Below are 144,179 nucleotides of genomic sequence, written 5' to 3' on the forward strand. Positions count from 1 at the left end.
CAGTCTGCTTTGGTTTTGACTATCCTGAACAGTTTGGGGTCATCTGCAAACTTTGTCACCTCACTGCTTATCCCTTTCTCTAGATCATTGACGAATATGTTGAACAAGATTGGTCCCAGGACTGACCCTTGGGGAATGCCACTAGTTACCCCCTTCCATTGTGAAAATTTACCACTTATTCTTACCCTTTGTTTCCTGTCTTTTAACCAGTTTCCAATCCATGAAAGGATCTTTCCTCCTATCCCATGACCACCTAATTTACATAAGAGCCTTTGGTGAGGGACCATGTCAAAGGCTTTCTGGAAATCTAAGTATACTATGTCTACTGGATCCCCCCGTCCGCATCCTAGTTAACCCCTTCAAAGAATCACAGAATCATAGGGCTGGAAGGGACCTCAGGAGGTCATCTAGTCCAGGCCCCTGCTTCAAGCAGGATCAACCCCTACTAAGTCGTCCCAGCCAGGACCTTGTCCAGCCGGGACTTAAGAACCTCAAGGGATGGAGAATCCACCACCTCCTTAGGCAACTCATTCCAATGCTTCACCACCAGCCTGGTGAAGAAGTTTTTCCTAATATCTAACCTACACCTTTCCCTCTTCAACTTTTGACCATTACTCCTTGTTCTGCCATCAGACACCACTGAGAACAATTTCTCACCGTCCTCTTTAGAGCTCCCCTTCAGGAAGTTGAAGGCTGCTATTAAATCACCTCTAAGTCTTCTCTTCTGTAAACTAAACAAGCCCAAATCCCTCAGCCTATCCTCATAGGTCTTGTGCTCCAGACCCTTAATCATTTTTGTTGCCCTTCGCTGAACCTGCTCCAGCAAATCCACATCCTTTTTATACTGGGGGGCCCAAATATTCCAGATGTGGCCTCACCAGTGCTGAATAAAGAGGAATAACTACTTCCCTAGATCAGCTCGAAATGCTCCTCCTAATGCACCCCAGTATACCATTAGCTTTCTTGGCTACAAGGGCACACTGTTTACTCATATCCAGCCTTTCATCCACCATAACCCCTAGGTCCCTTTCCATCGTACTGCTGCTGAGCCAGTCGGTCCCCAGCCTGTATCAATGTTTGGGATTCTTCCGCCCCAGGTGCAGGACTCTACACTTCTCCTTATTGAACCGCATCAGATTTCTTTTGGCCCAGTCCTCCAATTTATCCAGGTCCCTCTGGATTCTCTCTCTACCCTCCAACTTATCTACCTCTCCCCCTAGTTTTGTGTCATCTGCAAACTTGCTGACGGTGCAACCCGATCCCTCATCCAGGTCATTAATAAAGATGTTGAATAACACTGGCCCCAGAACTGAGCCTTGCGGCACTCCGTTTGAAACAGACCGCCATCCAGATATTGAGCCATTGACCACTACCCGTTGGGCCCGACGATCAAGCCAGCTTTCTATCCATCTTAGAGTCCAAGGATCCAATCCATATTTCCTTAATTTATGGACAAGAATGTTGTGGGAGACTGTATCAAAAGCCTTGCTGAAGTCAAGGTATATCACATCCACTGACTTCCTCATGTCCACAGAGTTTGTTACGTCATCATGGAAACTGATCAGATTGGTGAGGCAGGACTTGCCCCTGGTGAATCCATGTTGGCTACTTTTGATCACTTTCCCCTCTTCCAAGTGCTTCAAAATGGATTCCTTGAGGATTCCCTCCATTATTTTCCCAGGGATTGAGGTAAGGCTGACAGGTCTATAGTTTCCTGGATTGTTCTTCTTTCCTTTTTTGAAGATGGGCACTACGTTTGCCTTCTTCCAGTCATCCAGAGTCTCCCCCGATTTCCAAGAGTCTTCAAGGATAATGGCCAAAGGTTCAGCAATGACCTCTGCCAATTCCCTCAGTAGCCTGGGGTGCATTAAATCCAGACCCATGGACTTGTGCACATCTAGTTTTTCTAGATAGCTCAGAACTTGTTCCTTCCCCACACATGGCTGCCCTCCACCTTCCTGTACTGCATCATCTAGGACCATCATTAGGAAGTTGACTTTGTCTGTGAAGACTGAGGCAAAAAAAGCATTGATTACTTCAGCTTTTCTTGCATCATCTGTCACTAGGTTACCTCCCTCATCCAGTAATGGCCCCACAACTTCTCTGATAACCTGTTTATTGTTCACATGCTTGTGGAAAGCCTTCTTGTTACTCTTCACATCCCCTGCCAGCTGCCGTTCCAATTGTGCTTTCGCTTTCCTGATTACTGCCCAACATTCTCCAACTGTATGTTTATACTCCTTCTTAGTCAACTGTCCACGTTTCCATTTCTTGTATGCATCCTTTTTGAACTTAAGCTGATTAAGGATTTCCCTGTTAAGCCAAGCTGGTTGCCTACCATGTTTGCATTTCTTACTACACAGAGGGATTGTTTGTTCCTGTGCCTTCAGTAAGACCTCTTTAAAATACTTCCAGTTCTCTTCAACTCTTTTCCCCTTCACTTTCATTTCCCAAGGGATCCTGCTCATCTGAGCCGTGTCTACACATGCACGCTACTTCAAAGTAGCGGCACTAACTTCGAAATAGCTCCCGTCATAGCTACACACGTCAGGTGCTATTATGAAGTTAACTTCAACGTTAGGCGGCGAGACGTCGAAGTCGCTAACCCCATGAGGGGATAGGAATAGCGCCCTACTTCGACGTTCAACATCGAAGTAGGGACTGTGTAGTCGTTGCACGTCCCGCAACTTTGAAATAGCGGGGTCCGCCATGGCGGCCATCAGCTGAGGGGTTGAGAGACGCTCTCTCTCCAGCCCCTGCGGGGCTCTATGGTCACCGTGGGCAGCAGCCCTTAGCCCAGGGCTTCTGGCTGCTGCTGCCGCAGCTGGGGATCCATGCTGCAGGCACAGGGTCTGCAACCAGTTGTCGGCTCTGTGGATCTTGTGTTGTTTAGTGCAACTGTGTCTGGGAGGGGCCCTTTAAGGGAGTGGCTTGCTGTTGAGTCTGCCTTGTGACCCTGTCTGCAGCTGTGCCTGGCACCCTTATTTCGATGTGTGCTACTTTGGCGTGTAGATGTTCCCTCGCAGCGCCTATTTCGATGTGGTGCTGCGCAACGTCGAAGTTGAACATCGACGTTGCCAGCCCTGGAGGACGTGTAGACGTTATTCATTGAAATAGACTATTTCGATGTTGCTACATCGAAATAAGCTATTTCGATGTAGGCTTCACGTGTAGACGTAGCCTTAGGGAGTCAAAGTATGCTGTTCTGAAATCAAGGGTCCGTATGTTACTGCTCACCCTTCTTCCTTTTGTCCGGATCCTGAAATCTATGATCTCATGGTCGCTGCAGTCCAGGTTCCCCCCCACTTCTATTTCTTCCACTTGTTCCTCTCTGTTTGTGAGCAAAAGGTCAAGTTGTGCACGGCCCCTGGTTGGTTCCTTCAGCACTTGTACCAAGAAGTTATCCCCAGTAGTTTCCAAAAACTTCCTGTATTGTCTGTGTGCTGCTGTACTGGTCTCCCAACAAATGTCTGGATGATTAAAGTCTCCCATGAGAACCAGGGCCTGTGATTTGGAAGCTTACTGTAATAGATTAGTAAGACACGACTTCGCTTTACAGAAACCATGTTGACTTTTGCTCAACAAATTATGTTCCTCTACGTGTCTGACAATTTTATTCTTTACTATTGTTTCTACTGATTTGCCCGGTACTGAAGTTAGACTTACCACTCTATAATTGCTAGGGTCTCCTTTAGAGCCCTTTTTAAATATTGGTGTTATATTAGCTGTCTTCCAGTCATTAAGTACCAAAGCTGTTAGCAGTCAATGGCTCAATGTCTGGTTGGTAGTTGGTTTCAAGTGGAGTGCCCCAGGGATCAGTTGTAGGGCCAGTACTCTTCAACATCTTTATTTCTGACCTGGAAGAGATGATGGATTGCACCCTCAGCAAATTTGCAGATGACACTAAGCTAGGGGGTCAAGTAGATACATTGGAGTTCAGGGATAGGGTACAGAGTGCCCTACACAAATTGTAGGAGTGGGCCAAATGAAATGTGATGAGGTTCGACAAGGAGAAGTGCAGAGTCCTGCACTTGGGATGGAAGAATCCCAAGCACTTTTAAAGGCTGTGGGCTGACTGGCTAAGTAGAAGTGCAGCAGAAAAGGACCTGGAGAATACAGTGGAGGCTGGATATGAGTTAACAGTGTTTCCTTGTAGCCAAGAAGGCTAATGGCATATTGGGGTTGTGGCAAGGCTGGCCAGGCTCCTGGGCTCCAGGCCTCTAGTTAGTGTACTATCCCCTGGCCCAGACACCGCCGTCCTTCATGAGGAGGGGGAAGGGGGAAGATCTAGAGAAGTTATTATTTCCCTCTACTCTGCACTGATGAGGCCATATATGGAGTATTGCATCCAGTTCTGGACTCCCATTATAGAAAGGATGTGGATGAATTGGAGTCGGTTCATTGGAGGGCAATGAAAATTATTAAGAGGCTGGCACACATGCCCTATGGGGAGTGGCTGAGAGATTTGGTCCTATTTAGTTTGCAGAAGAGAAGACTGAGGGGCATTTTGGTAGCAGCCTACAGCTTCCTGAAAGGGGACTGTAAAGGGGATGGAGAGGCTGTTCTCCTTGGTGACAGATGGTAGAATAAGGAGCAATGGTCTGAAGTTACACAGGGAGAGGTGTAGGTTGGATATTAGGAAAAACTATTTCACCAGGAGGGTAGTGAATCACTAGAATGCGTTACTGAGACAGGTGGTAGAATCTCCATCCCTAGAGGATTTTAGGTCCCACTTTGACATAGTACTGTCTGGGATGATTTAGTTGGCGATGATCCTGCTATAGGCAGAAGGATGGACTCAATGACCTCCTGAGGTCCCTTCCAGCCCTAGGATTCTATGATTCTATGATATCCGATTCGAAAAAAATCATGAACAAAGCACATATTAAACTTATCTATCATAAGTGAACACCTTACCTTCTTAAATTCTTATGCATAAATTCAAAACCCAGTTGTATGGAAGAAATTTGGTTGTTTAATGACAGATGGGTAAGCAGTTGTGAGAAAAGTTACTGAGGGAAGAAAACCCAGAAACATAGGGAATTCTAACCAAATCCATTGTGACAAGCTCACTCACAGGGATCCTCTTGAGACTGTCACTATACACGCTGATAAAACCTCTGAGACCATCTACCTGCCCTCTGGGGCCTCCTGCCACTCTATTCTGCTGAGCCACATCTTCCAACCTGCCTCCACTAGTGGCATATAGATAGCTCAGTTCTGGCAAGGCACAGTTGATGGGATTTGCACCAGAATCCAAGTGAACAGCCCCTGTGGGACTTGAACCAATAAATCTGGATTAAACTGTATGAAGTTGTAAACAGAGCAGGCTCAGATTGTCTGTCCTCTTTGTTACACAGAGAGATATGCACAACTGCTTGCCCCACCCAGCAAACAATTATTTGCACTAGATTTATTAGTAAGCATAAATGATTATATTAAGTATAAATATAGGATTTAAGTGGTCATAAGTAATTGCAGACAGTATTCATCTGCAAAAGGGTCCTGATCCAAATCCCAGTGAAGTCAATTAGGGTCTTGAGTAGGCTTTACATGAGGTCAAAAGTTGAGTAGGATTTGTCCCAGTGGCAGAAAATCAGTATAAAGCTTGTAGATGTATCTCTATTTGTTGTCATTTAAGTCCTTTTGCATTTCAGCTGTCACTCCTGCAAACCCCATGATGCTGTCGTTAGCATTTGTAGACACTTTGAGATCCTCACAGTGAGGACATGCTGTACAAGTGCACAGTGTTCTTATTTCAGAGTTGTTGTCGGGCAGATGTGGCATTTTCTTCCCAATAGAACACAGGTGGCATTTAGCCAACAATTTTTACCATTACCACAATCATTTTCGTAACAATTTCAGTTGGTCTTTAGGGATGCAGGTTTTTACAATCCAATGAATTACATTTTTATCCTCTTTTTAGCAATCATTTGTTAGTTCCAAATATCTTATCATGGAAATGTGATGAGACAACAGATGGGAAATAAACCCAAACAAACTAAATGTTACTTGTAAAACTTAAAATAGGGATGGAGATTGCCATTTGGCTATGAGATAATCTGCGGGCTATAAATAACATAAAACATTCTCCAGTAGTTATAGTTACTAATTTATTGCAAGTTCTTTTTTCTCAGATTATAGTTTCTTCTGTCTCAGATCCTGAGGAATGCAGCATAGCCAAATTGTTGGTTCTGATCTTATTGGATATCACTTGCAAATTCTTTTTTTTTTATGTTAGGTCAATACACATCAGACAGCAACATAATTTTTAAGGTGTCTTTTTAAAAATCTGAAATGCATGTAGGACTTGGGTTCTTTTTTTCTTTCCTACTTACTTCACTGTTCATGTCTCTTCTGTCCCCAGAAACTACACTATCCTCTCTGTTGTGTTCTATATGTCTATAATTTACAAGGTACAGTGATGTAAATATACTACAAAGAAAAGCTCACAGTAATGCTTGTTTAAAGAAGTTGTCCTTTTTTTGTAGTAATTTTCCATTATTTGTATGTGTATATTTTTAATTGTGAGTGCTGAAGTACGACTGAAGCAGAATATAGCCACTGCCTTCAATACTATGAGAGTTGACAAAGTCCAGAGATACTGCTCCAGAAAAGGCTGAATTACATAAGGTATCAGACAGCTGGCTGCAAAACGCTCCCCTTCTCGCACCATGCCTCAAGAAAACAAAACCCTGTACACCCAGGTGAACTTTTGGAAAGGAGAACTCTTGTAAAATGGCAATCCTGGAATGCACAGTTATTAAGCTACTGGGCACAGGGCTGTTGTATCAATCCCTTCCATTGAACTAAAACCAACTGATTGGATGGTCGGCTACCAGTCCATCTAATAGCAATTGTACATCTGGAGGTAATCAGAGCTCAGCACACTTTGCTAACCTGACTTTACACGAGGTAAAGCAATCCTCAAGGCTGACAGTGCCTGTGCTCACTTGGGCTACGTCTACGCTACAAGATAAATTCAAAATGATTTATATCAGTTTTCTAATTCTGAAATTTATAAGTTCGAATTTGACCATCCTCACTTCCCTCATGCTCCCCACAAAGTGGAGTCATTGCTGCCACACTCGAATTAGCTAACGTGGACTGTTGCAGTACTGCACTGTGGGAAGCTATCCCACAGCTCCCTCATCCCTGTAGCATTCTGGTTAAAGTCACTGGTCTTGACATCATCTTCACACTTTCCTCATTCCTCTCCTGATCCCTGAAAATATTCTGATCACTGGAAATAATGCAGGGACTCTCAAAGTTTGAAGAAAGAGGATAGAAAAGTCTAGGAAAAAAGAATTTTTGGTCCCCCTTTCCCCCATTACATTGTCAACATGTGTGCAGCGACTGTATTCTCAACGGGCCATCCACTTGTCCAACCTCCCATCATTGCGTGCATGTGATTCCTGAAAATAATACAGGGTGAGAGGAAAGGGGATGGAAAAGTGTAGGAAAAAAGAATTTTTGGTTTCCCTGTACATTATATTGGTACTGGGGAGAGTCGTTGGCTTCCTGGTGCATTATAAGGCTTTGTGCAATCACTCTGTTGTCACCTGACCATCCACTGAGTATCCCACTTCTCTTCATTGCACGTGATCCCTGAAAATAATATAAAAACCTGGACTGCATTTTGAAGTGAGAAGAAAGAAGATAGAAAAGTGTAGGAAAAAAGAATTTTTGATTTCTCCCCTCATTACATTTCTGTTGGCAAGAGTCTTTGGATTTCCAGCGTACTGTTAGGCTTTTGTGCAATGACTGTGTTCTCAACTGGGATCATTAGAACAAAACAGAAGGTGATGGAGGAAGCCCCAAATCTCAATGTTGGGGGATAAATTTCTTTATCCAAATCTTTCTTAAACTGTGATGTCCAGAACTGGATACAGTACTCCAGCTGAGGCCTCATCAGTGCCAAGTACAGTGGAACTCAGGTCTTACCTAAACTTCTCCTGTTAATATGCTCCAAAATGATATTAACCCTTATTTCAATTGCCTCACATTATCGACTCTATTGTTTGTAGTTGTTCATTTGCATTTGTCTTTATTGAATTTCATGTTTGGAAGTCCATTCTTCTGCACCAACACTGATCCATGGAAACCTCTTGAGAGAGAACACAACACCAACCAATGATTTGGGCCTATATTTGAAGATAAGTTACTGCAGACTTTACCTGAATATAGCACTTTGCATATTGTCTAGTAGCAAATGTCATTTAAAAGACTACAACTATAATGCTATTCTTTGAGGATTGTACATGGCTCCAGGAATGAACAATGAAAACTCCTCCTGTACCTCCATGCTGTTGTTAGCATGGTACACCAAGGAAAGAAATGGTCAAAATGAGTGAACAAACCCTGACAAATGACAAATTAGTTTGTGAATGTCAATGACAACAAGTGGGGAAATCTGTTCAAACCACAGATAGAAGATACTTCTCCCCATAATTCTGTCGAAAAGGATTAGCCAGCCAAACACTCTGACTTCCCCTTTGTCCTATTTGAGCCCCAGGCAGCTCATTCTGATCCACAAGTATCTCCTACACAAACACCAAGTGAAAGATGCTGTACCCTAGGTCTATGAAGGAAGACATAACGTATATGTCACGTGCCAGCCAATGACACCAAACAACTTTAATGTCTTTCTCAATCTCTTCTTATACACACTGAATAGGCAGGGTGGCAAGCTCACTGACTGACTGATTGGAAGCTGACTGCCTGACAGAGAAAGGTATATAGTACCACACTGTGGGATCCTCATAAAAGGAGTCAAATAGAATAAATAATCATTGCCAACTTTGGCAACACCTGAAATTAAATAAATAACACGTTACACCCAAAAAACCAAAGATAATCAAGGTGAGTGTGTAGGATCTCTAACTATCATTAGAAGCAAATACTGTACTAATGAGACAATGGAATCTGAACTAAAACACGAACACAACATGTGAATCTCTGGAGACTTCAGAATTGTGACTTTGCCATTATTTTATTCTGTAGGGTTATTAGGCACAAGTTTATTGTCGGTAAATATTAGTGAGTATAATAATGAATCTCTAAAGAGTAGGTTACTAGACTGTTATTGTCACCAGGAAAACGTGGAGCCCTTCAGGCTACTGCAGAAATCATTACACTGTGAAAAAGATTTTTCTTCAATGTGAACGTATGTTCAGTCCCCCCTCGTCTCAAATTGTGGGTAGCTTTTGAAAGGTACCAGGTAACTGATTGTAAGCAGTATGAAATTTTAATTAGCTTTTATGTAAGAGGTCTTCTGCAGGTTCAAGCAAATAATTTTAATGCTTTTGAAATGTTCCATGTGCATCCAGGCAGATTAAGAGAAAATTAAATGAAATTGTATACAGAGGGTTAATGAACTGCATTAAGCCCAGAGTACAATTAGGTTTTGAAAATTGGTCATAAACACCTAAAGTAAGTAAGCCAAGATCAAAGCTGAATGAAAGAGGACAGTATAAATTGAATTATTGTTGTGAACTGAGGTCTGAGCTAATAGATGAGGGTCTGTAGTGCCATTCATTGACACTGGAGCAGCAAGTGAGGATTTGTTGGAACTCAGAAGAGGTCAAAGACACATCCATTTTGTCACCTTTAAAAGCGGCCCATATTTCTCAAGAGGTAAGATTTCACCTGGGTTAGCAAACATATTTTGAAGTGAGCCTGTGCTCACAAAAGCTCATGCTCAAAACTTTTCTTTTAGTCTATAAGGTGCTACAGGACCCTTCGTTGCTGTTACAAACATATTTTGTAGACAAGGTCACAGCTTGCCTAGCTCTGATTCTGAGAGTGTTAATCTTCATGTTATATTTTGCTTCATTTTTATAGTGAAATTTCTTTTTGATTTCCAAATAAACTATATTTCATATGATGTAAAAAATAATGATGTTAAGTCCCGTGTTTGTAAACAACTGCTGCTGCATGCTATAGTGGGAAGACTTGCAGTAGGGTCTCAACATTCACAAACCTTAGGTTCTCAAATTCAAGCATTCATGAGCGGCCACAAGTGGCCTCTTCCCCGGGGCACTGGGGCATGGAACTCTGGCAGCCACCACTTCCCAGTGCTCCAGGGTTGAGAGCACTAGTAGCTGCCACTTCCCCAGGGCTCCGGGCAGGGAGCGCCCACAGCCCATGACTTCCTTGGGACCCCAGGCAGGAGCACCAGGAGCCATGGCTTCCCTGGGACCCCAGGCAGGAGCGCTAGCAGCCTCCATTTTCCCCCAGGGCTCCAAACAGGAGCCCCAGCAGCCAGACTCCAGGCAGGAGCAGCTGTTACACAGTGTTCGTGAAATTCAACATTCATGAGGGTTCTCAACACGGAACCCTCGCAAATGTTGAGACCCTACTGTACTTTGAAACAAAAAGAGCAACGAATAAGGAAAAATCTAATTATCTTTGTCAACAAGAGACTAGGTGAGGGTAAAATAGTCAAAATTGCTATTTTCTCCCACGTTTTTAAAGGCTTATTTTGGCTAGCCCTGTGTGCTCACCATGTCTACATCTTACATAACCCATTTTATGCAATCAGAGTAATCCAGATGGGTAACGCTGGGTATATTTACTATGCTTTTTATTTCAGGAACCATCACCAGTAACTTTAACGTTTTTAAGGGTACCATTAACAAAGGAAACCTGCTCACTTAGAAATATAGGGAATGGTTTCTCTTATAACATAGAGACCAGTGAAATATAATTGCATAGGAAAAAATAGTTCTATTTTCCTCCTATTCACCTAATCTGATTGCAAAATGGTGAGACATTTCTTCAAGGTTAAAATAGGATCAAAACATAATTTGAGTTTCCAAATGAATGTTAGACCAACAGTGATTACATGTAATGACATATATATCTGAAGCTCATTATGAGTGATCTGACATGGCAAGTCAGAAGGTCCATTCATTACAAAAATGGCAAAAAGAACTAAAATACATCAGCCCCACCCTCAGCAAAAGTCACAATACTCATTATTTCAACCAAAATGTTTTATAGCATCAATAGTTTTGTTATTAACAGTAACAGGTTACATGTATATCTTGGAAATGAAATACAGAAATACATATTTAAATGTCTCTGTTTGACACAATGCAGTGTGTTTTTAATATTCAAAGAGAGTTGATTTTATATGTAAATTTACTTGTGCGATATGGCAGTCTTGCCAGCTACCCTTTCTGACTACCAGGAAGAAACAGCCTAGTGTTGTTGGTAGAGATGCCTAAAACAGGTTATCTGTGTTTATTAAAGCAGAAATAATCCAGAAGGGTTCTCATGCCTCATTATGGTCTCTCTTTTACCCTTAGGACTGCTTTCTTCTCTAATTTAAGAGTAAAAGATTTTTCTTTTTGTATTATGGAAGAATTTGTAATAATAATACTAACTTTAATCTTGGAATGTTTTGTCCTAAGCCTGTCTTTACAAATAGCAACTATGTAATTTAGGTAAACATGTAATAATCTGAAGAACTGGGTCTTACTGAAAAAAGGGCATTACCTAAAACACTGGTTAGCCTTTCAGGTTTTACAGGACTGTTTGCTATATTTAATTTTTGCTTGTGCAAGTCTTTAAAGAGAAATAAGCCTAAAGGCCATGTTAGCAACCAGATGAACATAGGAGGTGCTACAGACTCAGGAGTGCCATGCAACTATTAAATATTTCTTTGTATTTCGTGACTGAAGAGGTGCAAATTGAGGACCCTGTAGTCAGAAGCAAGCATTTCCAACCTGTGAAGATAATGAATCCCATTAAAACGAGGGTGGGAAGATATCCAGAAAAGTTGTTGGCAGACTGATTTTAAAACAACAATGAAAATAATCTCCAGATAAACATATGTTGCATGGTGACAAATCACAACATGATGCTGCAAAATCCATAGGTTTGCATGAGAACAGATTCCTATGAAAGGTAGGGTGTCTTGCCACGAAGCTTTGGAATTGCGACCATCAGAACCCTTTTTTCCCAGTCAGGCCCAACCTAAATCACCATTAGACTGAGCCAAGACACAGATTGGTAACTAGAACAAAGTTGGCAGAGCATGTTAACTACTAGGAATATAAAGAAGGGGCAGGATTAAATATTTTTTTCAGAACCATTGTGTGAGATAAACTGGTTGTCTTCTCATTTTCTGCCAACATTTTTCCCCATTAAAAGGATCTGTCTCTGGTGAAAAATTAGAAGGCAAATGCCAGTTCCAGTATTGCCTCATGATATAACAAGTGACATAATCTAATTTCATTAAAGCTGTGACTCCTTTAGCTCCCAACTTCAAAGGGAGCATAGTAAGTAGGGTGTCAGGAGATTACTAATGAAGTGCTGCGGTGAATATGCAGCATTTCATTAAGTTAATTCTCCCCTGGCAACTTTGAAATGGCAAACTTTTGTAAAAAATTTTTGAGGAGTAAAGGGACTTCGAAGTAACCCTGGCACTTCGAAGTGCCTGCAGGTTAGCTGCAGCTACACACAAGCCAGCACTTTGAAGTCTGCCACTTCGAAATTGCCTCAGGGGAGAATTAGCTTAATGAAATGCTGCATATGCACCATAGCACATCATTAGTAATCTCCTGAACCCTACTTATCTTGCTCCCTTTGAAGGTGGGAGCTAGTGTAGACACAGGCTAAAGGACTATTTCAGTTATTGAACCAAAGTAACATGAACTTCCAGCTAGTTAGAATTTGTTTCTCATATGTTTTGTGTATATATGGATGCCATACATTGATATCATTTTCTTGGATTTATATTCATAACATTATTGCACTAGAACATGTTCTTTGCTACTTTACACCAGATAAAATTTCTGTACACTTCAGACTGTATTCAACTATTTCAGATGCTAAATAATTGTAAGTAAAGCTTTTTATTTAATTTGTTTTACTGCTATGAAGGCTAATATAAATATGAGTGCATCCTCCCAGAAAGCTTATTTTATTTTCAAACAGTCAGGAGTTTCACTATCATTATTCTTCAGATCCTTTTGGTACATATTTAATTGTGTTCCATAATTTACAGCTAGTGCCCACTTTCTGTGAACAGTAAGTACAACTTTGTTCCTTCTGTGTAGCATGTGATAGCAGCTTTTTCCTACGTTGCATCAGTGAGTTTTCTAGATAATATATATAATGTATAATGTGTCCACAGTTAACACATTCTTAAATTATCACTTGAATATTTAAAGTGCCTTCCACATAAAATCAGTAGCAACAGTGAAAAAATATTGTCTTCCATGTTAGATCATATTCAAAATATGGGATTCTTCGGGTAGTTACCAGTGAGGGTTCTCACAAAGGATACATCTCTTTAACTGTCTCAAACAATTATAGAATCATAAAACTGGAAGGAACTTTGAGTGGTGATTATGTTCAGTTCCCTGTACTCATGGCAAGACCAAGCATTGTCTAAACCACCTGACAGGTGTTTGCCTAACCTGCTCTTAAAAATCTCCAATGGTGGGGATTCCTCAGCTGTCCTAGGCAATTTATTCCTAGCTTAGGCACTCTGACATGAAGCTTTTCCTAATGCCCAACCTAAAACTCCCTTGCTACAATTTAAACCCATTGCATCTTGTCCTATCGTCAGAGGTTAAGGAGAATAATTTATCTCCTTCCTCTTTGTAACAAGCTTGTCGGTACTCAATGTCATCAATTAGTCATCAGACACATGGGGCAAATAGAGTGAGTCAGATCTTTTCAGCTATTATAAATTGTGAGGGCCCCATTTATATGAATGGTACTTTGGCTATTTATACCAGTTAAGAATCTGCACCAGAGTTTTATTTTCAGCATCACTATTATTACACAAATCTACATCATGGATCATGTTCTCTACGGCTATGTCTGGATGGCAGGAGCTATTTTGGGATACTGTGGTGTCATGAAATAGTTGCCAATATCTATGCAACATGCATCTTGCCTCAAAACAGTTTTTTGAGATAATGGGCACATTATTCTGGTATTCTTGTACGCCTATTCACAGAAGTAAAGGGATGCCTAAAAGCAGGGCTTTATTTTAGCATGTGGCACTTCTCAGACCATGCCATATGCCGAAATAACCTATTTTGAAATCTACTTGAAATAAACTGTGCAATTTGCATAGTGCAAGCTACATAGCTTGTTTTGAGCTTATGGCACTGTGTAGACATAGCTCAAGTGTCCCTCTGGCACAGTAGGCACATAGTTCTGTTCGTAATGTATTACCATATAAGCAAAGCTATAGTAAAACTATAAAGGACACTTTGCATGTAACAAATGTTTAGTCTTCTGTTGGCCCCATAGAAAGCCTGAAAAAATAATTTGAGTTAGAGCAATGATGCTTATTTTCACTTGAGGAATAAAACTACTCTTCTAAGAAAAGCAAAACCTGTGTTCACCTCAGCAGCGAAGAAAACTGATGGCCAGAGGTAAAATGTTGGTCTCTGTAAAGCATATTTCTATGTCAAATATTTCCCAGGTGATCAGCAATACACACAAAGCAAACCCAACAACAACAAAGAGGGGAGGGGTTAATTACTTGGAAATCTCCAAATCCAATCTTCTGAGAATTATTTGCAAAAATTCATTATGCTGGGGACAAAACATTTAATTATCTTTCTTTATAAATTTGGAGGCAGAGGTTACATTACATTTGAGGACTACAGTAACAATGGCAACTGAATCTGCTGGGCTAATATATGTCAGTAGGGGAGGAGCGGGAGAAGTTGTCATTAATTGTCTTTCCCAGGTCAGGTTTAAGCGGCAGGCCCAGCATTGCTAGCCACTGGTAATGAAGTTACCCTATAAAATCCTCAATTGTCACACCAGTACATAGCTACACTTTACAGTTCTGTTGACTCGTTAGATTAAAAATCTTTTGCTGTAAAGAAATTGTTTTTGCGTGTCCATACAACTCTCCTTGTGATGTTGGAATACATAACCATCAGGTGTTCTTACACTGAAAGAGAGAGCAGCACATTGTGCAGTTCACCAATGTATGCTGCTAGGAGTCCTGGGAAGGGATCATGGGGCATCATGGGGGTGAAATCAGCATGCTATGATGCAGTTTTCTCCATACTGTGGGTTTCTGACAATGTTTCATGTCAGTTTTTCAACAACCCTACAGCAACTGCATAGCTGGAATCGACATACATACAATCGATTTATCTGGCCATCCTATGTGAGGGAGGTTGAGGGGGGAACTTCTCCTATCCATCTCCCTTACTGTTTGTGAAAATGGAGAGTACAATGGTCAACAATCGACACCTGATAATTCAATTTTCCTTGTCCCCACTAGGCACACAAAATCAAACCCTGGAATATCGTCTTTGACCTGATCGATCTCCGGGCTAGTGAAGATGTACCTTATTCACAATGCCAACTGAAAGCGAGAACATACATGCTCATGTTTCATTTGTAGCCAGTGTAGAAAGGAGAAGTATGCTAAACAATTGAATGGCCTTTCATGCTTCAGCCACCACCACAGATGACATGCTTCCATGCTGATGAGGCCCGTTAATCTTAATTAAATTTGAGACTGAACACCTTGCCAGACAATTATATGTCTCCACATAATGGGGTATGTGACTCACCACTGAAGTTCCCCCTGCCGACCATTTTTGGAGTTAGCTCAGTCCAACAACTCTAGTGTAGTCAGCTGTCATCATTAAGTGCCACACCTTGGACCCACATTTCTCCCCAGTTCATGGCACTATCTTCAGAGTACAACTCTACCATGCACCACTCATTTCTGCTCCACTGCTCTACCCCCAGAGGAATCACAGTCTTCAGTCTAATTACTTGCCTTGGGAGCAAACTGCAGTTTCCTATCTAGCCACCTTCTTTGGTGACAGTTTGCAGTTCATACACTGGCCATTCCCTCCTGTGGAAACTGGGGATAACAAACTAGATAAACTAGACAAACCAAACCACCAAAACATGAAAATCAAGTGCTAATGATGGCATCTGACTCAGATGTTGGAAATGAACGTGCCTTGGTCTGCTCTGCTTTGCATTGTTATTGAGCATTACTCATCATCAGCATGTAGCCATGTCCTTTGCAATGGTTGGTGAAACGTGAAAGGACAAGTGAATTTTATGTGCATTATTTTGCAATGTCAGCTACAAGAGTGTCATTTGAATGCCTTATGCTAACTCTCAGGTGACAGTGTAAATGAGAAGTGGGCAGCATTATGTCCTGAATCCAAACTTATTTGTTTGAGCAACTTATTAAAAAAAAACAAAACAGGGATATGGGGACTTGTAGATGTGAAGTTTTGCATTGTTTTATTTTTGAATGAATTTTTGTACATAATTCTGCATTGCTATGTTCAACTTTTATAATAAATAATTTGCACTAGACTCCTTGTGTGAAGTATATTTGTTTTGTTTAGTTTTACAATGCAAGCACTTGCAATCAAAAATAAAATGAGCAGCGTACTCTTTGTATTCTGTGTTGTAACTGAAATCAACACATTTGAAAAAGTAGAAAACATCCAAAAATACCTAAATAAATGGTATTCTATTATCATTTAACATCACCGTTAATCACAATTAATTTTTAACAACTTTAAAGTCTTACTAGACATCTCTATATAACATTCCACGGATATCACCGTATGCATGAGTAAGTTTCCTCAGTGTTTTCTCTACCTACCCATACAGGTATCACAGGGAAAAGAGAAGAAGATGTGACCAGTGCTAGTACTGATTACTTCTATCTCAGTCCTATCCTTGCACAACAACAACAACAACAACAAAAGCAGATTTCTACTTCACATCTCCTTTGAGTATCAAAACACAGTTTTGGGAAGAAGGTCCTGTCAAAATCAGGAGGTCCTTTTGTAAGACACCCCAGCTACATGGTTGGTGTGTGTGTTTTGAAAGCGGTACTTTCCCAGTGCACGCAGCTGCCATTATGCTAATGAGGTGCTGCATATTCATGGAGCGCCTCATTAGTATCTGCCAAAATCTCTCATTACCATGACCCTGCCAAAAGCAGGGGACTAGTGTGGCCATTGCCAGTGAGTAATTGCCAGTGAGTCCCTCTCCTGCATTAGGCATGTCAGAGCCAGAGTTCTAGGACTGGGTAGATCCTACTGGAGTTAAAAAGACCCCATGCCACCCGATGTCTCGTCACCTGTTTTCCAGTCTCCTCCAGTTCCAATTCTCCATTCATCATTTTGCCCTAAGGGTTTATTCCACTGGCTGCTCTTGGCATTACAGGTAGGGTTTCCTCCAAAGATGTTGACAGCCACTAATAGATAGACGTTACATGCCTTTGACATTGCACAAGACTAACAATTGGCTTACTTTGCCTCTTGATACTTCTGTGTTATCTCCTTGATCTTAGCACAGCATACTGCATGTCCTCGTCATGCCCATTACCTGAAATCTACAAAACAATCTGTGGTGTCAAGGCATTAGAGCTCCTTCTGCTGCCATGGCACTGCCATGACACAGCCTTCCCTTCCCCACAGACCCAACAGACTCAACTCACCTGTAAGTGAGGGAGAGCGTATGCTGTGGGGAACTGGCATTGGAATTGTTTCTGTGCGGAGCTGGGAAGATACAATGTAAGCCATCTGTGCCAAGGAAACAGGAAATGGAATTTCAAAAATTACGTGGCCTTTAAAAAGTGGGAGAGCTGCAGGAATGTGTAACTGGCTGCATCCACAGCATCTGGCTCTGTGAGTGCTCCATGGCTAGAGCATCCATAGAAACATATTAGCATGCGTTTAGCATGGTTTCAACAGTGACAAACTGAAAAGTACAAACAAGGCTTCAGTGTCCGTACAGCTCTTTCTGGAACCAAACAGACTGGCAGAAGTTCTCCCTCTTTATAAAGAGACACTTCTACCTTTCTGGTTTAATCTGGAGTTCATCTTCTTTTGAAATTAAATGTTCTTCATCTGAAAGATTCCTGCATTTATTAGCTTCTTATTCTCGGGTAGATTCTCAAGTCCTTCAGAAAATCTGAATGATAGATCAAAGTTTTTTGTTTTTTGTTTTAATGAAAGCATCTCAGATTCTTTATCTTATATCATTTGAAACAATATTAGACTTCTTGTTCCAAGCATAACACCCTCGAAAGGTCTGAAAAATGAAAAAATGAAAAATTGAAATACTTAACATGTATTTTATAATATACTTTAATGGTCACAAGCTATAAATTAGGTGATGTAAGATTTAACACCATTGCATTTTCCATATCAAACCTGTCTTTAATACCTGCTTAGAGACCTATGCAGATTTATATTCTAGTCATATCAGTCTGGTTCTTAATGTATGGATCTCTAACGTAGCCTCCTGGTTGTTCCTAGAGGAAAAACTGAGACTACAGATTAGTATTCAAAAATATTCTTGTTTGATGGTTACCTCATCTGCCCAAAAGACCCATGTCTGTCTGCCTCATTAAGCTGTTGTATTAGCTGCTGTATTATTTGTCAATAGTCCCTTGATAATAGGGGTCTTTGCTTGGATCCTTTAGGAATTATTGTTATACAAATTAATAAAGTAAAAATTGAAGAAAAAAATATCATAAAAGGTAAAAAACAATAACTACAAAACACTGTAGCCGTGTCTACACGTGCATGCTACTTCGAAGCAGCGGCACTAACTTCTAAATAGCGCCCGTCACGGCTACACGTGTTGGGCACTATTTCGATGTTAACATCGATGTTAGGCAGTGAGACGTCAAAGCCGCTAACCCCATGAGGGGATGGGAATAGCACCCTACTTCAATGCTCAACGTCGAAGTAGGGAACGTGTAGTCGTTGTGCGTCCCGCAACTTCGAAATTGAGGGGTCCTCCATGGTGGACATCAGCTGAGGGGTTGAGAGACGCTCTCTCCAGCCCCTGAGCTCAATGGTGGCCGCGTGGAGCGGCCCCTTAAAGGTCCCCACCCCCTCCCTTCCTGTGCAGGAAGCTGAGAGAGTGTGCAGACAGCAGCAGTAACATGCAGCTAGCCTGCATGCTCTTCTGCAGCCACCCACACCCCCAACTGACCTGATGGCTGCCCAGCAGCGCCCCCCAGCGCCCTCAGGAAACACCCCCCAAGGGGAGCCAGGGTTCCCAGAGCAGGAGCCAGGCCAGGAAGCGGCAGCAGGGCCCCTCCTGGACGGAGGCCGAGCTTCGGGACCTGCTGGGGCTCTGTAGCGAGGAGGAGGTGCTCCAGGTAATAGGGAGCAAGAGGCGGAATGCGGATGCGTTTGCTCGGCTGGCCGAGGGCCTGCCTGTCCGGGGTCACCCTGCCCGCACTCCGGATCATGTCCGGAGTAAAGTGAAGGAGCTGCGGCAGGGTTACGCCCGGGCCCGGGATGCAGCCGGCCGATCTGGGGCCGCCCCTGTCACTTGCCCCTTTTACAGGGAGCTCAGGGACATCCTGGGCCCCCGGCACACCTCCTCCCCTCCGGCCACGCTTGACACCTCGGCTGAGGAGCCCCAGCAGGCCCCGGAGGCGGAGTCCGCCCCAGAGGCAAGCCACGCACCCTGGGGGCCCCCCCAGAAGCCCACCCCTGGGGCACCGGAGCAGGAGGAGGAGAAGGAGGGGGACTCCTCCTCCACCAACACTGGCCTCCAGATCCTCCTCCCATCCCGGAGCAGCAGCCGGGAGTCCGCCCCCCAGGTGTCCCCCGACCATGGGAGTGGACCGTCAGGTATGTACCCCCCCGGTGCACACCCCCAGTGTTGAGGGGAGGGGGTAATAGATATGGCCAGGGCCCTCCACATGCCCAGGTGACCATGGCCCCAAGGACAGCAGTGGCATGTCCCTCACAGGAGTGCATCAGCCCCTGCCCCCCCCCCAGCACGACAGTGCCATGCCCCATCCCCGGGGCAGGGGGGAGCGGAAACTCTAGGGTCCCCTGGAGGGAGGGGGTGGGACACCCAGCAGCAGCAGCAGCAGCAGCAGTATGTGATAGAGTGGGGGGAGTGCAAATGTGAGACTCAGGCTAGATATGAGCAACGAGCTGAATAGCTCCCAGTGGCTAAGGATGATCCAGGGGCTACAACTGGCAGGTTACACCTCTGCCCTGAACAAAGAGGAGGGAGAAGCCGAGCTGGCTTTGAATTGGGGGCGGCAGTTAGAGGCTAGGGGAAGTGAGAGCTAGAAGGCTGCCTGCCTGAGAAGGGGGAAAGCTATACCCCAGAGGGGCACCCCTTGGGGTCTTCTCCCCAGGACGGGTTGGAAGGACTGTCTCTGACTGCTGTACTGTCGCTTCTGGGAGAAACTGGGCATCTGTTGCCGAAGAAACCTCTCCTGTCATACTTGCTGAGTGAGTGAGAGTCAATCCTGCCAGCGGACGGGGTGCAGTGCAGGGGGACCCCTGAACCCCATCACAGCAGCATCTCCCGGGGACAGGGATGGGGAACCTGCAGCACAGGGGTTGGGGGACAAGGGCCACAGCTCGAGGCCCACACTAACGGCTGTCTCCACTCTTCTTCCCCGCTCCTGTGTTCCGCAGCTGCAGCATCGGAAGGACTGGAGAGCGCCGGCGAGGCTTCAGTGGTCCTGGAAAGCCCTCTGGGGCCATTGCTCCAGGCCAGCCCCTCGGCGGAGGACAGACCGGCCCCACGGTGGGCAAGACGGTGGACCCAGCAGCAGCAGCCGCCGGTGACGGACCCCCAGCTGCTGGCCCTCTACTGCCAGCAGGTGGAGGTCGCTGAGCAGCGGCTGTGGGTGGAGCAACGCCACCTCCAGCTGCAGGAGCGGGTGCTGGCCTGGCACCAGGAGGCATGGGGGGCCTACATGCAGACATTCAACTGCATAGCGGACTACCTGGCCCCCCATGCCGCACCGGCCGCCACTGTGTCCGCCCTGCGTGCTCCACCCGCTGCACCACCCGCTGCTCCAGCCGCCACGCCATCTGCTGTCACACCACCACCCGCCACGGAGGGCCATTCTGCCGAGGGAGACCTGGGGCCAGCTGACACTTGCTGGCCATATCTTCCAGTCCGTCCGGCCCCCAGCCAGCCCTGGCCAGGGTTGCGGCTGAGGCGGGGATCCCGGCCGCCCACCCCCAGTGCTGGACTGTAGGGGCATGGGGCCCAGGACATGCCCCCCCCGTATATATTCCCCCCACTTTTATGTTTTTTTGGGCTGTACATAGTTTGTATTTATTTGTGACCCCCGTCAATGTCTGATCCTTCCCCCCCATGTAAATAGTTCTCCCCTTCCTTGTTATCCCTGTTTTTATAATAATATACATACATACATATGTTAGAATTTCTATAGTTAATAAGAAGAGTTCCAGTAAACATGTTTGATTTGACAAACAAGTGTCTGCTTTTATTTGTACAAGAAAAGTGGGGGGGGCTGTTGGGTGCTCTGTGGTGTGGGTGTAGGGGCAGGGAGTGTTGTGGAAGATGGGGGGGGCAGTGGGGGGCCTGCCAGCGTTCTCCCTGCGGCCTCATCGAACTGGGCCCACAGGGCCTCCCGGACCCGGGTCCCTTCGGGGTCCACCTGGCGACTGGGGGCAGCGGGTGGCTGCACATCGGCCCTGCCGGCCTCCACAGCCCAGCCCTGAAAGAAGTCCTCCCCCTTGCTCTCCACCAGATTGTGTAGGGCGCTGCACGCACCCACAATCTGGGGGGTGTTGGTGGGGCCCACATCCAGGCAGGTGAGGAGACACCTCCAGAGCCCTTTGAGGCGGCCAAATGTGTGCTCCACCACCTGGCGCGCATGGTTCAGGCGCTGGTTGAAGCGCTTCTGGCTGGCAGACAGATGGCCCGTGTATGGGTGCATGAGCCAGGGCTGGAGGGGGTATGCCGCATCTGTGATGACGCAGAGGGGCATGGTGGTGTCCCCCACAGGGATCTCCCACTGGGGGATGTAGGTCCCCGTCTCCAGCTGGCAGCACAGACCCGAGTTCCGGAATACCCGGGCGTCGTGGGTGCTGCCAGGCCAGCCCACATAAATGTCCTGGAAATGGCCCTGGCTGTCCACCAAGGCCTGGAGGACCACTGAGTGGTAGCCCTTCCAGTTGATGTAACGTCCTCCACTGTGCTCCGGGGCGCGGATGGGGATATGAGTCCCATCCAGAGCCCCGAAGCAATTAGGGAAGCCCAGGGTGGCAAAGCCCACGATGACAGCATCTGGGTCCCCCAGCCTCATGAGTCTGTGGAGGAGCAGGGCGTTGATGGCGAGGATGACCTGCAGGGGAAGCACATGGGAGAGCACCAATGAGGGGTGAGCAGAGTGTGTGTGGCCCTCCACTGCCAGGGCCCCCTCCCCTCCCCTCCCCTGCCCCCCCCCCGCCAGGGCCCCCCTCCCCTCCCCTACCCTCCCCTGCCAGGGCTGCCTCCCCCCCCATCCCCCATGGGTCCTCTTACCTCCATGAGGACAGCCCCGACGGTGGCCTTGCTGACGCCAAACTGCTGGCCCACGGATCGGTAGCTGTCGGGAGTGGCCAGCTTCCAGACAGCGATGCCGACCTGTTTCTCCACAGCGAGGGCACGTCGCATGGTGGTGTCCTGGTGCCTCAGTGCGGGGGTGAGCCACTGGCATAGCTCCAGAAATGTCTGCCAGCTCATGCGAAAGTTCTGGAGCCAGTGGTCATCGTCCCACTCTCTGAGCACCAGCCTCTCCCACCAGTCGGTGCTGGTGGGGTAGCTCCACAGCCGGCGGCGTATGAGGCGGGGGGGGTCGGGGTGCTGCAGATTTGGGGGTTGCGTCCTCCTCCCCTGCGGGCAGCTACTCCTCTGTGGCAAGGAGGTGCTCAGCTGCCTCCTGCATGGCATGGATCAGGGCGAGCACTGCTCCTGCAGGGGCGGCTGGGTGGATCTCTAGCTGCTGCTGCTGCTGCTGCTGCTGCTGCTGCTGCTGCTGCTGGGAGTCCATCATGACTGCGTCGCTCGAGGTGTGCGTGTCTATGGCTCTGCAGACCGCGTGCTGTGCAGGCTGCGTGTGTCTGGGAGGGGCCCTTTAAGCGAGCGGCTAGCTGTTGCCCCGGGAGCACTAGTCCGCCCTGTGACCCTGTCTGCAGCTGTGCCTGGCACCCTTATTTCAATGTGTGCTACTTTGGCGTGTAGACGTTCCCTCGCAGCGCCTATTTCAATGTGGTGCTGCCCAACGTCGAAGTTGAACATCGACGTTGCCAGCCCTGGAGGACGTGTAGACGTTATTCATTGAAATAGCCTATTTCGATGTCGCTACATCGAAATAAGCTACTTCGATGTAGGGGTCACATGTAGACATAGCTTGTGCGAGGCACTAAAGAAATTTTTCAGCTTTAATCTCCTCCAAAGGTTTGTCCCTGTGTGTGAATTGCGTAGTATCATATGTTTTCATATCACTTCAAAATGAGAGTGGTATTTCATATTTCATAAGTAACGGAAACCAGAAACTACTTGCCTTAACATAGCAAAAAGTAAACATCATAAATTAAAATTTGAGTTTCACCCAGAAGATACTTTCTAAGCTACACAGCAAAACAAATTGTATTTTGACCACCAGATTAGAAGCAGCCAAAAGATAGCACTGTAAAGCTGTGTCTACACGTGCACGCTACTTCGAAGTAGCGGCAGTAACTTCGAAATAGCGCCCGTCACGTCTACACGTGTTGGGCGCTATTTCGAAGTTGAAATCGACGTTAGGCGGCGAGACGTCGAAGTCGCTAATCCCATGAGGGGATGGGAATAGCGCCCTACTTCGACGTTCAACATCGAAGTAGGGACGTGTAGACGATCCGCGTCCCGCAACATCGAAATAGCGGGGTCCTCCATGGCGGCCATCAGCTGGGGGGTTGAGAGATACTCTCTCTCCAGCCCTTGCGGGGCTCTGTGGTCACCGTGGGCAGCAGCCCTTAGCCCAGGGCTTCTGGCTGCTGCTGCTGCAGCTGGGGGTCCGTGCTGCATATACAGGGTCTGCAACTAGTTGTTGGCTCTGTGTATCTTGCACTGTTTAATGAAAGTGTGTCTGGGAGGGGCCCTTTAAGGGAGCGACTTGCTGTTGAGTCCGCCCCGTGACCCTGTCTGCAGCTGTGCCTGGCTCCCTTATTTCGATGTGTGCTACTTTGGCATGTAGACGTTCCCTCGCTGTGCCTATTTCGATGTTGGGCTGAGCAACGTCGAAGTTGAACATCGACGTTGCTGGCCCTGGAGGACGTGTAGACGTTATTCATCGAAATAGCCTATTTCGATGTCGCAACATCGAAATCAGCTATTTCGAAGTTGGGTGCACGTGTAGACGTAGCCTAAGTGAGCTTACTCTTTTGTCTGGGGTTAACATGAATTATATTTTAATTAATTGATCAAAAACAGTTGATCAAGAGCAGTCTCTTTCATACTGAGACAAAGGAAAAAAAGGGATGTTTGGGGAAAGAATTAGCTAAATTATAGGAGATTTATTGGAAAGCTATTTTAAATCAATAGTTAACTTTTCCAGTGTAAAATTAACAGTTTACCAGCACATGACATGAATTATACATGCAACACTTGCAATCTGCAATTTCAACGTGCTGAGAGCACATCTAGAAATAGCTTGAAAAAGCTTCTCTGAAGAAAGAGCTCATGCTTGAGCATACCCCCTGCTTGGGAGCCAAAACCGAGCCAGATGGCATCAGAAATATTTGAGTTCCTTGTCTTGTATGAGAGATTGTGTTTTATTCACGTTGCTGTGATTAGTTAAGAGAAAAATTCCCACTGAAGGCAACATCTGCATTCAGTAACACTTGGGAAAGTTAAATACATTGAACATACATTAAGATCCAGATTGTCAAATGTATTTCATCAGCTAATTCCCACATGTTTCGATGGGAGTTAGGCACCCAAATATTTTTGAAGACCTGGGTTTCATAGCTTTGTTTGTTGGTTACCGCAGTGCTCTAGGAGATGAGTCTTGTTGGTTCTCTTTCTAGTCACCCTTTCGAATAACAGGAATTGGGAGGGGGACTTTCAATGCAGCTGAAAAGCAAAAAATTAAAACGAAATATGAAGAAATACTTTTTTCACTTTTACTTCCATGGCTCCATGTACCTAAAATAACAAATACTTATACGTACCATTCATAAGTCTTATAATCTATATGCATAATCATGTTACCGAGACTGGCTTTTATAACAGTTGTAATGAAATAACGCAATTTCTTTTTTGATAATATGCTGGGCATGTTTTACTGATTAATTCACCTGTTAGCCATGCATACATTTTAAAGTTGCATGGTCATTTTCATTCACTGGATTCATGTTTCTCCAGTGGAAAAAGACTGAAAGTCATACAAGACAGGAAGGAAAAATCCTTTATTCTGAAGTGTTGGATATGCTTAATGTTTCTTCTTTGAGAACACAGATGGGATTTTTTTTATCTACTTGCCATGATAACAACAAAAATCAATATTTTCTCCCTGCACTAAATTCTATTTTCACTGAATGTTATGTTTACCCTATAATTCTATAGTGAGTAATAATTTTACTTGAGTAAAAAACTACTGTATACAGACATAAAACTGTATCCGGGTGCCATCAATCCAGATAATTAAACAAATGCTTACCTTGGCTACTGAAGAGACCATGTAGTTAAGAGGTTATATGTGGCTATGTGAGAGAGACATTTCATTAAAAGTGAACTGCTTTCTACCGTGTGGAAATCCCACAAACAGTATAGAAACATCTATATAAATATATACCACACATTCCCAGTGTATTCCCACCCTCCAAAAGATCCTTTTTCCTTAATAAACTTAAGATAGGTTAGCTCCTTAGGAAAATACAAAGTCACTGAGCTGGTTCCGTTCTCTGTCTTTTTCCATTTCAGAAGGTCACTCTTGTTTTGAAATTGCCCTGACAACATGCAATAGAAAAGACACAACAATTCTTTACAGAAAAATTGGTTGAGTCATGTCCTTCCTGTTCACTGGCCCAGTATGAGGTTATTCAGCATCGGGGAAGACTTGCAGTTTTTTACACAGCTTTGGGAGATTAGGCTTGAGGTTCCTTTGTGTACTTGTGTTGTGTGTCAGTATGTGCTCACTTCAGACCAGATCCATGGAGACAAACCATCAGGAACTGGCTTTATTCTGTACAGAACACAGAAAGGATTATAGTTCAGCATCTTACTCTCTTCTTGCCTCTGATATACAGCCAGCTCAGTCAGTGCTGAGACCCTGCTGGGACTGCACAGGCTACATTGTGCAGCCCCCGCCCCCTTACAAACAGCTTGTAAATTCCATAATAACTAAACCCCCAAACATACACATCCGTATTCTCATTTAGATTGCTCTCAGAGTGCTCTTTATGCCTTTTGGTCCTCCCTGCAAAGAAGAGGAACACAGTTCAGCAGCCTCCTCTCTGCTTTCAGTCTGTGGTCACCAAGCTCAGTGCTCAGACTGTGCTGGAGGGAGAAGGGGTGAGGGCTATACCTGTCACCTTTGTTTAACTCTCCTGCTAAGTGTTCTGTGGTCATCCATTGAAACTGAAGAACAATTTTGATGTAACTATTGATTCTAGCGGGACAGCAGAATGAATCTTCTTGGGGCTACGTATTACATCCAGGCAAATCCAAACAGATTATATCTACTGTGTCTGCTGAAAAAGGAAGGCACCACATTCGACAGCTTTCTCACGGTTGCATGGTGGCCCAACTGCATGCAAATGGTATTAGAGTAATAGTAATAGTTACCAGAAGCATCCCCCTTCATTTAATTGTTTAAAACAAAACAAAACAAAAACGCACTAAGTCTGTGTCTACACTAGCCAAAAACTTCGAAATGGCCATGCAAATGGCCATTTCGAAGTTTACCAATGAAGCACTGAAATACATATTCAGTGCCTCATTAGTATGCGGGTGGCCGCAGCACTTCAAAATTGACACGACTCGCCACCACGCGGCTTGTCCAGATGGGGCTCCTTTTCGAAAGGACGCCTCCCACTTCGAAGACCCCTTATTCCCATCTGCTCACAAGAATAGGGGGACTTCGAAGTTGCTGGTGTCCTTTCGAAAAGGAGCCCCATCTGGACGAGCCGCACGGCAGTGAGCCCTGTCAATTTTGAAGTGCCGCGGCTGCCCGCATGCTAATGAGGCGCTGAATATGTATTTCAGCGCTTCATTAGTAAACTTCAAAATGGCCATTTGCATGGCCATTTCTAAGTTTTGGGCTAGTGTAGACATAGCCTAACAGTTGAAAGAAGTAGTTGATGTGATATCTCAATTTTAGGAAGGCTTATGATAAGTAAATTAAGGATCTTCATAAACAGGAGGAATAATCTGAAATAAATAGGATGAAGTTCATTTTGGACAAACACAAAGTAATACATTAGGAAGGTATAATCTGTGGCACACATGCAAAATGAGGCTAGGAAGCAGTACTGAAGAAAAGCACCTAGGGTTTATAGTAGATCACACACTAATTAAGGGTCAACAAAGCAAGTGATGTGAAAACAAAATCCTTAATATCATTCTGGGATGTGTTAGCAGGAGCATTATAAGCAACACACAAAGGCTACATCTACACAAGAAGCCTCAGTTGACAGAAGTCACAGTTGGAAGGGACTTCCCAGCAAAACTTCTGTCAACACATTGCATCTATACAAAAAAGCAGAGCGAAAGAGCAATCTGCTCTTTCAGCAGAGAGCAGCCAGACTGCCTGGCCCTATCTTGACAGCACAACTGATTGGAAGCTCTGTAAACAAGGCTGCCTGGTGAACCAGAATCCCTGTCTGTTGACAAATGGGCCCTGGAACATCTACACAGCTGTTTTGTTGAAAGAACACTGTTGAGTGAGGTGTTACACCTGAATGCGGAGAGGTATAATGCTCCCAGCAAATGTGTCAGGTTTTTTAACTAACTGTTGACAAAGTGCATTTTGCATGTAGACGTTTCCTCCCCCAACAAATTCCCAGTTTTGCGGGAAAAGATGTAACCAAAGTAGTGTTTTTCACTCAGCACTGACAAAGTTTCATATGGCATGCTGAGTCCAGTTGTAGGTACAACACTGTGGGGAAGATGAGGACAAATTGGAGAACATATAGAAGAGAGCTGAAAATAAAATTAAATGTCTAGAAAAGGTTGCCTTTGTGAAAAGATTGGGAAAAAAAAGTGACTTTGTTTAATCTGGAGAAGAGAAGATGGAGAAGGGACAGTCCTCAAGTACATATAAGGCTGTTATAAAGAGAAACATGTTAAATTTCTTTCCTCATCTGCAGAGGGCAGGTCAAGAAGTAATGGACTTAAATGACAACAAGGGAGATTTAAGATAGTCATTTTGTGAAAGAAGAAGACTTCCTAAGCCCACTGTAAGGTAATTAAGCACAGGAACAAATTACCTAGAGATGCTGTGGAATCTCTGTCAAGTGGAGGGTTTTATGAAGAAGTTAACGAACACCAGTGAGTGATGGTCTATATAATACTTAGGTTATATGTACATTACTTCCACAGATCAACCCAGTCAGAGTTGATCTTCACACATGCACAAAATGGTGCTTTCTGGGGTTAAAGTCAACCTTGTAACTCCTCACGAACGCTTCCATCAACCTTCGTCCATGAAGGCAGCCATGGAAGTCAACAGCTGAAAAGTTGATTTTAGCTATTCAATTTGCATATCTAAAATTGCATATCAGCCATTGACTGCTATGTCTAATGTACACATAGCCTTACTCATGCCACTTTGCTGTGGACTGGACTATGTGACCCTGTTGAGACCCCTTCCAGTTTTACATTTCTATGATTATATATAAAGAAGGGTTGTTAACTACAAAGCTGTCATTTTCACATGATATAGCTTCAGAGAGTGTTATGGATCGAGAAGTTCAAATTTGCAATACCAGATAAGAAACACAGTTTTTGTTTTTTATATTAAATGCATAACATACATGTTAATAAAATTAATATATGACAGGACACCACTCAGAAATATAAAGTGCCAGTGTCAATACTTTCATTTGCATTATGTTTAAGTTATGAAGGTAAACACAAGCATAATTAATTGATAAGTGATGGAAACTGAGATAACAACTTAAAAGGTTTAATTCCAAGTTACAGATCTGGACAGTTTTGGAATAATGATTGCTCATTTTGCTTATTACTACATGGGTCTGACCACACACGGACAAAATTTTGAAAGGTCCATGCTAACAGGAATAAGGGGATTTCGAAGTCTGCAGGGTCCTTTCCAAAAGTGGCCCATGTAGCCAAACTGTGCGGTCATCAGCATGTTAATGAGGTGCTGAATATTCATTTCAGTACCTCATTAGTCTTCTCCAATTTGGCCATTAGCATGGCTCTTTTGAAATTTTGGCCAAGCATGGCCACAGCCTAAGTGTTGGGTAAAGTATGTAAGCAGAGGTTATGATGAAAAAGTTAAAATCTTGGCAAAAATTTGAAGCAGTTCCTCAATGACTTAAGTGTCTAAGGCTTGACTTAACTATGGTTTCTATGGTTGCTATGAGTTTGACCATATTAATTAGGGGTGGGGTGCGTTTTTAACCCCAACTACAGTTAAACCAACTGGTACAACTTACAGTGCTAACAAAGTTTTACTGGAATAAAAGTTGCCTTAATGCCACAATAACATTTCTCTGCTTCTGCTGCACAGAATGTAAGCTAAACTCCTAAAACATTTACAATAATATAACTTTCTCCACACTAGGGCTACATCTACACTAGAAGCATCTCTTGACAGTAACTCCTGTCAAAAGAGTTGTGTTGACAGACATTTGGTTGACAGAGTACATCTACATGCAAAAGCAGATTGACAGAGCAATCCACTCTGTTGACAGACCAGCCAGACTGCCCTTTCCTCTGCTGACAGAACTGCTGACCAGAAGCTCTGCAAACAGGGCTGCCAGGTGAACTGGAAGCCCTCTTTGTTGACAAAAGTGTCTACACTGCACTTTTGTCAACAAAACTCTGTAGATAGAGTGTTATTCTTCAAATTTTCAAGGGTTAACACTATTAAGATAAATGCAGAGTTCTGTCAAGATTCTGTTGACAAAACTCTTCATGTGTGAATATGTTCCCTGAGTTGTCGACAGAAGTCCCTTCTGTCAACAAAACTCTCTAGTGTAGACACAGCCTAGAGTTATAGAATCATTTCAACCTCACAGGCAGTACAACTTTTGTATGAAGATAAGGATTACTTCTCATTTGTGTGACTTAGGGATTTTGGGATTGAAGCCTTATTAAAAATAATGGAGCTTAGAGTCCTATCAATGAGATATTTTTGAAAAATTGTACCCCTCATCTAAAAGATCAGGCAGAGTACCAGCAACAGTAGCTGCAAAGACACCTGACTTGCAGAGTGTATTGCTGTTCTTAGTTGTAATCCGCAGTTTGACCTCACACTATCTAGGAATGAGTGGTCATATAGCATTTCTGTTATCTCAGTTGTGAACCTTTTCTCATTGGCATGATAGATTTCATAGTTCATTTTCTGTCCGGGTGGTACTGTTCACTGGGAGCTGAGATAAGAAATATGTTCAAATCCAATTATTTGATTATGATCTAATTACACAGAAGCCAAAATACAAAACAGGATCTAAACATAATTTGCAAAACAATCATAACATCACTGGATTGTTTCCAGTTGCATCAACTTAAAAATAGCTAAATCAACCGCAATTTTAAGTTAGCTTTATTTAAAAAAAGTTTTTAATATATATAAATTTCAGAAATATACCATATGAAAATACTGCATAGATTGGGCCAGTGCTAAATATTAGGTTCAAAAATGTGTTTGTTATTGGATGCTTAGGACATCATCCTCAAAGATACAGAAAAAGTAAATAAATTGCAATTTATTTCAGTGAGGGCTATGAGAGCCCAACATCTCTGATTCTGCATTCTGTGCTTCTTGGCCTGAATGAGAACAGGATCAAGACCAGGCTGGTGGTGAAAGAATTTCAGAGTCTGATCAGCAATACTAACAAAAGTGTATTTTTTTCTTTTTTGTCCCTAATGTAAAGCAGAGCATCAATATTTGCTGCGTACCCCTACAGACCACCATTTTTCTCTTTCTTAAACAGTTTGTGTGTGTAAACCAAAGGCTTTTGAAAGATGCCAGGTTCATAGCACTAATAATTCTTTGGCTTATGCACAAAACAAATACAACACAGACAGAAACAATGTAAACTTTTCACACACTGTCCTTGCCTATTTTGTTGAAAATCCCCAACAATGGTGGTAACTTTGGTAAAATATCTTAGATTTATCTTAGATTTATCTCACATAGCTGTTTGTTGCTGTAGGAGTGGGTTACAAGTTTAGGTCACTACTTCTGTAGGCTAGAATTTTACCAGCAATTGTAGGGGAGAGGCTCTATATCCAGTATCGTACAGCTCTATTGCTATCAAATCTAAGTCACATAGGCTACGTCTACACGTGCATGCTACATCGAAATAGCTTATCGATGAATAACGTCTACACGTCCTCCAGGGCTGGCAACGTCAACGTTCAACATCGACGTTGGGCAGCACCACATCGAAATAGGCGCTGCGAGGGAATGTCTACACGCCAAAGTAGCACACATTGAAATAAGGGTGCCAGGAACAGCTGCAGACAGGGTCACAGGGCGGACTCAACAGCAAGCTGCTCCCTTAAAGGGCCCCTCCCAGACACAGTTGCACTAAACAACACAAGATCCACAGAGCCGACAACTGGTTGCAGACCCTGTGCATGCAGCATGGATCCCCAGCTGCCGCAGCAGCAGCCAGAAGCCCTGGGCTAAGGGCTGCTGCATACGGTGACCATAGAGCCCCACAGGGGCTGGAGAGAGAGCGTCTCTCAACCCCTCAGCTGATGGCCGCCATGGCGGACCCCACTATTTCGATGTTGCGGGACGCGCAACGACTACACGGTCCCTACTTCGACGTTGAACGTCGAAGTAGGGCTCTATTCCTATTCCCTCATGGGGTTAGCGGCTTCGACGTCTCGCCGCTTAACGTCGATGTTAACATCGAAATAGTGCCCAACATGTGTAGCCGTGATGGGTGTTATTTCGAAGTTAGTGCCGCGACTTCGAAGTAGCGTGCACGTGTAGACACGGCTATAATGTTATTTAATGCATCCTGTTTTTAAAATGGCATGTGACTGAATTTCTTAAAAACCAAGAGCCCATGGGAGTGAACAGAGTCACAATGGTGCACAATGGGGGTAATGTAATAGTGAATTAAGTCCAAAAGGTTGGACAAATCAGCTGGAAATGTTATTTTCTTAAGGCTACATGATTCCATTGTGTGAGTAAGTGAAACAGGATTTAGTGTTAAAAGATAAAGGACTGTAACCTTGTAAAGTGCCTGATCCTTGGCCATGGCTTTGTACTAAAACTCTGTCCAGCTGTACTCACCTCAGTGCAAAGTACAGATTGGGAGAAATACAGAATGCCTGAACCTTTGCCAGCACAGTAGAATCTGTGAGATTGCTGCAGCTTGCATATCCTAAAACAGTACTTAGGCTTGCTCTTAGTTACTTTGGCGGTAATTTTGGATGCAAGCTGACCCAGGATCACAGCTTAGAGCCACCTCCCTCTCCCCATCCCTGCCCCCCTTCTCAACTGTGTCTTTTGTTTTCTTACAGCATCTGAAGACCTGTCTCACTATGTTCATTTTCATTATTTTTCATGAAACCGTTAGATTCATGTATGGGCTACTGTAGCATGGCATACCTATGACACATGCCTCCAGTGTTTGAGGAGGGATCTCAGCTACACCTACTTACCGCCTGAACCTTTTGATTGGATTTGCCTTTAACCAGGCCAGTTCTTAGCTTCTTACCACAAAAGACAATCTTTAGATATCAGGACCCCCAAAAGGAAGAAAGGGTCACAACATAATTTGCTGTCTGTGTAACAAAGCTAGCTGTTCTTTTACAAGAGGTTTCATTGTGGTCTCACTGAACTGCCACAGTCTCCAGCCTGCTGAATCCTATGAAGCTGATTGACTGTCTAGCTGTTGCTGCTTACCAATAAAAGCCAGGCTGAGCCATTAGTTGATAGTTATCCTTTGCTGTCCAAAAGTGTGTGATGTATTCCCTCCCATCCAGGCCAATTCAGCATGGAGCATACCAATATCTTTTCCAACACTCTCACCACATATTTATAGTTCACTGACCTACAAAATTCAGCAATCGGGTGATTAGAAGAATGATCTGTAATATGAATGACTTATGATTAAATCCTTGGTCTTCCTGATTCAAATGAAGGTCTTCAGATTGGCTCTCCTACATGCCAAACAAACATCTGACTTCCAGGGCCATTCTCTGAGGCCAACTGAATGTTCACATATATGATGGAGTAGCTCCAACAGAAGATTCAAGGTTTGAAGGGTGGGAGAGAGAAAGAGAGACTGATTCTATCGTTTATAGCTAGAGTGATACTATATATTCTGTATTTTATTGCCTGATTCTCTAGCCTGATAAGAGTTCTGAAGTTCTGCAAAGATACTCCTTTTCAAATGCATAGCAGCTCTTTTTTTGTGAATAGTAGCAGCTGCTAGAGCAGGACAGTTATTTTTCACATCCTCTAAACTTCAATTTGATGAGCTATGGGAATAAAACACAGATGGGAAAAGGGAGGTAAGCAGGAAAGTGGGAGCATATGTCTTCTCACATATACATACACATCTTCCCAAGAGCATCATCCAACCATAATCCCCAGTAACAACCATAAAAATATAAGGGAGGGCAGTTAAATGGGTTTAAGTTAAAAATAAATAACATTGATTCTGGACAGAAACCTACAGCCACCTCTGAAATAAACATACCTAAAAAACTCAAAAATCACTATGGAAAAAGTATTATGAAAGTACATAGTCTCTCATACTCTGATCTTGTTCTCAGAGAAGTACCATCAACTTTCAGTATGTAGCACTGGGTGCCTTGCATGGTAATCTCTGGAAGAATCAGTGGTAAAACACATAGTCCCAGTCTAAGGTATAAAGTAATTGTCTATCATTTTCAGTAATAAGCAGTATTTTTATCTGGATGAAGAAGAAAGTACTCAATGGTTAAAAAAAAAAAAAACAAAGGAAGAAAGTTTGGAATTGTATTATTTACTGTCTAAACTTTATAAATGTAGATACAGAAAAGAAATAGAGTGAAGGACTAGAAATAAATAATAGCCTGAATTGGAATATAAAATATGCATGTACTGCCTGCAGCCTAGAGCCAAGGAAAAATGAACTTTTACTGAACTAGCTTGCAACATAAAGGGATATAGTTTAACGTATGTATTATAATAGCAATATGTTAGATTAAAATTTGAATATCTAGGACACATCCTGAAATCTTCCAAATAGCATTGCTGCCTTCATTTTTATACAGTGCATGGTAAATAGTTTATTTTGTAATTTATTCATGGAACATTTAAATATGATGCTATACTAGCATATGAAAAACTAGTCCCTGCTCTGAAGTTCATGCAGGCTGTTTATACAACTCTGAGGAGAACTCCCATAGAATCAGTGTGAACATTTATGCATGGAACATATGCAAAATGAGGCCTATGAATAGAAATAAGACCATAAGTAATAACTATATACAAGGGTAGTGTTAGAGGAGAGGAAGGGTGAAGCTAGTGGATTATGTTCATTTCATTTGCAGAAACCCCAAATGTGGGTAAATGTTTTGTTTTGTTTTGTTTTGTTTTTAACAGTGAATGATTTTGGGGCCTTTAACGTAGCTGGAAAGGAGGATTAGGAGAAAAAATGAGAGGAGAAGAGAGGAATAAAGAAGGTAGTAGTGTTCAGGAGAAAGTACAATAGAAAATTAGTTGGGTACAGATAGGAATAAGATAGAGGGGAGGAGCTGTAAGACAAAGCAGGCAGCTTGGTTGGACAAAGTTAAATCAGTCAACAGTGAGTGAATCAAAAGACAAACGTTCAATTGAATGACAGAGATGAGTTAATGAAATGGCAGCAATGAACTAAAATCAGGCCAAAACCCAAAAAGTCAGGTATGGAAAAGTTAATCAGATGGCAGCAATGAGGTGAAAAGTGGCAGAGTTAATTAATGGCAGCAAAACGCAGACAATCGAATGGCAGCAACAAATTAAAAACTGGCAATGTTTCGGTGGCAGATGAACATGTAGGCCGTGTGAAAGATCTAAAAGATGGTTGTTATACAATTCTGTGTAGGAGGCCAGGAAGCCATTCCCCTGAAGCTCAGTACAGCTGTGAACCAGAGATGACTGAAATGTTGTTCCTGAAAATGAGCGATTGTCTAGCATACCCAGACAGTAGTTCAGGGGTAAGCTACATGGAATGGCCCTTTATACCACTTGAGAAGGAAACGGTTTATGGTTCCTGATGTTTTAGAATTGGCTACGATGCTCCGAGATGAGACGAGTAGAGTAGTAATGGGATGAAACATCAGGCAAAAGACTACAATTGTATAGATCCCACTACAAATACATTTCTCGACAGCACAAGCGTCTTACAGGACTATTCCACCACAGTAAGGAAGCAAAAACAATTTTCTTTTCCTCCTCCACTATGATAGCTACAAAAGTATAAATCTGGAAGTGCTACTATGAATAGCAAATGAATATGGATTGCAGTCAACCTGGATGTTCTCATCTAAACATCAACTGTTATGAAGAGTTGTCTTTAAAGTGCTACTGGACTGCTTTTTTGTTTTAACCCAAAAAAAACGATAGATGAAATATGCGATGAGCTTGTCTAGGAATAGGAGTCTATGTTTGATTAGATGATATTAAGTATATCCTTGACTGAATGTAATGCTATTGCACACAATGGCCACGTCTACACGTGCACGCTACTTTGAAGTAGCGGTGCCAACTTCGAAATAGCGCCCGTCACGGCTACACATGTTGGGTGCTATTTTGAAGTTGAAATCGATGTTAAGCGGCGAGACGTCGAAGTCGCTAACCCCATGAGGGGATGGGAATAGCGCCCTACTTCGAAATTGAACGTCGAAGTAGGGCACATGTAGACGATCTGCGTCCCGCAACATCGAAATAGCGGGGTCCGCCATGGCGGCCATCAGCTGAGGGGTTGAGAGACGCTGTCTCTCCAGCCTCTGCGGGGCTCTATGGTCACCGTGTGCAGCAGCCCTTAGCCCAGGGCTTCTGGCTGCTGCTGCCGCAGCTGGGGATCCATGCTGCATGCACAGGGTCTGCAACCAGTTGTCGGCTCTGTGGATCTTGTGTTGTTTAGTGTAACTGTGTCTGGGAGGGGCCTTTTAAGGGAGCGGCTTGCTGTTGAGTCCGCCCTGTGACCCTGTCTGCAGCTGTTCCTGGCACCCTTATTTCGATGTGTGCTACTTTGGCGTGTAGACGTTCCCTCGCAGTGCCTATTTCGATGTGGTGCTGCCCAACGTCGAAGTTGAACATCGATGTTGACAGCCCTGGAGGACGTGTAGACGTTATTCATCGAAATAGACTACATCGAAATAAGTTGTTTTGATGTAGCATTCACGTGTAAACGTAGCTAATGACATATAGGAAGCCACAAGAATTTTAGAGCTAATACTAGAAAAACTGATTTATACATTTTCTTGTTAATGAAAGATTGGCTACGTCTACACTGGTGGGTTTTGTAAACAAAATTGGTGTTTTGTTGACAAACCCCATGGTGCATCCAGATGCCCAAAGCATTCTGTCAACAGCAAATCAACAGAATGGAGCAATTTTGTTGCCATTTTTATGCCGCTCCTCTTGAGGCATAGTGCCTCAGTTGAAAAAGATCTGTTGACAGAAAGCTTGTCTGGCCATTCCTGGGTGCCTTCTGTCTGCTGTGCTTCTGGTTGGCCTTTTCATCAAGAGAGTGGAAGGCAGTCCAGCTGCGCTTTATTGGCAGGGCAGATCACTCTTGCAATCCTCTTGGCAATTTGACTGAGATCTGTCAACAGAGGTTTAGTCAGAAGACATCTTCTGACAAGAACTTCTGTCAAGAAATCACTGTAATCTAGACATAGCCATAGTCATAAACAAATTGTTCCCATTGCTAATGGAAATCCTTCAAAGAAGTAAAGCTTTTAAAAATGGAAGCAACCCAGAAGATACAGCTTAAGATGAAAGTGTCACTAGCATCTTCATTAGGCTAAATCACCAGCAGCAGCTCCTCCCTCATATTCTGCATCCTTTACTGGTGCAGTTCATTCCCAGTTCAATTTTGATGTCCCTTCAAGGATGAGTGTCATCTGCAAAGCCAATCAATCAGACACAGCTATAACTTAAAAGACTCCTTCTATAATCCATGAGGTACCTCTGGGACTATGCCGCTTAATAAATTCCAGAAGTCATCAAATGAGAAATGAACAAGAGAACAGCCATACTGGGTTATATCAATGGTCAGTCTAGTACAGTGTCCTGTTTTCTGACAGTGGGCAATGCCAGGTGTCCCAGAGGAATGAACAGAACAGGTAATCGTCCCATGAGCCCTCCCCGTCAACCATTCCTAGCCTCTGACAAACAGAGGCCGGGGTCACCATTTCTGACCATCCTGGCTAATAGCCATTGATGGATCTATTCTCCATGAACTTATCTAGCTATTTTTTGAACCTTGTTAAAGTCATGGTCCTCACAACATCCTCTGTCAAGGTGTTCCACAGATAGATAGTGCATTACATAAAGAAATAAATATTTTGTTTGGTTTGTTTTAAAACTGCTATCTATTAATTTCATTTGTTGACGCTTAGTTCTTGTGTCATAGGAAAAAGTAAATATTTTTCCTTATTCACTTTCTCCACGCTAATCATCATTTTATAGACCTCTATCTTATTCTCCTCCCACACCCACATTAGTCTCCTCTTTTTTAAACTAAAAAGTCCAAGTCTTTTTTCATTGCCATCTTACAGCAATGGTATATATGTAAGTATATATATATACAATATATATAAGCCCTAAGAATATTTTAAAGCTCTATGATCATTATCCTTAATTTTTTAATAATACTAAAATCTTTCTTAAGACTTATTTTTTTAAAAGACATTCTCTTGTGGTTAGGAGTATATTTTATAATATGTTATTGCATATTAGTATACAAGCAGTCAGGACACATGCTTTGTTATAATTATGTTTTGTTTTGTTTCCTTCTTTTTGAAACTGAAATAAAATAACATATCTAAAAACACCTGTGATTTACTATCTTCTTATTATTTCTTGTTCTTATTTTATACCTCTTTTGTAAAACAATTGTTTAAATTGCACAAAAAAAGACAGATTGCCGATGGCTTTTCTTTCCCGACCTGGCATTCGCTGTGCAAGAGCCAAACACATTCCTTGGAGTCAGAAGACCACTGGGAGTGACTTCTTCATCAGCTACTGGTCTCAGACAAAGCAGACAAGGAAGAATCAAAACAGAAGGACTAAATATAGGTCTTGACTTACACACTTCCATTAGAGAAGACCAGTTTTTTGTATGGAGCCAGACATACTACTCAGGAAATTAGTGGAGCTGCACATTCTTATGAACATGAAGTCAGGATTCCAAATAATTTTTAACTAAGCTTGCCCTTAGCTAGCACAGCATCACCACAATCCCCCATTCAACGTTCTGTCTGTGCCACTCTCCTGCAAAGTATTTTGAGTGTGGCTTCAGTTCAACAGAACACATAAATATAGAAAGTCCATTACTCAAGAAAAAGGCAGAAACAATAACGGATAGTGTGGAAATGATAGAAGTGCTTAATGACTTCTGTGCTATGGTTTTCAACAGGAAGATTTCTGATGATTGGACTCCTAACATAATGAATTCCAGTGAAAATAAGGTAGGTTCAGAAGCTAAAATAGAGCACAGGTCATGCACAAGTCTCCTCTTCTTCACTCTGTCTCAGGTCAAAACTTCTAGCTGACCCCAGAAGCACCCCAGTTGTTGTTCTTCAATCTCAGCATATCTCCTCCACATTGTCTGGGGTCATCTTCTTTTGCTTTTTGACATGTGTGTTCCATTTGGAAGCTTGACAGACTATGCTGGATGAAGGTTTTCTGAGAGTGTGTCCTAACCATCCCCACTTTCTTCTCTTGATTTGAATGTCAAGTACTTCTTGTGCTGCTCTGTTTCAAAGCTCCCTCATCTGTGACCAAGTCTTGCCATTTGAAGTGAAGGATGTACCTCAGACATCTGTTTATGAAAGTCTGTAGATTATGACTTGAAGATGTTTCAGCACACCAGGCTGTCATCTGTACATTCACACTCTCTTCATATTTGTGTTGAAGGTCTGCAATTTCATCTTCACAGATATTATTTGTGAGCTCCAGATGGGAAAAAGAATCTTTAAAATAGCTGTTGCTTTCCCTGTCCTGGCACTGGTATCCTTGTCTGTTCCTCCATCTCTTCCCATAATACTTCCCACGTAGGTGAACTGTTCTTCCTCTCCCAGGTCATCCCCTCCCATTGTGACGGTGTTGTTCTTGGACTGGTTGATCCTCATTGTCTTTAATGCTCAGTCCAGTCATTCAGGCAGTTTTGTCTAGTGTTGCAACCTTTTCTTCCAAGTTTTCATGTTGGTGTCAAAGGAGGGTGAAGTCAGACGAAAAATCAATGTCCTCTAGCTGTTTGAAAAGTGTCCACTGAATGCCCCCTTGACAGCCATCTGTTTCCCCTCTCATAATCCACTCCATTGTGGTCAAGAACAGGAAAGGTCACAATAGGTTCTATTGTCACACTTCTGAAAGTATGCTGAAGGATTGTCACCTTTGTAAACAACTTTGTACATTGAGTGTTCATATGTTGAATGGATCAGGTGAATAATTTAGGATGGGATGCCAACACTGTTGCAGCAGTTTCCACGAAGTGTCTCTATCTATGCTGTTGAAGGCTTTTTCAAAGTTTATGAAGGCTATGTAGAAGGGGTTGTTCCATTCAAGTGACTGTTTTATGATCACTCTGGGTGTGACTACACTACAGCTCTGTTTTGAAAGAACACCTTTTGAAAGAAAACATCAAAAGATGGACTTTTGAAATGGAGGCCTGCAGCTTGCTTTTGAAAGAGTGTCCACACACCCTGGGTGCTCTTTCCAAAGAACAGGGGCAGCAAGCAACATGGGCAGGGTCGCATGGTCAATGAGCCCTTCTAGGGTCACTGACCACCACCCCTTTAAAGGGCCCCCGCCACATGCCTCAGTCTGCACACTCCAAGGGCCAGCACCCTGTCCCCAAGCATGTTGGGAGAGAGAGCAGACCATCCCTGGGACCCCATGGAGCCTGAACATCATTCCCCTTCCATCACAGCTGTGAACAGCACTCTGGCCATGGTCTTGGCCACTGTGCTCCAGTCACTCTGGGTGGGGGGAGGACAACTGTGGGGCTGAGGGGGGGACTATAGACAGGTGGAAGGGGGGACCACGACTGGAGGTGCCAGGAGAACCCTGTCAAGGGGTTTAGTGGCCTCGGGTGGGCACCCTGGAGGCCCTGAGGTGTCGTGTTCGGGTTCAGGGTGGGAGGCCTTACCCCTCAATGGGCCTCGATCGCTGGGGTCCCCATGTCCCGTGCCCTCCCCTTCCTCCCGATGTCTAGGGGCTCTGCCAGGGCAGGGCCAGGTCCAGTGGCAGGGGGAGGTAGGGCCATGGGCAAGGGCACAGTCCCCGCAACCAAGTTGGGCTCAGCATGGGGGGAGGGGGACAAAGGGTGGGGGTTGTGGCCTGCACCAGGCTGGCCCTGGCCAGGAGCGTGTGGGCCAGTCACATGAGACTGACTGGGGTGAGGTGGGGTGGGAGCAGGGCCTCGCGTTCAGGCTTCTTAGGGGGTGCCATGGCGGGGGGGTCAGGGGTTGGGGGATTGGGGCAGAGGGGGAAGCCGACAGGGGGGAGAGAAGGGGATGTGCTGATGATGGGACACAGGGGATGATGGGAGGATGGCAGAGCGGCTGGGTGCAGGAGTAGCCCATGATGGGACAGTGGCTGGAACCAGGTGGCCAATCACAGCCTGGGCAAGGGAGTCCGGATTGGCCTCCATCCTGTCCAACTCCTGCTGCTCAATGGCCAGACACTCCTGCACGATGCCTGTCAGCTCCTGCAGAGTGGCTGTGTGGGCTGCATCCCCCACCTTCTCCTCCCTAAACTGGTGGCACTGGCGGAAGGACTGGCAGTTGCCCCACGCTGTCCCCATTCGGGGCCTGAGCTGCTCCCTCTCACCCTCAGAGGTGGGGCTCCCCAGGCCGGTCATGGGGCTGGTCTGGCTGCTGGCTACTGGAGCTGTGGAGACATAAGAAGAAAGGAACAGGCCATTAGTTCCATTGAGGGTCCCCTTGTCCCCTTCCCGTCCATCTCACCCCATCCTGGAGGTCCTGCAGGGACCACATGCTTGTGTTAATATGAGATTTTAACTGCCAGGGCAGAGACCACCAGTGACCAGGCTAAGAGCTGCTGAAAAGCAGCTAGGTTCTTTGTTTTGTGATCGGCTTTGCACAGTAACAGGAGGAGTCAGGTTACCACTTAATCAATTACTTTGTTTATTTATCTAACAAGTTAAGCTCTTAGTGTTACAATGTTGCTTTATTTGTTTACCTAGCAAGTTAAGCTCTTGTGGTTACAATTGTTACAAGGTTTATACTTTGATTACAAATAGCTAGCATACACTCTAATTCACAGATCTATACTTGTTAAATGCGCACAAAAAGAAATGAAAAGTAAAATACCTAGCAGGTCTTATCCTTACCCCTGCATTACCAACGTGGCTTGGCCAGTTTCCCTCAATCCCTTGGGAAGAAGTCCTTTGTCCTTTTTTTCCAGGAGTCGCGTGTCCTCGGGGACCTGGGGAGACCCCCCACCCTCCTGTCCGTCAGGAAAGATGATTGGAGCTCAAATAGGGGGTCTGCCAGACCCCTCTTTTATACCCATTGGGTCAAGTAGGCTTCTTGCTTGGTTTAATTGAATTAAACTGTCTGATACTGGTTCTCACAGGGAGTTCAAGGGTGTAGTTCACACCTGTGAGGTAGAGACAGGGGCATTTGTATCTTAATGGGCTGGAGATTTTTCCTCTCAAGTCTGGGACCATGTGGGCAAATCAACTAATGGTAATTAGCAAAGGACAGTCCCAGGCCCGGCGGTTAATTAGACCATTGTTCTTTGCTCTGGAGCTTCAAAGGCCGTGGCTAAAATAAGCCCATCTGTGCTCTCAGGCATTCCAGGGCTGGGCTATTCCTTTTAACCCTTTCGTACTCTGAAGCACCTAGGGAAGGCAAGATGGAGTAGAGCAAAAGCGGGCGGGGGGGTCTGCCTGGCTACGGCGGTTCTCCCCCTCTGTCCCTGTCTCGTCCAGCTCCAGCTCCATCAGGGGGGTCCGCTGAGTCCAGCAGCACGGATGGGGGTCCTGCCTCCTTGGGCCCAAGGAGGAGGTCCAGTTGTTTAAAGTAGGGGCAGCTGGTGGATGCTGCTCATGACTGCCCGGCTGTGTCCCAGGCCCAGCAGCACCCCTCACAGAGCTCCTTCATTTTGAACCTCATCTGGTCTGGGGCCCGGGTTAGGATGACCCCAGCCCGTGAGGCCCTTAGTGAGGTGCTCAAATGCCATCGCATTCCTGCACCAGACCCCCCATCTTGGTGCAGGACCTCCTCATCATTCCAGTTTCTTGCGAATGTAAAAACATATATTCAATTTGCTACAGAACTGCTTGTTGTTTGAGAAGCTACAGACAAACACAGCTCCCCCTTTGAGAATTTTAATCAGAATGGAAATCACTTTAGAAATATCCTCCGTGAAGCAAAATGACAATGACCTTTTCTCACTCAGTTGCAGTCATAGATCTTCAGTCCAAATATTTCTTTCTGCATTGATCCAGCTTGTCCACAAGTGAGCACAAAGTCTTTGTTCCAGATTTTCAGGATAACATTAGGCACTTCATGGAGCTTGCCACATTTACTGATTCCTTCAAGATCAGTCCTCAGATTCAAAATCATTTTATCATAAAAATCTGTTCTTCTATTATTTACTTTGTCCTTAATCACAGCCTCTCCAAGATGCCAGAAAAAGAGGCATCATGATATTAGTGTGCCCCTGGAGAAGCTCTGGAGAGAGACTGGAGAATAGCCTTCTATTTGGTTATACTACCTCTACAGGGAGTGAGAAATTGGTGCCAAACCTATGCACAGTAAAGCTGTACCTGACACAATGAATAGGCAGAACAAAAGCTTCAAACAGATCATGTATTAATCTGCTTTTAGTTGACTAAGTGTGTGAGACAGGGACCTGGTGACTGTGAAACCAGAGTGACCGTGAAACCAGTCTTATCTTCTTCTGTTACTAGCAAAGGGGGTAGTAGTTACACTTTCTGTTTTCTTTTCTGTCTTTGCTGCCACTGCAGTGAAGCCAGAATCTAGCATTTTCAAATGTGATTTTACTATGGTGCTGTACCAATATTGGCAAACCCCACAGGATAGATGCTGCACGCAGGGATTTTTTCTGTTGGCATGTGAACACCACAGACCTAGAGTGATGGTCACTAGGTTGAAGGAGGCATTCTTCTGTTGATTAAGCTGTGGGTACACTGAGAGCTAGTTTGACACAGCTATGTCATGTAGGGCTCCTCATTTTTCACACCCCAGAGTCACATAGGTATGTCAATCCAAAATAAGCACAGACCAGGCTTCAGCTTTGGCTCTGTTTACACTTCAATAATTGCCATGGTCACAGACATTCTATTCTAAGCCATAGAAATATTGCAATATTTGTTCTGTTTTTCTATCTTTCCCTCTGACAAACACACATACCAATTTATGTGGTTCTTTATGATTTTTATGCTTCTGAGACATTTTTAGTTTGTAGCAGATGATGTGTTCTGTTTCTAGTTATTTCACTTAAGACCAAAAGTCATTTCTTTGTTTCCTCCTCATTCTTTTTTAATGTTTTTTTTCTTTTCCCTCTGCAATGCCTAATAATGTATTATTTAAATCTTCAGGTTAACTTCCTGTTTTTGTCTGTCATTTCGTTGTTTGCTATCCCACATTCTTATGTCACTCTCTCAGCCTACAGATTATTATATTTAGGCTTGGAAGGATTAGAGTTATCAATAAATATCCATAAATATCAATTCATTCTATGTAAACACAAGCTCATCAGAAATGTTTCCATCGATAATAACTATAATTTACAGATAGACAAAGAAGAAAATAATGCTGCATGAGGATTTAGAGGTTGATTTTAGGCTATTTACTTTGTATATTTTGACATAGGCTGATAATTTATGTTTGACAGATAAAACAGTTATGTTTAACTTTATGAATCTTAGCATTTACTGTCCTTAAATACATAATGGCTCACCACCACCCACATTGTCTGACACCCCAGGAATTCCAACAACTGCAAAAATGGTAACTATTACAGTTTTCCATTTGGATTAATATTTGCTGTTTCTACCAGACATTTATGTGTACTTCATTACACTGCATTGTTCATTTTTTCTCTGCCCTGTGATTCACTGTTTTCTTTTTTTTTCTTTGCCCTCAGACCCTGTTTACTCAGTCAGCAAGTGGTTATATAACACATGACAGAATGCTGCAGAAGGGCAACTCATTAACTTTGTTAATCAGGTAAGCACCAAAGTGCCAAGACTTCCATGAGATCATTCAGTGAAAAAATAGCACAATCTGTACTTTAAGATGTATTCTAACAGTATTATACAGAGGATTTATATAAGCAGCTGATAATACTGTTCAGCAAGAGCCCCAAGGTTTCCATCATGAAAGCTAATGTACACAGACATAATGTCTGAAGTAATTAAGTGTCTGTCAGCATTTTCATAGTAAATCCATATTTTAGGAAGTATATTTTACTCATTTCAAACTGCATCAGGCTGAAGTTGGATACATAACTTATATTATCTACACATTTAAGCTGCATCTGACATCTGGAGCAGGAAGTTGGAAAATTACATAGTTTCATAAACTTTCATGTGTTTGTTTTTTTCATTTTTTCATGTTATCATTCAACATTAAAAGCATTTAACATATTGAAGAAAATTACTTTTTATATAACGATAAAATTAAGTATAAAAAGTTTAATCTATTCTATGCTCTTGGTAACTAATTTTGTCAGTCTTCCATGCTGACATAGTTATTTGCACTGGAATCAATTGAGAGGTGTAATGACATTATCCTATATTTTGTGGGGATGAGGCACATTTCAGAATTAAACTCTTTTTGTGATCATAGCATGATCCATCCAGAGAAGGATAAATGGTAATTGGCATGGGATATTTTTATCAAGCATGTTCTATGATTAATAAGATATTGGTGATTGACAAGGTATGTTTGTCATCATATGTGCTTTGTGACTAATGAAATAATGAACTATCGATTCCTTATTAGATGACAGGATCCCATTATTGAACTTAAACGGTATGCTTACCCACTGCATCATGGTGGTAAAGTGAACGATACCGCTGACTGACAGCTGTAGTGCTAAAGGCCTACAGCCCCATATGGGGAGCACCTTGAGCACCTGATTGAATGAACAGGGGCCGTTCAAATAGGGTAACTGGTCTGTATAAAGACGCACATTGGCAGAAGACATTGTCTGAGCAACAGACCATTGTCTGCTTATTATTGCCAAAACTACCTTGCCTTGTTGCCTTGCCTAACCTTACCTTCTCAACCTGCCACTTCAGCCAACCTTATCTCCCTACCCAACTTGGATGGGCTGGTTCAGTTACTAAACCCTCTGGATATGTCTACATCAGCACACTACACTGAAGTAGCAAGTCCAACTTTGAAATAATGTGCGCCACATCTACACACGGCACATGCAACTTCAAACTTAGATGGGGAGACGGCGAAATCACTATTCCTGTCAGAAGATGGGAACAGCATCCTACATTGACATCTAACATCAACGTAGGATGTGTGTAGACATTCCGCGTCCCACTACTTCGAAATAGCAGGGTCCGTCATGGCGGCAATCAGCTGTTAGGTGGAGACGTGCTGTCCAGCCCTTTCAGGGCTCTATGATCTCTCTGTCCAGCAGTTCTTAAAGCTACATGGACCCAGAAACCCCATAGCTAGAAGCTGAGACCATGCAGGCAGCAGCCTTGCCACGTGGTGCCCCCTGCATGTCCCATAGACAGCTGATGGCAGCCAGCCAGCCCCCCGAGCACACCAAGGGCTTCCCCCCAGGCCATCCCAGGGCTCTTAGGCCTCCAGCCAGTGGGGCGGGAAGCAGGGCCCCTCCTGGTCCGACTCCGAGCTCTGTGACCTGCTGGGACTCTGGGATGAGGAGGAAGTGCTCCACATAATGGGGAGCTAGCGGCAGAATGCAGAGGCATTCACCTGGCTGGCCGAGGGCCTGACTGCCTGGGATCACCCTGCCTGAACTCCTGACCATGTCAGGAGTAAGGTCAAGGAGTTGCAGCAGGGTTACGCCCAGGTGCGGGACTTGGCCAGCCAGTCTGGGGCTGTCCCCACCACTTGCCCCTATTATCGGGAGCTCAGGGACATCCTGGGCTCTTGGGACACCTCCTCCCCCCACCCCCCGGCTGTGCTTGACACAATGGCCAAGGAGCCCCAGCAGGTCAAGGAGCTGGGACCATCACCCAGCCCCACACCACCAGGGCTGAGCCAGAGTGGGGCACCGAGGCTGTGGAGTGGTCCAGTGAGGAGGAGGAGCTGGTGCTGGACATCCTCTCCCACAGCTCCAGCCAAGCATCCACCCAACGGGCCTCCCCCGACCATGGCGGTGGACTGTCAGGTACGTACCCCACAGGGCACACATCCCCAGGGCATGGGGCAGGGGTATCATACGTAATCAGGCTCCCCCCACATCCCCAGCAGACCCCAGACCCCTAAGGCCCGGGCAGAACACAGGCCAGGGATGGTGCCACAGCCACCAGTGCCCGTCAGCAGCCTCACCCACGAATAGCGCCATGCCCTGCCCCAATGGGAGGTGGGAGGGGGCAGACCATGGGAAGGGGCCACCCACAGAGCCACCGCATGCACTGATGGGGGACAGGGGATGGGGACCAAATGCCTACAAGGGGATGGGGTGCGTGGGCCACGGGGCAGGGCTCAGTACTCATCACCTCCCTCTCCCCTCCCCCTCATTTCTGCAGCCACACCATCCAAGGGCCAGGACAGCCTGTCACTGTCTGTGGTCCAGGACAGCCCCCAGAGATCCCCAGACCATCACCACCCGGGGGCACTGGTGATAGTGGGATGGGCCCACCTCCGCCGGGGACAGAGATGCACCAGCCACGACCCCAAGGTGGCCACTGCTCTCTGACAACAGGTGGATATCATGGAGTAGAAATTCCACTTCGAGGAGTGGAAGGCTTCCTGGCACTGGGAGGCCTGGAGGGACTTTATGGACACCTTCAACAGGGTGGCCATCACCTTGGAGGAGCTGGTGGCCCTGCTGCCCCCCCAATTGCCCTCCGTGCTGCCCTCCCTCCCACCTGATGACCCACCTGCCACCCCACCTCTGCCCCACCTGCTGCCCTGCCTGCTGCCCTGTCTGCCAGCTCTGCAGGGCAGGAGCCCAGTGGGACCAATGACTGGGCTGAGGACCTGCCCTGGCCATACCTCCCAGTCATCCCAGCCATCAGCCGGCCTTGCTGGGGACCCTAGCTGAGAGGGGGACCAGCCACCCGGACACGACAGGGGTTGTGCCCATCCATCCCCGCCCCAGAGTTATGAGCCAATGGCTGGCCTGGCTACATCTCCCCCATGTATATAGTTGTCCCTACGTATATAGTTGTCCTCCCGTATAAAGTCGTCCCCCTTCTATGTGCATGTTATTTATGTTGCTGTTTGTTATATTTTTATGCACAGAGGTGAGTTTTTGGTTATTTAACAATTAAGCCATTTTATTTTTCAAAAACCCCTGTGTTCTGTGTGCTTTTGGTGGGGGTGGTGTGCAGGTGGTAGGGGCGGTGTGAAGGGGACCTAGAAGGGATGGCCTGGGTGGCACCCACTAGGCCCCCTAGTCAAAGTACTACTGCAGGGCCTCCCAGACTCGGACCCCATCCTAGTGGGCCTGGTGGCGAGGAGCAGCAGCCAGCTGGGGGTAGCCTGTTCCAGCCTCCAGATCCCAGCCCTGCACAAAGGCCTCCCCCTTGCTTTCCACCAGGTTGTGGAGTGTGCAGCAGGCACCCACAACCTGGGGGATGTTTAAGAGTCCCACATCCAGGAGGACCAGGAGGCAGTGCCACCGACCCTTCAGGCTCCCGAAGGCCTGCTTGACCAGTTGGTGTGCATAGTTCAGTTGGGCACTGTAGTGCTCCTGGCTGGCGTTGAAGTGGCCCATATAGGGGTACATAAGCCAGGGTTGGAGGGGGTAGGCCGCATCCGCCATGAGGCAGAGGGGTACGGTGGTGTCCCCCAGAAGGATCTCCCTCTGGGGGATGTAGGTCCCTCCCTCCAGCTGGTGTCATAGTCCTGAATTGTGGAACACACAAGCATCATGGGTACAGCTGGGCCAGCCCACATATGCGTCCTGGAAGTGGCCACAGCTGTCCACCATGGTCTGCAGGATCATGCAGTGATAGCCCTTCCTGTTGATACAGCACTCACCACTGTGGTCCAGGGCACGGATGGGGATGTGGGTCCCATTGAGGGCCCTGAAGCAGTTAAGGATCCCCATGGTGGTGAACCCAACTCAGATGACCATCTGCAGTGGCAGGGCATTGAGCGCACGCACCACCTGCAGGGAGGAGACATGAGCACCGATGAGGGTATGCAGAGTGTGCCTGCCCCCTACCTGGGCCCTCCTCCCTCCGAGTCCTCCCACCCAGGTCCCCTCCCCTGGGGCCTCCTCCTCAGCCCCCCTCCCCAGGTTCCCCTTCCTAACCCCCCCGCACCTGTCAGTGGGTGCAGGACCAAGCCTCCTTTAGGCCTAAGGTATGTGTGTTACTGAAGAAGAATTATCGCACCGTTCTGGAAAGGGAAACAGCCGAGCTGGCTTTTATATTCAAATTCGGCACATTAACACGTGGTTTAAATCGTGATGGGAACTTTCTGAGTCACTATAGGGGCTCGTCTGCATACTTGGCTCAATCTAATTCTTGACCTTCCCCCCACCCCTCCACTCTCTGATTTGCTCACCTCGATTATCTTTTCCTGATTTGTCCTCCTTGTTTACTGTTTTTGGTTCTCTGTGCCTTAAATATTGAGTCTGTTCTGGTCTGACTATGGTCTGAAGAAGTGGGTCTGTCCCACGAAAGCTCACCTAATGAACTATTTTGCTAGTCTTTAAAGTGCTACTTGACTGCTTTTTGTTTTGGTAGTGTATAGACTAGCACGGCTTCCTCTCTGTTACTATTTCAATGTTGCTAGTTTGAAATATGCTACTTCAATGTAGTGTGATAGTGTAGATGTAGCCTCTGAGAATTCTGGCCATTGCCAAAGACTTCTGACACAGATCGACCTGCTGACTATCTGACCACCCACACAAACTGTCTCTGCGCTGCTCCCCAAGCCTGCCTCAGCCATTGAATTAGATCAATGAGCAACAGTTTTTGCCACAGATTATTTCTGTAATAATGGCCCAGTTGCAGATGTATTTATTTTGTTGATTAGATAAACTAAGATAGCTGTGACAGAACTCAAAGAGGGTGAATCATAGGAAAGGAATTTTGTTGTTCCAAATCAGCATACAATGATGACCACGAGACAGTTGTGAGCAATAAGAAGGGAACTGAGATGCAGTTACTTCTCTAATCTTCTGATTTGTTGGCTAATGTATAACTTTCTATTCTGCTACTTAATCATTCTGAGTCAGTTATATGACATCTTGCATTATTAGCATCAACAAAATACAAACATATAATGTCACATGAAAACATTAAAAGCCACTTCTATTCACCATTAAGTTTAACGTAGCTATAATTCACTAACATTATTTGACTTGGGTTGCCAGGAAATTGGTGTTTACTTATCACCATGCTCGTTCTAATACTCAGTTGATGACATATTGTGTAAGATTATTTAAACCAAAAAGCATCGTAAGAGGATGAGATGATACTGCTGGTTCAAAATATCAACAAAGTCATGGTATGGGGTTGAAAAACAAAGCACCTCTATCTGGCTATCTTCAAGCCTGGTTTGTTCATTCATAAAACACGATAGACTTAAACCTGCTTTCCCATATACTGCTATTTTGTGCAGTTAAGGAGAAGAATTTTAAGCACCTTAACATGGGAGATCATTATTAAAGGGCAGAACTGACCCCATAGTCCAATAACTTTTGAATTTGATCTAATTAAGTATTTTCCATATGTCTTCAGTATTCATCATAGTTTACAACATGCAGTCCATTGCTTTTGTTATTTGCATAACACATTGACTGTTATTCACTCACCCTTCGTCAATTTTACTATATAGAATTGGTCACCAACGTATCTTTTCTATCAGGTTTTTCCATCATTAGGGCTGTGTCCACACTAACATTCCTATTTCGAAATAGGTATGCAAATGAGGGATATTAAAATGCAAATGAGCACAGATTAATATATCTGGCACTTCATTTGCATATTCTTATTTTGAAAGAGCTTCTTTCAAAAGAAGAAAAGCAGTGTAGATGCAGCTCTTTCGAAAGTAAACCCTACCTTTGAAAGAACCTCTTGTCCTAAAAAAATAAGAAGGGTTCTTTCTAAGATAGCTCTTACTCTTGAAAGAGCTGTGGCTACACTGCTTTTCTTTTTTCAAAAGAAGCTCTTTCAAAATAAGAATATGCAAATGAGGTCCCAGGGATGAAAATATGTGCCTCATTTGCATTTTTGATTTCCCTCATTTGAATGCCTCTTTTAAAAGAGGAATGCTAGTGTAGACATAGCCTATATGGTGTTCCTGCACTGAAGTCCATTAACAATGTATTGTAATCAAGCAAACTCTTTGTTAGCATGTTGGCTCTTATGAAAATTTCCTTGTTTGTCAAAATTATCCCATATGGTGGCATAGTGGGAGCCTTGAGATTGTCTGACTTGATCAACTGAGCTAGTGTACAGCTGTGAGATAATTTATAGGCAATTTTATCAGCAAACAGAGCTGATAGTAAGGGATACAATGTATTAATCCTATTTTTGAAAAATCTTATTTACACAACTGCAGCAGTGTGTGTGTGTGTGTGTGTACATGTGAGAGAGAGAGAGAGAGAGAGAGAGAGAGTTATAGCCAATGCGTATGGACACACATTTAGTACCATTTAAGAACTGGCCACAACTCTAACTACTAGAGCTACCATTAGAAGCAAAATTGTGAAAGCAGTTTAAACAGTTGCCTGGCAGAGTACCAATCCAATGTCATACACAGGCAGCTATTTTATGAAGGTCTTGCCTGAGTAGCTGAAACGTATGTTTCTCCTCTCCTAAATCCTGTTTGAAGAGAAATCAAGATAACTTCGGAGACCATGTATTTTGTAATTTTTTGTCATTTCTGAATTTTTCTTTATTCTGACTTCTTTGTTTACTAGGCTTCTTCTTCCAGGTCAAACTAGAATGTCTTTCCCTCAGGGTTTTGATATATCTGGACTTGCTACCTGTCTAGGGATTTGCATTAATTATCCCTCTGATTTTACTTCCTTCAGGAAGCCCTGTAATTCTACCATAGTCAATAATACAATCCGTAGCCCATAAAGATGCATGTAAATTTAATAAAGTTGATACAATAGTCTGGATAATATGTATATCCATAGTATGTATTGCAATACCCGTTTTAATGAATGAAAAAAAGAGGCATGGAGAAGTGAACTGGCTTACTCAAGGTCACCTAGCAACAAAACTAGAAATAGAACTGGTGTCCCTTCAGGCCCATTCTAGTGTCCACCAAGGGCCACATTTTTTCTCATTAGCCAGAAGGATTCCAAATAGTGTTTTATTTTATTTTTTCTGTATTTAATTTTAGAAAATCAGGACAGTCCAGTAAGATATTAGTGATTATATAACCTTGAAAACAAGACCCTTGCATAAATTTCCTGACACTCAGACAAGAAAAATTTTATCTGGTGACATTTCTTGAACATACAAAGAGGATTTTTTGCACTGTAACATTCCCTCCAACGTATTTATTGATGGACTAATAGTGAAGTACAAATCATCATCTCTATGGTTAAGAAAATAACCACCTTAATTAAAAGTTATTCCACAGAATTACCTGGCAGTATTGGCAATATGAGGCTTTTTTGGGGGAAAAAAACAAATCAAGAAATCTCTCCAAGGTACTTGGATAATGCCATCTTCATTGAGCAGTACCAGTTCTTTCCTCTATAAAGAATATCAGTTGGGCTCTAGAGTTAGCTAATGTGAACATGATCGGAGTAAAATTTGTGAAATAATAAATTTTACATAAGCAAAAGAAACTTTGTAATTAAGTAGAAAACTCATGAGTCCTCCACAAGTCTTAATGCATAATTCAAAAGTAGAAAGACTAAGCACTTAGCAAATGCTCATGTTACATTTAAACAGCTCGAAGTTCTTCAAGCACAGTTTTTCAGTGATTCACAAAGTAATAGAAGGCTCTTGCCTCACCTAGTTGATGGGGGATGACAGTCAAATTGTGACTGAAAGTCTACAATCCTGCCTCGTACAAGAAGGGCAGAGAAGTGGAAGGAACTGCAGTGGTCTGCTGAAGGCTTTTTGTGACTCCTAGAGGACTTAACAGTCAAAGTTCTTTTTGACTATATTTCAAATATAGAGTAGAAGCAGATCAATATAAAGATGCTTATAGAAGTTGTTAAGAATGAGGAATGGAGTTGCATCTTGTCTTCCCCCGTCATTTGCCCTCTAGAAAGAAAGAAAGAAAGAAAGAAAGTTCTTGCCTACCTCATCTGGAACTATAGATGTACAAAAGAGCCAAAGATTGCCTTTGTCTGTATAATTGTGCTGACAGAGAAACAGGAAAGTTGCTCTTTCCATAATCTTTCAATAAAAAGTCACTCATACTCTAACTAAACCACATTTTGGCCCTCAGACACATTCCAACCACTTCTCTATGATGAAGCACACTGCTAGTTGTGTTATCCGATGTCCGTATATTCCCCTCTCATTTAAGTAATTAAGTCCTTGCTACCCCTCCTTCTCTCTTTCCACAGCCAAGTGTTCAACAATCTCTCACAAATTGTTCAACCAGTGATCTCTATTCATTAATTTTATTATTAGTTTTCCCCTTCAATAGATTCCAGAATAAAGAAAATATGCTAGAAATAAGAACTTTATGTCACTCTTCTTACGAGAAAATCTCAAATTTGATAGGCACGATGAGCTAGAATCCTATAAATATTTATAAATTTCTCTGAATGCAATTTAATTAAATGATTAACTGGTTTATAAAATTTCTGAACATTATAAAACTATTGAGAATATGTTCCATGCTAAAGTCTGCAGGATTTCTCCTTAAAGGACAGTTAGAAGGAGGCATTGAATAAAATAAATGCATGATATGGAGAAAACTTAATGCTGTATTATTTAGTCTAGTTTCCTGCAAAGCCCAGTTTTTTTTCCACTATAGTCTTTAGTAGTGCTTCACGTAGTCTACACTGTCAAATTCTAAAGTAATAGGACTTCATTTACCAAGTTTCCTTGTGTGCCATCTGGGTCGGATCCAACACCACTGAAGTCAATGGGGTTGATTTCAGAGACTTCAATAGGCATTAAATCAGATTCAAGACTAACAAGCTTCACTGCAGGATAAATTTCACATACGTTTTGCTCAGTTTTATTTCAGTCTGTTCCCCAAATAAAACAATGAATGTACTGCAGACCTGACTTACAAAGATATTTGACAGCTCCACATATTGTGACCTTGGATCTTATAGAATTTATTGGTAATTATGTTCCTGCTGTAGCATTCTAAAAGATGGTTTTGAAAGACTATAAAACATCTATTTCTCCATTAAAACTCTGTGAAAAACATAGAATTTCCATTCTTTAGAAATAAGGAAAACAGAATGGAAGCCATTCCTATAAAACTTATGGGTAAATTATTACTGAGAAAGTATGCAAAAGCCAGCAGTTTCATTTTACAGGTGTTCCCATGAATATTTTCTTCCCTTTCAATCTACATTTCTTTGTACTCATCCTGCCACACCATTCCCTCCACCTCTCCCTAAGCATTCCTTTGGAAGTCAAAATTTAATTAACCCTTAACTTTGAAGTGAAATGCAGCCAAAAATGCTGAGTGTCAAACACTTAATTTTAAAACCACAAAGTGGGTCATATTTCCTGGAAGATGAAGGTTGCTTGTGTCTGTTTTGATTTTATACCCAGCTTAGTGAGTTTCATGTGATTGCAGTTCTCTTTCATGGCTCTGTGCTCACTGCATGTCTCTTTTTTATAAAGAGATTATGAAGCATGCGTTTTTACTGACTGCTTCAAATAGATACCAACACCTAAAAATCCTTTTGCTGATGCAATATTGTCCTGGAAACTATTTCAATCTAAAAATAAAATGAAAATAAAAAAAATCCAGTTTTTGTAGATTACTTAACAGAGGGAATTGTCTCTTTCTTTTATGGGCTAGCAACCAAAGTCCAGAGAAAAGGGACCAATTTTGAGTATTTTAAGTTTGAATTCTGAAGCTTTTGTTGCAAAATTGAATTACCATGAAAGCCAATAGAAAAACTTTGTCTGCTAAGGCATTGGAAGGAAATGCTATATAGGAATTTGAAATAAGGGATCTGTTCCATTTATGGGTTGGAAGTACTCTCCAGGTTCAGAACCTCAGAGTTAGTATGCAGTAGCAACTTGTTTGATAAAGGGATTAGAGTGAGACTGCTGTTCTAAAACAACAAACTGAAAAATAATTTTGAGCATTATTATGAACATTTGGTTTTAAACTGTGGGGAGTATATTTTCTCTTTGAATAGGCAATACGACTGCTTTCTGCAAAAGATTTTCTCCCCTGGTATGTCCCTTCAGTTTGCAAAGCTGCTGCTGAAATTCAGCTACATTGGTCTAGACCAGTGGTTCCCAACTGGGGGTCTGCTGGGGTATTGCACAGGGTCTGTGAAATGAAAAAAAAAAAAGATAAATAAAGATGATCCTAGAAAATAAGTATTAAATAAATTACAAACTTATAATTATTATTTTTAAATTAAATATTTTCCAATAATGTCGTTAATTGCTGTCCAAAAACTATGGTGTGGTTTCCTTTTCCATTTAATTAAGTGTACAGAGCAATTAGAATTGGCTTTGATGGGTATCCACGTACAGTTTGGAAAGGGTAATTAAGGATCTACAAATGCTTGAGGGCGGGCAATTCGGAGTCCATGCTAGTGAAAAGGTTGGGATTTATAAAAGAATTTTAAGAACTTTCTTTGATTGGCTTCATGCTGCTGGCTCATATTCTATGGTCTTTCATACCAACATGTGCCATGGAACTCTCTGGGAGTATTCCGTATACAGCAAAATGGAAGCTTCAGACTTGCAGGCCACTGGAAAGTTTTAAGAGGAAGTTTCTCTTTAGAAATTTTCTAACTATTCTGGGAGCTTTTTATCATTTTCTAATTTTTTTTTTCACTATGAAGATTGTCTCATCCTAAGGTTTTTTTTTTTTTATTCTTTTAAAATTATTAGATCTGTATGTAGTTTCCATAAATCAAGATACACTTTTCATTCCAAAAGAAACCCATTCATATAAATGCATTCACTTCAGCAGATTATTTTCTGATATACATCAGTGTAAGTAAGGGGACAATCAAGGCACTGATGTGTCTGTAACACCAGTGGAAGACAGCAAAATGGAGAATGATTACACAACAACACATTTTTCCCCTGCTTCAAAAATCCTCAATGTGAGAATGATTTCTGGTGGATAGAGATACATAGCTAGCCATCACTCTTCAGTCATGCTAAGGAGAATTCTTGCTGAAGAGCTTCAGGCTTATATAGCCACTATAACACAAATACACTTTTATTCTTAGAATGTCCCCCTCCATGTCTGGGTTGAAATCACACTAAAATGGTAGCATGGGGAGTGCCTCCTATTGCCTTTTCCCATAAAGCAACCTTTCTGGGGGTATAGATACTAGTTTCCAGAACTAGCATTTTGCTGTCTTTAGGTGAGCTGTAAAAGTAATTTCATGTATTTATTGTTTTTCATATTTATAAGACTACAAAAAACTTAAAATACATTTTTCTTTGCTGCAGTTAACAAGATAGCTATAGAGATATCATTCACATTTTAGAAGTGCTTGATAGCAGAGATGTGCATGTTAGGTTTCAGCTTGATTCCTTTTTTCTCCTGTGAATTTAACTTCCAATTTTGGGAGGCATATAAAAGAAGTTTTGAGTAACTCGATGTCCTAGAGCTCAAGTAATATAGTGCTAATCTTTCCATTAGGCCTGTGAAAATGCCCTCCACCCCAAGTTTTATTTATAAAATAACTTTTTTTCAGATAGGATGGAGATTTACTTAATATTTACAAGACATACTATTTGACCTACTTTAAAATACCTTCTTTCTTTTATTAATCAGTAAACCTGAGTAATTTGGAAAACAATTTTGCTTAATGATGACATTTTATTGTGACACAGAAAGAGTGAAATTCAAAAGGTGCATTTTCTTTCAGAAGGATAAACAATAGTTTGGAATATTGGCATTTCTAAAAATAAGGAGAATATTGGAAAAACTTGGACCGTCAGTACCAAATTATTTAAAAAAAAGACTTCATCAGTTAAAAAAAGATTTCATTAGTTAGGTGGAATGCATCAGACTATGTGAGTAAAAATTGACAGTGAAGTAAATATTTACTTGTTAAAAAAGGCAAATTAATTACTTTATAAAAATCTACAGAAGGGAGACCCACCAGCTAATCTTAGGATAAAAATAATATAGACCAATGTATATCCAATAGAGGCCTTGATTTTTCTCCTCACTAGGCATTTGGACTCAATGTGCATCTTAAATATATATATTTTTTCTGCATGGCAGAGAGACAAGGAAAAGGAGATTATGACATTTTATGTTTTCAGGAGAAAGGAATATACAAAGATTTAGAAGTAGACTGAGTGAGAAAGAATTGTTAGAGTCAATGTAATGTCATCTGGCACCCTAACATGGTGCAACTCCTACAACCTCATTCAATATTTCTCAGAATAAGACCAGCTGTCATCCCCAGTTAGTCATCCCACAGGTGACATTAACACTTCATCTAACGTGTCTCTAGAAAACGTCTAGTCAGGCAGGATTCCTCTGTCCTTGTCTGCCCTGTGTCTCACCATTTCTCTTCTTCTGTACTAGCCAAGCACAGTTAAAATAACCTGCATTTTTGAGTATACTTTATTAATTTGCACTATGTAAAATTAAAATCTATTCTTTCACAAGTTCTCTGCCTACAATAACCTGGGCATAACACAAACAGAGTGGCTTAATTAAATTTGCTGATGACAAAGCCGGAAAGTCGTTGTCAAAACAGGGGTAGTAGTACGTTATAATAAAGGGAGAATTGGATTACCTACAGAAGTTGAGTAATGAAAATGAGCAGGAAAAATAGTGCAAACACATGGTCGGGCACTTTAATGAATACTAAGAATTTCTCTTAAAAGATGGGAGTTTGTCAGCTGAGAACAGACGAGGAGAGAGATCTACCTATATTGACCAGTGGAGAACTGTGCGTTATCGACATAACATGACCATGAAAGAACAAATACAATCAATAGAGGTAGGGAAGTATTAATGCCATTGCACAAAGCATTTGGAATACTGTGTGCAATCCTGGTTACTCCTGTTCAGGTGCAGTGAAGGGCAGCTAGGATGAAAAAAAAAGTGAACGGAGGCCTGCCTTACTAGAGGACACTAGCAGAACTTAGTTTGTTTTTTCTTGAAAAAAGAAGGCTGAGAGGTGATATGAATCCATTCCGTACATGGGGGTGAGGGCAAGGTGGTCTGGCACAATGTGGCTGGCCCCTATGATGAAAAATAAATTCAGGTCCCTCTGAGTCACAGCAGTGCTCCCCAGGAAGCTAATTAAGTCAGCAGGAGCTGGCCAGGGGATTTTGAGTGAGGGCAGAGCCCGAAAAGCAATTGAAAGGTTAGGCCACAGGGAACGATGGTCTCAGGGACTGGGTGAAAGATCTGCTTTACATTTGCTTCTGTTTGTAACTTTGTAAGCAGAGAAACCAGACTCCACAGAAGGGCCGTGATTGCATGACAGAGGCAGTGTGAAGTTTGTTTAAAGTGTCCTAAGTAAAAGATAAAAGGGGTGTGGGATACAACTCCTGAAGTTCTGTAGCCACTGGTCATTGCTTCAGTCCTGCAGCTCCAGCTGGTCCCAACAGTCAGTGCTTGTGGAGAAGCCCCACACATGGTGGATGACTCAGGGGACCAAGTGGGGGTGTCATGCCCTGAGGACAGCCTTCAGGAGGGTGGCTAGCAGGGTGGCCACCCAGAGTCACTTGTGCACAGTGACCAGGAGTGCAGTCAGTGCACCAGCCACAGCCCCAATAGTGGGGGGCAGGTATTGCTCAGGGTCCATGAGGGCCCAGTGTGCTTCCCCCACTTGCTCCCCTTCTGCTTGCCTAGGGACAGGTAGCTGGTCCTCAGCATGTGCAGGCTGAGTCTTGGGGTGGGGGTCCTTTTAAAGGGATGGCAGGCAGTGGCCCCAGAAGGGTCATCCATGATTCAACCCTGCCCATGGCACTTCTGCCCCTGTACTTTTGAAAGAGCGCCCTGGGACATGTGGATGCTCTCTTTTGAAAGTGTGGCGGGGGCCATTCGAAGATTGGGTCACACCTTCATTCCCCATTTGCCTATATGGACATTCCATTTCAAAGGCCATCTTTTGACATTTAGTTTCAAAAGCCGTCCTTTCAAAACAGAGCTGTAGCGTAGATGCAGCCTAGGAGTTTTGAGGGTAAAAACTTGACTCATTTTAAATGTGTCTATTTAACTGAGGTCTGTCATTGGGACGGGACGATGAAGTTGTTTTTGTGTGAGGAGAGATGATGTTTTGTATTTCAGGTGTTTTGTTCCAGGCTGGTGTTTTATTTTCTTAAATTACATGTTTCAGCCAGTTATCTGTGAAAGTCAGGAAGGAATATTTTTTTCCAGTTCTTCCCCTGGGGTGGGGGCAGGGCCAGAGTTTGTGGCCACATCCTCTGCAGTGGGGCTAATTTTGTAGGGGAATTGCAGGGGCCAGCGAGGCCCTCCCCGTACTTCGCTTTGCTGAGCGCTGGGGTTGGGGTGGGGTTGGGAGTTTGGTGTAAAGGGCAGTTACCTTTCCCTGCAGGGTGGAGATCCCTGTCTCCTCCTGGCCACTCTTCTCCTGCTGTGGCTGCCCTCAGTGGTCACTCTGCAGTCTAGCTGTTCCCTGTGCTCACTGCCTCCAGAGGCGAGTCTGAAGTTTGTCATCTCTACACTTGGTCCTCCTTCCTTTCCTTGTTCTGGGAAATCCTGGGATTTCAGGCATTTCCCACTTTTCAGGCACAATCAAACCCTGACCTTGATTTACGTTAGGGTAAGAGGAAGCTGCGTGCCAAATTTCATGCTCATTGCTCTTATGGCTTAATATGAGTTGCTAAACAAAGGTAGCACTGACAGACAGACAAATAGACATTCTCTGAAATACATAATAAGTTTAAATGTTACTTTTACGCCAATCAAACAGTACTCAACTCTTCAATGAAAATTGTTTGGGGAACCAGGAACTCTCCAATGCAAGTAAAGGGTGACAGAATGTAAGCCTCACTAAATTCATTAATTAAAATGAAAGACTAAGAATTGTAAAACACTGTCAATGCTTTCTGTGAAAGACATGAGACAAGGAGCGAAACAGATTTCCAATCCTTTTACGACTGAACATATTTATTTTGCCTCTCCCAGCTTTGGTCTCCTCATGGGTACATTGCAGCCATCTTAATATAGAATGGTACTGATAGTTGACATTATGTGTGGGGAAAACAATTAACTTGTGTCTTAAGGATGAATAGAAAATGATCTTTGCACTTCTATGTGAACCACATTTGCGACATTCAACAACCTCAAGCATCTAGGGGATATGTTTAATAATGTACCATCCTCCAGTAACTGGAAATAATGTTTTCTTTATTTAGTTGCAGGAAAGTAATTTTTAAAACATCCTTCTGATGATACTATATTATACACACAACTATATCAATGTAATAGAAGCATTTACAAATCTTCAAATTGTTTAAAGGAAGGATTCTCAAAGATGATAGCTAAATCAGTATTTCACATCAGAAACATCTGGTCTGATATAGGTAGAACAACACAACCATGTGAGTGTATTTACTCATCTTGATGAGTAGAACATAATGAATAAATATTAGTGAAACACTTTCTAGTTTTATGGATTTTTTTCATCCATGATACTCAAAGTATTGTTATCAAAAGAAGCAAACAAGCATTTGAAAGAAAGTCAGGCAAGTTTATGTCTGAACTTCACTGATCTGCTGTCAGATTTCTACATATTCTCTGGTTTTAATACATCTTTAAAAACAAGTTTAGTATTAATCTGTGGCAACAATTAAAACACACATTTTTAAAAGTTACGAAAGCAGTTTAATAGAGACCATAATATATATAAATAGTGACATTGTCACTTTAGCAACTAGGAATATGCAGTATACATAAATTAACTATTTTAAGCACTTCTTTGGGTAAAACTGAAAATATATCAATGTTAATGAACAGGTTTTTGGGGGGTTGTGCTAAGGGGGTATACATATGCACTACTAGTTTATAACTAATTCAATTAAGTAGAATTTTAAGTAATTTGTTAAATAACTATAGTCTGTAATATGACCCCCCGCCCTTTTTTTTTCTGAAGAACATCCTATATGTTAACTTAAATAGTTTCCAGGGCCAATTTTCTGAAGTCATTCCTTTGTTGTATTGGTTTCTTGAATTACTTTCATCATCTGCTTTGATAAATTTGCCTTGTTTCTGTCTTTTGAACTAAAGAAGAGCATTTCATTTGTTGGGAAGGCTATTAAAATTTCATTGGCATATAGTCGCATTTTAATAATACAAATACTTGTTTTCATTATTTTGCACTTCACATTAAGAACTTCACATTAAGAAATGAAAACATCTCCATCACATCTGTCTTTCATTTGATACATTGTACTGCCATCTATTTTCATTAATGTTTTTCAAGCAGTAAGACCAGCCTGCCTGGGGAACCACGGAGGTATGAGCAAGCCTAGGAAGGATGAAGAGGAAGAATATTTTGTTCCCTCCTGGATGGTTTTCCCTTTCTTTCAGCAAAAACATGGGAACTAAATATTCAGTAAATGCTTAAGTACTTACTTTTATAAAGTCTTTTATGCAAAGTATGCAGAGAGGAGAAACCTACCGTGAACACCTCCAAGAAAGACAAACATATATTTTCATGCCTTCCAGAAATATAGCTTTGGAGAGCCCGAGAAGATTTGGGATATGTGGAAAAAAAAACCAGAAAAATTCTCAGCTCATTTTCAGAAAGATCACAACCACCAATATAGGCCTGATGCAACTGGTAATTAAAAGCATATAATCCTGAAAAATGTGAAGCAAAGTACGTGTGTCAATGTCTGGATGGCTCAGAATCATGAGTGCCAATCTAATGTCAGACGATCAGAAAACTGGGCAGACATTCTAAACTGATGGTATATTCTGTGAATAGTTATCAACAAACCAGTAACAAATGTGAACTCCTGGATTACAGTATCAGTCTGAACATGTAGACACAGAGGCTCCACCTACTCCAGAGCAAGTTCTTTTGAAAAATCCAGGCATTTTCTGAAAGAAACTGTGGAGCATCTACACACATAGTGCGCTCTTGTGATTTGAACTCAAAAGAATATGGCCCTTTTTCTGGCAGTTGTCTTCCGCTCCTGGATCAGGAAGAGAACATTTTTTCAAAATGATCTCTCAAAAGCATGTGTAGATGCTCCAGGGACCCTCATTTCTTAAGAGGATTCCTCCATGGTGCAAGCCAGCTGGAGTGCAGAGACACCCTGAGCAGCCTTATCGTAGCTCTATGCTCCCTGTATCCGGCTGCCTCAAAGGTGCAGGGAGCTTCACATGAAGTCAGAGAGGACAAACCCCAGATAGCCCCGTGCCCTCTCACCCACCCGTGCAGCTGAGACTCATCTCATGTCAGCCAGCCAGCTGTCCTGCAACCCCCTAGCAACCCCCAAGGAGTCAGGAGAGGGGTCCCAGGAACCCTCCAAGGCCACAAAAAGAGGGGTGCCCTCCTGAACAGAGCTTGAGCTCTGGAATCTCCTAGGACTCTGGCATGTGGACAACATCCTGAGCTGGCCACTAGAATCATTGTCTGAGGACACTCTGGCCAAACGTTGAAGCAGGTATGTTCCAAGGTCAAAGAGCTTCACCAAGGGTACATCTGGGCCAAGAATGCTGCCAGGTGCTTGGGTGACACCTGCCCCTTCTATAAGGAGCTGCATGGCCTCCTTGGGGGCAAGAACAGCTCCCCAATTCTGCACCATTTTCAACACTGCAGTGGAAGAGCTCCCTGCAGTGCCGGAGGGGAGCCAGCACTGGACCAGGACCAGCCAGGACCCTCAAGCCAGGTCACAAAGCCAGATCTAGAGACCAAGGTTCCATCGGACAATAACGCAACTGACGGGACCCTGGTCATTGTCATGTCCTCAAGCTCATCAAGCCAGGTGACCTCCAGCCAGGCATCCTTGGATATCTACAAAGGACCTTCCAGTAAGTGCCTGGGACATAGCATACTGTGGGGTGTGGGAGGCTGCCTCTGCCAAGGCTGGAATTGGGCCAGGCACATGGGTGATGGCCTGACACTGGACACACCACCGAGGAGTGTACCCCCAGCCCATGGGCATGTCCACAGGCTACATTCAGCACCCAAACCTGTGGACAGCACTGTGGGCTGCACGTGTGTGTGAGAGGGCAGTTCCAGAAAGGGTCCAGCTGCATATTGCTCTTCCACCATTTTTGCGGGGAACCCTCTGTAGCCAGACACCTCACCTTGCTCATTAGCCTGTTTCACCACGGAGCAGGCAGGGGGCCCACAATGGTCAGCCCAATCCCCAAGGCTCTGCAAAGTCCATGTGTGGCAGGGCCTGCCATGCAGGACACACACACCATTGCCCTCTGGACATTCCTGTACCTCATCCAGGGAATGGGAGCTGCTGTTGTTGGAGATGAAAGCTGTATTCTCTTTTATTTTCTTTATATTTTGAATTTTAGGCTTAATAATGTAGCAATGTAAGATAACATATTGACATGTAACAGTTCACCTATTATATTGATTAAGCCCTATAACTGAATATATGTCTCTTTGGCCATGTCTACACTAGCCAAAAACTTCGAACTGGCCATGCAAACGGCCATTTCGAAGTTTACCCATGAAGCGCTGAAATACATATTCAGCGCCTCATTAGCATGCAGGCGGCCGCGGCACTTCGAAATTGACGCAGCTCACCGCCGCGTCGCTCGTCCAGACAGGGCTCCTTTTCGAAAGAACCCCAGCTACTCTGAAGTCCCCTTATTCCTATGAGCAGATGGGGATAAGGGGACTTTGAAGTAGCCGGGGACCTTTCGAAAAGGATCCCCTTCTGGACGAGCCATACGGTGGCGAACTGCGTCAATTTTGAAGTGCCGCAGCCGCCCGCATGCTAGTGAGTCGCTGAATATGTATTTCAGCTCTTCAGTAGTAAACTTCGAAATGGCTATTTGCATGGCCATTTCGAAGTTTTTGGCTAGTGTAGACATGGCCTTTGGGTGTGTCTACACTTGCATTCCTCTTTCAAAAGAGGAATGCAAATGAGGCAAATCGAAAATACAAATGAGGTATCAATTTGAATATTCAGCACCTTATTTGCATATTCTAATTTCAAAAGAGCTTCTTTCAAAAGAAGAAAGCCAGTGTAGATGCTGCTCTTTCGAAATTAAGCCCATCTTCAAAAGAATCCTTCCTCCCTTTATTTAATGGGAAGAAGGATTCTTTCGAAGATGTGGTTTACTTTCAAAAGAGCAGCGTCTACACTGGCTTTCTTCTTTTGAAAGAAGCTCTTTTGAAATTATTATATGCAATAAGGTGCTGAGTACGCAAATTTATACCTCATTTGCATTTTCAATTTGCATGCCTCTTTCAAAAGAGGAATGCAAGTGTAGACACACCCTTCATTTTAGAGTTTAGTTAGTAGGTAAAGAGAGAGAGTTTTGGTATTATGGCTATGTTAGTAAGATTAGAGGGATGTTGAAGGCTTAGTTGTTTAATTTATAATGCCATTTACTCTGCTTTTCTCTGAGACTCCTTGTAAGAATTGTTTACATGTGAAAGTGGTATGTCTGTGTTGAGATAAAGGTGCAAAGGTTATCCCCAAAGCCAGATGACCAATAAAGAAGGGCTGAAGCGTGAGTGAAGATGGACTTAACAATGTGAGAGAAGGACCATTGGTGCATACCCCAGTCAAGAACTGATCAGATTGGGAGATTGACAACTCTAAAGCATGGAGCAGGCACCCCTAAAGCCAACTGATTACAGCATGAGTCTTTCAGAAATGTTTTCAGAACAATTGGTATTGAAAAGATAACACACCAGTCCCAGATAGACACAGCAAATTTCAGTGGAGAAAAGGACTATAAAAGCAGGGTGCTTTGCCATGGGACTTTGAGTTCATCTTGCCACCGACTCCGGAGAGCATCAGATCATGATCGACAAGGCCCTGCTCCCCATTTGTGATCATGGTCCTTAGAAGGCATCACTAGACCTTCTCTTTTGGATTAATACAAAATTTCTGTTTTAATTTTTGTGGACTTTTACAAATGATGTTACTAACAGTAAGTTGGACTTTTGTTATGTTAATGTCTGCACAACACCCAGAACTGACATGATATGATCTCTCTCATGCACCATGGAACTTAACAGAAATTTGTTTAGCTACAGTACTTAATCTTTTTGAGTAGCGTCCACTTCTTTTCTATCACACCTTCCAAAAGCGTACCCAAACACTCAACGTCATTTTGCTGGTGGCATTTCCTACATCTTGTGTTGTAGTTTACCTTCCCAGCCTCATCAATACTTTACTTATTAAATAAGCAGCTCCATCTAAACTAATACATGAAGAGTTTTCAAAAAGTAAGTATTTTTAAGAGTTGTCTTTGGTGAATCCCATCATTCTTATATATTATTTAATGAGCACCGGCTGTCATCTTAATCCTTTAAAAAAAAACTTAGGCCGTCACAATACAAATTTGAAGGAACAGTTAAGAACCATAAGATAGTGCTCATTATTGCTTAATTGCCTGACTGATTAATTGCTCATTATTTGTCTAATGAGCAATATGAAAAGTGAGCAGTTAATTGCCCGATTGCTTAATTGTCACATTGCTCATAATTTGAGCATCTATTGCCATTTTTGTCAGTGTCTGAATATTTTTCTATCCTTTCTCGCCCCTTTTTTTACCCGTTTGTTGCCTTCTCTGCTTGTTTTCAGTGACTTAGGCACCACTACACCATAATATTAATCTCTTGTCATCCTTCTTTCAGCCTCTCCCTCTCTTTTTTCATGATCCTATATTGCCACTTCTGCTTAGTGCTATTTACATCCTCTGGTTTTCTGTTGATCCCTTCTCTTTTCCTATTTGCTTTCTTACATTCTGGCCTGTGGTGCAGAGGCCTGTAATATAACATGTCCAATCTAATTCAGACCTCAGATTATTATATAACATTGTTTGCAAGAGTTAGCAGAATTTGGAGACAAATGGATTGGTACAACCTGGATTGTTATAATTAAAAGAACAGTCAAGTGGGTAATCTTCAAAGCTCCAGGTGAGATATGGGTTGGCATAACAGTAAGCTGTAATCATCTAGACTGGTTAATTTTGATGGATTGAGGATGTCAATGCTATTTGGGCATTGCTTGTGTGTATCACTAAATGAAAGCCAGCCAAACTGGATTTCTGTGACTTCTGGTCTCATTACATCCTGGGACCTACTTCCTGTTTCGGGCCAAATCCTGAACCATGTCTGGAACAGTGGTTTTCCAAACAAGGGAGTTGTATCCTTAGTGATATGAGAGCTTTGTCAGGAGTACATGAGAAAATTCCTGTATTCCCGGACAACAGGTAATTTAGTAAGATTCAGATGGCGATACATGGGGGGGTAGACTTCATTTTTTGGAAAGGTGTATGTAGACTAAAAGAATTGGAAACCACTCTTCTGGAGTGTAAGACTTGCATTTTTTTATCAGTTCTTCCTTGTCTTCCACTTTATTTGTCCCATGTTTGTCTCCCTTTTCAATGTCTCTGCAGCAACACTGTGATGTTAGATGGCGTTAACACATGCTGGCCTGTGTTTCTCCAAAAGTGAAACTGCATTCAAAAGTCAGGCCCAGACAATGGAACTACATATTTAACTTGACTATTCTTTACTTTCATCTTTTGTGGGCACAAAAGTAGCACCTCAAGATCATCTTACTCTCACTTCTCCAAAAAAGTTTAATACCATCCCATAGACCTTTAAGAAGTACTTTCCCCTTTCGAAATCAGGATATAGGTAAAAGAAAAAATGATAGGCATATATTTAGATCAAAAGAAATATGTAATACTTCATATTTCAAATGTTGAAACTGTTTGTCTTTTCCAGTTTGCTTAATGAGAAGTTGGAAGAGTTTTCATAGTAGTTTTTATAATGGGAGTCACTGGAGAAATCTTGACAAACCTCAAATCTGACTTAAGCATTTCAGCTTTTAATAGTGAACAAAGGTTTCATGTACACCCTGTACCCTGCTGGGCCTTCTCACAGCTTCTCCTCCTCTAACAAATTTACCTCATATTAACTGGGCCTCTCCCTGTCTCCCCAGAATGGATGGTACTGTCTGCTCCTGACTACGATGCTGACAAGAAAGAGAGCAATCTTACAAGGGGATCATATAATCAACTTGTGAGCCCGGCATTATGACTGCAGCCAGACACTCTAGATCCACTATACCTTGGCTTCCTCTGTTGTCCCTGTGCAACTCTTCATGTGCATAAGTTCACCTGTGTAAGTGTACAAGTGCAATGTGAGTGTGTGTGGGTGAGTGCTTGAAAACTCACTGCATTTTTCCCTTAATCCAATATTGGCATTTAATAAAATACATGAGTGTAACCTTGGGGTAGTCTCCAGTGTAGAATTAGAGTAACAGTCCATGTTTTTTTCTGTAGGTTAAACCTCTCTAGTCTGGCATTCTTGGAGCCTGACTGGTGCTGAACAAGAGAATTTGCTACACCAAGGTAGGTCAATATAGTCTAGAAGCATCACCAACACTTCTACTGCTTACTGGACTCTTAGAAGACATTTAGGGGTTAATTACAGCTAAATAGCAGCCCAGGAAACTGAGAGTCAGGACTGGTGGCAATTTTTTGGGGAACATGGCAAACTTGGCCACACCCATGATAAGTGGCTGTGCGGCTAACTAAAATCATGTCAGATTAAGGATGTTGCCAGATGAGAAAGTGTCAGACTACAGAGGTTCAACCTTTACTAAAATTCTTCTTGAGATCTGTAATTAGACACCAAATTCTCAAGGGCTGCATCTCCACATGCCAGTTCTTCAGGAAGCGGCATGCAAATGAGCTAACCGGAAGATGCTAATGAGGCAGCAATGCAAATGTTCTGTGCTTCATTAGCATATTGGTACGTGGTTCAGAGTCCGGAAGAACGGGCTTCCAGAAAGACGCTTTCCTTCCAGAAGATCCCCACAGACTGCGTGTCTCCACGTGTACTTTGGAGTCTGGAAGAGCTTCTTCTGGACTGTGAACCACGTGCTGATATGCTAATAATGTGAGGAAAATTTCCATCCATGCCTCATTAGCATCTTCCAGTTATCTCATTAGTGTGCCACTTCTGGAAGAAGCGGCACATGGAGCCACAGCCTATGGGTCCTTTGGAGTAGTATTTTCAATTGTATATTGCAAAAGTGGAAGGCATCAAGTCATACAGACAGAAGCTGAAGCATCTAAAATAGTGTTTACAAAATCCCATTAACAAGTGTTTCACCTTGTCAGTACTTCATTACATACACAGAATTCTGGCAAACAATTTTGTGTAATCTCTGTACTCCTCTCTGTGTCTTACATTTTAAATATCAGGACAAGGTATTTGTTTACAGTCTTGAACTAAGCAAAAATCCCTAATCCTCCCCATGGGATATAGGACAGCAGTTTATGTACATTTTAGTGGAATTTGATATTTGCAAACCTGGAGCACATCACACATGCACCAGACTCATTTACCACGAAGGGAATAAATCCCCTGTTGAAAATACTAATTTTGCTGTACCCAGTCCCCATCTGTTTTGCCAAACCTGCTGTCTGAAAAAAGAGAGGCAACTCTTCATGGTGTGTAACAGTACGAATGTTGTCTGCAGGGATAATGCATTTTGAGAATTCAGCTGCACTTAAAACCTCAACTCACCTCACACTAAAAAACTGGAAGTTATATGTACCTACAGCCCTTCTTGCTAAGAAATCTGAATTTACACAGTAATTTTCCTTGGTGAAGTGAAGTCAAACCTACTCAAGCATGGAATCATGGGTACAAGTAGATTCATAAGCGACAGAAAACAGGAAAGGTTTATCAGTGTCTGAAATATCTGTTAGCCCAAGAGTCTCTCTCCTCTCGTTCTTTTAAAATCCATTTTACAGGGAGCTGAGTGAGCACTAGGCAGTTTGTCTCAGATGGCTTGCACACTGAAAAATGCAAGCTTGTTCCAAAGGGACAAATGCCAATCAAACCTCTGCTTGTTCACTTGGAGATTTAAGTTTAGCATCTAGAAGTTCCCTTGTGAGCCCACTAGACATTTTGGTCTCTTGGCAGGTGTTCTGTCAGTAAACTAACTACATTTACTGCTGAAGGGTTTGCCTGCAGGGTGGGAACATTCCAAATCTCATGAATAAACCCTGAACTGAGCAAAAGGTGGCTGAATATCTAAAGATGCTGTGAAAATAAGCAAGGGATGCCTGTGTTCTATGGGGCAAATTAGTGGATGCTTAGGGAGTATAAAACAGCAGCTGGGAGGAGGTGTGCTGTTCACATCCAGAATCCTCATCTTATATAAAACTTAGTAATGAACTTTGAGCACATGCTCTATTTCAAAGTATTCAAGCTTTGCTGTGTTTTACATAGGCTTTCAATTAAAAGTTGTCCACACATGAATAGATGCAATGCAGTATTGACAAGACATCTTGTGGGTCAATCATAAAAATAGGTTATTTTAAAAATCTATCATAAACTAAGATTTTTGTGGTCCAGCCAAACCGAGTCAACTTGAATTGAGAAAAGACACATTTATACGCACCCTGCTACATAAGTCCTTTGTTGTTTGGTCATGTAATTAAGAGAAAAACAGCCTAAAGTCGATTTGCACATTTAGGAATGGTCCTAGATGGTAACCCCTGGGTATGATGGAACACAGGGCACTTCAACCACATTCTCCCTCATCCCTGGTCCTGACAAATCCTGTGTGGAGAGTAGAGGAGAGAGGCAAGTAAATGGCTTGGAGATGACTCTGCCAGGTTTAGCACAGCAGCTGCCCGGTTAACAAAGTGTAGTTGCACTGAAGAATGGTGGCCAAGGGTCTAGCCCAATGTTTTGAAGTTTTGAACACCAGCAGAGTTTAGATTACAAACTCTACCTCAAACTCAAAACACACATATTTAGGTTGTGTTGCAGAGACAACAGGTATTTGAATATTTGGAAGTGACAGTTTTACTGTTCCCCAAACAACCTCAACTGACAATTTGCTGGAGTCTTTTATAATAGCAAGCTCTCAGCAACATAAACCTGCTGCCTGAAGATATTGAGAAGCACTTGCTTTGAATGTATGATATTGGTGTGGGAAAGTAACAGAGAAAAAGAAGCTGCTCATTTCCAGAATGACACTTTGAATATCCCAAATAAAAGACTTTGCTTGTTGTATTAAATCTACTATCAGGCAGACAGATTTTCAGACTGCCTCAATTTGATCATCATGGTTTAATTAATTTGACCTGGACATTCACTCATAAACACTGGAACAGAGTGATTTGCCTGTGTAAACAAACTCAGCACAGTTACTCCCAGTTCTTTAATATTTAGAAAATATGCTACCTGAGTCTGTTAACTAGGCAGTATGGTTGGATGCATAACACGATGCAAGATATTCCAATGGACTCTGTCTACCTGGGCTAGTGGCATTCATATTCATATATAGGTGAGGTAGAGGGCAGGGGGATTAACACTACCTCTCCTTGTTTTAATATGACAGACTAGGGTTGGTCAATTAAAAAAATATCAATGAGAGATCCTTATTTTGGAAAAAAAATGAGGGAAAAAATCCACCTATAATTTTACTGATGTATATACTAGACTCACAATTAACCTCCATTGTCTTAGAGAACTCATTTTCTTCTAAAATGTCTTCATGTGCTACTTCTTCTTCATCAAGTTAAATAATTCTGTATCCCAGGCCCTCAGGCTATTTGATATTTGTGCTTCCCAAGATATGCTAGATGCCTCAGAACAAGTAAAAAAAAAAAAAAAAGACTGTCCTTCCCTGAAAATTTGCAACTTATTCCCCCTGCTGCCTTTTCAAATCTCACATGTAGAATATTGTTTTCAAAATGAGGTTTAGTTTGTTCTGTTCTAATTTGAAGCATTTCCATGTCATCCTTTCATAGAGCTGGAAGGGACCTCAGAAGGTCATCAGATCCAGTCCCCTGCCCTCTTTGCAGGACCAAGCACAATCCCTGCCATCTATTTCTTTGTCCTTCCTTTCCCTCAGTCTATTTGCCCCACATGGCCTCCTCTAGGATGAAACTCACAACCCTGGGTTAAGCAGGGCAATACTCAAACCATCCTTCCTCCTTGTTCCTGTTAGAGCTCTCTTCCACCTAGACTTCTGTAAACTCTCCCTCAAGAACTGCTGGTCTGTCTTGCACACCTTATTCTATCCAAACTGCTGTCACCAAAATTGGTTCCCTCTTGAGGTTCAATAATTAACCAAACTCTCTAAGGATTCTTCCATTAGACCTCACAATTCATCAAGTTCAAATGCCTCACCATCATTTGCAAGGCTCCACTCAGTTCCATAGCTACTTACATTTCACCACTTGTTCCTTGTCCAAGTCATACCCTCTACTAATTTTGATTCATGCTATGAATCCATAATATGAGTACATGATCAATACTCCACATACATATAATAAACTTACTCTATACATCTCTACTGCATTTTTCCTCAATTTAAAAAATGTTCAGGCAGTTAAAGATGAACATTGATAACTGATCAGAAAATGGGACTATTAGACGCCAGATTCCAGAAATATCGTTGCAATATTATACAGCAAAGATGAGTTCTCCGTTGTTGGTATAAATGAAATCTATATGTGTGTTAGAGAGCAGCAAGTGAAGTCTTTCCTAAATCTCCTTGTCACTTACTTTTGTCAGTGAAACATTTTTACTTTGAAAAACATGGAAGGTAGGGAACACCAACATCGACAGTAATCTGTGCAAGAAACATAGTGAAGGAAAGAATCATTTCTTCATAATATAGAGAGTGCCAAAGGTGGAATTATAACAAATTATAATAAAATAATTCACAATATATACTATTACAAAGAAATACTAAAATATAGCTATCATCAGTGGTACTGGAGATATAATTTAAATGGAAAATAAAAAGAAAATAGAAGAGGATATTTGATAGCACTGTAGGATAACTAGGATAGCTTACTTCTTCATGGTAATTATGAATATACAACTTTTTATCGTAATGTATTCCAAAGTTACCCATAACTTTTAATCACTGTATTAATGATGATAAAAATATAAATTAAAACCTCATCAGCATACGGTCTGTTAGGTTCCAAATTTTTGAGACATCTGTTTAGCAGCATTAGGAGGGCTTGTTATACAAGCCTTTAACAAATACTTAACTTCAGGTAGTATCATGTTAAATTTTCTGCTGCTTACAGACACTCCATAAAATGATGCCCTGGGAGATGAAAATAACTACCAATATTTTAAGTCAGAATTCCCTGGGAAGTACAATTAATTTTTAGGAGATGAATGATGTTTAGACTAGCATCTGGATGTGACTTGTCCAAATGAAATTTAGCGTGGCAATTTAAACACACACACATATGCACACACAGCCATCTGGAAAAGAATGAAAATGGAAACAAATCCAAGCGTTTTGTGGATCCTTTGCATGTAGAACAAGTAGTAATCACCCACTAAGGGTAAACTATTTGATGTTAAACACACACACTACTTAAATGGTACAGACTTTCAAGTGCAAAGGGTCCAGTAGCAAATGTATAAGTTACCTCAAAGGCTTTATCTATGAATATTTTGATAGCGAATATTATAAAATATAAAACAAATACACTTCAGAACAATTGCATGAGGATTAAGGAGTCTTTAAAGGTTTTGTCTTGGAGACCCTGAGCTAGCTGACGCTCTCTCGTAGTTGTGCATGGTAACACAGAAACTTGGTCTCAGTCTCTCCTGTCTTGCCCAGAATCTTTCAGACCTTTCAGAATCTTTTGTCATAGCTAATTAGCAGTTAGAATTTAGAATAAGAGTAAATTCTGCTGGTACATTGTGATAAGTGTAGTTTAACTCCAGAGGTAGAAAAATAGATCTTCCAGGTTGGCTTAGGAACAGCAGCAAAGTGAAGCTTATATTCAAAGTGTAAAAAACCAAAGTCAAGCCCCTTGAAAGGTAAATTTTACTTCCTAATCTATGTTTTGATTGTACGTAAAGGCTGCAGCTACACTAGCAAGTTCTTTCAAATGGTTTTTTGAAAGAAGGGGGCTCTTTCGAAAGATCCTGCAGAGCATATGCAGACAAAAAGCATGCTTTTGAAAGTAAATCGAAAAAATGCATCACTCCTTTCAAAATCATACACCCTTTCCCATTTCAGGAACAGTACCCCTTTTGAAAGCGTCTTTCAAAAGAAAACGTGTAGATGTGCTGCAGGGCCCTTTTTTCAAAAAAGCAGTTCTCATGGGACCTGATTTTTTGATCTATGGCCCATTCTTTCAAAACAGCAGGAGCTATGGGAATGTTCTCTTTCAAAAGAAGTATTTCCTTTTTTTTTCGGAAGAGATCTTCAGGAAGGTCTTCTTTCAAAAGATCTCTGCAGTGTGGACACAGCCAAAAAAGTAGGAACACCAAATGTCCTCATGGCTTCTCAACTGAAGTGGACATAGGAAATGGAGGTAATTATTTGGTAGAGGGTGTTTAGCTCTGAAATTTCCTTGCTTTTCAAGGTTAAATTTTTTTCAGTTTATTGGGTATATTGTGAGGCCTATCTGACCCCTCAGGAAAAGAGCCAAGGCAGGGCCAGAAATGAAATGAAACATTTTAAGATCATTCAGCTAATTGGCTAGAAACACACTTGCTGGCAACAACAAGATGTTTCAGAGGATTAAAAATTTATAATTGGTAGGATCCTAACTAGAACTGCAATCACATCTACTTAAAATACCCAAGAGGGATGATTTTATTGTTTGCTTGTTTGTTTCTTTTTAAATTAGGAAAAGATATTTAATTATTTTACCCTACAGAGCAAGTCTGCTAGAGGGTAGGTAGAATTTTGAGCAGCAAGGGGTATATAAACTAAAGGTCCAGTTGCAGATCCAGTTGCAAAAGTTCTAAACAGAAACTTGTAATACACATCCAAAATGTATGGGCCAGGCCCTATGCTACCTAGGGGAGGAGCTCCATTGGGGGCTGTAGCAGGCCCCGCACTGGGCAGTGGTGGGGCTGGCATAGTGCTGGGGGTATATGTTGGGGTGTCTGGGGTAGGCCCCACACTGGCAGGGGAATTGACTGGTCTTGTATGCCCATGTCATTATAAAGCAGCTACATTAGTTCTGCAATAATGTGTTCACTTGTCCTATGAAATTATTGCCTTGTACCACATGTGCATACATTTATACAATGCAGAAAAGGTGGATGAAGTAAGATCTTTTATTGGAGAAATTTTTGTTGTTTCTAAAAGAAATTATGTCGCCCACCTTATCTCTCTAATATCCTGGGACTGACAAAGCTAACAATACTACATACATAAATACCATGATACCAAGACTCCAATTATATAACATACTCCTTCAACTCCTTCACAAAGCCCATCTGAAGACACCCTTTTCTTGGGTTTGCATATGTTGTCATTATTATGGTACATAGAAATTAGGAAAAATAGGAACTCCCGTGCCATATATTAGCAGTAGTCTACCAGTATCTTGTCTGAGACAGTGGTTAGCACCATATGATTCAGAGAAATGTACAAAAACAAAACAAAACAAAACACAAACTGAACAGCAGATGGTGTTGGAAGTTTCCTCTGGGGGTGTCTAACAATAACTAGTAAGAATTTCTCATAAGCCATAAGGCATCCATTTTTAACTTTCTTACTATATTTAAGTGTTTACTATAAAATTCTGGCCATCTCTCTTATGCCACATGGATGTCCAATATCTTTGAAGCTTGCTAAGGTCTTGACCTGGGTAATACACTGTTGCAACATTTTCTTCCTTCTGATTATTCACACTGCACTCTGAGGGGGCAAGGATCTACACAGCATACGTACAAGATCCTCACAGCTTGGTCTGGGTCAGCCCTAAAAGCCCTATAGGCTGTGACTACACTAGCTCCCTACTTTGAAGGGAGCATGGTAAGTAGGGTGTCGGGAGATTATTAATGAAGCACTGCAGTGCACATGCCGCACTTCATTAAGCTCATTTTCTCCCATGGCAATTTCGAAGTGTTAAACTTCGAAGTGCTGGCTTGCGTGTAGCCGTGGCTAACCCACCAGTACTTCGAAGTGCCTGGACAAGTTCAAAGTCCCTTTACTCCTCAAAATTTTGAAGGAGTGTCTCCCGACACCCGACTTACCATGCTCCCTTTGAAGTAGAGAGCTAGTATAGACACAGCCATAGAGATTGCCTACAATAGACATTTCTATTACCCTTTGAAAGTGAAGACCAATTCATTTGTGTTCAAAAGTTTACCCCCTTTAACTTTGTAATAGCTAATTTCTTATTCTTAGGGAATGTGTACACTGGCATGTTACTGCACTGCAATTGTCTCACTAAGGAGGGGGCTGTGGGATTGGGCACAGAGTTAGGCTGTTGATGGTTTGTAGGCTCCGGAAGTGAGTTTGGGTATGGATTGGAATGCTGAGCTGGGAGCTGGGGTGCAGGGGATTAGAGTTGTGGCTGGCAATGCTGGTTGTGAGGTGAGGCCAGAGAGGAGGGGTTTTGTGTGCAGGTTGTGGGCTGGAGCAGAGGGTTCTTTATACTTACATATCCATGCTCTTATTATGATGTGGCCAGGAGATTTAGTGGATTCATTCCAGTTGCTTAGGATAAATCAGTCCTGCCTATCTCTTCGGCATCAGCCACACACAGACTCCTCAGACTGCATATGTTTTCAGTTCAAAAGAATTTCTCTTCTTCCAGTGGCTTACCTGGCAGTCTTCCACTGAGAACCCTATATTGACCCTTTACAGGCATTCATTCATGACACTCCCAAAAGCAGCTGCCAGAATCCTGTGTCCCCTAGGCTAGGTGAATAGGCAGTCAGTGAAACTATGTGCACCATCCTCAGACCTACAGGTACTGTCCTTGCAGTTTCTGTTGGTCATGATTAATGGCCAATGGGAGCTGCAGAACTAGCACTTGCACAAAGTCTCCCTGGTTACCCCTGTACCTATGGGCTGCTTCAGAGACCTGGCAGCCACAGGGAACAGAAGGCATACAGAAGAAGGGCAAGTAAGGCTTCCTTAGCCCTAGACTCTGTGCTGCAGCTGCCAGGATGCACGGGGAGGAAGCAAAAAGAGTTGAAGGAGGGAGGGGTTGATCATTGGTGCCCTGGATTCACTTCATTTCCTTTGTGAACCCCAGGGATCCATGGACTCCTGTTTGAAGATGCTGTTTTAGGCATAAGGTTGCATTTCACCAATATTTTCAACTATGGAATTGTTTTACTAATGCCACTTAGAAAAGCATGGCATTGCGATCGTCCTGTATTCTCTCTCCACCCCAGGTACAAAGTCTGCATTATTAAAGATTTCAAACACCTTTTGTGACTTACAAGCCTCCACCCTATTTAAACTAATGGGAATTGGGTGTACAATGGGATTCACAGAAGTGTTTTTTTCTGTAAAACTGTCATTTTCAAAATTCAGAAAGCTTCTAAATCCCTGTGGTGCTCTTGAAAACACAACTATTCATCTTGACTGTGTGATATTGTCTTACGTTTCCAACCGTGACTCCTCATTTCAGGTCCTCAGTACAGATACCTTCAAGAAGCCATATTTTCAGAGAGGGCTGAGCAACCTACATCTTCAAATGGGACTCCCTAAGAATTTCAAAATAATCATACACAAATTAAGAATGCCTCTTTTCCCCTTTCCCTACACACTTCAAGATCACCTGTTAACTTGTATGAATTTAGTTTGTTTTTAAACTGTGGATAAAACAGATCTCTAGCATAGAAAGCCATACAGAACAGATGTTTGCCTTCTATATTTAAACCATGCTGGAATAAAAATAAAAGTCAAGGAAATCTCAGTTCTTCAGTTAAGATGGAAATGCAGTAGAAAGATCGTTAATGCTTCTATGTCATTCTGAAGAAATTGTTTCGTATAGGTTCCCTTGAATCTGATTTCCACTGGTATAAATGTCATAGTAACAGAGAGAAAGCCATGCTAGCCTATATACTATCAAAACAAAAAAAGCAGTAAAGTGGCACTTTGAAGACTAACAAAATAATTTATTAGGTGAGCTTTCGTGGGACAGACCCATTTCTTCAGACCATAGCCATACCAGAACAGACTGAATATTTAAGGCACAGAAAACCAAAAATAGTAATCAAGGTTGACAAATCAGAAAAAAAAAATTATCAAGGTAAGCAAATCAGAGAGTAGATAGTGTGATAGTGTGGGTCATTTCCTCCGTAGATAGCTGATGAGTCCTCTAATTGCTAGTCATCAGAAAAAAGTTTAGCAACAACTGAAGAAATACATATTTGTAAGCATGGGAAGTACAGACTGGTATTTTGTCATCTGATATTTGCTTGATAGATCGAAACACTATTTACATTTCACTAACAATCACTCAATTTCTCTTGCAATCCACCAGACCCATAAATGCAGCTAATAGGAAGTCCACATACAACCATAACAAAGAAATTGGGTCCAGACAAAAAAAAATCAACTTACTTGTTAACAATTCTTGGGAGAGGAGAATTGTGGGATTGCCATGAAGCTTAACCATGGAACTGGCTATGAAAGTCTTTGGAACCAGAACATCAACATATTTTGCTACTCTTTCACCAGTTACATAACTCCCTGTTAAGCCTTACCTCTGTAGATAACACAGGGATTCTGCTCACCTCTAGCCCACATGTGAAATGATAAAGTGGGACTGAAATTCTTCTTCTCTGTTCATGTTCAGTATCAGTCTATATTTTTCTAATATAGTTATTAGATGTGGTTGCACTGGGGCTCAGCAAGCTTATTCCTGGATCTGGATCATGTATTTAATTTATTGCGTTTTGCCATCATGTTCTGTAAAAAGGATAGGTCCAAATTGTTTTTTTGTAATTGTGGTTTTTCCTGTTTCCCCATCTTTTCATCACTTTAGCCACGTCTACACTGGGATGCTACATCGAAATAGTTTATTTCGATGTAGCGAAATCGAAATAAGCTATTTTGATGGATAGCATCTACACATCCTCCAGGGCTGGTGCCATCGACATTCAACGTCAGCGTTGGGCAGCACTACTTCGAAGTAGGCGCTGCAGGGGAGCGTCTACACACCAAAGTGGCCCAAATCGAAGTAAGGGTGCCAGGAACAGCTGCAGACTGAGTCACAGGGCGGACTAGCACTTCTGGGGCAACAGCTAGCCACTCCCTTAAAGGGCCCCTCCCAGACACACACAGACTGAACAGCACACGGTCTGCAGAGCCACAAGCCTGCACACACCGTGTAAGCAGCATGGACCCCCAGCAGCAGCAGCAGCAGAAGCAGCCAGAGGCCCCCACACCCGCCCCTGCAGGACCAGTGGCTGCCCTGCTCAGTGCTATGCAGGAGGCAGCTGACCATCTTTTATTTGTGGAAGAGGAGCTGCCCCCAGGGGATGAGGAAGCAGCCCCAGACTTTGCTGCCCTCCCAGCCTGCCCCCCTGGTCGCACATGCCGCCGGCTGTGGACATACCCCACGAGCACAGACTGGTGGGAGCGGCTGGTGCTCGGTGAGTGGGACAATGACCACTGGCTCCAGAACTTCCGGATGAGCCGACAGACATTCCTGGAGCTCTGCCAGTGGCTCACCCTTGCCTTACGGCACCAGGACACCCCCATGCGACGTGCCCTCACCGTAGAGAAATGGGTCGGCATCGCTGTCTGGAAGCTGGCCACTCCAGACAGCTACTGATCTGTAGGGCAGCAGTTCGGCATGGGCAAGGCCACTGTCGGAGCTGTCCTCATGGAGGTAAGAGGACCCAGGGGGACGGGGGGAGCCCTGTGGGGAGGGCCGGACACACCCTGCACACCCCTCACCAGTGCTCTCTCGTGTCCTTCCCCTGCAGGTCGTCCACACAATCAATGCCCTGCTCCTCCACAGGCTCGCGCGGCTTGGGGACCCGGGTGCCACCATCGCTGGGTTTTCCAGCCTGGGCTTCCCAAATTGCTTTGGGGCTCTGGATGGGACCTATATCCCCATCCATGCCCCAGAGCACAGCGGAGAACACTTCCTCAATAGGAAGGGATACCATTCCGTGGTCCTGCAGGCCTTGGTAGACAGCCGGGGCTGCCTCTTGGACATTTATGTCGACTGGCCTGGCAGCATCCATGATGACTGAGTGTTCAGAAATTCGGGCCTATGCCGCTGGCTGGAGGCGGGGACCTACATCTCCCAGCAGGAGATCCCTGTGGGGGACTCCACCCTGCCCCTCTGCGTTGTTGGAGACGCAGCGTACCCCTCCGGCCCTGGCTCATGCACCCCTACATGGGCCACGTCACAGCCAGCCAGGAGCGCTTCAACACACACTTGAACCATGCATGCCAGGTGGTCGAGCGGACTTTCAGCCACCTCAAAGGGCGCTGGAGGTGTCTCCTCACCCGCCTGGATGCAGGGCTCACCAACATCCCCCAGGTTGTGGGCGCGTGCAGCACACTCTGCAACCTGGTGGATAGCAAGGGAGAGGCCTTCTTCCAGGGCCGGGCTGTGGAGGCCGGCAGGGCCGACGTCCAGCCACTTGCTGCCCCCAGTCGCCAGGTCGACCCTGCGGGGATCTGGGTCCGGGAGGCCCTGCGGGCCCATTTTGACCAGGCCGCAGGGTGAACGCTGGCAGGCCACCCACTGCACCCCCGCATCCTCCACAACACTCCCTGCCCCCACGCCCACATCACAGAGCACCCGAGAGCACACACACACACACACACACTTTTCTTTGAAATAAATGGAAATGTTTTTTGAAACAAAAGAGTGCAACCTTAACAGAAGGAAGGGGGGAACTATATACATGGGGGGGGTGGCAGAACAAAAACTATTTACAAACATGGGGGGAATATGTACAAAGGGGGGGGGGCAACATCCTCAGCCCCGCACCCTATTGTCCAGCACCTGGTGTTAGGGGGTGCGACCCACATCTTTGCCGGAGCCCTGATCGAGGCTGGGTGGGGGCCGGGAGAACCAGCATATAGGGCCGGCCGGTGTCTGCAGGCCCATGGTCCCCCCCGGTGGCAGGCCCCAGGGTGGCAGACGGTGGAGGGACGGCAGATGGAGCGGTGGGCGGAGCGGTGGGCAGAGCGGCAGGGGGCCAGGTGCTGCGCAATCTGTTGGAATTTGCGCATGAAGGCCCCCCAAGCCTCCTGGCACCAGGCCAGTGCTTGCTCCTGGAGCTCTAGCCACCACTCCTCCACCCGCAGGCGCCGCTACGACACCTCCAGCTGCTGCCGGAGGGTCGCGAGCAGCTGAGGGTCTGTGGCCATCCGCAGGTGGCTCCTCTTCTGTTGGCCTCATCCTGGGACTGGTCTGTGCTCTGCCGAGGGCCTGGCCTGCTGGGATGGCCCCGGTGGGCTCTCCGGGACCATGGACACCTTGCCAGTGCTCTCCGGGCCCTCCGATGGTGCAGCTGCAGAACACAGGGGGAACAAGAGTGGAGACAGACGTTAGTGTGGGCCCTGATCTATGGCCCTTGTCCCCCCACCCCTCTGCTGCTGGTTCCCCATCCCTGTCCCCTGGAGATGCTGCTGCTGCTGATGGGTGTCCCCCCCCACGGGGGACCCTAGGTTCCGCTCCCCCCACCCCCAGGGATGGGGCATGGCACTGTCCTGATGGGGGGCAGGGGCTGATGCTCTCTTCTGAGGGACATGCCACTGCTGTCCTTGGGGCCATCGTCATCTGGGCATGTGGAGGGATCTGGTCATGTCTCTTGTCCCCGCCCCTTAACCCTGGGGGTGTGCACCGGGGGGGGTACATACCTGATGGTCCGCTCCCACGTTCGGGGGACACCCATTGGGCGGATGCCCTGCTGGAGCTGCAGGACGGGAGGGTGATGTGGAGCCCCCCGTCGCTGGAGGATTCCCCCTCCTCCTCCTCCGGCACCCCAGGGGTGGGCTCCTGGGGGGCCCCTGGGGTGCAGGGCTTACCTCCAGGGTGGACGCCATCTCCGGGGCCTGCTGGGGCTCGTCGGCCGAGGTGTCAAGAGTGACCAGAGGGAGGAAGTGTGCTGGGGGCCCAGGATGGACCTGAGCTCCCTGTAAAAGGGGCAAGTGGCGGGGGGGTGTAGCCAGACAAAGTCTCCCCCTTACAAGCCAGCTTGCTTGCTGCCCACCCCCACTGAGAAGCACACAGGGCATGGAAACAGCTGCTGACAGCACAGTCTTTGATGCCCTCATTGAGGCCCAGATGTGCTAGCTTATCCTGACCCTGAGAAGCAGAAAGTACAGATGGAAGGCTAACAGGCCAGACTGTCAACATGAGAGGGGGGGGGGACCCTCAAGAAATCACCCCAGCTGGCATTGATGGATATGATGACCACACAACCATCCCAGAAGGGGAAGTGCCCCGCCCACACAAAAAGAATGTCCTGTACTCCTAAATTGCTTATCTCCTGTCTTACAAGTGCAAATTAAGTAAGAAATGCCCTTGTAACAAACTGGCGTCACAAAGACAGACCAGTATGATCTGGCATCTTAGATAAGAAAGAGAATACATAACCCAGAGGGGTATAAAAGATGGGTCCAGCAGAACTCTAACTTTGAGTGCATTCCACCAACTACCTGCTGGTCGGGTCAGGTGATTGCCTCCCGAGGTCCACAACTGGGGACGCCCAACCTCGTATTCGTCTTTCCGCGGAATTGAGTGACCAATACAGCTTGGCTACGCTGGTATCGAGAGATGCAGAGAGGGTAAGCTACACCCATGCTAGGTCTCCGACTTTTTTTGTGCACAGCTAAAGAATTAGAGCTCTGTAACTAGATGTCATTGTGTCAAGACATCATTGTGTTAGATGGTAACAGATATCTTTGTACTGGATTGTAACGTAACTTGTTAACACCTGTAATTTGCTAGCATATAAGAAGTAAACAATAGCCTTTTGTAACCCCACGCTTATAACTGTGGCTTAATAAACTTGTAACTAGTTAAGCTCTGAGCCTGACTGCTGTTAACCCTTTTGTCCTGCAACACAGCCGGCACAACAAAAAGAACTTTAACCATTTGGTTACTACAGCCTGGCCGTGGGTGAGAGTGCTAGGAGCTGCCTGCTCTAACAGTAAAAACCTAGGTTGCTTAGGACCCAGGGGAGTACCTCACCGCACATTACAGCTGCGTCTACACGTGCACGCTACTTCGAAGTAGCGGCACCAACTTCGAAATAGCACCCGTCGCGTCTACACGCGTCGGGCGCTATTTCGAAGTTAACTTCGACGTTAGGCGGCGAGACGTCGAAGTCGCTAACCTCATGAGGAGATAGGAATAGCGCCCTACTTCGACGTTCAACGTCGAAGTAGGGACCGTGTAGACGATCCGCGTCCCGCAACGTCGAAATTGCTGGGTCCTCCATGGCGGCCATCAGCTGGGGGGTTGAGAGATGCTCTCTCTCCAGCCCCTGCGGGGCTCTATGGTCACTGTGGGCAGCAGCCCTTAGCCCAGGGCTTCTGGCTGCTTCTGCGGCAGCTGGGGATCTATGCTGCAGGCACGGGGTCTGCAACCAGTTGTCAGCTCTGTGGATCTTGTGTTGTTTAGTGCAACTGTGTCTGGGAGGGGCCCTTTAAGGGAGCGGCTTGCTGTTGAGTCCGCCCTGTGACCCTGTCTGCAGCTGTGCCTGGCATCCCTATTTCGATGTGTGCTACTTGGGCGTGTAGACGTTCCCTCGCTGCGCCTATTTCGATGTTGGGCTGAGCAACGTCGAAGTTGAACATCGACGTTGCTGGCCCTGGAGGACGTGTAAACGTTATTCATCGAAATAGACTATTTCGATGTCGCAACATCGAAATAAGCTATTTCGATGTTGGCTGCACGTGTAGACGTAGCCTACCTGGCCACCAGCTACCAGGGGGCGGCCCCAGATTGGCTGGCCGTGTCCCGGTCCTGGGCGTAACCCTGCCACAGCTCCTTAACCTTACTCCTGACGTGGTCAGTAGTGCAGACAGGGTGACCCCAGGCAGCCAGGCCCTCGGCCAGCCGAGCGAACGCATCCACGTTCCACCTCTTGCTCCCCATTACCTGGAGTGCCTCCTCCTTGCCCCAGAGCCCCAGCAGGTCCCGGATCTCGGCCTCCATCCAGGAGGGGCCCCTCTGCCTCTTCTCCCACTGGCTGGCAGGCTGGGAGCCCTGGGTCCCCCTGGTGGGGGTGCCCTGTGGGTGCTTGGGGGGCTGGCAGGATGCCATGAGGTGCAGGGTGCTGGACTGGGGCTGTTGAGGTCCATGCAGGCTTTGCACATGGCAGTGCTGCTGCCTGCATGAGCTCTCAGCTTCCTGCACAGGAAATAAGGGGGCAGAGAGCTTTAAGGGGCTGCTGCACACGGCGACCATAGAGCTTAGGGGCTGGAGAGAGCGTCTGTCAACCCCTCAGCTGATGGCCACCATGGAGGACCCCGCTATTTCGATGTTGCGGGATGCAGATCATCTACATGTGCCCTACTTTGACGTTCAACATCGAAGTAGGGCACTATTCCCATCTCCTAATGAGGATAGTGACTTCGACATCTCGACGCCTTACGTCAATTTCAACTTTGAAATAGCGCTCGGCATGTGTAGACGCGGCGGGCGCTATTTCGAAGTTGGCACGGCTATTTCGAAATAGCTAGCTAGTGTAGACGTGGCTTTTAAGTCATAGGAGATGGAGAAGAAGCTTTTTCTTCAGTATCAGTTTTCCATGTATCAAAGATCACTTTTTGTGAAAAGAAATAAAATAAATAGCTAACACATACTGTTATTCAGCTAAATAGTTTGATTACAATTAAAGGTATCTCCATGAGAATATACCACAGAGTTAAAGGTACGTTTTGTTTCACCAGGGTAGAAAAGAGTAGTGAATGCTGTGTAAATGATAGCCTTTTCAGCCTAATGATACATGTCACACAAGGAACATCAGTCTAGATTCTGAAAAGTTACACTATGCAGTTAAGTGGACGTCTTGAACTTACAGAATACATGACTTTTTGTTCATTTGTGGTTTCTTATTCATATTCTCCCTCAGATAAGAGGAAATACTGTTTACAAACTGTAACCAGCAAAGGAAAATTACAGTGAGTGATCTTACCTACTCCCCTCCCCAAAATAATTACATTTATAATTAAAAAAACATTGGTAAAAATTTCAAGTAATGTACCACAACACAAAATACTGAAGCCACTGAAAAGTGGACCACTATAAACTCTAATAGCATATGTTCAAACAAACACACTCTGAAGATAGACACCAACTCTTTGTCACTAAAACATCCAAGATGCAGTATAGCTTAAGTACTATTTTAAGTACTTGTGCTTTATGATACATCAGCAGTACAAAGAAAGAAAGCTTCTTCATGGAAATGAGATATGAACAGGGCTCTGTTGGAATTGGGATGAATGAGTATAAAATTTGGCCTTCTGCTTTTCCACTTTTAAGGTAAAGTAGCCTAATGAGTTTTTCAGTCTCCTGCTATGTGCCAAGACTGTAATCAAGGAAGAAAATTCTCAATCAGTCTCAGGGTGTGTCTGCACTTGCACTGCTCTTTCAAAAGCGGTATGCAAATGAGGTAAATTGAAAAATGCAAATGACGTATAAATGTGCATATTTTGCACATCCTTTGAATATTCTAATTTCAAAAGATCTTCGTTCGAAAGAAGAAAGCCAGTGTAGATGCTGCTCTTTTGAAAGTAAACCCATCTTCAAAAGAATCCTTCTTCCCGTTAAGTAAAGGTAAGAAGGATTCTTTCAAAGATGGGTTTACTTTTGAAAGGGCAGTGCCTACACTGGCCTTCTTCTTTTGAAAGAAGCTCTTTTGAAATTAGAATAGGCAAATGAGGTGCCAAATATGCAAATTTATACCTCATTCACATTTTTGATTTACCTCATTTGCATATCTCTTTCAAAAGAGGAATGCAAGTGTACGTGCACCCTAAGTGAATTTTAGTGAGATACTGGATGCCTTGCTTCTTTAAAAACTCCACCCCAAGTGCTCAAATAAGGGAACTGTTTCACCCAGAGCATCTTGGACAAGAAAGTGGTGATTGAGCAGACATGGCAATGCACCCATTTGTCCAGCATGTACCCAATGGTTTGCAGTAGGGGTTGGGTAGCATGAGGTAAAAGCTTCCTCATGAACTTCTTTTTAAAACAGCAATAAGTTTCCCTTCTCCTATATCTCCTTCTAACCACCAATCATGCAGATCTATGACAAGCTGGCTCCCCTCTGTACTATTAGGTTATGTCTACACTTGCCCCCTTCTTTGAAGGGGGTAAGGTAATCAGGGTGATGGGAGATTACTAATGAAGTGCTGCAATGAATATGCAGCACTTCATTAGGCAAATCTCCCTCACAGCAACTTTGAAGTGTCAAACTAGCAAAATTTTGAGGAGTAAAGTCACTTTGAAGTGCCCACGGCTACACGGCATGCCGGCACTTCTAAGTCTGACACTCTGAAGTTGCCACGGGGGAGAATTTGCCTAATGAAGTGCTGCATGTTCTTTGCAGCACTTCAAAATCTCCCATCACCCTGATTACCATGCCCCCTTCGAAAAAGAAGGCAAGTGTAGATGTAGCCTTAGTTAGCATACTTCCCTCTTCACACTAGACAATAACTCAATTTAGTAAGGGCAAAGGCTTATTTTCTTAGAGCTGACTTCTACCACTCAAAGACAAGCTGGCAGGGAGGAACATTTGTGAATTATAACACATAAAAGTCCCCAAAGTTCCCCATCTCATCACGAATCTTGTTTGTTTGTTTTTACACGATTGGAAGTGGAGCATGGACACAGTACCACAAATACTTTCATGAAGCTGATTTCCCAAGAGGCATATGTTCTAAAATGAAGATCCTTCGCCACAGAGGCAGACAGCAGAAGCAATCTTCCTCTGTTCTGGATTATATTTGCTTAAAACAAACAAAACCCATAGAACAAAATCAATCCTTGATATGACTACTGTTGAAATCCAAATTGTTGCTAGAAAAGACTTGCATCCTGTAGTTCAGAGATGAGTTTTTGATGATCTTACATTACAATCACCAACCCACGGTACTTGATCAAAGGTTGTTGGTACTTTACCTCCTTTCCTTCATTTAAATGTTACCATTAGTTCCAACATACTACCTGTACACCATTCTACTACACAAGGGGTGCATGAGGTAAAAGTATGTACATTTCCAGTTCTTAATCAAGATGAAATCTTGAATTTTTGAAAAGCATACACACATCTGTGCTAGTACAACAATGCTTTTGCACATATCGGAGATTTCCACATAAATATGTTATATATAAAGTCTTGATATATATCTATGAATACTAGGTGTTATGGCCCAGATCCTCAAAAGTTATTTATTCTTCTTACTCCCATTGATTTCAGTGGATGTAAAGTGTCTACATACCTTTGAGGATGTGGCTTATGTGTCTATAAACACATTTGCACAATTTTGCTGAATCAGTTTAAGGTCTGGACCATAATGTTTGCATTCCGCTGTATTTGTGCACTTTGTTTACTTTGTGAATTAGGCAAATGAAGTTTGCTGGCTGTGGTATGCAGTTTTGTGTGACAAATTAGAGGAGGAGATTAGTGTTTGTTTCCACAATCAAGATTGATTTATAATTAAGTATAAAACTGTTATATACACAGTGTTTATGGATGCTGTGTGAGAAAGAAAGGTAGACTATAATCTGAAATACCTATAGGATGTGCTCCTGAGTTTGCTTAGTGTTGATAAAAGAAAAAAAGATGCATTGGAATTCAGTGCAAGTTACTAGTAATTTTTGCTGGCTGAAAAATGATAACATCTGCCACCAACACCCACCCACCCACACATACTACTACCACATTTCCCATTCTTGCAAACACACTCAAATAGATCTCTTCATGCAATACTTGGCATTTCTACTTCTGTGGTGTGTTTCAGCTTCAAGGCATCCATGTAGCCCATTAAAAGTGTTCCAGCACAAAAGCATTTGATATCCATTGTTAAGCTGATAAGCAAGCACGTTGCAATTCCCCCACTGAAGAACTAAATGTATCAGTTACAATATGGTTACATGTGTACACATGACTGTAATGACAGATAAGTCAGGAACATCATTTATCCATGAACTATTATTATCACAGCATTGCAAACTTTGAACAATATTGATAAACAAGGCTGCATAAATTGTTGTAGCCCCAAGGTACCAGTAATTGAATACTGACAAGAAAGACAAATTGTACCTCCCTATTCAGTCTAAATTAAATAAAAATGATTAATTACTATAGCAACTCTGGAACACAAGGGAAAGGGAAAGACATGGATTCTACTAACAGGGAAATACTCCACTGGGTCATGTGCACAAAAACTGCAAGTAGTGCCATTGCTTTGGACAAGAATTTCCCTAGTTTTCTGAATATATTACATGGCGACACTGTTCATCAGTTTGCATTGACTTCTGTATGCAGAAAAGCCAGAATAAACTTCTGCACAGAATAGTCAGAGGTAGTTGTGTTAGTCTGTATCTTTACAAAAGAAAACAAAAAACTGTCATGTAGGCTACGTCTACACGTGAAGCCAACATCGAAATAGGCTATTTCGATGAATAACATCTACACGTCCTCCAGGGCTGGCAACGTCGATGTTCAACTTCGACGTTGCGCGGCACCACATCGAAATAGGCGCTGCGAGGGAACGTCTACACACCAAAGTAGCACACATCGAAATAAGGGTGCCAGGCATAGCTGCAGACAGGGTCACAGGGAGGACTCAACAGCAAGCCGCTCCCTTAAAGGGCCCCTCCCAGACACAGTTGCACTAAACAACACAAGACACACAGAGCTGACAACTGGTTGCAGACCCTGCGCCTGCAGCATGGCTCCCCAGCTGCCACAGAAGCAGCCAGAAGCCCTGGGCTAAGGGCTGCTGCCCACGGTGACCATAGAGCCCCGCAGGGGCTGGAGAGAGAGCATCTCTCAACCCCCCAGCTGATGGCTGCCATGGAGGACCCAGCAATTTCGACGTTGCGGGATGCGGATCGTCTACACGGTCCCTACTTCGACGTTGAACGTCGAAGTAGGGCGCTATTCCGATCCCCTCATGAGGTTAGGGACTTCGACGTCTCGCCGCCTAACGTCGAAGTTAACTTCGAAATAGCGCCCGACGCGTGTAGCCGCGATGGGCGCTATTTCGAAATTAGTGCCGCTACTTCGAAGTAGCGTGCACGTGTAGATGCAGCTGTAGTGACATAAAAAGTAACACTATCGTTTATTTGGTGGCGAGTTTTGTGGGACAGACACACTTCTTCAGATCTGGAAACAATTCTAAAAAATGATACTTGAGATTAAGGGGACTTTAACAGAAAGATAGAAAAAAATGAAATAAAAACTGATGAATCAGCTAGATAGGACAGAAGGGAGAGGGGAAGGGAGAAGAAAAAAAATGTTTCTGCAAGTGTATAATAAGTTAAGTGAGCTGCCTGGGATCACTACTAGTATCAAAGGTGGGGAAACTGTCCTGGTAATACTTAAGCTAATTTATATCTTTGTTGAGTCTGAGGTGAAAAGACTCAAACTTGAGAATAAACTCCAATTCAGATGTCTCCCTATGTAATCTGGTGTTAAAATCTCTTTGTTTTAGAATGCACCCTTTTAAGTGTTTAAAGCTATGGCCTGCTGGATTGAAATGGTGACTTACAGGTTTATGTGCATTCAAATTCTTAATGTCTGATTTGTGTCCATTTATCCTTTGGTGAAATAATTGTCCAGCTTGTCCAATATACACATCAGAGGGGCACTGCTGACACATGATGACATATATCATATTGATGGAGGTACAGGAATATGAGCCCCTGGCTGTGTAACTGATGTAGGCTATGTCTACACGTGCACGCAACATTGAAATAGCTTATTTCAATGTAGCGACATCGAAATAGGCTATTTCGATGAATAACGTCTACACGTCCTCCAGGGTTGGCAACGTCGATGTTCAACGTCGACGTTTCGCAGCACCACATCGAAATAGGCGCTGCGAGGAAACGTCTACACACCAGAGTAGCACACATCGAAGTAAGGGTGCCAGGAACAGCTGCAGACAGGGTCACAGGGCTGACTAGCACTTCCGGGGCAACAGCTAGCCGCTCCCTTAAAGGGCCCCTCCCAGACACACTCAGCCTGCACAGCACGCGGTTTGCAGAGCCATAGACACTCACACCTCGAGCGACGCAGTCATGGACCCTCAGCAGCAGCAGCAGCAGCAGCAGCACCAGCACCAGCAGCAGCCAGAGGTCCACCCAGCCGCCCCTGCAGGAGCAGTGCTCGCCCTCATCCATGCCATGCAGGAGGCAGCTGAGCACCTCCTTGCCACAGAGGAGGAGGACTCAACCCCCAATCCTGCAGCACCCCGCCCCCCCCCCCCGCCGCACACACCGCCGGCTGTGAAGCTACCCCACGAGCACCGACTGGTGGGAGCGGCTGGTGCTCGGAGAGTGGGACGGTGACTGCTGGCTCCATAACTTTTGCATGAGCCGGCAGACATTTCTGGAGCTATGCCAGTGGCTCACCCCCACACTCAGGCACCAGGACACCTTGATGCGGCGTGCCCTCAGCGTCGAGAAATGGGTCGGCATCGCTGTCTGGAAGCTGGCCACTCCAGACAGCTACCGATCCATGGGCCAGCAGTTTGGCATCGGCAAGGCCACCATCGGGGCTGTCCTCATGGAGGTAAGAGGACCCATGGGCGGAGGGGGAGGCAGCCCTGGCAGGGGAAGTGGGGGGAGGGGGGCTCTGGCAGGGGATGGCCACACACACCCTGCACACCCCTCATTGGTGCTCTCCCATGTGCTTCCCCTGCAGGTCATCCGCACCATCAACGCCCTGCTCCTCCACAGGCTCGTGAGGCTTGGGGACCCGGATGCCGCCATCGCAGGCTTTGCCACCCTGGGCTTCTCAAATTGCTTTGGGGCTCTGGATGGGACTCACATCCCCATCCGCGCCCCGGAACACAGTGGAGGATGCTACTTCAACAGGAAGGGCTACCACTCAGTGGTCCTCCAGGCCTTGGTGGACAGCCGGGGCCGTTTCCTGGACATTTGTGTGGGCTGGCCTGGCAGCACCCACGACGCCCGGGTATTCCGGAACTTGGGCCTGTGCTGCCAGCTGGAGGCAGGGACCTACATCCCCCAGCAGGAGATCCCTGTGGGGGACACCACCATGCCCTTCTGTGTCATCGCAGATGCGGCATACCCCCTCAGGCCCTGGCTCATGCACCCGTACACGGGCCATCTGTCTGCCAGCCAGGAGCGCTTCAACCAGCGCCTGAACCACACGTGCCAGGTGGTGGAGCGCACATTTGGCTGCTTCAAAGGGCGCTGGAGGTGTCTCCTCACCCGCCTTGATGCGGGCCCCACCAACATCCCCCAGATTGTGTGTGCGTGCAGCACCCTACACAACCTCGTGGAGATCAAGGGGGAGGCCTTCTTTCAGGGCTGGGCTGTGGAGGCCGGCAGGGCCTATGTGCAGCCACCCGCTGCCCCTGTCGCCAGGTGGACACCGAAAGGACCCAGGTCCGGGACGCCCTGCGGGCCCAGTTCGATGAGGCCGCGAGGTGAACGCTGGCAGGCCCCCCCCACTGCCCCCCATCCTCCACAACACTCCCTGCCCCGATGCCCACACCACAGAGCACCCAAGAGCACACCCCCCCACTTTTCTTGTAAATAAAAGCAGACAGTTGTTCGTCAACTCAAATATCTGTAGAACTCTTATTATTATTATCAACAAGACTAACTATTTACAGGCAAAATCTAACATATATATAGCTGCATCTACACGTGCACGCTACTTCGAAGTAGCGGCACCAACTTCGACGTTAGGCGGCGAGACGTCGAAGTCGCTAACCTCATGAGGAGATAGGAATAGCGCCCTACTTCGACGTTCAATGTCGAAGTAGGGACCGTGTAGACGATCCGCGTCCCGCAACGTCGAAATTGCTGGGTCCTCCATGGCGGCCATCAGCTGGGGGGTTGAGAGATGCTCTCTCTCCAGCCCCTGCGGGGCTCTATGGTCACCGTGGGCAGCAGCCCTTAGCCCAGGGCTTCTGGCTGCTTCTGCGGCAGCTGGGGATCTATGCTGCAGGCACAGGGTCTGCAACCAGTTGTCAGCTCTGTGGATCTTGTGTTGTTTAGTGCAACTGTGTCTGGGAGGGGCCCTTTAAGGGAGCGGCTGGCTGTTGAGTCTGCCCTGTGACCCTGTCTGCAGCTGTGCCTGGCATCCCTATTTCGATGTGTGCTACTTTGACGTGTAGACGTTCCCTTGCTGCACCTATTTCGATGTTGGGCTGAGCAACGTCGAAGTTGAACATCGACGTTGCCGGCCCTGGAGGATGTGTAGACGTTATTCATCGAAATAGACTATTTCGATGTCGCAACATCGAAATAAGCTATTTCGATGTTGGCTGCACATATAGACGTAGCCTGTATGTATTATAAATAGGGATAAGATGAAAGGGGAAGACAAGGAAGGGGAGAACTATTTACGTGGGGGGGTAAGGATCAGCATAGTAACAGGGGTCAAATATACAAACTATTTACAACAAACTAAGTTAAAACTGGGGGGAATATATACAAAGCGGGGGGGGCACGTCCTGGGCCCCACACCCCCTAAAGTCCAGCGCTGGGGGTGGGCGGCCGGGATCCCTGCCTTGGCCTCAGCCCTTGCCGGGGCTGGCTGGGGGCCGGGAGGACCGGAAGATACGGCCGGCAGGTGTCAGCTGGCCCTAGGTCCCCCTCAGCAGAAGGGCCCTCGGTGGCGGTGCGACGGCGGACAGCGCAGGCGGGGGGAGCAGGCAGGGCAGGTGCAGCAGTGGCCGGCGCGGCATGGGGGGCCAGGTAGTCCATGATAAGGTTGAAGGTCCGCATGTAGGCCCCCCATGCCTCCTGGTGCCAGGCCAGAGCCTGCTTCTGCAGCTAGAGGCGGCGTTCCTCCACCCGCAGCTGCTGCTTGGTGACCTCCAGCTGCCAACGGTGGAGGGCCAGCAGCTGGAGGTCTGTCACCGTCGGCTGCTGGTGCTGGGTTCACCGTCTTCCCCGCAGTGGGGCCAGTCGGTCCTCCGCCAAGGGGCTGGCCTGGAGTGATGGCTCCAGAGGGCTGTCCAGGACCACTGACGCCTCGCCGGCGCTCTCTGGTCCTTCTGATGCTGCAGCTGCGGAACACAGGAGCGGAGGAAGAAGAGTGGAGACAGGCGTTAGTGTGGGCCCCGAGCTGTGGCCCTTGTCCCCCCACCCCTGTGCTGCAGGTTCCCCATCCCCGTCCCCGAGAGATGCTGCTGTGATGGGGTTCAGGAGTCCCCCTGCACTGCACCCCGTCTGATGGCAGGAGTGACTCTCACTCAGCAGGTACAACAGGAGGTTTATTAGGCAACAGATGCCCAGTTTCTCACAGAAGTGACAGTACAACAGTCAGAGACTGTCCTTCCAACCAGTCCTGGGGAGAAGGTCCCGAGGGGTGCCCCTCTGGGATGTAGCTTTCCCCCTCCTCAGGCTGGCTGCCTTCTAGCTTTCCCTTCCCCTAGCCTCTAACTGCCACCCCCGATTCAAACCCAGCTCGGCTCCTCCCTCCTCTTTGTTCAGGGCAGAGGTGTAACCTGCCAGTTGTAGCCCCAGGATCATCCTTAACCACTGGGAGCTATTCTGCTTGTTTCTCATATGTAGCCTGAGTCTCGTATTTGCACTCCCCCACTCCATGACATGCTGCTGCTGCTGCTGCTGCTGCTGCTGCTGCTGCTGCTGCTGCTGGGTGTCCCACCCCCTACCCCCAGGGGACCCTAGAGGTTCCGCTTCCCCGAGCCCCGGGGTTGGGGCATGGCACCGTTGTGCTGGGGGTGGGGGGCAGGGGCTGATGTAGTCTTCTGAGGGACATGCCACTGCTGTCCTTGGGGCCGTGGTCATCTGGGCATGTGGAGGGCCCTGGTCATATCTATTACCCCCGCTCCTCAACCCCAGAGGTGTGCACCGGGGGGGGTACATACCTGACGGTCCACTCCCATGGTCGGGGGACACCCGGGGGGGCGGACGCCCGGCTGGAGCTCCTGGATGGCAGGATGATCTGGAGGCCAGTGTCACTGGAGGAGGACTCCCCCCCTCCTCCTCCTGCTCCGATGCCCCAGGGGTGGGCTCCTGTGGGGGCCCCTGGGGTGCGGGGCTTGCCTCCGGGGCGGACTCCGCCTCCGGGGCCTGCTGGGGCTCCTTGGCTGAGGTATCAAGAGTGGCCGGAGGGGAGGAGGTGTGTCAGGGGCCCAGGATGTCCCTGAGCTCCCTGTAAAAGGGGCAAGTGACAGGGGCGGCTCCAGATCGGCCGGCCGCACCCCGGGCCCGGGCGTATCCCTGCCACAGCTCCTTCACTTTACTCCAGACATTATCCGGAGTGCGGGCAGGGTGACCCCAGGTGGCCAGGCCCTCGGCCAGCTGAGCGAACGCATCTGCGTTCCGCCTCTTGCTCCCCATTATCTGGAGCACCTCCTCCTCGCTCCAGAGCCCCAGCAGGTCCCGAAGCTCGGCCTCCATCCAGGAGGGGCCCCGCTGCTGCTTCCCCGCCTGGCTTCTGGGCTGTGAGCCCTGGCTCCCCTTGGGGAGGGTCCCCTGGGGGTGCTTAGGGGGCTGGTGTGCGGCCATCACAGCTGGGGGGGGTGTCTGTGGCGGCTGAGGGACGTGCAGGCTGGCCGCGTATCTGGGCTGCCGCCTGCACGTTCTCTCAGCTTCCTGCACAGGAAGGGAGGGGGCGGGGAGCTTTAAGGGGACGCTCTATGCGGCCACCATCGAGCTCAGGGGCTGGAGAGAGAGCATCTCTCAACCACTCAGCTGATGGCCGCCATGGAGGACCCCACTATTTCGATGTTGCGGGACGCGCAACGACTACACGTTCCCTACTTTGACGTTGAATGTCGAAGTAGGGCGCTTTTCCCATCCCCTCATGGGGTTAGCGACTAACTGCCTAACGTCGATGTTAACTTCGAAATAGCACCCAACACGTGTAGCTGTGACGGGCACTATTTCGAAGTTGGCGCCGCTACTTCAAAGTAGCATGCACGTGTAGACGCGGCTGTAGGTAGGTCCAGTGATGGCGTGTCTAGAGTAGATATGTGGACAGATTTGGTAATGGGGTTTGTTGCAAGGGAAAGTTCCAGAATTAGTATTTCTGTGGTATGGCATGTGATTGCTAGTGAGAATTTTCCTGAGATTAGGCGGTTGCCTGTAGGAAAGGACAGCTCTGTCACCCAAGGCCTATGAGAGCACAGCATCATGGTCAAGTATAGGTTGTAGATTGTTGATAATGCTGGGCCTATCTAGAAGCAGCTGTTTTCTGGGTATTCTTCTAGCCCTGTGAATCTAGTTTTTTACTTCTCCCAGAGGGTAATTAATTTTACGAATACCTGGCAGAGATTTTGAAGTTTTTGGTCTCTGTCAGTGGGATCAGAGCAGATGCAACTTTATCTAAGGACTTAACTATAAATGATGTGTTGTATGATGTGCCCTGGATGGAAGCTGGAGGCATGTAGGTAAGAATAGAAGTCAGTGGGTTTCTGGTACAGAGTGGTATTTATATGGCCATCGGTGATTTGCATTGTGGTTTCCAGGAAATGGATCTCTTGTGAGGAATAGTTAAGGTTGAGATTGATGGTGAACTCTATGGAATTCTTCAAGAGTCTCTTTCCTGTGGGTCCAAATGGCAAAGATATCATCAAAATAGCATAAGTAAAGGAGGGATGATAGGGGATGGCAGCTGAGGAAATGTTGGCCAAATCAAATCAAGCTTCCCTTTCGATGTCACATACCTCACTACCTTGCTATATTACAGAGTCTGAGAAGTGCTGATGTGGTATACCTAGACTTTAGTACGGCATTTGATACAGTCTCTCGTGATCTTATCAATAAACTGGGCAAATACAACTTAGATGGGGCTACTATAAGGTAGGTGCATAACTAGTTGGATAACCATTCTCAGAGGATAATTATTAATGGTTCACAATTTTGCTGGAAGGGCATAATAAGTGGGGTCCTCAGGGGTCTGTTTTGGGACTGGGTTTATTCAATATCTTTATCAATGATATAGATATTGACTTAGAGAGTATACTTAGCAAATCTGCATATGATATCAAGCTGGGAGAGATTGCAACTACTTTGGAGGATATGGTCATAATTCAAAATGATCTGGACAAACTGGAGAAATGGTCAGAGGTAAATAGGATGAAATTTAATAAGGACAAATGAAAAGTACTCCATTTAGGAAGGAATAATCAGTTTCACATATACTGAATGGGAAGCGACTTCTAGGAAGGAGTACTGCAGAAATGGATCTGGGGTAATAGTACACCACAAGCTAAATACGAATCAACAGTTTGATGCTGTTGTAAAAAAAAAATTTAAAAAAAGAAAAACATGATTCCTGGATGCACTAACAGGACTGTTGTGAGCAAGACTTGAGAAGTCATTTTTGTGCTCTACTCTGCTCTGACTAGGCCTCAGTTGGAGTATTGTGTCCAGTTTTGGGTACTACCTTTCAAGAGGGATGTGGAGAAATTGTTGAAGATCCAGAGAAGAGCAACAAGAGGCATGTGGTCCATCAAAATGGTATCATAGCCCATTGCCATGCTTGGCTTGATGGAGCTAACATTTTTTCTAGCTTTTTGACCATGAATGTTGACTTCTACCCACATTCTGATTTTGAAATTGGCACCATTTGTCATATATTTTGGTATTAGAAACACTTCTCTCATGGTACTTTTTCTACCTTCAGTGGAACATTTTATTCTGGAGCGTAGAAGCTGCATCTGCTTTTATTTTAAGTGTACCTTAGTTTAATTCCATCGAAAGGTGTTACCAGCATTCTTAGTTGTATCAGGAAGGCTAGGTCTACACTAGAAAGGTCTTTCAAAATGTTTTTCAAAGGAAGGAGCTCTTTGAAATATCCAGTAGAGTTTCTACACACAAAAAGCATTCTTTCAAAATTAAATATAAAGAATGTGGGTCTCCTTTTGAAAGCACTCTTCCAGTTCAGTTTCACAAAGAATGCCTTCTTTCAAAAGCTTCTTTGAAAAGAAAGTATGTACAAGCTCCACTGGTCCTTTGTTTCTAAAGAGCAATCCTCATGATGCCTGATTTTTTCATGCTTGGTTCATTCTTCTGAAAGAGCAGGAGCTGTGTGTGTGGATGTTCTGTTTTGAAAGAGAAGATCACTCCTTTGATGTGCTTTGTGTGGGGGGGGACATTCTTTTGAAAGAAGTTCTTTCAGAACAGATCTTCCAGAAGAACTCCTTTTGACAGATCACTGTAGTGTAGACGTAGTTGTACTTTTAAAAATTGACATTATTTGTGTCCCACGACCACACTGGACACCCATCATAAACCCATGTTGATTATTTGTTTCACATTTTATCTGAAATAACCGTATATTACAGATTCTCCCTGCCCCTAAGTGATCTGAGTCATCTAAAGCTTTATAAAAGAGTTCTGTGGCTCCAATTGTGTAATGCTATTTCTGGAGATTTTTGCACATTGATTTATTTCTAACCATTCAGGAGTGAACAAGGGCTTGATTTTAGAAAACTGGAACCTTCACCACAGCCTGACTGAGCTTGATCCTTAGAAGCACTGAAAACCTGTAGCTCACATTGACTTCAGCATTTCTCCAACTAAACCCATTATTGTGTCCCATAATCGCAAGGCTGACTACATTTCAACAAAGGCAGTCAATTATATATTCCTCCCACACCTTAACATTAGGAAGGGGTTAAAGGTCTAATTTGAAGTAGTTCTGAACATAATACTATGTTTAAGGTGTCTAGGAAAGCACAAGCATTTTTGTTTCACTCCCATGTTTCAAACAGTCCTTTGTCTTCCCTAAATACAATCTTCAATTCTATTCGAAAAATACAGAGTGCGGGAGGGGGGAGAGAAGCCAAAACAAGTCTACTTCCTTAACCTACCTACTTCTATAACCCCTCCTTCTTATTTAGCTATGAAGCCTCTGCCAATTTCTTATTTTATTATATTTAAATGTTGGTGAGTTACACTTCACACATGTACCTGCAGCTCTTTTGTATACACAATGCTGTTTCTGGCTAAGGTAATTAGGTGACTCTTTAGTAATTTGGCATCTTTTTTTTTAAGCCCACAACACAATAAGTTAGGTCCTACCAGATGGTAGGCACTGTAAAATATTATTTATTTGTTTTGCAGCATGAATCAATGTTTCTAACAGTGTAAGCATATAAACTTCCAAAGCATAGCACTGGAAACATTGTTCAGAAACAGTTCCAGCAAGCTGTTACCGGAAGAAGGAAGTGTGTGCAATCTTTAGTTTAAAAACAATTTGGTTTTGAAGATTTGGAGATAGAGTGATACACCTTTAAAACAATTTAATTATACAGATAATATTTAATTGTCATTCTGCTATATAGACATGCAATGCACATAGATGTGCATAGTACATTATTCTAAATATGGAATGATTATATGTGTTCATTTTCACAAAAATACATGTCTGCTTAAAATTACATAAGATTATTATACATCTACCTTATATGCTCCACATGCAAGACTCATTTATCGAGCCCTTTCCATCCTATGAAGTGAAAGAGAAAGGAGTCCTGCCAAATAGTAAATGGTCACACAGCTGAAGGCTAGATCCTAACATGCTATAAATTTGCCTGGCATCGTAAATGCTAGGAAAGCTGTGTCAATTTATATAAGATGAAGTTTTGTCAATTAACTATAATATCTACGTACATGGAATCACTTTATTATTTAATGTGTCAGTATATTATTTTCCAACCTTAATGTGTTTAAAATGCAGTTTTACTTTTACTATAAAAAGTTTGAAAAGTACAGCTGTAGATCTATTAACTAACTTATTCATCTTGGCTATCTCACCTACTATCCACCTATAAATCTGTGCTTATAAAATGATTTATCAGCTGATTTCCAAGTTGCTTTCAGCAATTGTTATTTTTAAAAGAAGGAGCATGCAAGGGAAAGTTTCCTTCCTTACCCATATGCATTTACATTTGTCTGCGAAGCTTAAAGAACAGTACTTAACCACTTGACCACAGTTACAAGTTAAAATATCAGTGCTATAGCTGGGCGAACACTGACAAAATAATGTGTGATTATTAGGCCACAGTTTCAATTTCAGATTATTCAGACACTTCAGCGTCTGCAAACTTGCTAACTCCAAAATGAGTCTCTTATGCTCTCATGGGGTAGGTATTACATCAACACTCAGGGCTCAAATGGCCTGTTTCAAAACTTGGAAGTCCAACACTTTGCAAATAATCAGTATACACACAATATCTTCAGATATGTTCAGACTGTGTTAACAAGCATGACTACTTTGAAAATGCACTGGAAAGCCATAAGACAGAACAATTAACTAATATCATTTGGACTGTACTTAAAACAGAGAGACCAGAAAGCACCTTTCCTAAGCTTTTGTTTTTTAACCATATAAAATATTCATAATGATACCGTTTGGTTTTTTACAGCATTTTTAGGGATGACCTGTTGAACTCATCTATAGCATCTATGGCATCACTATACATGAGTAATGGAGACATCCCAGAGTTAGCATGATCGAGCCTTTATGCTACACTAGTTGAACTGTTTTCCAGTCCTTGGAAGATATGCTGTCTTTGTAATGTGTAATCGCTTCTCTATTGATAGAGATAGCTTCTGGAAGTGGCAGAGTTAAGGAGCTGCAGGTGGCTCCTTTAAGAGCCACATGCAGCACTGAGCTGCTGGTGACACTTAACAAATTTAACTGTGACCATGTTTGGGTCCCGACCTATACATTGCAAATCCCTGATGTAGGGCAAGCTTGCTCTGCATACTCCTACATAGTTTTCTTTCTTTCTTTCTTTCCTGATTTTATCTGTAAATTGCATACACATTGACCTTGTTCAAAACTCTTGCCATATAAGCTAAGTTCTTGGCATCTTAAGGGGCTACCCCAGTGTACACTCAATTACAAAATACAGTCCTGCTCCATGTTCATTAAGCTATATATTTTTATTATTTCCATGGCTGCACAAGAAGACAGTTATACATATCCTCTCTATTACCACTTTGAATGAAATTGGACAAACCAGAAGGAAGAGTAAAGGAATGCATGCAGCTGAACTTTGGGGTTTGCTTCAGCAAAAGGCAAGAGGTGAACTCTTGCCCTCACTGAAGTTAATGGCAAGACTCACTGGATTCAAATGAACCAGGATTTCTCTCTAATTTGGCATTTGCTGTTTCTTCCACAGAGTCTGCTGCTCCTTGCTCCTGTATATATATTATAAGTGAATTGTAACATTGGAGACCCTAGCTTTGCTATTACTGATAATCAAAATTGTTTTAACTGTACTCAAGTTGGATCTTGGAGAAATACCAAATTTTGGCTGTGACAAACTTTTTCTATTAACCCATCAAACTTGTTGGAAACTTCTCGCTGGGCTTGTCTACACTTGCCCCCAACTGTGATGGGGGTATGGTAATCAGGGTGGTGGGAGATTACTAATGAAGTGCTGTGGTGAACATGCCTTGCTTCATCAGGTTTATTCTCCCCCATGGCAACTTCGAAGTGTTAAACTTTGAAGTGCCCACACTACTATGGGGTGCCTTTAATCCCCCAAATTTTGAGCAGTAAAGGCACTTTGAAGCAATGCAGGCAATTCCAAGTGCCCACAGCTACACGCATGCCAGCACTTTGAAGTTTGACATTTCAGAGTTGCTGCAGCTGAGAACTAGCCAACTAGCCTCCCAGGCTTGAAATTTTTGTCCTTCACCAATCAACCACAACACTCTGATGTTCATCTGAGCATCAACATCCCAGGGATGCCTCTGGGTGAACTCATTTCTCAAGTTCCTGATAACACAACTCTTTATGGCTACACTACAGAGCTACTTGCGTCATTAGTGCAGCCACTCTTAACTGGCTGGAGAGAACTCTCCCATTAATGTAATTCTACAGCCTACACAAGTGTCAGTAGCTATGCTGGTGGAAGAATCTGTCCTGTCATATGGGGCATTCTAAGTAGCCCATAAAGTGAGTTAGGCATGGCTGAGAGATGTGTTTAGTTCAAACTGGGATACAGGAAAACAGCAGTAGGGAATATCTAAGAGATACTAGAATGATCTCTTCCTTTCTCATCATTATAATGTAGAAAGGGAAGTAAAAAGTACATTAATATATTTCCTAATTGTTCAAACAAAGGGAAGTTGTGAACACCTTAGGAGCTAGAAACACCACACATGGGCTACATCTACACTAGCCCCAAACTTCAAAATGGCCAGGCAAATGGTCATTTCGAAGTTTACTAATGAAGCTCTGAAATGCATATTCAGCGCTTCATTAGCATGCGGGTGGCCGCGGCACTTCGAAATTGACGTGCCTCGCCGTCGCGTGGCTTGTCCCAACGGGGCTCCTTTTTGAAAGGACCCCGCTTACTTTGAAGTCCTTCATAAGCTCATGGGAATAAGGGAACTTCGAAGTAGGCGGGGTCCTTTCGAAAAGGAGCCCTGTTGGGACGAGCCACACGGCGGCAAGGCGTGTCAATTTCGAAGTGCCTCGGCCGCCCGCATGCTAATGAAGCGCTGAATATGCATTTCAGCGCTTCATTAGTAAACTTCGAAATGGCCATTTGCCTGGCCATTTTGAAGTTTGGGGCTAGTGTAGACACGGCCTTGTAGATTCAATTTGGAAAAATGCATTCTAATTAAATAACACCATCAATGGGATTTAGAATGCTTGGAAGCACTGATACAGAAAAGACAGCACATTAACAGCTTTGACATAAGGAATGAATGCAAATAGCCCCTTCACTTTTTATCTGAATATAAGAGGAAAGTCTTTTGTGCTAGTCATATCTAATGTTGGAGACTAGATAGGAAATGTTTAATCTGAGTTTTCCTGCAAAGACAAGGCACAAATTAAGTTTCTCTCCCCAAAGGAAAATTAATTTCTCTGTTACCATTTTATAACCAGCTGAGGTCATTTTACTCCTATTCCAAAACATTTCTTCTAATATAGTTTTCAAGCAGACACCAACAAGCAAATTATAATTCAAAATTGCATGTTCTAAAAGTTATGATCAAATGAGAAACATCACACTACAATTTAAACAGCTTGGTATCTAACTATAGTGAATTCAGCCAGGTTCCCATAATAATAAGTACACATTAAACACATACTTTACATATTTTCCATTTCTCATCTCTATTAGTCAGTCTGAAGATGCATGCAATAATCCGTGCTTCTCATGATGTGTGGTCCAAATCCATTTTAGTTTCATCAACAGGCAATGACTGCCTAGATTAAATAGAACCATGTCAACCTATGACTGACATAACATGTGAATAGATTTACAAACGTATAATCCCAAAGGCCTGGATTTTATTGGATTATTGGATTCCTTTGCAAATGACTTTATATTCTCAAATAAAAACTTAGCTTTGCTGAGGCCTCAGAATATAATATCCAGTCCTCAGTGTCTCCATTTAAGAAATCTATATCATTTATAATATTTTTGGTATGAACAAATATTATTAAAGCTTTTAAAAGTAAAATATAACAGAATTCAATTATCATTAAATTAAAAGGCTATAATTTGGTGTGCTCACATCTTTTATTCTTCTTTGGCTCCAACAGTGTAATCTCTTGATAATATATTAATAGACAGATTTCCAAGCCATTTCTTAGCAGAATATCAAAATCTACAATGTAATTCAGATACATTATAGTTTAACCCCCTGGAGGCTGTAATTATCAATTTCTTTTTTGCTGAATCTCTACGTTCTCCTTTGGTTCCCATTTTCCATTATGTTAATAAGCGGGTGACGAGATGCAGGATATCAATTTGCTACCTCGGAACGATACTGGAGAGCCTTTTCAAATTCGCATAAAACACATTAGCAAATCTAGAGGCAGCCGTAAAAATAGCACAAGTACAAAAGTGCAGTTCGGGAGGTGTGTGCTGCACCAATTTTCTGCTTTAGCTGCAGCGTTTAGCAAAGTGCTACAGGGAGGGTATGTGGCCTGCAGAAATCCTCCTTCTCAGGAAAAAGGAGGAAGGGCCTCAGCATGTTAATTCAAAACTGCACGTAAGGATTTCTGTGGATCCATGCCTTGGGAGGAGTGACATGATAGAAGAGATAGATATAGAGCCCCTTAATCTCTCCCAGCACTCTTTCCAACTATAAAAGAAAAGTCAACATAACCTCTGACTGCATTCCCTCAGAAACCTTTGTCACAGATCTGATCCTGCTCCTCCAATGAATACTTGCCAGATTGTTCTGAGGGAATCTAAATGATAAATCCCATATGACCTTAGTTTGGTGCTGAGCATATTTTAGGCAGTGTGCCTAGCTTTGGGCATCTTGGAAGTCAAGCTGGATACAAATCTTGAGTCTGATATTCCTCTTAGCAGTGCAGACCCCATGGCCCCTATTGCCTAGGCACTTCCAAGGCTTCTAAGTAACTCTTGTGATTCCCAGAATCCCACAGAAAATGTGAGCCTTCTGGTTTACAGTGTACCACCTCAAGAGTATGTAAGTATGAAAGCAAATAAGCAGATGTGCATAGATTTCTAAACAACACTACTCTTTATTTAGCATGAGAAATTTTTTTTTATAATGCCTCTTAAATTATTCAACCTGATTTCATGAATAATTTTTAGTTCCCCAACCCTTCATTATTGAGCAAATAAAGTATTTTACTAAAATTTTTCACCCAGTTGAAGATAGTAATATTCTCATGAGAAAAGGTTATAGGGTCAGGCCCTCTGTCTTACTGTATGAATAGCCTTGCCAAATCCCAGTTGCTCAAACAGCTGGGGCAAACAGTAATTATGATCAACACCATCCCAATCTTTAACAGAATTTGATTTCAATTTTTGAAACAAAACATTACATTTCTAGTTTTATGTTTGTGAAGAGAATCTTAAAAATCAAGGTAACATATACTGCAGCTGTTACATGGGGCATGTGAGAGCCTAACCCTAACTGTCCCCCGCCACACCACACAAACACATTCGTGGAGGATGAGTCCACTGACGGCTGTTTGCCAGGGTGGTCTGGAATGGTGCCCCAGTCTGTCAGAAGCTGGGAATAGATGCAAAGTAATTGACCATTTGCTGATTTCTTGCTCTCTTCATTCCCTCAGGGGAATCTGGCATTGGATACTGTTGGAAGAGAGGATTCTGGGCCAGATGGACCGTTGGTCTTACCCATTATGACTGTTCCCATATAAATTTTTGAGAAAATGGAGTGAAGACTAAGAGGCTAGGATGTGACAGAGTGTGGATATGTGGACAGCAAGTGAATAGTGAAAGGTGTGGCTGCCTGCTTCATCTGAGACAGAGTTGTATGTCAGTAGAACAGGCTGTGAGATGGAGTGATGAGTGTAATATGTTCATGCATGAATAGGGAAAAAGAAGTGGTATACTCTTCCTCTCGCCACCTATAGTGAGATTGCTTACAGTAAATTTTGTGTATCTGCAAAACATGTTTGCATGTTCTATTAGCTCCTTCAGGCTACTTAAATTTGTAACCCTCTTTATGAGACTCACTCTACTAAGTGTTTTAAATTTGGCTCTTTTTTTACTGGGAAAAAAGTGCAGTATTTCATGGAATCATAGAATACTTTAACTGGAAGGGACCTTGGAAGGTCACCAAGTTGAATCCCCTGCCCTCTTGGCAGGACCAAACACCAGCTTTATTATCTTCTTACATGAAGCATAGATAAACCATGTCATCCTAACACAATCCCACTGCAACACATTCATTTCAGGTGAAATTTTGTTTTTCCTCTTGGTAATTTCTAGATGGTTTTCACTCCTGATGCCCCATATTATCTTTTTTTATTCTCCAGATCCATCTAGTCTGTTCTGCTTTATCTTGCTTAATATGAAAGCCTTCTCTTCTACAGCTTCTGGTATGTGAAAGAGCCTAGTTCTCCATAGCAATTGGAATAACAGCAGAAGATAGTCCTATTTCTTAGCATTCTATGGCTATGGTTACACTGATCTGAACTGCTAGCAGTAGTATGCAAATAGGCTTCAAAATGCAAATTGCTGCTCATTTGCATATTCACACCTGTCAGAGGCTGCTGACAGCGCAAAAAAGCAGTGTAAACATGGTTCTGCCAGCAACACCTGCCTTTGTTGGCAGACTCTTATGCCTGATTTTTTCCAGGCATAAGAAGCCGCTGACAACAGGGTTGGGGCAGAGGGGGAGGGCTTTCATCAGCAGAACCACATTTATACTGCTTTCTTTCTGCTTGCAGCAGCCTCTGCCGGAAAGTGAATATGCAAATGAGTGTCCATTTGCATTTTCGAAACCTCCCATTTGCATACTGCTGCCAGCAGTTCTGGTCAGTGTAACCTTAGCCTATCAGTTTTATCCAACTGCTTCATACTCATCATAGACAAAACTATCTCTAGAATGGGACCTACCTTTTTTACTTGAACAGGCTTTCCAGGCACAGCTATAATAAAAATCATGAATATAACTCTGTAATTATTAAACCTGCAAAGTATTTGGTGACGTGTTATTATGAAAGAAAAAAAGATGCATTTTACAAGAAGTGAACAATAAAACCAAAAAAAATGTTTTTCAAATTTTGAAGATGCGTGTTGCCATGCCTTAGAATTTGAGAAAGATTTCCCCAATGCAGCACATTTTTAAATCCTGATTACATTATAGTAAATAAATGATTATTTTCCACCAAAAATACCCATTCACTTTCCCCATGTAGCACATATTTCAATCCTGATTACATTAAAATAAATAAATGATTATTTTCCACCAAATACCCATTCACAATTCCTATATATCACTTTCTAAAGCTGTGTCTACACTACGCAGTTCTGTCAACAAAACTAGGGAGCATCCACACTGCAAATGCCTTCTGTCTAGAATCTGTCAATAGAACACAACCTTTGTCTCTGCAGAGTTATGTCTTGAAAGTTCGAGGCATAGCATCTCCGTAGATAGATTCTGTCGACAGAAAAATAGTGAAGTTGCTCTGTGGGGCCCTCTGTTGACAGAAAAGGTTTCCAGTTCACCTGGCAGCCCTGTGTGAAGAGCTTCTGGTTGGCTGTTCGGTCAACAGAATGCTAGGCAGTCTGGTTGCTGTCTGTCAACAGAGGATGTGGATAGGGGGAGCCCTATTAGGTATGGATGTGTTCTGTAGACGGAGGTTCTGTTAGCAAAACTCTGTCGACAGTGACTTCTATAGACAGAACTTAGTAATGTAGACCCAGTGATAGGAGCAACAGGTACACCTACAAAATTACATGCACGATCTTTGTAGGGAAAGAGGGCACTCTGTGTGAAAATTCACTAGCTCCATTGCAACTGGGAAAGTAGCTTTCAGTGTGTGTGCAAATCATAGTTTCATTTACTCTGCTTGAGAATCTGATGTATATAGCTTCTATAGTTAAAAACAAAACAAAACAAAACTTTTTGTCAAAACTGTTACGTTCACAAGTTTCCATGTGGGACTGACATTATATAGTTTTCAAATACAATCACTTCAGAGATTTCACACTAACATTGGTATCATCTCTGTGGGAAAGAAATCATTTTTATAGACAGAGGTGGTTGATTTTTTCAGCATTATATAAATAAGACATTTTCCTATTCATCATTTTTAACTTATGCAAATACCTAGCATCATTATCATTAGCTGGGAAGAGAAAATGTATTTGCTCAAATTTAGTTTTGATGGCATCTTTGATTCCATGATTGTATACTGTCATTTAAGAGATTTCTTTAATGAATCACACTTATCAAATATTAATATATGTACCAAGCCTACAGAACTGAGAGCCCAAAATTAATAAGTAGTGTTAAATTAAAATTCACATTGTAGAAGACTTCCCAGAATATTTAAAGCAAACGTATGTGAGCATTGTAGTGGTGGCACGAGACAAGTGACACCACAAGGAGAGGACTATTCCTTATGACTGTTAGAAGGTTTTGTTTGTTTATTTGTTTGAGTGTTTTGTTTTTTTTAAAGAGGAAGGATATTGGGGGAACTGATCTCATGGTTCCAAAACCTCATGAAGAGGGAGTGGAGCACCAACTATCCATTCCCTACCAATCTGATGAGATCCCTTGACAAAGACTGTTTTCTTGTACTTCACATAAGGAGATGGGGGAAAATATCAGTTTGATGAAGAAAGTAGGTCCTGTTGAATATATAGATTATCTTCATATTTCATTCTGTTAATCAAATAAAAATATTATTCATATAATTTGAAAGTTTATAATACTTTCATGCATTGAATTGAAGGGCACAGTGTTTGTTTATGAGATAAAATACGAAGCTGCCATTTTATTTGGCTCTATTGTAGTTGGAGAAATGGGCACTAGAGTGTAATTTTCTGCAGTACTATAACCTCGGTAATGTTGATGGTTTGATTTCTTTTAAAAATTTCTCCTTACAAAATCCCATTATTCTGTTGTAATGTTTCTCCAGTAGTCACTCCAATTTTCAGTGCCACTAAGGTTCAGTGTCTCTATCGGGTCTTTGCCCACGAAAGCTTATGCTCTAAAATATCTGTTCGTCTATAAGGTGCCACAAGACTTCTTGTTATTCTCAAAACTACAGACTAACATGGTTACCTCTCTGATATCTATCGATAAACTAAGCAAAAGCATTCAAATGGCATTTCAGTCAGCTAAAAAGCTAGTTCATTCAAATTCTTGCAGTCAAGAATTCTACTAATTTTACAAAAAAGAAACAGAAAGGAAATCTGAGCACACCTTATGGTTAATATACTGTTCTGTTTTCTTCTGGTGGTTTCTACCATCATAGTCCCCAAGAAAAGTGAATAAACTTTTCTGACCTACAATACACATGCTTTAAAGGCATCTTCAATTTATTGGTGAGATACAAAAGTAATGGTACATGGATAGCAAGGAATCAGCTGGATCTCCCAAGTGGCATTTTAAAGTGATGTTGCACATGGGTAGTACTGACATCAAAAGAACAAGAAGCAGCAGTTATGTTAAAATTCCTGACATGACATAAAACTTCTGGGCCTGTGTGGTATAGTGGGCATAAATTGAGTAAGTACGTTCCATGCTGTGCTACTATTAGTTCAGAGTTAAAAACATTAATGGTTCTTAATATACAAATTGACCTGTTTTCCTCAAATTTAAGATACAACTGCATGATTGTCCATATTTATTAAATGAATCATGACAAGCATTGCTTGGCTCTTTAAAACTGCAAAGCAATTGGCAAACAGTCTTGAGAACTAGTTAATTGCTATCACTTTTATGCCACCAAGAAAAGCAACATGAAAGGCCGTGTCCACTAACAACCTATCCAGACTGCAGTGTTGCTACAATCAATAAAGTGACATTAATCTACTGCAATGATGAATTTGATTGTGAAAATGTATGGGGCTGGCCATTGATTGTGTGACTCAGCTTTTGGTTGCCCAGCTTGTGGTATTCCAATCTGATTTAATCAAAGTTGCCAAGAGCTTGGAGATGACATTGAACTCAATTATTATTGAAAATCTGGTGAAAAGTTATTTGTCCAAGACCACCCCTGTCCATGAAATGAAACTGCAGTTCTTGCCTCATTCATTTTTGCTGATTATGGGACACTGTCCTTTACTATCATTTTACACGGTAAGTTTTGCAGCAAGATACATTTAATTTTGTTGTCATTCTTGTAACTTTATTATAAATAAACAACACATCTATATTTTAAAATTATATATAGGTTTTATGTCTTCCCTGACATTGTACTGCTTAATGTGGTGGTAGTGAATATAATGGCAGGCAGGCCCAGCTTTAGAGCAAGGCTAGCAAGGTGTTTGCCTTGGTCCCCATGCCTTCAGTATCACATGCTCCCACCTTTGGCATGACACATTTTTGGTTGGACATGATGTCAGGCAAGTAACAATTATTCAACTTATCAACTTTCTGGCAGGGATTGTCCGCCTCCACACACCCAAGGCAATGTGGTAGCAAGTGACCAAAGAAGTTCAACATATAATAGGGAAATATTTTGCCCCCTCCTTCCCCTGTGGCAGGCATTGCATCCAGCTTGTGATCGTTTTATAGGTGCCTGTGGTCTTAGAGCACAGCACAAAACCTTGTCTTATGTGTAATTTTAATCGCAGATATGGGCAGCAATGGGACTACTCACCAGATCCTCAGTCCCTGCTGGGTTTGCTTTGTGCTCCTCTGATGTTAATAGGAAAATACAGGGCAAACAAGCCCCTACTTGTATTGCAATAACTGTTCAGAAATTTAAAAGAAAAAATAAATAAAAAAACAAGAATCTTTAAAACTTAATGAAATTTCTACTTGGAATGCATTTCTTTAGAAGTTTAGATTTACTTTCAGATATCTACATAAGTGTCCATGCAAATATTTATAATTTTACAGTCACATTATTTAAATGCTTCTTTATACTCACACACAAAATAATGAGAAAATTAATTAAGTATTAACAGTAAGATAGTGAAACTAACCATGCACAGGGGCCTGGCAAATGCAGAAGACAAAGAAACTTAAAAAAAAAAAAAAAAAAAAAAGGAGAAATTCAGCTTTTCTCTGGTTTCTCCCATGTATAGTGACTATCGGTGTCACTTGTAACAAGTGGCAAATAAAATGTTTGACAGCAATGTGATTTTTAAAAGTGACAATGACCCCTTAGAAAAACCTTACAAAGTAAAACAAAAAGCAGTCAAGTAGCACTTTAAAGGCTGGTCTTTAAAGTGCTACTTGACTGCTTTTTGTTTTGATAGTGTATAGACTAGCACGGCTCCCTCTCTGTTACTTACAAAGTAAGATGTTATTCGAGATAAGTATTGCTGTGAAAGATAGATACAATTTTTTATCCTGTTTCTTCATTAAATGTTCCGTACGTATTATTAAGGTGTAAAATGAAACATAAGAAATGTTAATGTTGTTAGAGAAACATTAACTTTTGGAATTTTTAGACTTGAGGGGTTTTGTTGTTGTTTGTTTGTTTCTTTCCATTTCATGGACTATAGCTGACTAATAATGAAACATTTATTGGTGCTTCCATAAGCCAAACTCTATAAAAATAAGTTGTTTGGAACGATATTATGAAGAAATAGCTATGCAACCTACTGTTAGACTTTGACGTCAGGAAGAACTATTTTTTTTTTCTACCATGGAGTTATAAATGAACCAACTTGCTCTATTAAATACTGTGCCCTTTTTTACCTAGCTTGCCTAATTTGAGAACATGTATGAAAAGTTAGAGGATATAGAATACTTTTATTTTTCCCCATCTTTTAGAAAACTTTTTCCAGTAAGTCACCTTGATTAACTCTATTTTACAGCAATGAACTAGTTATTTTAGCACTTTAACACAAGAAACTTTATTTTATGTATTTTGCATTAGTGACAGGAAGGTTCAATAGATTGTTCTAAATATGCAGCTTATGACCCATTATTCAGAGCAAAAGTATTCTTCCTGTAGGCTGACTGCTGATTCTTTTGTTCAGACTGACTACCACACTATTTGGCTTGTGGTCTCAAGAACTTCGGGGGAAATATTTGCAGAGTAAGGGCTTGTCTATGTTAGCAGTTAGTGCATGGCAAGCTGGAATCTAAATTTACTTTTTGCCGTGCTGCTGTGCATTGTCTGTATAGTCTCTGCAGATGACCACTAACTATTCCAATGTCTCCATTCAATCCATGATGTTTAGTGTCTGGTAAATTCATGAATTTAAGCTTCCTGACTTACCTTGTGAAAGTGTAGTACAGGTTTCCTTTAGGCACTGAGAGTTCAGATAACTGTGTTGTGAAAGGTGTTTACCCATTGATAATATGGTTTTTTTGTCATTTTTCTACCTTCATTTGAGACTGCAGTGATCGTATGGATTTACCAGACAATGGATACTATTAGGGTACTTTGTTCCCTGTAGGTGGTATACCACATGTTATAACATATGTAGGAACTATGTATTTTGAAATTTATGTTTTGGGAAGTCTTGATCTATGTAACTGTGGAGATAGATTTGCAGGTCTCACATCTGTTGTTATGGTGGGACCTGGTGCCACTAGGATTTGGCATGTCTCAGTCTGTGGGCAGGTTGCTTCTGATCAGGAGCTTGGAGAGGCTCGGGATTTCTCTGAAGATGAGAGGTGTTGGGAATGTTCAAGAAGGATTTATGTAATGATGGTGTTCCCATGAGCTGTGTCTACATGTGCACAAAAATTCAAAAGAAGTGGCCCTTTTTCGAAAAAGCAGGAGGAGCGTCCACACATGTAAGCCTGTCATTCAAAAGAAAATTAAAAGAACGGGGTGCAGACTTCGAAATCCGAGCCCTGATCCCATATCAGGAAGATCACTCCCTTTCGAAATACTAAATCTAAAGAGTATATGTGTAGATGCTCCACAGTACACTCTTTAGAAAGACAGGTCCACCATGGCACCAGTCAGCTGGAGAGCAGGGCTGCTCCAGCCAGTGGCAGCGGAACTCTATGGTCCCTGTGTTCAGCTGCCTTAAAGCCGCACACATGCACACACATGGCAGGAAGCTGAGAGCATGCTAGGAGCAGCCTCCTCATGTGCTCCAGCTGCATGCTCCAGCACCAGCATGGCCAGCAGCCAGCCCCCCCATGAATCCCACGGCCCCCCTCCAAGCCCCTGCAGGGCTCCCAGGACTCCCAGGGGGAGGGAAAAAAAGGGCCCCCTCCTCGATGGAGTGGGAGCTGTGGGACCTCCTCGGCCTCTGGAAGGACGTGGAGGTCCTGCACCACATGGGGATCAAGTGGTGCAATGCTGCTGCCTTTGGCTGCCTGATGCAGGGCCTCCACACCAGGGGCCACCCGGAATGTACCAAAGAGTAGGTGCACTCCAAGGTAAAAGAGCTGCACCAGGGCGATGTCCAGGCCAAGGACCAGGGTGGCCGCTCTGGGGCAGCTCCAGCAACATACCCCTTTTTCTGGGAGCTCCGGGGCATCCTGGAGCCCCAGGAGACCTCCCCACCCCCCGCATTCCTGGACACCTCTGGCGAGGAGCTGCAGCCAGAGGAGAAGGAGGAGGAGGAGCAGCCTGGACTGGGGACCCATGAGGGTGAGGGGACCACTGAATGGTCGAGTGAGGAGGGGGACCTCACCATTCTCATCCCCTCCCGCTCTTCCAGGTGGGCGACCGGGAGCCGGACATCTCCGGACATCACCGAGGGACCCTCTGGTACATACAGGAAAGGGCACACACCTGCTTCAAACCATGGGGGTGACACAACATCTAGTCGCCCACACACAGGACCAGGCCGCACACAGGCCACCCCCCACATGGGATGCAGCACCCCACGGTGGTGCACCAGTGATGCCCAGCACCTGCAGGAGAGACCCTTGGATGCACCCCCAGGCTGGGGGTCAGTGTCCTTTGGGAGGGCTGGGGCTTCATGGAGTGGGCTTTGGCAGGTGGGCCACAGCCCAGTCCCCTCCATCCCTGGCACATTACTGACATGCTCTCCTCCTCTCCACACAGCTGCACCATCCGCGGGCCGGATGATCCCTGCTCTGTCCCTTGTCCCTGAGAGCCCGCCCATAGCCCTCGGAGGTGTCCGGACGCCACCCCAGGCAGCGCGCCATCAGGGCCATGGCTGGAGGGTCCCTGCTGGGCCAAGGAGGACCCAGCCAGCCAGCGCAAGGCAAAGGTGGCCAAGCAACACTGGTGGCTTGCCCAGGCCAACATGGAGTGGAGGAGGGCAGCCTGGGATAGGCTGCTGTCCACCTTGGAGGGCATTGGCCACGCTATCCAGGACCATACAGCCACTGTTGCATGTCTCCTGGCCCCCCGGTAGCTCCCCCCCCCGGTCCTGCCCCCCTGAATGATCAGGTGCAACTGCGGCGATGGTGCACAGCTCTGCCAGCAGGGCGTCCATGATAAGGGCGTCCTCCTGCAGAAGCTGTCGCTGGGCCTCCATAGTGGGAGCAAGTGGGCTCTGCCAGGCTGGGAAAGGCTGAGCAGCACTTGGCTCATGCAGATGGGAAGGCAGAGGGAGGGGACCTTTAAAGAAGGTGGCTGGCTGCGTCCCTGGAAGGGCTTGTTGGCCATGGGACCCCATCTGTGGTGTTTCCTGCCTCCCTTCTTTCGAAAGAGGGCCTTGAGCCCTGTGGACTATTTCTTTTGAAAGACCTCAACATCACTTCAAAAGAGCGGATTGAAGTGCTGATCTGAAAAATGGCAGCTGGTGCTCCCTTTCGACAGCTGCTAGTTCGACTGCTGAACTTCAATTTTTGCCCTTTCGAAAGGGTACTCACGTGTAGACACAGCTATAGAGTATGGGTTGTAATAGTTTGATGATTAGGGACAGTGAAATATCGGGGGGGCGGCTCCTCCCAGCTGCACCAAGCCCCGGGGAGTGGGGAAGGAGGCAGCAGCCACTGGCCACCCCCCAGGAGCTCTGGGGAAGCATCAGCCACCAGCCTTCCAGCCTCAGAGAAGCCATAGCCACTGGTTCTCCCTGAGCCCCAGGGAAGCCACAGGGGTGTAGCAGTGCCCACATTTCCCTGCCTCCCTGAGGCTCAGGGAAGTGACTCTTGCCAACAGAGCTGCTGACAGAAAAGGTCAATTAGTCCCTTTTAAAAAATAAGGAGGGATGCCTTTTTGGTGCACCAAATAAAGTACCGATCTGCCACACACAGGACAGATGGTCCCACTATTGATGACATACCATATGGGTTCCATTGAGAAGTGGTAGGTGATAACCAGGGGTTTGTGCTCAGAAAGGATTGCATTTTTGCGTTGAAGCAGGGTCTGTTGTGATAGTTGGGTGGCTCCTTCCCAAGATGGGACCTAATTCTCAATAGGAGTGTCTTTCGCTACATCTACACGTGCACGCTACATCGAAATAGCTTATTTCAATGTAGCGACATAGAAATAAGCTATTTCGATGAATACCGTCTACACGTCCTCCAGGGCTGGCATCGTCGACGTTCAACTTCGACGTTGGGCAGCACCACATCGAAATAGACGCTGCGAGGGAACGTCTACATGCCAAAGTAGCACACATCGAAATAAGGGTGCCAGGAACAGCTGCAGACAGGGTCACAGGGTGGACTCAACAGCAAGCCGCTCCCTTAAAGGGCCCCTCCCAGACACAGCTGTACTAAACAACACAAGATCCACAGAGCCGACAACTGGTTGCAGACCCTGTGCATGCAGCATGGATCCCCAGCTGCCGCAGCAACAGCCAGAAGCCCTGGGCTAAGGACTGCTGCACACGATGACCATAGAGCCCCGCAGGGGCTGGAGAGAGAGCTTCTCTCAACCCCTGAGCTGACGGCCGCCATGGAGGACCCCGCTATTTCGATGTTGCGGGACGCAGATCGTCTACACGTGCCCTACTTTGACGTTCAACTTCAAAGTAGGGCGCTATTCCCATCCCCTCATAGGGTTAGCGACTTCGACGTCTCGCCGCCTAATGTCGATTTCAACTTCGAAATAGCGCCCAACATGTGTAGCCGTGACGGGCACTATTTTGAAGCTGGCGCCGCTACTTCGAAGTAGCATGCATGTGTAGACGCGGCCTTTAGGAAGCAAAGGCTGATTTGAGTTTGTGAAGGTATATACCTCAGACTTTATATTCAGAGCATATTCTGTTTGAATATTTGAGTGCCTGGTTTTAGATGACAGATTTCTTGGTGTCTTTGAAGTGGTTACTGGTTACACGAAGGTAGATATCATGATCTGTGTGGTTAGTGATAGACAGTGGTGCTGCAACTATTTTTGGAGTGGGGGTGCTGAGGTGCACCTCCCATCTTCAGAACTGTTGAGATCAGGTTGCCTACTCCTGAACTGTACTGCTGGGACTCCATTGCTGCAATTGCCTTCAGTCTGTCCAGTCTAGGAGCACTGGCAACAATCACTGCCTCAAGCTGGGCCCACAGCTGGGGTCAGTCAGAAAGCCCTGGGCTGTCTGTGGGGCCCCCATGGCTGGTGGGACCCTGACAGCCACAAGAATGTGCAGCAGAGGCAGCAGGTGACAGAACTCCTAAAGCCAATGGTGCACACAGCAGGGCAGGATGTTGGTGGGACTCTTGGAGGAGCCCAAGGAGCCTGCAGCAGGGCCAGCCAGACTCTAGGGAGGCAGCAAAGCCTGGGTTAGGGCTTGCAAGATTCTGGTTGCAGGGACAGTGGGGCCCAAAGGAGGCAGCAGAGCCTGCAGCAGGGCTGGTAGGACCCCAGGAGGGATGGTGGAGCCTGCAACAGGGCCAGAGGTACATGGAGAAAGGCTGCTGGGACTCTAGGAGGGCCAGCACTACGTTGGTGGATCTTGCAGTAGGCCAGCTCCTAGACGCAAAGAGATACACACCAGATGCAAACCTGGGGGTGCTCCTGTATCCCTCACATCCTTTCTTCACACACCTATGGCTGCAGTGATCGTGGTTACTATTGACTCATCTTCAATTTATTTCACTTTGGAAAGGTGTTGAAAAGGTTTGGTCTGGCTGCCTTTGCAAATCCTCTAACTTGATCCACAGGAAAGGGAATAAACGTAAATAAAAACACTGTGCAAACACAGTTGTATGAATTTAAGGTTCGGAGTCCTGAAGAAACACTAGGCAAACTCATCTTAGAAATTTTTAATCAATAAATCATGTGATCATAGAATACTAGGACTGGAAGGGATCTTGAGAAGTCATCAAGTCCAGCTCCCTGCCCTCATGGCAGGACCAAGTACTTCTGTGAGACTTCCTCTGTGATCTGTGAGGAAAAGGCACAGGTTCCAATAGTGTTCCAATAGCTTTCATTTTTCTTGATTAATGATTTGTGAATTGGGGGAGTTCCCTGCCAGGTGAGCCTTCAAGGACTGATTAGACTGGAGGCAAGGCTTTGAGTCAGGCCTGACCAGCCAGCAGCTCTCTCTGTAAGAAGGGAGTTCCCAGTGAACAAGGGGTGAGCAGCGAACAGGGGGCAGCAGCTAACCGGGAAAGGAGTTTGCCTCTGGGAGTTCGCCGAGGGAGGAGCCCCGTGTTTGTTGTCCTTTTCAGGTACGGTGTTCCACCTGTGCCCTGCAAGGCAGCACTACCAGGAAAAGGAGTCTTGGAAGAGAAGAGCCTGAAGAGCGATGGGGGAAGGTGGACCTGGGGGCACTGAGAGCAGCTGGGGGGAGAGGGGCCAGTGCAGTGAGGATGGCAGACATGAGAGCAGATGGGGCTAGTGGGTTGGGGAGGGTCCTATGGTGATGATAGCTGGGGGGAGGGGCGGTGAAAGGTGGGGAGGAGGGTCCTGGGGATATGAGGTCATTGCTCTGCAGGGATCTATGGTGACTCGTGGTGAGAGAGGTATGAAGTAGTGGGATCCTTAACCACATTCTCCACACCCCACTGCCTTGTGGGTAATCCAGGGAAGGAGAAAGGGTAAGGGAGTAAACCCTGACAGAAAATCTGGAGTGGAGTCCGAAGGTGGTTTGGTGTCAACTTCTGGCACTGTTCTGGCAACTCCTGCAGCTGAGCTGGAACCAAACGTGGAGGTTACCCTCTCCTTTGGACTATATCAGTAAAGCCAAGAGGGGGACACTGGTTTCTGGGCAGCCCAGAGTCTCCATAATAAGTGCCCAGGCTCACTCCCGGAGAGGTACTCCGGCATCGCTGAACAGCGTTGCATCAACACGGGAGGCAACAGATACCAGTTATAAGCTCTTGCTCAACTGCCATAGAGAATGAGCGCCAGGGGTTGCCTTCGACGGTGAGAGAGATCCTCACATCTCACTGGACAGTCACCACCCGCCTCAGGCTGGGCAGCCCCCAGCCAATAGGGTACTGTCCCTCCACAGTTCACCTGCCTCACTGGGTGCATGAGGCTTAAGGTTCCTGAACCTGACAAGGGACTGAAATTTGGGCACCAGGCAAACCAATAAGAAAATCAACAAGAAATGAGAAACATCAACAATTTAAGCTTGCTTGCTGGAACGTGCGGACCATGCTGACCGGCTTGACTGAAGATCTTCAGGCCATCAGTGACACCCGAAAAACCGCTGTCATCAACGAGGAACTGAAAAGGCTCCGAGTTGATATAGCTGCACTGCAAGAGACGCGACTTGCAGATTCGGGATCTCTAAAGGAAAAGGACTACACCTTTTTCTGGCAGGGTAAAGCCCAAGAAGGACCCAGAGATCATGGTGTTGGCTTTGCTGTCAGAAACACCCTTCTACAAATGGTGGATTTAGTCATGGGAGGATCAGAAAGACTTCTTCGGATCATGCTTCAAACTTGCGCTGGTCCTGTCCACCTGATCAGTGCTTATGCTCCAACCCTGTACACCACACCAGAAGTAAAAGACAAGTTCTATGACGTGCTTAGTGCTGCTGCAGCACAAATACCTACTCATGAAAAACTGTACATCTTGTGTGACTTCAATGCAAGAGTTGGAGCTGATTGGGCCTCACGGCCTTCCTGCTTAGGACACTTCGGTGTGGGAAAAATGAATGCCAATGGACAGCGTCTCCTTGAACTGTGCACATACCACAATCTCTGCATCACAAACACCTTCTTCCAAACGAAGCCACAGCACAGAGCGTCGTGGAGACACCCACTCTCGAAGCACTGGCATCAACTAGATGTAGTCATCACTAGGCGTAATAACCTCAAAAACGTCCTTCTGACATGCAGCTATCATAGTGCTGACTGTGATACAGATCACTCACTAGTTTGCTCCAAGCTTAAGCTGAGACCCAAGAAGCTGTACCACTCTAAACCTGCTGGAAGGCCCTGCATTGACGCCAGAAAGACGGCAAACTCGGAGAAAGCTGAAAAGTTCAGAAAGACCCTCCAGGAAAATCTGCGCAGAGGCCCTGGGGGCACTGATGTGACATCCAAATGGCAACATCTGAGGGATACAGTTTACAACACGGCCTTGTTGGTGTTTGGAAGAAGAGCTAGAAACACGAACGACTGGTTTGAAGCTAACTCCAATGAGATGATTCCAATCATTGAAAAGAAGCATGCTGCACTCCTGGAGTACAAACGCTCACCGAGCCAGAGTACCCAGCAAGCACTTAGAGAGGCCAGAAGAACAGTACAGCAGACAGCCAGGCGCTGTGCCAATAACCACTGGCTCCAGCTATGCAGCAGCATCAAGACCTGTGCCGACTTTGGTAATCTCAGAGGAATGTACGAGGGTATGAGGAAGGCATTAGGACCCATCCAGAACAAGATGGCACCTCTGAAATCCAAATCTGGTGAAGTCATCACTGACAAAACCAAACAGATGGAGCACTGGGTTGAGCACTACTCTGAGCTGTACTCACACGAGAACATTGTGGTTGATGCAGACCTCGATGCTGTCGAGCTCCTATCAGTAATGGACAAACTGGATCAAGAACCGACTGTGGATGAACTGAAGAGAGCCATCGACAGCATTGCAGCAGGAAAGGCCCCTGGCCAGGATGGTATACCACCAGCGGTAATCAAATGTGCCACGGACACACTCCTGGAACCCCTACATGAGCTACTGTGCCTGTGCTGGAAAGAGGATGAGGTTCCACACGATATGCGCGACGCTAACATTGTAACGTTCTATAAGAACAAAGGAGACAGAAGCGACTGCAACAACTACTGTGGAATCTCCCTCCTAAGCGTCACTGGTAAACTGTTCGCTCGCGTCATCCTTGGCAGACTCCAAAGATTGCTGAGAGGGTGTACCCCGAATCGCAGTGCGGATTCCGCGCAGAGAGGTCTACCGTTGACATGGTCTTCTCTCTAAGGCAGCTGCAGGAGAAGTGCAGGGAGCAGAGGAAGCCACTCTACATAGCCTTCATTGACCTGACCAAGGCCTTTTGACTTGGTCAGCAGGGATGGTCTGTTCAAACTGCTCCACAAGATAGTCTGTCCTCCATGGTTACTCAAGATGATCCAGTCTTTCCACGAAGACATGAGAGGAACCATTCAATATGACGGCGCATTATCGGATGCTTTCAGAATCAGAAGCAGTGTCAAACAAGGATGCGTGCTTGCTCCGACTTTGTTTGGGATCTTCTTCACACTCCTCCTGAAGCACGCCTTTGGATCTTCAACAGAGGGCATTTTGCTGCACACAAGATCTGATGGGAAACTGTTTAAACTTGCAAGGCTGAAAGCTAAGTCTAAGGTGCGAGAAGTCCTCATCAGAGACATGCTGTTCGCAGACGATGCTGCTGTAGTGTCTCACACAGAAGACCAGCTTCAAAAACTGCTGGATCAGTTCTCCAAAGCGTGCAAGGACTTTGGGCTTACAATCAGCCTAAAGAAGACAAACGTACTCGGTCAGGATGTTGCTGAATCCCCATCAATCAGCATTGACAACTATACGTTAGAGGTCGTCCACAAGTTCGTTTACCTGGGGTCCACCATCACTGACACCCTGTCATTGGACGCAGAGCTAAATAGGAGAATCGGAAAAGCGGCCACAACTCTGTCCAGACTGAGCAAGAGAGTGTGGAATAACAACAAGCTGTACACTCACACCAAAATGCAAGTCTACAGAGCCTGCATCCTCAGCACCCTCCTTTATGGCAGCGAGACTTGGACCCTGTATGCCCGCCAGGAAAAGAGGCTGCCTCAGGCGCATCCTTGGAATATCATGGAAGACAGAGTGACCAACACCGCCGTCCTCGAACAAGCTGGAATCCAAACCATGCACACCCTCCTCATACAGCGTCAACTCCGCTGGCTTGGCCACGTCCACAGGATGAATGATGGAAGGATTCCAAAAGACATCCTGTATGGGGAGCTAGCCTCTGGCAAAGGACCTCCTGGACACCCCCAGTTGCGCTACAAAGATGTCTGCAAGAGAGACCTCAGAGAGGTAGACATCGAGCTGGACAACTGGGAAGAACTAGCAGACGACCGCAGCAGATGGAGGCAGGGGTTACGCAAGGGCCTTCAGAAGGGTGAGATGAAGATCAGACAGCTAGCAGAGGAGAAGCGAGCGCACAGGAAGCACAATAAGGACTTGCCAGACACCCACTACATCTGCAAGAGATGCAGCAAGGACTGTCACTCTCGTGTGGGTCTTCATAGTCACAATAGACGCTGTAAGTGAAGTCCTCAATTGAAACTTTAAAGGGCGCAGTCAATAGTCTATGCAGACTGAAGGATGCCAACTACTACTACTACTACTACATGAGTCAATGGGATTACATCACTAATGATTGTAAGAGCATCAGAATGAGTAGTATTTAGGTGCACAGGAATTTTTATATTGCTGATGTTAATCATATTGCTTATCAAAGTCTATACAGAGGAATGAGAGAAGACATAGTATTATTATTAAACTGTTTTTTTCTTCAACCCTGTTCTTTAGATAAGAGAGATTCTTCGAAAAACAAAAGAGTGCCAAAAAGCTTTTAGGATTGTAGTGAAACATCCATTATTTGAGGCACTATGGGCTGCTTGAAGAGGAAATACTTTATCTATAAAATCCTATTCTCAGGCCGGTGAGTCCTGATAAAGGACATTTCATCACCACAATGGCACTCTCTATTTCAGTGTGCTTTGGTTGTGAAGGATTTAGCTGCATTTCATCTTGAAAAGAGGCATGCGGTTCTTTAAAATGAATGATTTCCAACATAAATAAGATTTCCAAGTGTTTGAAATGCTTTTTGTTACCTTCAAGTATGTAAGGTATGTCTTTCAATATCAACATTTAAATGACACATTGGAATTTTTTTTTTTTTTGAAATTTGCTGCTTTGCTCTCCTCAAAAGTCTGTTTTGTAGAGTTGGTCTCAGTACAGGGCCTGAAAAGAATATACTTATTCTTTCTTCTGACAAAAACAACAAGAAGTCCTGTGGCACCTTATAGACTTAGAGATATTTTGGACCATGAGCTGACAAAGCAGGTCTTTGCCCATGAAAGCTTATGCTCCAAAATATTTGTTAGTCTATAAGGTGCCACAGGATTTCTTGTTGTTTTTGTAGATACAGGCTAACTCGGCTGCCTCTCTGATACTTTCTTCTGACAGAACTTTACCATAAATATAGCTTCCCCAGTGTTTTTTGGAACTGCAGCTGACAGATTTTATCTAACTTTAGAGAGACTTATAGGGAAAGAATTTTTTCTTTGTATCACCAAGATTTACAAATTTGACATCATAATTCTCTTTACATTTCTAACAGGTATTTGATAAACACATGAATTTAGGTGTGAACTGGTTTCCCAGTGGATTGATTCATTACATCCAGTAAAAGAGTGACTCACAGAATTAGACATAAAATCCAAATGAATGTAGACAAGCAGATATTTCAAAAGTACAAGAGCTCCCATCAGGTGCCATTGATTTCAGTAGCTGGAGATTGCTCAACAATTAAAAAAAAAAAAAGCCAGCTACTTATTTAAGTGCCTAAACTATGGACTTTGATGACCTGCTCTAGAACACAGTGGTCAGCCCGTGCAACTAAAATTATGTTCTGTTTTTTTAAAAAAAATATTACATTTGGACTCTACATTGAAACACAATGTATGATTTGGGAAATATTTAATTCATGGTTCAGTGTTGAAAGAGGATGAAAAAACATACTGCTAAAGATAATATAACATTTTAGTTTGGTGGATATGGAGCATTTTGCAATGTTTTGGCATTTCTTCATTCACCACATAAGAAAACCGAGGTCTGAATATTGGAAACTAAAATAAAAAGGCCAGGCAAGCCATTGCTTTTATTACACTATGGTGACAACTGTGGGCTTGTTGGCTCCACCATATACAATTTCAGTAAGGATGTGCTTGGGCAAAAAATATTCTAAATGACTGTTTCATATGTGAATTAGACAATAAATAAAAGAATGACGCAGCTAGCAGAAAACTATTCATGTCATACATGATCAGGTACTATGTTGTGAAATCTCATACACAAACTATCCCTTCACTTTGAGACCATTTTAAAAAAATATTAAATTCAGTAATATAGAAGGCTGAGCACCTTCAGGGTAAGATATTGAAAGAGATAGGAAGAACAAACAAGAGGACTTTGTTGGGAAAAGTGTGTTAAACAATGTTTTCAGGAAAATTGGTCACGTCTCTCAAGGTTAAGGAATCATCACCTGCAATGGAGTTTATTATTAATCTAGTAATCCTGATACTTTCTTCACTTATTCAGTGCTGTATTTTTTTGTTTTGTTTTGTTTTGTTTTGTTTTGTTTCAAAGGAGAGCAATTTCCAAAACCTGTAATTTACATGTATTTATTTTAATTAGTTATTTCACCATTATTTCCTAATTGAAATTTGAATATATAAAAGCAACAGCTAGTAAAGAGAAAGCTTGTTTTTATACAGTGACAGAGAAAAAGAGAACAGATTAGCAGCAATAAGTTCTATAACTCACCTGTTCGTGGGGTAGGGAGCTCATGCTGTATAGGTCTGCCCTATAGAATAATGAGAAGTATTACTTTTTAGTTATATAGGATCCCATAGTTTCTTTCTCTCTCTCTTTCCTACATACACTGTAAAAGAATGTAGAACATTTGTGTTGCAAACCAAAGCGATAAAGGAGCCACAAATGCTTAAATGAAGGTAGCCTGTGTACCTCCCAACTCTCTCCATTGTGTAACTACATCACAATTCTCTTTAATTACATTGGCATTACCATGTGAACCTTGTCTTAGTCAATGAACTAATGGATAGTATATTTTTATATGTATATTTGCACCACTTAAATGAACGAAATACTGCCTTATCCACCACATGCAAACCAACCTCCAAGTATAGGACCAGACATGTTTATGCTGCATCTTTGCAATTCAAAGCAATGGCTTTGGCTTCAGTAGATTGTACATTGTTTAGTTATGAACAGAATTTATCCATCCGTGAAGGAGAACACTCATATTGATAGAGAGGATACTCCTAGGTCTATTCTACAACAAGAAGACACATCTGTAAGACAAGTTCTGCGTGGGGCAAGGAAACTTAAAAGAGAAAACCAGTCACAGGAAAGAGTAATGAAGAGGAACACAGCAGGCAGCTTCACTGTTTCCGAAGCCACACAATGTGTCCTTAGGGGAACATGCCCCATGAGGAGGGCATGGAGGTAGACCCCATTTAGATTAAGCCCAAAGGTCCAAGCCAGAAAGGCCGATACTGAGTTCACCCTCCCCTGTCTTAATTTCCTGTAGGCTTTTCTTCATTATAATGGAAGAAAGAGGGGAGAAGACTTTTACTTTGATTGTTTTCAAAGAATTTTGAAGAGGGAATTTCAAAGAGTGGCACTTATTTCAAAGCGCCTATATCTACATTACCAGGCTGCGTTTCAAAAGCGGTACTTTCGAAGCATAACTGGTTGCCATTATGCTAATGAGGTGCTGAATACAAATGTCAGAATCTCATTAACCTGTTCCAAAGTGCCTCATTAACACGCCCCTTTAGAAAGGGAGGGCCATGTGTAGACATGGCCGTAGAGTGAATAAAGGAAAAATGCAGTTGCATGAACATCATGTTGCTTTTGGTGCAAATGCATAGCATGTCAAACTCTCTCAATTTGCATAGCAATTAGTATATGAGAACATGCTGTAAAACTGAACGCAGACAAATCTGATATGAAAACAGATTTCATGCTGGGGTTATTAAGGTGTTATTAGAAACATAGCTAAGTGAAAAGCAGGCTTCTAAAGCAATGTAGAGCTTGATCCACAGCTGTGTTCCTTCAGCTTCACTCTAGTTCACTGATTTCAATGGAATTGCACCAGTATAAAACTAAAATAGTAACTAGAGTTGCATAAAACTAAAATAGTAGCTAGTGGTGAATTAAGTTGGAGGTATCCCTTTTAGCTTCAAAGCAGAAATCAACTAGAAATCTCACCTTCACATTTCTCAGAAGCATGCCATGCCCCAGAGAATACAAGAACAATTGAGCAGGTGAGCACCAGAAGAAGCTCAGGGACAGGGTATGTGACAACTTACTTTTTAAATCTTCTGTCTGCTTATTCTTGTCATGTGAATTTTATATACAGATCAATTTGATTGCAATGCTTGGAATCTCTTTCCTGCTATGCATTGAAAGGATGCGAGAATAGACTTGGTTGGCAAATAAACCGGTAGAAATTTACTAGCTAAACTGATATTTAATATGCATGAGTACTCCGATGTGTCCTGAGACTTTCCTAGACAAAACTGTTGTTCATCATATATGGCTGTCATGGTGAGTAACTTTTTAAACATTTTTACCTGGAAAAAAGTATTTTTGCTAATCAGAGTAGGCAAAAGAGAACCTTAATGCAAATTGCCATTTCTTTAGTATTCAATGGGAATTTTTAAATCTGATGTCAGGTTCTATATGATGGGATGCTATAAAAATTAACATCTAAATATTAAAATTTCAAAACTCAATATGTAATTCATAGTTTAGAGAGATTTCTCTCTGTAGTTACACATTTCTTCTGTTTTAGGTGCATAGAGTCCAGTGCTATAATTGACAACGTAGCTGCACATTGCGGCAGAGTTCAGCTGAAGTCAATGGGTTTGTAAGGTGGTGAAGTCCTGCAATGTCATCTATATTGGAAAATCAGGACCACATTCTGTTCTAGACAATGTACAGTATTTTACCAAAAATATCTGTAAACTTTAGATGGCACAGTTAAAAGAAAATCAAAAATACTCAATCTGAAAGACAGTATGACAGGCTATTTGTCAAATACAGCTAAATCATTTAATCACACTATTCAGATCAGTTGACACTTCCCCCTTTGGGATTCAAGTAGCTTTAGTTAGTTGAATAATGAACAGTAAATGATGTTGATTATTTTCTTAAACATGTTCTGTTCACTATCCACTTCTGCAAAGTCTTTCAGCTTGGATGGAATTAGCTTCAGGTAAGGTATCCAGGGAGAAATCCTGGCCTTACTGAAGTAAATGAGAGGTTTTCCATTGACTTCAATAAGAACATAATTTGATGCATACAGTTTGAACCCTTAAATCAAATCAAATATACATCTATTGGTGGGCAGAAAATTAGAATGAATAATTATGTATTGATCCTTCTTTGACAGGGTAGGATTTCACTGCAGGAAGATAACTTGAACAGGATCATTCAGAATTGCTACTGGACTCAGGTACTAATTCTGCTTTTTGCTGCTCTTTTGTTTCAATAATTTTATGAAACAAAATTCAAGATATGAATACAATTTAGACATTAGAAATCATACAGCTTAGGGGTTTTTTTTGTGCTCAACAACTGCATTGCTGAAATAGAATGGAAGAGTTTTAGTTCAATATTTAATTGCTGTAACTCTATAATCCCTTGTCATTAAATTACAGAATATTACAGCCGTTAGTGGTAATAAGAGAACAGTGAAGTGAAAGTAATCAGTGCTCTTCCTGAAATCAGTGCAAGCCAAATGCCATATCATTTAATAACAATGATTCTTACTAAACCCTATTATTATTATTAAATATAGAAGTTTAGCAGGGTTATCAACATTAGTATTTATGTTCTTATTATCATTCCATATTTGAGATTGCCATAGGAAAATACAAAATAAAATCTTTGCTTTACTTTAAGAACATGAGCAGAAATTCAACCATGCAAATTCGGGAGCTCAGTATAGGATCCAATTAGGTGTGGTTGTGAAGACTAAATACGATTACAGATGAGGAAAGCTAGTAAACAAAGTGAAGTGAGGAGGCCAGAGCCAAAATGTGAATGAGACAGTTGAGCAGAATATATGTAGTTAAATATAACTGTGCTCCTACATTGTATATAGGCTATACAAAAATGTTCTGAAAGGTTAAATCAAAACTTACAGCTGCATGAGACGTAACAAAGATGGACTATTAAGGGCCTCAGATCAAGAGGAAAAATGGAATATTACTGCCAGAATGTCTGGAGTGGTTCATGAACTCTTTGGAACCATGATTAACAGCTCTTTGAAGTGTGCCTTTGTCTTAGAAACATAAACGTAAAGAAACTATTGATGTTCTGATAATAAAAAAATCTTAATAGAGGACAAGAATTCCAGCTTTCAAAGAATGCCGTGGTTTTGGAATTTGTTACTTTGTAAATAGGGATGAAGCTGAGATATTTCAATTTCTTTTTGTATGAAAAATGAGAGCAAGAGAGACCCCCTACAACAGTCTAAATGTTAGGGCGCTCACTTTGGAAGAATATTGTAGACCAGGGATTTGAGCCTGACACTCTCTCAGCTTCAACTGTTGGAACTGTTCCACTTGGTAAAAATAGTAAAATGTCACAGGGAAAAATGACTCTAAAGCCTACTAGAACATTCACCAAGGTTGGAGTGAACCACATCCAGGACCCTGCTCTGGATCAGGGAGAACAGGGACTTGCATGTTGGGTTTCCACCCATTCCAGATGAATGTCCTAACCATTGTATTATTCTGGAGTTGGGTACTCTTTCACTGGGAATATTTCAGAGGTTGAGAGAATGTGTTGTGCAAACTAATACATTTCTATGAAACAATTCAACTTCAATAAACAGGCATTTTCTGCCCACCTCAAACCCCCCAAAAAAGGTTAATTAACAATTACCAATATATTCTTCTGATAATTCAATAATAACTTGTCACCATGCAAATTAAGAAATATACAGAAGTTATAGATAAAATAAAGATATGTGCTTCAGATCTCAGTTGACCGAGCTCCTAACACACAAGTAGTCCCATTAAAGTCATTTACTCTAATTATTAAAATTAGTCACATAATTAAATGACATCTTGAAAGCAAGTACTTTTTACAGAAGGAGCTCAAAGTTCTTCAGAAAGCAGTATAACATCCTCCTTTTACAGATGGGAAAAACAAGGCACAGAGTGTAACTGACACCCAGAATTAACAGCAAGAGAAGGCAAGAGTGAGAATAGCTCCATTCCCCTGCTGAAAACAATAGACCCTCTCCCAAATTTAGATGAATCTTGCAGAAAATGGTAACATAAGTGGACTGACTAATAACAGGCACTGGGATCTTTTTATTAAAGGAGATTCACTTTCCCTGTTAGTTAAAATGGTTTGTCTTCCTGTCCATAGTTTCAGAATTCATGTCTCCAGATACCCTCAGTTTGTGTAATAGAAGAATGAAAATGGGAATCAAAATATAGGAAAACACCTTCAAAATTTAGCATCACATTGTATTTAGTACAGCAACAAGGCTGGAGATTATGAAAATGGCTCTGCTGGTCAAATATTGGCTGAATACTCCTACAGGGGGTAGAAAAATAAAACTGAGGAAGTATTTTCTCCCATTTCTCTCCCTTGGGTAATGCATCAGCATGCAAGTGAAATTGACTAGTTTATAGGCTTATTGTAAACTAAAATCAAGGAAAGCAGAGCAAAAACACTCTAAAATTAATAGCAACTGAAGCTGGAAATCTTACATATGCTAAATGAGGCTTTTTAAAAAGAGAAAGTTGAGTAGATGATGATTACTGAGGAGAAAGAAAGCCATGAGGTTCCTTAAAGACTAGTGGAAAGGAAGTGACAGTTCAGAAGCTGCTGTGAAATGAACTATGACAGAATAGTTTGAGGCTAATAAATCTGCAAGAATGGGTGAGACAAGTTAAATAAAAGAAAGCAAAGCTCATGCAAACTGCACAGGCAAACAGAAACATATGGAATTGAAACTTACTTAAAACTAACTCTGAGGTGGCCTACACTAGTGGACCTCAAACTTCTAGTGCACAAATTCTTTTGAATATAGTTCCAAAATTTGCAACTCATCTCTCTCTTACTACATTTGCTCACTTAATAATTCAAATAAATATCCCCTACCCCTGACCTCTGCTTGAGGTCACTCTAGTCAGCTCAGCAAAACTGGGATTTCCCCCCAGAAAGAGTCAAGAGATCATTTTCCCCTGAGGAAAACATATTTCAAAACGCATACTATTCTGTGCAATTCTATGGTGCAGGAGGAGGAAAGAATCATATTAAAATTCAGAGATAAAAGTTAACCATTATTGGGACAGTGTAAGCAGCAACCACAAGAAAAGGGTGACATTTACCTGAGGTTGAGAAAGTTATGTGCTCCGAAGAATTTACTGTATGCAAGAGATTTTACATGAATTGATTATTTTTAAATGTCAACATAACAGATTTTATCTTAACTCACTTTCTTGTTTATTTTCTCTTTCCTCTTCCTATGCTACTCCTGCATTCTAATTTTCTTCTATTGTGCATCCTGTATTGTTCCCCTTTGCTTTCAGTGTCTGTCATCTCATTTTTCCTTTAAGTTTCCTCATTACCCTGTCTTTTTTTCCAGTATCCTTTGCTCCACAAAAGGGGAGGTTAATACATGATCTTAAATGTTGAGAAGGCTATAATGGCCACAATATCTATGAACATGTTGTAGAAAACTCAATTTTGAGTTCTTTCTGCCTGAGGCTACTTTACACAACACGTTCTGAAAACTCTGAGAACCATGACATTACAAATTGAAGATTGCAGTAAGAATAGGTCAAGTTTTCAGCACATTACATGCTTATTATAATATTTGCTTCATAGGAATGAACCTATGTTGTACCATTTTCCTTTTCCTTTGAAATTTTGCTTACTAAAATATAATATCAATATTTTAAAAGTCTCAGTCCATGAAAGATGCTTTCTTCCTTTAGCTTTTTTCAATAATACATATTATGATTGTCCTGCCTTTCCACTCCATACACACACACACTCTCACACACACACTTTACAGACTCACTAAAGTGTGGAGAGAAGTGCAGTGGTGGCACAATGCAATGAAGATCAAAGATAAAAAATAAAAATGTTTCAAATCTAACTTTCTTATTGAACATAGTTCTTGAGATTATTAATCTTTGTAAACACATTTCGTTGTTAGAGATTATAACAGAAAGGAGAATAGATTAAAATGATGCAATGGTATTCTAAACGTTATTTTAAAAATGAGAAGCAATTCAAGCACAGTGTGAAGATTTGTGTATCTGCTAAGTCACCACACTTGGCCAACACTTCACATAAGAACTACAGACTGCTGACAAAACTGAGTATGCATTCCTTCATGTTAACTTTTCTGATAGCTGTTTTCATCACTGTGTATATCTGCTGAACATGACATTATAGGTTACAAATTAACCTCACCTATTCAAACGTATTCTATTCTGTCTTTCTATGGAGTAGTTCTATTGCTGTTAATGGGTGACTTGTGTATGCTGAGGGGAAAAGTAGACTAATATTACTCGCACACTTGCCTTGTGGAAGCGAAAGGAGTTCCACCACCTTGGTCGAGGGAAACTGGACAGATGTTATTGATTCATCCAACATCACTAACACTGATGGAAATATGGGGAACAAAAAATCAGATCTCTCAATTCATATACACTCTTTCCACTCCAACCATTATAAACAGTTGCTTCATGATTCCTTCAGTAATTAACCCACAGTTAGCAAACTAAATTGAGACAGACTGTGGCAAGAGATTAGAAGGAAAAATAGCCAGCAACTACCTGGTGTTCTTCTAATACTTTGAACTATCAAGAGCAATGTCCAGCATTCTAGAAGTGGACAAGTGATTGAGTTTTTAGAGATGTCCTGCAGATATCAGTCAGGCTGTGTCTACACGGGCACAAATCTTCGAAACAGCCATATTTAGAAGATTACTAATGAGGCACTGAATTGAATATTCAGCACCTAATTAGCATTAGGACACTTCCAGCCGCGGCACTTCGAAAGCCCCACTTTCGAAAGCATGCGGCTCAGCGCAGCTACACAGGGGTCCTTTTCGAAAGGACCCACCCCTTTTGAAATTGCCTTATTCCAACCAGTGATCAGCATAAAGAGATTTTGAAAGGTGTGGGGTCCTTTCGAAAAGGACCCCCGTGTAGCTGCACTGAGACACGCGCTTTCAAAAGCGGGGCTTTCGAAGCGCCGCGGATGGAAGCTTCCTAATGCTAATGAGGCACTGAATATTCAGTTCAGCGCCCTATTAGTAATCTTCGAAATGGCCATTAGCATGGCTATTTCGAAGATTTGTGCCCATGTACACACACCCTCATTGCACCTACCTTTATTAACATTTTTTTCACAATGACCTGGAAAAAACATCTAAAATAGTCTCCAATGATGCCTGAATATGACACCAAACTGGGGCAGGGGAAGGAATGGGGTAACTGGTGACATGCTGATACACAGTGATCTGGATAATTTGGGGAAATTGGGTGCAAACAATGTGTTTTAATATGGCTAAAAGTAAATGGTTATGCCTGGAAACAAAAAAGCATAGTCAATACTTATGGTAAGGGGGAAACCATACTAAGAAGTAACGGTTTTGGGAAAGAAAAAAAAAAGAGTTGAAGCCCACATTTCATCTGAACATGAGCTCCCTGTAAAAACAATGAGAAGACTTGTGGCACCTTAAACTAACAGATTCATTAGAGCATAAACTTTTGTGAGCAAAGACCCACTTCATCAGATGAGCTCCATGTGTGACTGTCTGGCCAAATGTGCTAATGCAATCCTGCAATGCATAAAATAGGAGACTCACAAGTAGGAGGAGAGTGGTTATTTTATCTTTGTATTTGACACTGCCATGATTGTTGATGGAATACTGTGTCCATTTCTGGTGTCCACATTTCAATAGGGATGTTGATAAACTAAAGAAAGTTCAAAGAGTCGTGAAAATGATGAAAGGATTAGAAAACATGCCCTATAGTAATAAACTTCAGGAGCTCAATATATTTATTTTACCAAAAAAAAAGAGGTGAAGAATTTGATTATAGCCAATAATTAGCTAAACGGGGAACAAAAAATTAATAATGAGCTTTCCATCTAGTGGTGAAAGGTATAACATGATCCAGTGGCTGGAAGATGAAGATATACAAATTCAAACTGGAAATAAGGAATGGATTTTGAACAGTGACATTAATTAACTGTTGGAACAATTTACCAACAACTCTAGTGGATTATCTTTCAATGACTATTTTTCAATGAATAATGGGTATTTTTTCTAAAGGATATGCTCTAGGAATTATTGTGATTAAGTTCTACGGTTATACTGTGCAGAAGTTCAGTGGTGCCTACTGGTCTTAAAATTTATGAAACATGTTTTAAAAGAGAAAAAAATATTCATGTGCTAAAGAAAGCCCCACTTAGGTTTTTGTTTTTTTTTTTTTTTTTAGAACTGCAACTGATTGAAATTAATTTTAAGGCAGCATCTTATACAAAGCCCTCTATGTTCTTTAAGTTTTTTTCACCTTCTTATTCTCAGAATAATCTGAGAGTGCAACAATTTCGGTGATGCCATGATATTTGATTTTCATTTGCTCATTTCTCTTATGCTAAGGTTTTGTTTTGGCAGATTTTGTTTTGTTTTGTTTTTTGCTCACATAAACATGAAAAGGTTTATTCTGAAATCCATAACCAAATTATAAAAATTCACATAAACTGGAACACTAACTAAGCACACCCAGAAGTACTGACTTCCTTACCATGTCACTCAAAAATTCTTGAAGTAATATCTTATTCCTAATAAACAAAAAGAAAAGCTGATTTTCTGAAATTTACAACAAAATTACGTTTACAGAAAAGTATTGAATTGGAACCATTGTTTCAATGGTCCCAAATCAATATTTTGATTTCAGTAGCGACACATGTTAATTTTTACTTATTTTATTAAAATACAAATGGTTTATACATACTATGTATTAATTTGCATATTAAAGATAAATGAAAAGTGAAGAAGTTGAAATAAAATCTTCTGACTTTTTCCCTAGTAAAATTTTCATTAACATGTTCTCCTGCAGCATTATACTCTGACCAAAATGCATTTTAATTTTTCAACTAGTTCAAACTGTTTACTTAATCTAAATTTGCTGGTTCTCTCTCACTGCTTGTTTCTGTATTTTTTTTTTATTTTTACTTCCAGTTAGTTCCCTTTTACTCTTTCTCTCAAGTCTTTCTTATCATTATCCTGGTAGCAGTAGGAAGCACCACAAATATTCCATAAAAACAAAAAGCAATAAAGTAGCACTTTAAAGACTAACAAAATAATTTATTAGGTGATGAGCTTTCGTGGGACAGACCCACTTCTTCACACCATAGCCATACCAGAACAGACGCAATATTTAAGGCATAGAGAAACAAAAATAGTAATCAAGGTTGACAAATCAGAAAAAAATTATCAAGGTGAGCAAATCAGAGAGTAGAGGGCCATGGGTGGGGGTGGGGGTCAAGAATTAGATTAGGCCAAGTATGCAAAAGAGCCCCTATAATGACCCAGAAAATTCGCATCCTGGTTCAAACCACATGTTAATGAGTCGAATTTGAATATAAAAGATAGTTCAGCAGCTTCTCTTTCCAAAGTAGTGTGAAAATCCCTCTTCAGTAAGACTCAAACTGTTAAGTCATTCACAGAATGGCCCACTCCATTAAAATGTTGGCTGACCGGTTTGTGGATCAGGAGTGTTTTTATGTCTGTTTTGTGCCCATTAACTCTTTGTCTAAGAGAGTTTGAAGTCTGTCCAATATACAAAGCATCTGGACATTGTTGGCACATGATGGCATTTATGATGTTAGTTGAGGAACACGAGAATGTGCCTGTGATTCTGTGACTAAGCTGGTTAGGTCCAAAACAAAAAGCAGTCAAGTAACACTTTAAAGACTAGCAAAATAATTTATTAGGTGAGCTAATGGTATGGCTATGGTCTGAAGAAGTGGGTCTGTCCCATGAAAGCTCACCTAATAAATTATTTTGCTAGTCTTTAAAGTGCTACTTGACTGCTTTTTGTTTTGATAGTATATAGACTAGCACGGCTCCCTCTCTGTTACTGGTTAGGTCCAGTGATGGTATCCCCAGAATAGATATGTGGACAAAGCTGGCAGTGGGCTTTGTTGCGAGGAAAAGTCCCAGAACTGGTGTTCCTGTGGTATAGACGGTGGCTGTTGGTGAGAATCCTAATAAGGTTGGGAGGTTGTCTGTAGGATAGAACAGGACTGTTACCTAGGGCCTTCTGGAGTGTGGCATCCTGATTAAGGACAGGTTGTAGGTCTTTAATAGTGCATTGCAGTGGTTTGAGTTGGGGGCTGTATGTAATGACCAGTGGTGTTCTGTACTTGGCTTTTCTGGGCCTAGTCACAGAATCACAGGCAGAGGGGGCACCCGCCACAGGCTGAGACTGTTACAGGGGATTCTTTTGTTTCGCATATAGAGGTATTTAAGAATACAAGCTGAAAAAACTTGTCAGACTTGAGGTTCTGATATTCTTGGACATGGAAGATGAATGGCCACAGAGTAGTGGCTGATTGAGATTTTTCAGCTGTTACCAACCATGAAAGAGGAATATAGTGGATATGAAAGGAAATAATTTCTTTTAAAATATGTTGTGCATGTGTTATATCTTTTATGTCTACATATATTTTATGTCAATGACTTAGAATCTGAAATTCTCTATTTTGCTTCACAGAGCTTCACCTTTAAAAATATTTATTTATTTCCAAATGATGCTTAGCAGGTTGTTTATGCCCAGCATGACCCAATAGCAAGTGTGCAAAATAGGAAAGAGGATGGAATATAAGGCTTCATCTACAATACAGAGTTATTTCAAAATAACTTTGCGAGTTTTTGTGCTACGTACATGCTATTTCAATATAAATTTGAAATAGTGGGTGCATTACTTTGAAATCGGTAAATGTCATTGCAGGTGGAATAACACCTCTTTCAAAACAGCTGTTTCAAAATAGGCACTATTAAGACACGAAATAGCACTATTTCGAAAAAAGCCATAATGGAGCCAAATTTCCAAATAGCGCTTTGTGTCCAGAGCAGTTTTGAAATATTTTATTTCACAATCGCTCTGCAGTGTAGACATAACCTAACAAGCTCTGTATCAGACAAAATCTCCTATATCTGTACTGTCCCTATAAAATCAGGACTTCTGGTCACTTTCTTTGGTCTAGCCAATAACAGCCCTGGTATACATTTGAACATATTGCTCCAATAATTTATGATAAATATCATTCATTCTGAAATCTGGTAACATTTCTTGTTCATCTATTTCATGAATGTTTCTTAATTGTGTGTAAAGTCCACTCTTGTGAAAACCATAGCACTAAGCCTGAGCACCACTTAAGCTTTATTTTAAGAGATCAGGTGGAACCTAAATGGTACATGGAACTTGTGCTGCATCTCTTCACAGGGATGAATGCCATCCTATCTGATCATTTGTGTAGATATTCATATATGACTGCAAATATTCATCATACATTCTGTCTTTTTCACCACTGAGTCATTAGCTGTGAAATTGTCTGGTGCCCCCGCCCTCCGATTAGATCTCTTCTGCAAGTTTACTTTATCATCTTTTCTACTTCTCCATAATAAATCTAAGGTACTTATTATCTGTCTATTCAGTGGACAACTACACTTGCAGCTTTGCATATTCACATGAACTGTCTATTCTTTAAAACAAAGAATAAGCTTTCATACATAACTTCTAAGGCTAGCCTAGTCACTATGAATGCAATTTTGATACCCTACCTGAATAAGCATACAAGTAAGCACAGACTGCAGTGTTTCAATTGTACAAACAGAAGGCAAGCAATAATTGAACTGGAGAGGTATGTAGTTTAAATGTTTACAAAGGTTTTTACTTGTTTCTTATGTAATTGCCTCTCTTGACATTGAAATTTGACATATCCAGATAGAAAGAAAAGCAGGTGCTCCTGTTACAGCTGATTTTCTTAATTTTATTTTACTTGTGATGGAATCAGGCTTTAGTTCACCTTTTTTTTAATGACTACACAATCCAGTAGTGAAAACTGAAATTATCACGTTTGGTCCACTGCTGTTGTAGGTGTCTCTCCAATATTCAAATGAGTTTACTTCAGAGAAAGCTGAGCAGAAAGTGCCTATGCAGTTGGGTCCCATGCAACATGATTCTTTCCCAGGGTTCTTTGTGCATTTGGATATCAGTTTTACCTACAACCTTCACATGCTATGAAAACTAAAACAAGTTAGCAAACAGAGAGCTAGATTCAGTAATGTTTATTCATGCCAAATTGTCCGTGAGTAATTCCATCACTCCTGGTGGAAAAGGATAATGGGATGTGAAAGCAGTGATATTGTACAAGATCAAACAATTCCTTAGAAAAAAAGAAATTACTAATTTTTGGTTCATAAAGAATACTGGAAGTGATTAGTTTTCTATGGGCCTCTGCACTGCAGAGGCAGCATGAACTGGCTGTAGTCTGGCTGTAACAGGCCAGCAATAAATAGCTTCTTTGTGAACAAATTTTACACTAGTTTAGAGCTGGTGGAAGTAACAAAGCCCCATACACTATTTTTCTCACCATGATCACCACCAGGTCAGACAATGGGAGCAGGCCTGTCTAAAGCATTCTGAAAATGGAGAAATGAAATCATGACTGAGAACAGAAACTCTATGCCCGACTCTCTACTGGCATAAATGATTCTTTGGGCCTAATGTCAACAGTACAAGTCTGAATTGCTCCAGCGGAACATCTATAAGGTATACTAGGGCTGGGTTATGTAGAGTCTATCAAGAGCATGGAATCAGGGATTACTCAAGCACAGCTGAAAATCAGGCTGCTTAAATTGTTATATTTGTGGGGTTTTGGCACAGGTTAAATTTCAAATGGCATTCCCTACAAGTGCTATATTAACACATTCTTACATTTGTTCTGCTCCTAGACAATTTTGGAACCCAAAAATTTGCAAAAACTTTGAATGAAGAGTTTATCTTTGCTAGTAATCCTGAATTGCATGACAGTGCCACCACTACCCGCCATTGATCAAATTTATCCTCAATTCCTCATATTTCCATTTGGAACAATTAGTGCTCCTCCAGATTATTTTGGGCTGTATCATGGAACTATTAGATATAAGAAAATAAGTTTCTTATTCTTTATGGAGCATTAAATAACTTATTGATCAGAATTTTAATATCTGAAGAAGTAGGTCTGTCCCATGACAGCTCGTCACCCTATAAATTATTTGGTTAGTCTTTAAAGTGCTACATGACTGATTTTTTGTTTTAAAACAAGTTTGATTAAAAGCTTTCTACCAACTCTATAATGATCTATTATTGCATTTCATCGATGAGCACACACTGATGTTAATGGAAATTTTTGACTACTGTAGGAGCAGAATCAGGTCCCTCAGGCATGTGGGGTGACCACCTCCATTAGGGCAGATTTTGTTGTTCTTTACAATAAGGATATAATTTCACTGAAGATTATCTAGGCGGAATACATGTGAAAATGCAAATATGGTCTGCTACTGAGAACTTTCTGTCTGCCCCATTTCCCAAATAGATGGAAGGGAAAGCTCACTCAGCCCTCTAGTTTACATATTGCAATGCATTCCTTGAGGGGAGTGGGAGGGGTATCACACTCATACATCTCAAGGAATAGAATTAAGTCATTAGTCTTCACACCTTGCACTACAGATATGTGAGAAACTGAGACATCTCTTAGCAAGTTTTATTTTTTTTAATGAACATATATTCATTACTGATCAGGCAGTACTAGCATTCAATACCCTGAATACAGACCTTAAGTTAATCTGTCTTTAGTATCCTGTGATCACTTTCAAAAGCACAGTATAAAAAAATAAATAAAAGCCTAATTATGGCAGAAATTGAATTGTCCACAGGTTCAATCTTTAAGGATAGTTTTGTGTCATTTATGCAGCTGAGTACAAAACCACAAAACATTCTATTGTTTCTTAACATACTTTGAAATATTGCTTGAACAACAAAAAGGCACTAAAGGTTATAGATATAATGAAACTGTCTGAGAAATAATGAACAGGAGTGAATAGACAGTGAGTACAGTTCTTTATGTCTTAGAGAAAGTGTTATTATGGAGGGAAATTTCACTTCAGCTCCCTGGTAATTAATACCTTGTAACGCTCAAAATATTCTGAAGTAACAGAATATTTTCTTTGTTGTTGGTGTTGTTGTTAAGACTAACATAAGAGAGATGTAAGTTTATTGCCTGCTATGATATTTTCAGCTAATTCTGACTCTCTCTCTCTCTGTAAATATATATGTACAATTCAAATTCTGTGGACAATACAATTTCTGCCATATTTAGGCTTTTATTTATTTTTTTTTACACTGTGCTTTTGAAAGTGATAAATGAGAAGCTCAGAAGCTCATTTTGCATAGCTCTCCTGGCAGCGGCGCTGGGCGGAAGACTGTGTACACATAGCCAAAAAGAGATGCATAACCTGAGAGAAAATAGTATTGAATGTGTTAAAATATGTTTAAGGGTGTATGATTCTCTGCAAAATACATTTATGCCACCAGACCCTCAAAACTTAACAAGAGACTGCATTTAGTTCTAATATTTTCCTTAACTCAAAGAAAGAATAAACACATATTTTTTTACTTGTTGAAACTAAAGAAATGTTACAACAAACAGAAAGGCAAACACTTTACATTAGTAGGAAATTCCTATATTCACCATCCCCCTTTTGGTGATTTCCTATTATAATAACCTGGAGAATTTTGGTCACAGAATAAGGGATGGATCTATTGAGGATGGATAGGGTGAGGAAAAGGGGGTGGCAATCCTAATCTGTCAATCTCTAAATGTACTGAGTGGATTGGCTCTCTACATTTCAAGAGCTAGAAGGCTGAGAAGCATCTTCCACCTGATGCATTAAGACATCAACAGTAGAGATAAGAAGGTCATCAAGTTATTCTAGTACACGGCATTCAATAAAAGGAGCCCTCTGAGCCCACTGGAAGGGACTAGAGCATCAAAGAAGACAGGAAATCAATGGTCAATTTTACTCTGAAAATAGTTAATAATAATAGATTTTTTCCAGTATTGTTTGTTTTGTGTGTGTGTGTGTGTGTGTGTGAGAGAGAGAGAGAGAGAGAGAGAGAAAGTGGTAATTTAAGCAAAATTTCAAAAGAGTTACTATAACATTTATGTCTGTGTCACCTGGCATAATTTAAAACAAGAATAATAGATGCCCCTGGATGAAGTGACTATATATATCATGCACTTCCTACACAAATAGTTGCTTAAAACATAAATACTGTGGAAAATAGCTGACATTACATGGCGGTTCATGTGCTTTCTCTCTATGCGGTCATTAAGGGCGGTACCTCTTGCTCCTGGTCTTGTGCACTGAGAGCTCCACTAGTGCTCTGGCAGGAGAGAAAAGGGAATTTAGGAAGGCACCATGCCCCTCCTCTACTCTGTGTCTCTGTCCCTAGAGCTGCGACGGCTTTCCTTTCTGTCTCAGGAAGGCTTTGTCACAGACTTCTGTGCCTGGGGAGTCCCTCTGTTGGGGCAGGGTTTTTTCTCCCCTGGTACTCTGATCCTCTGCTTAATTACACTAGTCTTCCAAACTACAGTCAGCTTTGTCTCCTCTCTGTCTGACTGAAGCAGGAGTTTGTACAGTTTCTGCAAGAGCCTTAATTGACTCCACTTGCTCCAATTAACCCATAGTAACCTCTCCTCAGTCCACAGGGAAAAGGCTTTGATCATCCCAGGGCTTATGTGTCTCCTACCTATCACTCTCCTGCAGTCCTCTGGCCCTGTAGTATCGAAATTTAGCCATTGTGTATCTCATGTCACTGAACAGGATGTCAAAGCCACTCTTCCACGTCAGCAGTAGACGGTTCAGTGAAAATAAATAGCATGCACAGAGTACAGACTTTAACGTTTTTTTCTTCCCTGAAAAGGAACAACTACAATCAAACAATTATAAAGCAAATACAACTAAAATAACTGTAAAATGAAAACAGAACAAAATGTGTGTGGTGGGGGGAGAATTAGATGCTATCCAAAATAAAAATAAAATGTGAAAGAGAAAGGTAATAATAAATAAAGAACACAATTATGGCCATTCTAAAAATATCTTTAGCAATATGGTTCCCAAAATGCCTTGACAAGACATCTCTTTTAATATTATATTATTTTCATTCTACTATAGTAACTTTCCTTTTCATCAGTTTCCCCTGAAAAAGACTAGATAAATTTCTTGTAAACAAATATATTCCAGTATAATTTTAATGATTCTTAACTATGCATTGATGTGAAACCATCCCTAACAAGTACACTATTTTCCCATATTGTAATTACAGTGCAGGATAAAGGTCCCATATGTACCACTAACCGCTAAGTAAATGATATGCCATGTGGATAATTAAAAACACTGCTGAGCTAACAAAATAATTTTTTCAAAGTTCCATTATCATCTTCCCTGTAGAAGGATCCCTATTACTTAGAGCTCTACAGAAGCCTGAAGCAAGTGTCATAGCGCTGAACTATTGTTTTGAATTGTTCCTATTGACAGCAGCAAAAAAAAAAAAAAGCCAAACTCACACTTCTGGATAGTTGTCATTAGTTCTGTTTTAATTGAAATATAGTATCTAGCTAGGTGCACACCGCTACTCTAGTTTTTGTTGGTAAATTTGTTCCTATGTGGTTCTTTCAGCTTTGGACCTAAGAACTACCATTTCCAGGACGTCCCAGGGCAGGAGGAGGAAAGAGGAGAAAGTAGACATGGAAACAAAGAACATGAGTTTTGTGAAAGAGTGAGAGAAATAATCTTACCTTTTATTTTACAAACTTCCACAATCTTCCTCGTAGGCATTCAGGTGCAAAACAAACTGGCAGTGCGCATAAAAGAATCACTGAGAAACAGAAATCTAATTTATCCAAGTGCCTTACGTTCCACTGCTGTGATTTGGTATTGCTGCTCCCAAAAGTTATGTCTACACGTGTATGCTACATCAAAATAGCTTATTTTGATGTAACGAAATCGAAATAAGCTATTTCGATGAATAACGTCTACACGTCCTCCAGGGCTGGTGCCGTTGACATTCAACGTTGACGTTGGGCAGCACTACTTTGAAGTGGGCGCTGCAGGACAGCGTCTACACACCAAAGCGGCCCACATCAAAATCAGGGTGCCAGAAACAGCTGCAGACAGGGTCACAGGGCAGACTAGCACTTCCGGGGCAACAGCTAGCCACTCCCTTAAAGGGCCCCTCCCAGACACACACAGACTGAACAGCACACGGTCTGCAGAGCCACAAGCCTGCACACACCGTGTAAGCAGCATGGACCCCCAGCAGCAGCAGCAGCAGAAGCAGCCAGAGGCCCCCACACCCGCCCCTGCAGGACCAGTGGCTGCCCTGTTCAGTGCTATGCAGGAGGCAGCTGACCATCTTTTATTTGTGGAAGAGGAGCTGCCCCCAGGGGAGGAGAAAGCAGCCCCAGACCTTGCTGCCTTCTGACCCGCCCCCCCCGCCCCGCCGCACACTCCGCCGGCTGTGGAGCTACCCCACGATCACAGACTGGTGGGAGCAGCTGGTGCTCGGCGAGTGGGATGACGACCGCTGGCTCCAGAACTTTTACATGAGCTGACAGACATTCCTGGAGCTCTGCCAGTGGCTCACCCCCGCACTGAGGCACCCCATGCAGTGTGCCCTCACTGTGGAGAAATGGGTTGGCATCGCTGTCTGGAAGCTGGCCACTCCAGACAGCTACAGATCCATGGGGCAGTAGTTTGGCGTGGGCAAGGCCACCGTCGGGGCTGTCCTCATGGAGGTAAGAGGACACGGGGGGGGCCTGGGGGGGGAGCCCTGGGGTGGAGGGCAGCCCTGGGGTGGAGGGCCAGACACACCCAGCACACCCCTCACTGGTGCTCTCCCATGTCCTTTCCCTGCAGGTCATCTGTGCCATCAATGCCCTGCTCCTCCACAGGCTCGTGCGGCTTGGGGACCTGGAGGCCGCCATCACGGGGTTTGCCAGCCTGGGCTTCCCAAATTGCTTTGGGGCTCTGGATGGGACCCATATCCCCATCCATGCTCCGGAGCACAGTGGAGGACGCTTCCTGAACAGGAAGGGCTACCATTCGGTGGTCCTCCAGGCCTTGGTGGACAGCTGGGGCCGCTTCCTGGACATTTATGTTGGCTGGCCTGGCAGCACCCACGACACCCGGGTATTCAGAAACTCGGGTCTGTGCCGCCGGCTGGAGGCGGGGACCTACATCTCCCAGCAGGGGATCCCTGTGGGGGACACCACCATGCCCCCTGCGTCGTCGCAGATGCGGCGTACCCCCTCCGGCCCTGGCTCATGCACCCTTACACGGGCCATCTCTCAGCCAGCCAGGAGCGGTTCAACACGTGCTTGAACCATGCGCACCAGGTGGTTGAGCACACTTTTGGCCACCTCAAAGGGCACTGGAGGTGTCTCCCCACCCGCCTGGATACAGGCCCCACCAACATCCCCCAGGTTGTGGGCGCGTGCAGCACACTCCACAACCTGGTGAAGAGCAAGGGGGAGGCATTCTTTCAGGGCTGGGCTGTGGAGGCTGGCAGGGCTGACGTGCAGCCATCCACTGCCCCCAGTCACCACGTGGACCCCAAGGGGATCCGGGTCCGGAAGGCCCTGCAGGCCCATTTTCACCAGGCCACGGGGTGAATGCTGGCAGGCCCCCCACTGCATGCCCCCATCCTCCACAACACTCCCTACCCCCACACCCACACCACAGAGCACCCAAGAGCACACCTCCCCCACTTTTCTTGCAAATAAAAATGGACCTGTTGTTTTTGAAACCAAAACCAGTGAATTCTTTTATTAATACAATATATATATATAGTGCAACAAAAGAGGGGAACTATTTACATGGTGGGGGCAGGTACCATAAAAGAACAGGTGTCTAACACAAACTATACACAAATATATAATGGTGGATATGTACAAAGGGGGGGGGCATGTCCTTGGCCCCGTACCCCTCTACTGTCCGGTGCCCAGGGTTGGAGGGCCTGACCCTCGCCTTGGCCTGAGCCCTGGCTGAGGCTGGGTGGGGGCCGGGCGAACTGGCAGGTACAGCCGGCTGGTGTCTGCAGGCCCCAGGTCCCCCTTGGCAGAAGGACCCAGGGTGGCGGATGGCGGTGGGACAGCGGTCGGAGCGGCGGGTGGAGCGGCGGGCAGAGCGGCGGGCAGTGCAGCATGAGGGGCCAGGTATTCCACTATGCGCTCGAACATGCACATGAAGGCCCCTCATGCCTCCTGGCGCCAGGCCAGCGCAGGCTCCTGGAGCTCCAGCCGCCACTCCTCCACCCGCAAGCAACACTCCAACACCTCCAGCTGACGCCGGAGGTTCACAAGCAGCTGGGGGTCTGTCGCCGTCCTCTGGTGGCTCCTCCTCTGGAGGCCTCATCCTGGGGCTGGTTGGTGCTCCGCTAAGGGGCTGGCCTGCTGGGATGGCCCCAGTGGGCTCTCCGGGACCACTGAGACCTCGCCGGCGCTTTCCGGCCCCTCCGATGGTGCAGCTGCGGAACACAGGGGGAAAGTAGAGTGCAGACAGCCGTTAGTGTGGGCCCTGACCCGTGGCCCTTATCCCCCCACCCCTCTGCTGCTGGTTCCCCATCCCCATCTCCGGGAGATGCTGCTGCTGCTGATGGGTGTCCCACCCCCTCCCCCCCGGAGGACCCTAGGTTCCGCTCCCTGCATCCCCAGGGATGGGGCATGGCGCTGTCCTGCTGGGGGGCAGGGGCTGATGCACTCTTCTGAGGGACATGCCACGGCTGCCCTTGGGACCATGGTCATCTGGGCATGTGGAGGTCCCTGGTCATGTCTGTTGTCCCCTCCCCTTAACCCCGGGGGTGTGCACCGGGGGGGTACATACCTGATGGTCTGCTCCCACAGTCAGGGGACACCCTCTGGGCTAATGCCCTGCTGTAGCTCCGGGACGGGAGGGCGACATGGAGCCCCCCGTCACTGGAGGAGGATTCCCCCTCCTCCTCTGCTGGCATCCCGGAGTGGGCTCCTGGGGGGGGCCCTGGGGTGCAGGGCTTGCCTCCGGTGAGGACTCTGCCTCCGTGGCCTGCTGGGGCTCATCGGCCGAGGTGTCAAGAGTGGCCGGCAGGGAGGAGGTGTACCGGGGACCCAGGATGGACCTGAGCTCCCTGTAAAAGGGGCAAGTGGTGGGGGTGGCCCCAGATCAGCTGGCCGCATCCTGGGCCCAGGCGTAACCCTGCCGCAGCTCCTTCACCTTACTCCTGATGTGGTCAGGAGTGCGGGCAGGGTGACCCCGGGCAGCCAGGCCCTCAGCCAGCTGAGCGAACGCATCCGCATTCCACCTCTTGCTCCCCATTACCTGGAGCACCTCCTCCTCACCCCAGAGCCCCAGCAGGTCCCAGATCTGGGCCTCCATCCAAGAGGGGACCTGCTGCCTTTTCCCATGCTGGCTGGCTGCCTGGGAGCCCTGGGTCCCCTGGGGGGGCTGCCCTTGTGGCGCTTGGGGGGCTGGTGGGCAGCCATTGCAGCGGGGATGGTGGACTGGGGCTGCAGAGGGGCATGCAGGCTGGCCGCGTGGCAGTGCTGCCACCTGCACGTGCTTTCAGTTTCCTGCACAGGAACGCAGGGGGTGGGGAGCTTTAAGGGTCCACTGCACGCAGCAACCATAGAGCTCAGGGGCTGGAGAGAGCGTCTCTCAACCCCTCAGCTGATGGCCGCCATGGCGGACCCCGCTCTTTCGATGTTGCAGGATGCGGATTGGCTACATGTGCCCTACTTCAACGTTCAACGTCGAAGTAGGGCGCTATTCCCATCCCCTGATGGCGATAGCGACTTCGACGTCTCTCTGCCTTATGTCGATTTCAACTTCGAAATAGCGCTCGCCATGTGTAGATGTGGCGGGCGCTATTTCGAAGTTGGCGCAGCTACTTCGAAGCAGCCAGCACGTGTAGACACAGCTGAACAGACCTAAAGCCTACTTCTACCTGCGACTTGCTGAAGGTACGCCTATGCTATTAGCTAGATAGACAGGCAGTGACTGATCCAGCTTGGTCAGATTTATCATAACTTTGCCATTCGCTCTGAGCATCACCTCCAGTATTCCACCTCAGCAAGAAGCACAAGGGAAGTTAGCAGCAGAGCACCTCCTATCAACATACTGCAGTGAAGACACCATAGAAAGCATATCTAAGTATGTTGACTTCAGCTGTTATCCATGTAGCTGACTTTCGGTAACTTACATGGATCTCCCTTGGTAGTATTTATTTCTTAAATTTTTAGAGATCACGGAACACCAAACAATAATATTTTTTATGTGGAACACATATGAAAATTTTATTTTAAAAAACCCAGCAATATATACAGCAAAAAGGAAACAAAGTAATTTGATCACATACCATAGCAATAAAGAAGTAACATTGTGTCTGGTTTTAAAAACAGAAAATATATACCATCAATATATTTTTCCCAAATACTTGCAGCCTATCTGGGAGTTGTTCGTGGAACACCAGTGTTCCATGGAACATAATTCAAGAAACACTGACCTGAACATCCTGAGAAGAGAAATTTAAATGACAAGTGCCTATTATTTTCATATGGATTCTTTTCCCTCAGCTGACACATTCCTGTGCAAGTGAGTACCCCAGTTTGCTTCCATACTTATCGTTACACAAGTTCTGCCTCTGCAGTTCTTGAGTCCTACCCAGAAGGCCTCTTCTTCTGCAGCAACAATAGAAATCTTAATTCAGCAAATATACACTTGCTATAGGAACTTACACACACATTCCTATACAACAGAAACCCTTGTTACTTCATGTACTTAGAGCTAATATGGAACAGATCTTCAAACATCTCCTTTCCGTCACTGACTTATACAGAGATTCCAGGTGACAGGGAAGCAGCACAATTGTGCCCATTTATAAAAAGGAAAATAACTAAGGACCACCCAGGAGACTACAGTAAGCCACCAGTAAGCTGAATGTCTGTGTCAGGAAAAATAATGAAATAAATGATTATGGAATCTGTATGCAAACATCTGGAAAATTATAAGGTGTAAAGAACAAATCATACCAAACAAATCTGATAGCTTTCTTTGATAGGATACGAAACCTTGTGTTTAAGAGGGGAGCGGTAGATGTGATGTATGTAGAATTTAGTAAAGCATTTAATACAGTCTGGGATGGCCATCTCATAAATAAACTAGGAAAATACAACTTAGATGGTGCTACAAAAAGGTGGATGCTTAATTGATTGGATAACCACTCCATGGCAGTAGTTATCAATAATGCACAGTCAAGATGGAAGAGCATTATAAATGGGGTTTCCCAGCGATCAGTTTGGGGACTGATTCTGTTGAATATTTTCATCAACAATTTAGATAGGGAACACACAAGATTCAAATAATAATAATAATAATAATAATAACAATAATAATATATCTGGGCGGCTTCAATCATTGAAAGATAGGATTATAACTGGAAATAATCTGGACAAATTGGAGAAATGATCTGAGATAAATAGAATGACAATTTAAAAACAACAAATGCAAAGTACTCAACTTGGGAATAAACAATCAGTTTCAAACATTCCAAATGGGAAATGACTGTCTAGGAAGGAATACTGAAGCAATGGATTCAGGGGTCAGTGGACCATAAGAAAAATATGAGTTAACAGTGTGCAAAAAACAAAATAAGGCCAAACAAACATACATCTTTCTAGGATGTTATAAGCAAGATATGAGAAGCAGTTCTTTTGCTCTGTTTGGTGCTGATTAGGCCAAACACGGAGTACTGCGTTCTGCTCTGGATGCCACATTTCAGGAAAGATGTGGACACATTGGAGAAGGTCCAGAGAAGACCAACAAAAATGATGAAAGGTCCAGACAACATGACCTGTGAGGGAAGATTGAAATAATTGGTTTTGTTTAACTCAGAACAGGGAAGAACAGAGAATCCATGATAGCAGTTGTCAAGTACCTAAAATGTTGTTATAAAGAAGAGAAAGAAAATTGTTCCCTTTAATCTCTGATGATAGGACAAAAACGATGAGCTTACGCTGGAAAGGG

This window comes from Carettochelys insculpta, chromosome 1 (genome assembly GCF_033958435.1).
Source record: "Carettochelys insculpta isolate YL-2023 chromosome 1, ASM3395843v1, whole genome shotgun sequence".
In the NCBI taxonomy this organism is placed as follows: Eukaryota; Metazoa; Chordata; order Testudines; family Carettochelyidae; genus Carettochelys; species Carettochelys insculpta.